The sequence below is a fragment of the Mixophyes fleayi genome, chromosome 1 (genome assembly GCF_038048845.1).
Source record: "Mixophyes fleayi isolate aMixFle1 chromosome 1, aMixFle1.hap1, whole genome shotgun sequence".
Lineage (NCBI taxonomy): Eukaryota > Metazoa > Chordata > Amphibia > Anura > Limnodynastidae > Mixophyes > Mixophyes fleayi.
The window spans coordinates 303,415,305-303,559,483 of record NC_134402.1 but is presented as its reverse complement, the minus strand read 5'-3'; the positions used below and the strand labels follow the sequence as shown (position 1 = coordinate 303,559,483).

The window sequence follows — 144,179 nt, the reverse complement described above, 5'->3', positions numbered from 1 at the left end:
GAATCTGATAGGTTGCTATAGGCAACACCTCCACTTTTCAAACCCACCGAAAACTCACAGCTTGATACATTTACCCCTAGGAATCATTAGCTCTGCTTGTACTCCATTTTTAACAGCATTTCCACAGTTGTTAACTTTATATCACGTTAGTATACTATGCCTTAAATAAGATGATGGAAGGAATCAGTAATACATTATTCCATTATTTTAAATCTTATGAAGCTATATATGAAACAAGATCTGACTGCTCCATAATCTTTCATATTGGAATATGACTGAATAAATATATTTTACTATAGCCAAAACACAGCAATTTAGGAACTGCCAAAACAAAAATACATAAATATTAAATATCCATATAGTTCTCACATAATGACTTATTGTACGTGTTCCCTCGCTGTACTGCATATATGCCTGTGAGCTGTTCCAAGAAAATGCCATACATAGTCTTAGAGAAGTCAGTATTTGTCCCAGACACAGAGAATATTGTACATTATATATAGCAAAGGAAAAAATCTAAACAATATTCTTTGTAAGCACATGATTTAACAAAACATCTACATGCAAGGCATTTAAAAATAACTTTTGGAAACCATTAATAAATAGGAACCACACCATGTCAAAAAGAAATATATGCTATGTCAAAGGAAAGTAAAAGTCATGCGCTAAGTGAAAACATTCAAAGTAATTGGGAACTTTATTGGCCTGGAGGTGTTTAGAGGTCAATAAGTTTATATATTTGCTAGTTGGTGCAACAATGGAATAAACAGATAAGGACACAACATTCTTCTTTTAGTCACAAGTGATGGTCCAAGCATAGGATGATCTTCATTTCAAATAATAAAGTTGTCATTTTTGTTGGTAACCAACTGTTAGGGTTCCCAGCATGAGAACCACAGAGAGCAGTTGTAAATGCAAACAGGGGGCCTGATTCATTAATAATCTTAACTGAAGAAACTTCTTATTTCAGTCTCCTGGACAAAACCATGTTATAATGCAAGGGGTGAAAATGAGTATTCTGTTTTGCACATAAGTTAAATACTGACTGTTTTTTTTCATGTAGCAAACAAATACTTGATAGCTTATTTGTACACTGAAATGTAAAGTTGATATTTGTGTGCTACATGACAAAACAGTCAGTATTTAACTTATGTGCAAAACAGAATACTAATTTTCACCCCTTGCATTGTAACATGGTTTTGTCCAGGAGACTGAAATAAGAAGTTTCTTGAGTTAAGATCCTTAATGAATCAGGCCCAGAGTGTCTTTATTTCGAACACCGGTCACACAAGTTATAACTAAATTCAGTCAATGGTAATATATAGGTACAACAGGTAATGCTGGTAAGATATATTTGTAGACAGGAACAAAGCACTTGATTTAGCTAGTTAATGCTGGGGAGAAAGAGGCCAGTGACTAGTGCGGGGACTGTGTGTCTAGCTAGCGGCAAGGTCGCATGGAATTGTAAATACTTTTGTTTGTTTGTTTGCTAAACTACAAGAGTTGCTGTCTGTATCATCCTGACACTCCTGAATAAAACTACAACAAAGTGGTTCAGCGAACCTGTGCCAACATCATTCATTTGGTGTGTTTTACACAATACATATACTGTATACACTAAATATAAATATATAGGCAGTATATTGCAACAATTGGTAGGAAATTTAAAAGAAACCCAAAATAAAACCTGAAAACATAAGATTTCATTACAACACAACTGAAAATTGAAAGTTGAGTGGGCTCCAAGAGAGGGACCCCACAAAATTCGCAGATGAGAGGAAGGGTGTCTGTGAACTTACACCCAAAATGGAAAAGCAATTTAAACAACCTTGTATTATTTATCACATTGTAAACCAGTGCAGCACTACTCCCACATTGTGGGCTTTAATAAGTTCTTGTCGCTGTCGTCAGTTCATGTGTCACGCAAGATGGATATGACACCACACTGAACTAAACATTCAAGACAAGACACCAACTATTACACAAGGTGTCTATCTAAGGCCTACCCAGTTATTATTACTCCAGTGAGGCTTAACGACTGATACCAACTTACACTGTACACAATTAGAGCAACTTCTATGAAGGACAGCTTGTGCGAGGCTAACCCTTATAGGATAATTGATAGCTGTTCTTAATTTCCATGGAAAGTCCCATGTTTCAAAGATTTGTCCCTGATAATTTCCTTTTTTTAGTATTGCGTAGAACTATTTCACTTGTTTTGTTTTGCTGGTTCTAAGGATTTGTTCTAATCCTGTTCCTGTTCTAATCCCGTATTATATATAAATAAGAGATGGGTATTTATACGCTTCATATAGCAGCTGTGCTCTCTGGATATCTTTAGGTTTCAATATGTAGGGGATTCTAAACTGTTATTGCTCTGAGATGCACAATAATTGTTATTCTCAATATAGTTGTGCTGCTCTTACATATTGATGTCTTTTTTCCTATTACCTGATGTACGCTGCAACACCCCACATACCTTCCCCCCTTCTCCTCCTGTTTCTCTTTCTGTACCTTTCCCTCCCTCCTTCATAATCCCCACAAACAAAAGGACACATCTTCCACAGTGTAAGTAGAACATATATGGAAACATCTTAATTTAACATGATCAGAAATTCCTGTTAAAATTTAAGAACATAAAATACAAACATGGGGTTTGCTGTACAACAATTCATACACAGTAAAAAAATAGCTTCAGAAATAAATATATGCAGGGCGGTCTTTCCGACTGGGCACGATGGGCAGGTGCCCGGGGGCCCCGCGGGCAAAAGGGCCATAGGCAGGACTATAAATGAATTTTGAAAATCCTGTAAAAAACAAAACAAAAAAAAACTTACCTTTTGCGTTCACCCTGAACGGAGAACAGTGACAGCGACTCAGCGAGGACTCGGAGAACAAAGAGATTTAAAGGTAAGTTAAGGGGGATTGATCTTCTAGTTGAAAAAGTGATCTATATATCTATATCTATACATATATCTATATATATATATATATATATATACATATATACATATATATATATATATATATATAAATATAAATATATATATATATATATATATATATATATATATATATATATATATGCGGAGAAGTTATTGCCTATCTGTATTAATACATTTTGGTTCATGATTCAAGTGTATAATATAATGATTAATAAGTATTACATATTACATAACAATACCAAAAATGTCATATAATGATTTGTCCAGACCACAAATAAATCTTGATCTCAGTCTAATCTAACAATGCAAGATGGTGAAAGATAATTTATCCTTAAATAAATAGTTTATAATACAATAAGTAACCCAAAGTAGGGTCAGGGAAAATGAGATACCAGTGATAATGCAGAGTAACATTCACTAGACAAAGTATATTGTATGGTAATAATTACAAAACAAATTTGTTTCATTACAATACTATATATAAAGCCTCCCTATCTAATAGAGAGCTGAATATCTTACTTTTAGCCATATTAGACCAACCTAGTATTAACAAAAGTAAAGAAGAAGATATTTTTCTCAACCCATAATAATAATAAAATAATGTAACTGAGTGTAACATAGCAACAACAGTACCCAACACCTTGGCCCAGACAACGCATTTCACAAGTTTATTCAGAAGCTCATAGAAATGTACGTTCATGCATTACTATATATATGTACGTTCCAAAATTCAGACATTGTCAGCACCCCTTCCTTATTATTTAGTGTAGTATTTTGCTGTACAATAGTTACAATAGTTATACAAAATATGTTTGCTGTCATTAATCTTCAGTCTGTTCCTTTCCTTTGAGTTCTCTAATATGATATCATTATCTTGAAGTTGTGTTGTGTCAGTGTAGTATCCTATGGTTGCATGAAGTGTTCTGAACACATCTAGAAATTGTTTTCACACATTGGCAAGTATTTGTCGAAGTCAGCAAATTGGATAAAGTCATTTCAATTAAAGTCTAGCAAACTTGGTTGTCTTTGTCTGAAAAGATGCGTACGGTACGCATCGACGTACAAGGGCACGCTACGGCGTGAAAGGGCGTACGCATCCACTACACGTGGCAGCAACAGTAATTGGTCTTTTACCATACATTTGCACAAACACGCATACTTATAAAATAGTACACATTATTGGTAGTTGCAACACATAGTCAGTTATGTCGAAATATAGTAGTATTTATATGTTATATCAGAGTTACATGCATATTAGTGAAGTACACAGAACGGGTTAAAGGAATAACATCATGAGTGGTATCATAATGAACCTTGTTACATATCCTACTGTTTGGTGCGCTCTGCGAGGGAATCGCAGAGTGCATACGCAAGTTATGAATGATAGGGAATTATGAACTACTTAAGAGTAAGGAATTCTGGCGGGAAGAGCAGAGCATACCCCCTGCAGAGATGACCCCCTCCTTTGGATTCCTTAGGATGAACCAGCCAATGATTGACGACCCCTTGGACATTCCTGAGACCCGGACCAATAGATGCAAGCCATACCATCTTCATTGTATTACTGTACTTGATTGTGTATATAAGCAGCAGCTTGTGATCCAGAGGGCAGACTTCTTGTCCCCAGACTTCAGGATTGAATGACTGCACTGGATCCAGAGCGCCTGCGTTAAGTAACGGCTGTATTTACTATTACATCGCTTGAGCATATTTTTTTCCACTTATTGCGAATAAATCTTTGTGCGTTGGAAACACAAATCGAGGTTCGACAATCGTTATTGGTTAGCGACAATACGCACATTACAATTTGGGGGCTCGTGAGCTTTGGAGGTTTCGTTGCCGATGATACGCAAGACCAACGGATTTCGGTTCCTCAACAAAGGGTGGAGACGCGTCATAAACGGGTAAGAACGCATTGTGTTCAAAACCTGAATTTTACTCTGTGTTGTGAAACCGAATGTCCGTTTTGCATTATCTAGGGCACGCTAACTAGAACCTAGGGACAAAAGAGAAAACTGTTTCTTTTTTCTGTCATTGTGCGTTTTAACTGTATTGCATTGTTTAGCGTATGTGTACTTCCTGCTGTGCGTACGCGAACTTCCGGTAAACTTGCCACGTGGTTAAACAATCGTGTTGATAGTTATTATACATGCATAGTATAATTACTTGTGAAAGCCTCTGAGACATTATTACTATTGTTGGGAACTTTTGATTTTCTGCGCAGAAAAGGTGTATAGTGTGTGATGTTGTAACGTAGATACACTGTTTTATTGTTGAGGTGCTCAGTTGCTGTCTGACGAGGCGGATTGCCCAACTGAAGGACGGTATACAGGGCAGGTATACCGAATGCGAAAACTGGGTTTTCGCAAAGCGCTACCAATAGATCGCAAGGTTTGCTAATAATTAGTATTGGTAGGCAGTGCGATCCGGTCGCACCGTTAGTGCGAATTGGTGAAGCAGCTAGGAGGAATTATACTGGAAAGGCAGGTTGATTGTATCGACTTTGCGCTCCCAGCGATAATAAACTCAGCAGATTTTGTGGTTTAGCCAGGGTATCGAGGAGCTGATAGCCCTTGGGGCCCACAGTGATATTTCTGTATTAGGGATCCTCGCCAGGGGCGAGAAAAGCGAGTGAACGCGGCTAAAGGAAATACGTTCACCAAGGATTATAGATCTCTAGCGGTGAGTATAGCAACAGAGTTGAAATTATTAGGTGGAAAGAACAGAGCATTGCGGTGTGTCTGTATTTCACATTTGGCCGGAAGGAACAGAGCATTGCGGTGTGTCTGTGTTCCGGGTAGAAGGTATATTGTTCAACATGGGTGCTAAGCATACGCTAGAGATGGTCAGTGTACTGCCTAAGGAAGGCCCTATTGGTTCAGCGAGGTTTCTCATGTGTAAGAAGTATGGTGCATATGCAACTGTGTATTGTGACACGTGGGTCGGGATGACCAAAGCTTGTGATAGGCCTTTCCCAACAATAGGGAGTTTTAATGCAGAGGTACTGAATACTGTAAAAGATAGAATATGGTTGATCAAGTCAACGAAAAAGAGAAATAGACATAATGATTGTTTAAAATTGTGGCAAATGGAAGGTAACACGTGGCAGAGCAGCGAATACAAACCGGAAATAGGCGTGGCGAAAAGCGCGCGCAAGGCGGATGTAACCATTGAGAAGCGTGGCGAACTCAGCGCAAGCGCGCCCCCGCCACCTTATGTGGCGGGAGGGGTAAGTACAGCCGTTGTTAAAACTGAAAATAGAAAAATTACTAAGTTGTACCCTGTTTTAAATCAGTTTCAATCAAGTGTATCTGAAAACGAAGATGAACCCACTGTGATTTCGGCCATTGCCCATGCTGTTAATGTACTAGAGGCTCAACGCAAGTATGAGAAAATGGCTGAGATAGGTGAGAGTAGCGTGATCACTAGGAGTGAAAGTGTTCTAAATCTAGGGCCTGTAAATCCTGTAGCGTCCCCTGAAGTTAGTGTACCAGAGGGTGTGTTCCCGGTCCGCACAATATCAGTTCCCAATGGGAAACCAGATAAGGATGGTATAGTTCCTTTAAGAAATGTTACAATGCATTGTCCCTGGACTAGATCAGAATTACGTTCCATTATGACTGAATTCCCAGATCCTAGAAAAGAGTTAGCTAAATGTCAGAAATTTGTTAAAGACTTAGGGAATGCTCATAAACCAACCAGTAAGGATTGGCGGGTAGTGTTGAGGGCGTGTCTTCCTCCCAATACTAACATACAAAAATTTATTAGAGATTGTTTGTTGGAGGAAGATGACACCCTGACTGATGAGATTAACCAACGGAATATAGAACAAATTGTCAAACACTTAGCCATCTGTTTTCCAGTAGTAGTAAATTGGAGTAAGATTTTCACCATCAAACAAAAAGATAGTGAAACTGCCTCAGATTACTTTGCTAGAGCTATAACAGCGATTGCACGATTTACTGGGATATCCAACATAAGTGAGGACCCACATCACAGAGAGGTAGCTGTAGGGGTACTGATGGATGGCCTTAGGGAAAATTTAAAGACGAGAGTACAAACCACATTACCTAATTGGAGAGGCGTCACGGTAGACTTCCTTAGGGAGTCTGCTGTGGAGCATGACAAGAACCTTTTTAGAAAAAGGGAAGAGAAAAGTGATAGGTTAATGACGGTAAGTATACAGGCTCTAGAAGGGGTGCATACACGACCACCAGCATACAACCCATATAACAGGAAACCTAAAGTGATCAAGTGTTTCAACTGTAACGAGGAAGGACATTACGTTAGAGATTGTAATAAAGAAAGACTCAATACACATAAGGGTGGGTCACATAGATATCCTCCAAGAAAGGATTCACATAGACTAGAAGACTCACATCTACCCGCGCATATTACGGCAGCAAATGCTGCGCGGGAAATCACTAGTCAGCGCTAGGGGTCAGGTCATACCTGTAGTCTACAGCCAGTGAGGTTAACTGAGAGTCAGAGTGAAGAACCAACAATGATAGTTGACATAGCTGGCAGGAAACAAACTTTTCTTGTAGATACAGGGGCGGCCCGATCTGTGATAACCTCTCCTTTCAATCTACAGGTGACCAGCAAAACTATTCCAGCTATGGGGGTGACGGGAAAAGTGTTACATTATCCTCTAACTAAACCCGCCGAAGTTACTGTCGGGCCTCTGCATACTAAGCATTCGTTTCTCTTGGCTGCAGCGGCTCCTACTAACTTGCTAGGGAGAGACTTGTTATGTAAAATGGGATGTGTCATATACTGTACTTCAGATGGTGTGTTCCTAGATATACCCGAGAAGGTTGCACATGAGGTACAGGACATATTGGACACCCCTCCAAGGTTAATGTTACACTCTCCTGTTATAGAACAAAGTCCATCTCAAGTAAAGGGGATGTTGCTGGAAATACCAGGTTCCCTATGGACCAGAGATGGACAGGACACTGGACTGATGGCAAACGTAGCCCCTGTCATGGTCAATCTAAAAAGTGGTAGGATAGCCCCAAAAATCCCACAGTATCCATTAAAACCGGAGGTGGAACTAGGGGTATATCCTGTTATTGAGAGGCTGTTACAACAAGGGATTTTAATTCGTACAGCCAGTACAGCAAATAGTCCCATTTTCCCTGTGAAGAAGAGTGGGGGGAGGGGCTATAGATTAGTCCAGGACTTAAGGGGAATTAACAAAGTTGTTGAGAGCCAATTCCCCGTAGTGCCGAATCCAGCTGTCATCCTCATGCAGATTCCACCGTCTGCCAGTCATTTTACTGTCATTGATCTATGTTCTGCTTTCTTTTCAGTCCCTCTTCACCCTGACTGCCAATACCTTTTTGCATTCTCCTACAGGGGAGTGCAATACACATGGACCAGACTACCCCAGGGGTTCATTGACAGCCCCAGTATTTTCTCCCAAGCCTTACATGACTGTTTGCAATCCTTTCAACCCCACAATGGGTCTGTTCTAATTCAATATGTGGACGATTTGTTGTTGTGCTCTGATTCTTTTATGTCCTGTTTACATGATACTAAATTGTTGTTGCTTCATCTTTCACAAACAGGGCACAAGGAGGCAAAGGATAAATTACAGCCATGTCAGACTAAGGTCAAATACTTAGGACACTGCCTCACTAAGGGGCTAAGACACCTGACAACCGACAGAATTGAGGCCATACAACACATGACCCTGCCGCAGAGCCAGAAGCAGATTCGTACTTTCTTGGGGATGTGTGGATACTGTAGGTCCTGGATCCCAGGTTTTTCTATTCTGGCATTACCATTGCAGGAGCTAGTCTCTTCCTCAAAACCAGAACGTGTCATACACACAGAAGAGTCGGAGCAAGCGTTCTTTAATCTTAAAGATAGTCTGACAAAAGCACCTGCATTGGGAATACCTGATTATGAAAAGCCTTTTGAGCTATTTTGTACAGAAGCTGATGGCTGTGCAGCGGGTGTCCTCACACAGAAACATGGTGACGCTAGCAGACCGGTAGCATACTACAGTGCACAATTAGACAATGTGGCAAGGTCACTCCCAACATGTCTCAGAAGTGTAGCAGCAACGGCCCTTCTAGTAAGTAAGAGCGAGGATGTAGTATTAGGACATAATTCAACCATCTATACACCCCATGCTGTATCAGCTCTGTTAAATTCAGCCCAAACCAGACATGTTTCTTCAGCTAGATTCACAAAGTGGGAACTAGCCCTGATGGCACCCTCAAACATCACCATCAAACGATGTAGCACCCTAAATCCAGCTACATACCTTCCGTATGTGTCTCAAGAGACACAAAGGGTGAGAGGTGAGGAGACCCTGGTTGATGATGAGTTAGGCAAGAATACTGACACGCATGACTGTATGGAACACCTGAATCAGACCTTTACTGCAAGGCCCGACATATGTGACACCCCCTTAGAAAATGTAGATTTTACGTTTTATACAGACGGAAGTTGCCATAGACAGACAGAGACAGGAGAGCTATGTACTGGTTACGCTGTTGTAGACGATCAGGATGTGGTAGAAGCTGAACCCCTTGGTCCACCTCACTCAGCCCAGGTGGCGGAACTAGTAGCACTAAGGAGAGCGTGTGAATTGGCAGAGGGTAAATCAGCCAACATATATACTGACTCTAGGTACGCCTTCGGGGTAGTGCATGATTTTGGGGCCCTTTGGCGTCTTAGAAACTTTACGACAGCAGCAGGTACACCAGTGGCACACTCACAACACATAAAAGGACTTCTGACAGCGATACAGTTACCCAGAACAGTAGCCGTCATAAAGTGCAAAGCCCATACCTTTGAAGAAGACCCAGTGTCATTGGGCAACAACAGGGCAGACGAAGCTGCTAAATGGGCAGCAGGGCAACCTATGACTGTATCGACCGAGACTATGATGGTTTTTCAGACATTAGACACGCAGAAATTAATTGAAATGCAAGATTTGTGTTCCCTGCAGGAGAAGGCGGTCTGGAAGGCGAAGGGATGTGGTCAAGAGTCCTCAGGACTCTGGAGGGATGGACAAGGTAAGCCTGTAGCTCCCCGAACATACTATCCAAGCCTGGCTGAAGCAGCACACGGCCTGACTCACCTGGGTAAAGAAGGTATGTGCAAACTGGTGAGAGCATACTGGTGTGCTCCCGGATTTTCCTCTCAAGCTGGTAAGAAAGCAATGTCATGTCTTACTTGTTTGAGGAAAAATGTTGGGAAAACTATTCCAACTGAGCCATCCCACATCCCTCCTACAGACGGACCTTTTCAGGTAATACAAATTGACTATATCCAACTACCACCGTGCAGGAATCTGAAGTATGTGTTAGTGTGTATTGATGTGTTTTCCGGTTGGGTAGAAGCATATCCGGCAGCCACTAATACTGCTGTGTTCACTGCAAAGAAAATTGTACAAGACTTTGTGTGTAGGTTCGGTATCCCTAGAATCATTGAAAGTGATAGGGGTACCCATTTTACTGGTGATGTCTTCCAAAATATGTGTAAACTCATGGGAATCAGTAGCAGACTTCACACCCCTTACCGACCACAAGCCAGTGGTAAGGTGGAGAGAGTAAACGGTACTATCAAGAACAAACTAGGTAAGATAATGGCTGAAACTGGGTTGGCATGGCCTGAGGCTTTGCCGTTGGTCCTCCACAGCATTCGAACCACTCCTAGACCTCCTCTTAATCTGTCCCCCTTTGAGATACTGTTCGGACGACAACCTCATTTGATCGTGAGTCCACAAGACGACTTAAAGTGTAATAATGAAGTGACTGTACAATATCTTATAAGAATGAGTAGACAGCTGAAACAACAACAACAAAAACTAAAAATGCTGTCACCTGGTATGCCCGAAACGAACTGTCATGATGTTGAACCTGGAGACTATGTTATGATCCGCAATTTCTTACGTTCAGGTTGTTTAACAGACTGTTGGGAAGGCCCGTACCAAGTGCTGCTGACCAGTACTACATCACTGAAGGTTGCAGAGAGAGACACTTGGGTCCATTCCACCCACTGCAGGAGAGTCCATAATCCGGAGAAAGTGCAAGACAAGACTCAGACCGACGACATAGAGCTGTCACTTGTGAGCCTGTTCCGGGAGACCTAAAGCCTGCAGTTAAGACACCTGAACCAGAGACGTTGCCTCAGAACTATCTTTCCAGCGATGGAGTGGCGGTTTTTGTTTTTCTTTTGTTCCAGGATTTTCCTTGTTTTTACTTTTTCTAGGACATTCTATTTTTGTGAAGGAGAATGGAGGATGGAGGAGAGTTCTGGGAGTGATACGGATGAAATGGAGGCCGAAGAAAAGTTAATAGGATATCCTGAGCAGCCCATTATCAAACTTGGTCCAGGGGTTATGAAAAGGTCTGCTAGCTCAGGAACTCGGAGGCAGTGTGAGGGGCTATTGTCTGATGAGTATTGTATCTGCAAGTTCTGCAACTCCCTAGTTGACGAGAGATGCATCCAACGATGCCAGTCCCCCAGTACTCTGAATATAGGCGGGCATCCATTGGAGGATTATCACTCCCTGGTGGGTAAGGTGCTAAACCAAACTGAGTGTTGGGTGTGCTCTCACGTGCCTCAAGGGCAGCATAACATAGGACTAGTGCCATTCCCGCTAAACATATCCGAAGTACTCGAATTAAGGGGTGGGAGGCCCATAGAAGGGAGGTACAATAACACTAGGTCCCCTAGTCTGACGCTTCGACAATACTCCATAGGCAGATCGTTGCTGTGCCTAAACATATCTCATGCAAAGCGCCTGGAGAATTGGGAGGCTGACCTATCAGATCAGACAATGGCTCGCCACACTCATTTTAGAGAGAGACCCACAAGGTCACTACTAGGCAGGAATGCTGATGGAAGTCACAAGTTAGGGCGTATAACCAAACATAAGAAGGTATCTATTGGAAAAGTCTCTACAGATAAATGTGAAAATATCATTAATGCCGACACGTGTCTAGAGCAGATGGAGACACTAGGCATGGGTAGTTTTATCAAAACTCTGTGTGATATAATTCATGGGCATACTGTTCCTTATGTTCTCCCTGATGATGTGTATTTTGTTTGTGGGAGGAAAGCTTATTCCTGGGTGACTCCGAGTTCCAAGGGCTTGTGTTTCTTAGCTAAACTGGTTCCTGAAATCATGACTATTACTCATGAAGAAATGGTAGATATTCACAAGACTACATCACCACCATACATACACACACAGTATGAACACCGTGGCAAGAGAAATATGATTCCTGGTGAGGAACCCATAGCTACAAAATTGATTAGTGAAACTGCTGGTTTCCAAGTTATGGTTGCTCTAGATCTCACCAGGACCGCTCGGGGAACATTAAACTTTAAGTATATCCAAGACCTAGCTAAATTAATAGATAATATCACCGAGATGTATGATGACACTTTCAGGTATACTGGAAGGGAGCTACAAGCGTACAAGAAGGAGTTGGTGCAACATAGACTGGTACTAAATTATCTCACCTCTATTACTGGTGGGTACTGTGTGACACTGGCCACCCAGTTCGGTGTCAAATGTTGCACGTACATTACTAATAATACGGAAGACCCTAAAGAGGTTATAGACCGGAAGATGGATGAAATTTTGCAGCTGAAATGGGAATTTCGAAAGAGCCATAATTCTTCGTTATATGAGGTCGGGGAAAAGGTGGCGGGTTGGTTCTCATGGTTGAACCCAGCAAAATGGTTCTCTGGTCTGGGGGAGTGGGTACAGGAAATGATTGCGAGTGTAGGTAAGCTCCTTTTCCTTATACTGGGTGTCATCTTAGCAATTGGTTTAGTTGTCAAATGTGTTCCTACTGTGTTGAAGTGTGGAAAACGGTCTCATAAGAGTAACACTGAGAAAGAGACTGAAAGGGTGGTACCAGATACCGAGATCATGGTCTGTGAAGAAGTATTGTATAATCCTGAACTTGAAACGGTGATTGGGTGATAGTTTATTACACTATCAAAGGGTGGAACTGTCGAAGTCAGCAAATTGGATAAAGTCATTTCAATTAAAGTCTAGCAAACTTGGTTGTCTTTGTCTGAAAAGATGCGTACGGTACGCATCGACGTACAAGGGCACGCTACGGCGTGAAAGGGCGTACGCATCCACTACACGTGGCAGCAACAGTAATTGGTCTTTTACCATACATTTGCACAAACACGCATACTTATAAAATAGTACACATTATTGGTAGTTGCAACACATAGTCAGTTATGTCGAAATATAGTAGTATTTATATGTTATATCAGAGTTACATGCATATTAGTGAAATACACAGAACGGGTTAAAGGAATAACATCATGAGTGGTATCATAATGAACCTTGTTACATATCCTACTGTTTGGTGCGCTCTGCGAGGGAATCGCAGAGTGCATACGCAAGTTATGAATGATAGGGAATTATGAACTACTTAAGAGTAAGGAATTCTGGCGGGAAGAGCAGAGCATACCCCCTGCAGAGATGACCCCCTCCTTTGGATTCCTTAGGATGAACCAGCCAATGATTGACGACCCCTTGGACATTCCTGAGACCCGGACCAATAGATGCAAGCCATACCATCTTCATTGTATTACTGTACTTGATTGTGTATATAAGCAGCAGCTTGTGATCCAGAGGGCAGACTTCTTGTCCCCAGACTTCAGGATTGAATGACTGCACTGGATCCAGAGCGCCTGCATTAAGTAACGGCTGTATTTACTATTACATCGCTTGAGCATATTTTTTTCCACTTATTGCGAATAAATCTTTGTGCGTTGGAAACACAAATCGAGGTTCGACAATCGTTATTGGTTAGCAACAATACGCACATTACATATTATATAGGGTAAGCTAGAGATTTGAAAAAAGATATCAATATATTAAATGGTGCTATATGAATAAATAGATGATGATGATGATGATGATGATGATGATTAAACCACATGGCATCCATCTTGTGATTATTAGCACTGTTGAAAAGGAAAATATAGGCAAATGCTATTCATACATTTACAAAAAGTTAGGTTCAGTGACAGCCAGACATGACGATCAGGTTCAGTGGCAGCTAGACTGTGGAATCAAGTTTAGTGACAGCCAAGCAGCAGGATTGGTTTAGTGGCAGCCAGGCAGTGGGATCTGGTTAGTAACTGCAAGGCAGCTGTATTGGGTTTAGTGACAGTCAGGTAGGTAGCGCTATCGGATTAAGTAATAGCCAGGCAGTGGGAACCGGTTTAGTGACAGCCAGGCAGTGGGTTCATATTTAGTGACAACCAGGCAGTGGGATTGGATTTAGTGACAATCAGGCAGTGGGATTGGATTTAGTGACAACCAGGCAGTGGGATTGAGTTTTGTACAGCCAAGCAATTGAATCAGGTTTAATGAAAGCCAGGCAGTGGAATTTAGTTTAGTGACTGTTAAACAGCTGGATCAGGTTTTATGAAACGGGTTTAGTGAAACCCAGGCAGCAGGATCAGATTTAGTGACAGATTCAGTGGCAGCCAGGCATCGGGAGTGGGTTTAATGACAGCCAGGCAGTGGAATTTGGTTTAGTGAAAGCAGGCACCAGGATCAGATTTAGTGACAGGTTTAGTGACAGCCAGGCAGCAGAATCAGGTTTACTTACATTGTTCCTTCATAAAGTAAATCTAGTTACTAAACTATTGGAAATGGCAAAATCTATTTCTTCGTTGCAGGAAGTGGAACAACTAATTGTTAATGAGAATTAGCATTTTTTTAAATAATACAAATTTAATTATTTAGTTTATATATTATTGTAATTTTCTTAATTAATTTATTTATGTTAATTTAAACTTTGAAGCATATTTTACATGATTACTAACTAAACAATGACAATAACATTAGCTTTCTACAGCAGCATTCCATTTCACTATTTTTAACCATAAATTGAAATTTCATTCAGCCCCTGTTAGTTACCCACATTACAGTATGTTCCCTTCGCTGTTTTTTCCTCATACTGTTTTTCATGGCTTGCATTTTTTGACTCTTGTTTTACAGGTGTTTTGTCTCCTCTCCACTGTCCATCTGTTGCTGCATCTAGATGTCTGTCTTAATTGTGTTTTACTGGAGACCACCAGAAGACGAGGGAGTGAGTTTGTTTTTTACAAATGCATAACATCATGTTAAAGCAAATATTTTGTACAAATGGTGACTAGGTGACACTTAAAAAAAACTTATTTAACAGAGCTGCTGCAAAATAAAATGTAAACAGTATATACGTGACAAGCAAGGAACCTAGCTCAAGTAGGCTCCCTCTGCCTAAGACTTTATAACAAAAATAAATCTAAGTAATTATATTAATGAACTGGTAGACCAGGTTTACTCCTGAAATAGACAAGAGTTCTTTTCTTGACTGAAAATGAACACTAGAAGATTACTATCCTTCAATGATTCTTGAGTAATCCATAGAGAGTACCAACATTGGATCACACACACTTAAGAATGGGCAGTTGTTAATTATACAGACACCACTCTTAGCACTGGCCAAACATGTTATCAGCTCATATCTGCGTAATTTTTACTTCATGTAAGACTCAAAATTGTGCATTGCACAACATGCAGCAGTATTTTTATTTGCATGTAGAGCTTGAGCTTCAAAAGGCAGTTCTGGGGCAGGGGCGGGCTGGGCCGGGGGGCATCACCCCCCTGGGCCGCTCAGACTCACAGCCCTCCGGATTCAATTTTACAGGATTTTTAAAGGCGGCCGCATCTCATGACACGAGATGCAGCTGCCTGTGCGCCCCCTCCCAGCCTGCACCTGTTCAGGGGCATTCACATGCAAGTGCAGTTCAGTAATTGAGTGCAGGTGCAAGTTTAGCGCGTTCTCTTGAGATGCATCTTATTATTGAGTTACACATAGCTCTGAAATCTGATTCTTATCAAGTGAAAATTCTACACCTACAGAGGTGAGTGCAGTTCGGCGTTGATGATGATGATGATTACTGTATGTTTGATCTACGCACATCTATACAATAGATATAAGGTTGGAAAATATTATAAGATGCATGTGACTCAGATGAGGAAATATAAGTGCAAACACATATTTGCACATCTGGAAATAGGTATATTTTACAATCACCAATCAAATAGGGGTAAACTTGCTTACAGTTCCAAACTAATTAAGCTGCCTGTTATCCGACTACTATTTTAACCACCAAGAAAAACACCTTTTCCTTGCCCTATAACAAAAAATCTAAGTTTAAGATAAAATGCTTATCCAATATATTGACACTGATTTCCCAGTGTATGTCTCACTTAAAGTGAAAGAGTTGGGAGTTATGACTGTGCAGGGCTATAAAGATGGGACACATAGCATAAAGCATGCAGATGATCCCATTATCCTTCAAAAAGTTATAGGTAAATAGATGTGAATGAGTATATTACTATAACTGATGTCTCTTCTGCCTGCTTGTCTCATCTTTGCTCTCATCTGCCCCCTCACATCTGCCTCCGGTCTCCTCCATGTCTCTTTTGCCCTATTTTACTTCCCAGTGCCGTTGTTTCATGCCCGCCTCATATCTCTGCCTCATTACTGCCCTCCTTGTCTCTCCCATAACTCATGTGCCCTCTGTTTCCTTGCTTTGTCCTTAAAAGTGTTATAAGGAAAAAGAAGGAAATAAGCTGCCCCTTGTCTGTTGTCTATCGCTCAATCTCCCCCTTTGTCTGTCACTCCTTATTTCTAGCCTGTCACTATGTCTGTCTGTTCCCTTGTCACATATCTGTTTCCATTTGCTCCTTTCTTGTTTTTGGGATAAAGTATTTTTATTGGTTTTAAAAACACATAAAAAACTTTATGTACTGTACATCTTGAATCTATCTAACTAAACTGAATAAGACATACTTAGGCCGTGAGAACTTGTTTATACAATAGGACATAAAAGGTATAAGCAACAAAAGTCACTTGTTTTTAAAAGATAAAATTCCATACATATATGTAGATTCAATATATCTATAATTTAATAGTATTCAGCACAGTGACATCATGGAACGGCTTCATATCAGCATTATAGTGCCATATTGCCGCACAGAGCTGGCATATTATTATTATTATTATTATTATTATTAATTTTTATTTATAGGGCGCCACAAAGTGTCCGTAGCGCCGTACAGGGACAAACAAGTACAATACAAGGTGGGACAGCATGGTACAGTAAACAATAAGCACAGTAACTCAGTAAGCTCAAAGCACAGCTAGAGAGAGGGGGAGGGAAGACCAGCAAGCGCTGGAGCCCAAGAGGAAGGGCATGGATGACGGGGAGACCCCCAGAGGGGTGGGGGGAAAGGTAGCTGGAGAGCAGAGTTAGAAGTGAAGGAAACAGGAGGAGAGATGGCCCTGCTCAAGGGAGCGTACAATCTAAGGGGAGTGGTAGACAGACAGAGAGAGACACAGGGATGAGAGGGAGAGAAGGAGGAACGGGGCAGAGTCAGGAGAGGGGGAAGAGGCAGAAAAAGGTAGGAAGTTAAGTGGGAGACTGGAAGGCTTTGAGAAAGAGGTGGGTTTTTAGAGCCCATTTGAAACTGGACAGATTAGGGGATGTTCTGATGGAGGGAGGGAGCTTGTTCCAGTGGAGAGGGGCAGCGCGGGAGAAGTCTTGGACATGCGCATGGGAGGAGGTGATCAGAGGGGAGGAGAGGCGACGGTCATTAGCAGATCGGAGAGGGCGGGATGGAGCGTGAATAGAGATGAGGTTGGAGATGTAGGGAGCAGTGGAGTTGGCGAGGGCCTTGTATGTGAGAGAGAGGAGCTTGAACAGGATTCTGTAGGGGAGGGGGAGCCAGTGAAGGGCTAGGTAGAGGGGGGAGACAGAAGAGGAGCGACGAGAAAGGAAGATAAGCCTAGCGGCTGCGTTAAGAACAGAACGAAGGGGAGCGAGATGAGAGTGGGGGAGGCCAGTGAGGAGAAGGTTGCAGTAGTCCAAGCGGGAGATGATCAGAGAGTGGATAAGACATTTGGTGGCATCTTGGGAGAGGAAGGGCCGAATGCGTGCGATGTTACGCAGCTGGAAGCGGCAGGATTTAGCAAGAGAGAGAATGTGAGGGGCAAAGGAGAGAGAGGAGTCGAGGATGACACCGAGGCAGCGAAGTTGGGGGACAGGGGAGATAGAGAAGGACCAGACAGTGATTGAGAGGTCAGAGGGGGAGGAAATATGAGGGGGAGGAAAGACAATGAGTTCGGTTTTAGTGAGATTAAGTTTGAGGAATCTAGAGGACATCCAGGAGGAGATGGCAGAGAGGCAGGCGGACACCCTAGAGAGGAGGGAGGGAGAGAGATCAGGAGAGGAGAGATAGAGTTGAGTATCTATAAAAGAGGCTCCCTTGATAATAATGTCATTGGTATAAGGAGGTGGGATATAAATAGCTAGTAAAGTAAGGGGTATAGAAATAACTGTGGCTCAAAGAAAAATATATCTACCATCTGGGTCAGTGAGCACCAAGGATGTTTTGATTTTTTTGTTTAGACCCCTAACATTCCAGGCGAGCAGGCAGAGACTCCCTCGAACAGGTCTACTCACTGTTACACCAGCCATTTGAGACCAGCGTTAAGAAGAATTTAGAAATACACAGTTCAACACGGCAATTAATAAAATAGTAAGATATGATAAGATAAGATAAGATATAACAATTCCTATAACCCCTGAATCCCCTACCAAGCCACCCTGCACACCTAAATTAAGGTACACTTCTTGCCACTCATTTCTTGTTTAACCCTTTTCCCTTTCTCTCATTGTTTATGTCATTGTCCATCTTCTAACCACCACCATCATGTCTCTAGACTGCTGCCTCTTGCCTAATTGCTTATGTTTCTCTGGCCCATGTTGCCCTTACGTACCTTTTCTTTTTCCTTTTCTTCTTGACTCCCCCCATCTTTCATATACAAAACCCCTTTATTTCACTGCCTGTGCCCTTGTTTGTCTTCATCCTCTTTTTCTTTCTGTTCTCTGTCTTCTGCCTATTTGCTTAGCAATATTCTGTTTTCTGCTTCTGCACTTCCCTCAGTCTCTGATCCTGGGCATCTTGTATGTGTGACAGGAAGAGATGAGTAAAGCTGTTTCTTTCCTACTTGTCAGCTTTTTGTGATGCACAGCGTTTGCTCTCAACCCATGTCCCAACCTTCAATGTACAGTTGCCTGCATATCCTCAGGGAAGACCACTGAAAGTTCCTTACTATCTAATTCTGCAATTACCTACAATATTCTATTGCTGACAGTTGCACAGTCAACAATTGCCCAGGTGGATATGCAGTAAAACATACATCATGAGTCTTTGTAACCACCACCCCAACACACACACATATTCTCTTGACTTGTGCCCTGGGCCATGTCCCTTTATTAGAAATAGGCATGGTTAAATTTCATCCAATAAGAAGCCTCCATTCTAAACTCTGCTCCTCCCAATCCTGACGGATTCACCTTGCAACACTGTGACAAGAATCTTCCATAACTAGGAGGAGCAGGACAAAGAATGGATGCTTCTTATTGGGTGCAATTCACTGATTTATGCAGTAATTCCTGCTAATTAGAAGGTTCGGAAGTGAGATTAAAGTGATTAACATCCTATGATTTTACTCTCATTGCCATGTCTTCCAGCACAAATATTTTACTGTTATAGCTCTGCACTGCATTCATTTCTAAGCACAGCCAGCCCTGACAAAAACTATACCACCAATCAGGGTCTTTCATTGGAGATTAGCAGTCCTTTCACCTTGCCAGCCTTCCCTTGCAAATAGCCTATAAAGTATTTCTAAATTGGAGACCCAGTGAAAATTTCCTGTATGTTGTGCCCATTAACCATCCTGGAAACAAGGAATACAATGCCGTAAAGTACAGCAAATATGCCAAGTCCCACATCATCACATTATAATATTACTAAAAAAAAATATGTAATGCTATAGTTTATTCATTATCCTCATCATCATCAACATTTATTTATATAGCACCAGCAAATTCCATAGAGCTTTACAATTGGTAACAAACACAGTAATAAAACAATACTGGATAATACAGACAGAGAGGTAAGAAGACCTGGCTAACAAGCTTACAATCTGCAGCACAATGGGAGTTTGATACATGAAGTTAACATTTGCAAGGAAAATCAATCTAGATACCTAAAATGGATCGAAGGGTTGAGAGTCTGATTTGGGGAAGACCAGTAAGGAGGGAATTACAAGAGTCAATGCAGAAGACGGTGAGTGCATCAATTAAAGTTTTTGCAGTGTCTTGTGCGAGATCTGTGCGTATTCTAAAAATGCTTTTTAGATGTATGCAGCATGATTTAAATATAGAATTGATGTGGGGAACAAAACATAGGCCTGAGTCAAGGATCACACCTAGGCAGCAAGCTTGTGAGTTGGTGAGAGCACATCCAAAATGAAATGGCAGAAAGACAGTCAGTAACACGGGACAACACAGATCGTGAGAGATCAGGAAAGGACAGATAAATTTGGGTATCATCTGCAAAGAGATCAAGTGAACAAGAGGTAGAGTAGGAAGATAAGAAGAGAGTAGATACTTGTGGGATCAAATGAAGAGAGGGTTTCAGAGGGTGCTGGGAAGGAATTGAGCTGATTGCTAGTCAATGAAGATGATACCATTTCAAGTTGGATCTTATCAATCTTGTACTTGAAGTAGGAAGCAAGGTCCTGGGCACTGATAGGAGTGGGAATGTTTGTGGTGCGAGGATTGAGTAGAGGTTTAAATGTGTTAATCTGGCATTTGGGGTTAGAAGTCTGAGCAGAGGTGAGAGATTGGAAGTTTGTTTATTTAGCAGTGTTCAGAGCATTGTTCAAGAAATTGTTGGTGCAGTTAAGCAGGGCAATAGATCACAGCAACACGCATAGAGAATGGATTAAAAATCTGAATAGCATGGGCTTCAAAACATGTGAACGCAATTGGTGCAACATTTGGTAAAACTGTGAATGTGCACTGTGGAGAGAGAAGTAGACCAAGTCCACCTCCTTGTCTGCCTCCAGGTCAGGAGGCAACAGTGAAATGAAGACCACCGTGTGAAAGGGCTACAGGTGAGGCATGTCTGATTGTGTAAGCCATGTTTCAGTTATTGCCAGCAGGTCGAAGATATTTGAGAGTAAGAGGTCGCGTATGGAGTTAAGTTGGTTACAAACAGAGTATGCATTCCAAAGGGCACCTTTAAAGGACTTTGGAGGAGAAGGGAGACAGGTGATGTGTTTGAGGTTTGCTGTATTTCGATAGTGTATAGATATATGTGTATTGGATAAGTGTTAGGGATCTTTATTAAGTGATATATCACCAGCTAATAGAAGCAGAGAAAGATAGGAAAGATGATTGTAAAATGTGTGAACTTTTATTTTCTGGTGACAGGCTAAGACTGTTACAAATAGTGAATATAAATAGGAAAAAAGTTCATGAGTGTTAACTAGAGAGGAGTGTAGTAATGAATGGGGCAATGTGTACAAAGGTATGTGTTTCAGGAAGGGTGAAGGATGATATACTCCTAAATATAATGCCATGAAATGATAATAATAGGAGCAATTTGTTAAACATTGAGATTTAAGAGTAAAAGGCAAGAAACAAAGGGAAATAAAAGAAATACATTGCGATGTCCCTGCAGTTAGAGAAGGAGTGCAGAGTCAGGTTGGAGCAGATGTAACTTATTTATTGATGTCTTCAGTTGTTGGTCAACGTTTGTTCAACTGTGTTGTTTAACTGTATTTTCTAAACACTTTATAAAAATAAAGCACTTAGTTCAGAAAACACACATCTGTGTGTTGCACATGAATTGTTATATATATGGGTGTGTTGAGCCATAAGGGTTGTAGATATAAATTAAGACGTCAAACTGTGTGATCTAATTTTTGTTGCGTACAGATAGATAGACACAAGTCAGGCTAGTGCAATAATAGTCTTATAGTGAGATCTTTCATAAGACAGCTTAAGTTACAGATCATCAGAGATTTGAAGGATTTGAAATCAATGCCTTTGAACAAACACTGTTGAGTCACGCAAAACACACACCATTAGCATCTACAAGAGCTAGCTACCCAAACCAGTTTCCTGGTGACATTCTTCTGTTATCTATTTGTAACTTGTCCATGTTTGTTGTTATTTATGTATATTTAAAATGTTTCCAGTACATGCAAAATATGTGGTCTTCCTTAATTTACCTGCATAATGTACATGTATAAAAGACAGCAGACAAACAGACAGGCAGAGAAGAGATTCAGTAGTGTAGCTAAAATCCTATTGACCCTTGTGCAAATTCTGTGTAGGGGTACAGTTTACTACACATGTTATAGGCCCCCAAGGCTCCTGCTGCTCATTTGGAGAAAGACAGTTGCACATATCTGTTTGTGTTTAACTGCTCTCGGCTCTATGCTCTGAGGTCCACCTACCAACCTATTCTAAGTAATGTGAGGAGATTGAGTAATGTTTTTTGAAGAACTAAAAGATTATCTCATGGGGCCTTTAGAGGACTTGATTCCAAGAAATTTCAAAATACTTTATTAGAATAGAATTTCTGGTATTCCTGGTTTGTGATTCTTTTTTCTCACTCAAGTTCTAACAACTCACATCTGAGTCACATGGCTCACTTCACTCTTGCAGCTTTTTAAAAACAATTTGACAGCATTCATATTGGTCAGTGGGACCGTCTTTTCCATTGACCTCGTAGCTCAGCCATATATCTTTTCTTCTTTCCACTACTTGTACTTAAATATTACCCTCCTTCCGAGTGAAATAATACATGTATGCAGATATGTATACAAATCATTGTTTTTTTTTCTTCCTGGAAGTGCTTCAGGCATATCTTACACCAGGAGGCTCTACCAGTCAGAGAAACTATCACTTTACAAAATGCATTTGGACAGGTAGAATGCAACTGCTTCATTGCTATGTCACTTAAAGGACTTTTTAACAGGAAATAACTCCTGGAATTGTAGAAATTATAGTAATAATCACTGCATTACCAGCGCAATGATGATTAACAGCTATTATTATTTTTTTATTATTATTATTTATTAGTATCTTTATATCTGTATGTGCTGTGGAATGTTTTACTGTTTCTCAATCTCCAATCTCTTATCTTATGATATTGCATTCCAGAATAGTTATCTAGCGTGCCTTACACACATATACACACCGGGAGTGCAGATAGATGGCATTCATATGTGCTCTAAGCTATTCTAACTGGAGATAAAAATGAAATATAAGTATTCATACAGGCATTAAATCTCATAACAGGGAATAGCGTGACAGGCAATAGTGCTCAATTGCAAAGGAAACATCTTCATAATATTGTACTATTTTTTTTTAGCTTGCAAACATTTTAAAATGATATATTTCCATGTGATGCATAAACTAAAAATGCTCATAGAAACACAGAATTCGACAGCATATAAGAACCACATTGCCCGATTAGTCTTCCCATTTTTCATACACTAATCCGTCGATTTTTCAGATTTAGGATAGCCCCAGGGCTATCCAAAAAAGCATGTGTATATTCCTCTACTGTATTAACTAGAGATGTTCACTGACCCCCGTGTTCTGGTTTTAGTTTTGGATCTGGATTAACTTCGTGTTTTGGTTTTAGTTTTGGCAAAACCGCCCATGCGTGTTTTGGTTTTGGATCCCTATTTTTTTTAAAAAATCCTCTCTCCAGGGATCTCATGTTCTGGGGGCTCTCCCCTCTTCACATGGACTCCCACGCTGCAGGTGCAGCAAACCCACTCCTGGTCGGGGGAGCTCAGAACCTCCTCCCCTCCATCCCAGGTCCTTGGCTGTGACAACCCTTTCTCTAACATTAGAAAACCGAGTTTATAGACTCAGGTACCACATGATTGTGACGTAGGGCGCTTATGCACCTTGCCACCCAGGGGCAGATCTAGAAAACTGTTGTACCCGGGGCGATTTAGGGGGGGCGATTTAGGCCCCGCCCCCTTTCTAACATCTTAGGCTGCCGACGGCTGCACACTGTGTACAGGTCCGTCCAGCTGTGACAGGCAGGGACAGTGTGCTGCCCGGCTGCTCTGATTGTGTTTTAAACACAATCAGAGCAGCCGGGCAGCACACTGTCCCTGCCTGTCACGGCTGGACGGACCTGCACATACTGTGCAGCCGTCGGCAGCAAGTGTCTGCTAGGGGGGGCGATTGCCCCGATCGCCCCCCCCCCTGGATCCGCCACTGTTGCCACCGGGCTTTGCCTACAATGGTGATGCACCCGCAACTCCACCCCTCTTTTCCCTTGCATGGCCTCCTCCTCAACTCTATGTTTGCCCTCCCAGTGACCCCTACCTGCAGTCAACAGGGGGCAGCCTAACGCCGGAGGGGGTGTTACATATGTTTGTGTGGTTTGCAAGAAGTCATACTTTCCTTTCAATATCAGTAATAATATCACCAATAAAGATATTGAAGAGTACTGTTACAAGTACAGATCCTTGGGAAAACTTTACTGCTTACCTCTCCCTGAATGAATTCCATTTACCCTTTAACTAATGTCATATCCGCTGATCCACCTTAGAATCCAGTCCCAAGTATTCCAATTTATTTATGAGCTTCAATCAATGTGTGACAAATGCTTTACCTATATCTTGATAAGCTACATCTATGGCACCACCTTGATCTATTACCTTAGTTATCATAGAAATCGCTCAGGTTTTTTCATATGATGTGCCCTCAGTAACCCTAGAAACTCAATGCTGTCTGATCATGTAAGTGGCTGGATTTAATATATAAATGTTTATTTTAATAAAGTTTCCATTAATATCCCAACTTGTGATGCCAGATTCACTGGACTATAATTGTCAGCTTCTTATTTCCACTTTTGTGAAGCATTACTACACTTGCTGCTTCCATTCCTCTGGGACTACACCTATTAATGGTGTTGGATTGAATAATTCAACTAATTCAACTAATGGTGTAGCCTGCTCCCCTTTAAACTTTCATTACCAATTGGAACTAACTAGCTTCTCCTCCACCATGGAGTCCTGAAACCGGTGCTGTGTGGCGTTGATGATGAGCGCTACGCTCCATCACCTAACTTTCGTGTATTATCCCAGGTGGAAGTGGGGCATAGTCAAAATGCGCTATTGCACATGTATGGACCGGATGATCGACTTTTGTGGCATTCTTACAGTGACCGTTGATGAGGAAAAATATGACAGCCATTGCTGCATCTTTCCAGTGTCCCCAAGTATCATTATATATCTATTTTGCCACAATATAAACTGTGACTGTAGCTCTCCAAGTTTATATCTTAATAGGAGACATGTTCCTTATATTGTTTGGCACCAATATAAATATACTACAAGGAAGTACAGTATATAACCAAAGTGCTTATATCATCTGCATAATTGTATTACTGTCTGATGGACTTTACATCTGTGAGTATCTGCATTAGCCATCTGCTGGATTTTATTAATAAAACCAACACCCTTGGTTATGTTCAAAACTTGTTTGATGTTTAACATCCATAATCAACACCGCTGACACCTATCACAAACATCAGTCTATGCGTTCTGATAAGTAGCTGTGCAAATATGACGCTGTGAAGGAGGGGGGGGGGGGCAACAGGACCAATCAGGAGTCAGACTCATCTGTCCAATAACATTCCTTTCTGCAGTGCCTAAAAAATAATAATAAATATTTTGCAACTTCCAATGTGACAAGCTAAGCGGATCAAGTTCATTTTTATTCGCCCACATGCAATAAAAGTTAATCTTCTTTTGTGAGATAAGAATATATAAATTAAATAAAGGGGTGCAGAAGGTGCATTTAAGGGGGCATATCTGTTTTCCAAGTGGTTGAACAGCAAGGAAAAAGGCTGCTAGAAATTAAGTTGTATCCTATACTGTCAATGGGATGCCCATTGTACCATACAGATGCAGTTTATATGAGAAAGTGCATTTTCAGGTGCTCTCCAACCCATGTATTATACACCTTCAATTGTGGAAAAGTGACATGTAATAAAGTTCTCTCACTAACATGGTTAATTTAATACATCAATTAAGCTAAATGAAGCAGTATTTTCAGAGATAAACGTAAAAGAGGATATTAATGAGGGATGGTTCTAGTGATAATGTGTTGGAATTTTAAGTGATATCTTTTACATTCTCAAATGGACCTGTAAAAGTAGGCAGATTGAGGCACCAGGGTGTCGTCCGGCACTACAAATAAACAAGCAGTGTGGGCCTGAATTTTTGTGCGGTTCGTAAATTAACCTTTCTGTGACTTGTTCTCAAGAAAACACTGTAAAACTTAACATCTATTGATTGGTGGGACAATTAATTATTGAATCAATAAGTGCCCTTCTCCTTCACTAATAAAAACATTTATAGGAATATTACACATCCTATGCATTCAGTCAGCAAGACTATACTTGCACTCACGGACATGGCAGTAGACATGAACTTCCTACACTCTGTGAAGTACATCCCCTGCTTTCATGCCATGTTTTGAAGTCCATTTTATCATGTTCCTGTACTGCTCTGCATATCCTTCCTCCATTCTCTTTGATTATTTTTCTGTTCAACATCCTCTCTTCTGCCCTATTGACATTAAACTATTCATCCATAATTTCCTAACATCCCTATTGATATTGATAACTTCAATGGTTCTGCTGCCTCTCAACTTAGCCCTCCGCCAACCTCCTCCTTTTTCCTTTCATGATGGAAAGAGTAACTTTTGATGTGGTGGTCAAGCTTTTGTCTTGTATTGTCCTAAAGGAATATATGTCAAATTGAGCTGTGTACTGCACAAACAACTACTGCAACAACTGTACAAAGGTGGACTTAAATAGCACTCAACCATATGTCATCATAAATGCTTTAAAAAGAGGTAAATAAAAAACACATTTATAGTAGTATAAAAAAAAACATTAAAAAATATTAAACTTGAGTTATGAAAATCAGAGGTGTGTGACTTGTTAATGCCATTCATGTCAGAAAGCGTGTGATGACACTAATTGTGTCATCATGCCCTTGCCCAATCAGTTTTCACTGTACTTCCCTGTCCACCTTACAGGGAAGTAAGTGCTTTTAAAGGAGAAATGCCTGCTCTCCCGCCGGAGTTCTTACCCTAATCCAGGATGCATTCTGGGAGAGTAGGCAACTATAATAAAAACAATGTCACATTAAAACATTAAAAACATGCTGTATGTTAGGTTTTCATTTTCCATTGACATGAAGGAGAGGCAGCAGGCAGCTTCTTACCTGCTGCTCAATGTCAGAGATGGGCTGGGAGAGTGGCTCTGGGTTATGATGTCACTTCCCAGAGCCATTCTCTCACACTGAAGGGAGAAGGAAATGTCCCTCCACTCCTTCCCATTTGCTAAGGTAAGATGCAGTGGAGGGTGAGGGTGCCTTCTCTGGGAGGCAGGGACTGCCTAGGGGGCCCTCGTTGCTTCTGCTCACCCTACAAAGAGTATCACTGTGTTTAGGAGGTAGATCAATTTTCTCTTCTGTAGTAACATTTATTCCGATCTCCTTCTAGTTTCTTAAACCAATCTCTGGATTTTTGCTGAGGAACCTACATGAAAATGATCACATTTTCTATCACATTGTAGTCAGGATCACTATTAATAATAAGAAAAAAATTCAGATATTCTTACTTGCAGTTCCCCTTTTCTCCAACATAGAACGCATGACAGGGACTTTTCCCTCCGATACCACTCCACTTTTAATGAAATTATATCAAATGTCTTATTATCAAAATATTAGCACTGATTAAACTAATGCACCATTTTAATGGAAGATTTGCAGAACTGTCTTTGTGAGTAACCTGCGACATATTGCACAGCACTATACATAAAGCTAATCACCATTACTGCAGCCCATCTAAGCTAGAGTTCTGGCCTTGAACTGCCCTATGCTACTGGGACTAGTCCTTCCCTCATTTTCTGCACCTATCTGTGCTTATCCTTGTTCGAGGTGTTACTACCCACATCAGAGGCGGAACTAATGAGCTGTGGGCCCCGCTGTAGGGAGGCGCACCAATGGTAGTTCTGCCAGTGACCCACATTACTATCTTCTTCCTACTAGTTATAATTGCTATTACTGTTTCTTTATCCCCATCATCGCTATAGAGAGAGTCATAATCTGTTATCATTATAATGATACTCAAAGGGCAATTTACTATCCTGCAATTTAGAGGATGGAAATTCAAACTGCTGGTGATGTGTGGTGGTTTGAAATCCCCTAAACCGCAAGTGGTTTAGGCCGAAATGCCAGATGAAAAATCCAGGTTTTACCCTACATAGTTTAAAAGCCCAGTGCTACTGAGCATTGGGCCCAGTCCTCAAGGGGGCTGAACACTAGTAATGTAAGTAATGTACACAATGGTGCAATGACTACTTTGCAATGCATAAGTAATGGCTTAATATAAAATTGCTCAAATTAGGGGACACTAAGTTACACCCATTAGGGGTACATAGTATGAATCAGTGGCTGTAAAAGCTTCTATGCAACTGCAATTTCCAACATGCTCTGACAGACTTTGAATGTTCCATTTTCTTTCTGAGAACATTGTTTTTTTCACTTTAGTTGCTGTTCTGCTTACTGTTCAAACCATGAAAACTTTATTAGTATTTTCAGTTTTAATTTAAGAAAAAAAAGATTATCAGCTAACTTAAGAAAACCTAAAAATTTTCAAAAATTTGGGTCAATTTGATCATTTACAATAGTCCTTCTGGTCCCGTCCCATCACCTGACCAAGCTCATAATATTTTGGAACTCTTCCTATGAACAGTGTTGGGTAGGCCAAATTCTCTTATGTTTATCATTATTAGGTAGGATAACAAATATCACACTGGTTTAGCTGACAGCTGGGGGTCCCAGGTTTGGTCTCATTACCCCCTCCCCCTTCTTATACCCCTCCTTAACTATTACATATACAGACACACTTCTGCATGCTTCACTCAGGTATTCTATTAGCTCTCGGCTGGTATCACACATTTACCTATGTACAATTTATAATTGCCCTATCCAGGAATGGTTTACTTATCTAACTTTCGAGTTAGCACTTGTTTCTTGTCTGCTTTTGTTCATGCAGGATATTTCTGTAATGCGTAACGGAAATGATAAATAAAGCTTTAAAAAAAAATATATACTCTATAAAGTCAATAAAAATATATTCACAATATTTCCGCCATTGTCTTTAAATTATATGAAATAAAATATAGGATACAGTTACACAATATAACACACATTTTACAGAGAAAAACATAGCAGTATGTGTTTCAATGTGGAAATTCAAAATGTGTAGCAAAAATATTATTTTTACAAACTATTATTGCAGTACCGTGTTAGCCAGAAAAATCTATGTGATGTTAAATACTTTCGTGTCAAAAAAGACAAAGGTATTATAGGAGTCATACCTTTATTGGCTAACCCAAAAAAATATTATTATATTTGCTAACTTTCAGAGCACAGAGGCCCCTTCATCAGGTAACTTTACAAATGAATTACTAAGAAACAGGCACAATATTTAAGAGCTGCTACAGCGAGAAATTTGTACAGGGAGGGGGGGTATATCAGTAAGATAAGTTAAAGTAATAAAACTGAGGTTTTGTTACGGATGGAAGCTTAAAAGTCCTATGAGTTCAGAGATATGGAGTCACTTTGCTGTGCCCAAGTAGTGGGTCATAAATCCAGCTGTTAGATTGAGCCCTTGTGTCAATGACTGGAATGTTCTTATCAGCTTAATTTTCCAGATTTTTCTCTCCCTGTCATTTATAAAAAGACCTTTCAGTATTAGGTCTTTTAAATCTGTCATACTGTGTCCTGGTCCAGAGAAGTGTGGCACAGATGTCGCTGTTCAGTTGTGCAAATGAATCTCAAAAACCTACTGAAGAAACTGGCATAACTAAACAGCGACATCTTCTTCCTATAAAGGAATTATTTTATGACAAAACAGATATCACATTACAAACTGATATGCAACAAGAAAATCCTAGAAAGAAAAAGGAGACAAACTGGACCCCACGGCCGGGATACAACCAAACTATGGATCACTATATAGACTGTTTCAGACAAAAAGTTGCCTTATGAAGGGGCCTCTGTGCTCTGAAAGCAAATATAATAATAATTTTTTGGGTTAGCCAATAAAGGTATCACTCCTATAATACTTTTTTCTTTTTTGACACAAAAGTATTTAAGATCACATAGACACTGGGGTCATGAGTTCAGTTTCCGACCATGGCCTTATCTGTGTGGAGTTATGTTCTCCCTGTGTTTGCACGGGTTTCCTCCGGGTGCTCCGGTTTCCTCCCACACTCCAAAAACATACTAGTAGGTTAATTGGCTGGCTGCTATCAAAATTGACCCAAGTCTCTTTCAGTCTGTGTGTGTATGTATGTTCGGGAATTTAGACTGTAAGCTCTACTGGGGCAGGGACTGATGTGAATGAGTTCTCTGTACAGCGCTGCTGAATAAATGGCGCTATATAAATAAATGGTGATGATGATGATGATATAATGTGGAAATTCCGAAGCCTTGATACTAAATGGCCAGTCTACACACTGAAACTACAGGAACTGAGGTTAGTGAAAGGTATCTGTCCAGGTATCGGAGCGTACACTCCAATACCGGGACAAATTGTAAGTTGGGTGGGACAGCGGGATAGTCCACTGAAATCGGAACTATTCCGCTGGAATCGGGACACTTGGGTGGCATGATGATAGAAAATAGATAATAAATTTGAAATGGAATATACCAAGAAAAAAGTTTTTAGTTTTATGGTAAAATAATTATAGCAGCAAAATAAATCATCTATAATTATATAAATTGGTTGGCAAAGAATCAAATAAGTGGAATATATAAATGTAGTCATTGTGATATGTGCAATTATGCCACAAACGAGATGTCTGTTCCAAGCTATTTAAAGTAAAAAAATGATGTAGTGTAGTTATGTGATTATTGTGAATCAGTTGGAATTAAACCTTTGTGGAAGTTGTTGTAGGTATTAATTGTACAAATATAACCCCTATCCCAAATTTAATTGTTTGCTAAATACGCTCTCATTTAACCCCTAAAAATAGAATGTAATAATGGATTTATCCTTTAACTTCTCGAGCGAGATTTAGTAAACTGCGGGTTTGGAAAAGTGGAGAAGTTGCCTATAGCAATCAATCAGATTCTAGCTTTCATTTATTTAGTGCATTCTACAAAATGACAGCTAGAATCTGATTGGTTTCTATAGGCAACATCTCCACTTTTTCAAACCTGCAGTTTAGTAAATATACCCCCTCATCTTTTGATGTCTATAAAACTAAAATGTGTCTTGTGAGGGAGTCTGAAGATGTGTTGGATATTACATCTCAGCACTGTCCCCAGCTATGCTCTGCCCTGTTTGTATAAGATATCTGCCTACTCACTCCTCTTCATCTATTCTTCATTCCTATCATGCTAACGAGGAGCCCCATCCAGCCTGCAACCACTATTTAGTTACACTGAAACAGTATTTAACAGGTTCTTAGATATTTAAGCATTTTCTTTTAAATGTCCTTTCCCATATTTTGCTTAACATGTAACACAAACGCTAAGATTGTCTGCTTGAATAATATAATCTTTCCACTACCACACAATAAAAACTGCATCCGTTTTTGCTAGAGATGAGCGGGCTCAGATATCTGAAATCCGAGCCCACCCGAACGTTGCCGATCCGAGCCGGATCCGAGACAGATCCGGGTATTCCCGCCAATTGCAAAACTGAAACCGAGGCTCTGAGTCATAATCCCGCTGTCGGATCTCGCGATACTCAGATCCTATAAATTCCCCGCTAGTCGCCGCCATCTTCACTCGGGCATTAATCAGGGTAGAGGGAGGTTGTGTTAGGTGGTCCTCTGTCCTGCTATATCTCGTGCTGTGCTGTGCTGTTCAGTTCTGTGCTGTGCTGTGCTGTGCTGTGCTGTTCAGTTCTGTGCTGTGCTGTGCTGTGTTCTGCTCAGTCCAGTGGTGCTGTGTCCTGTGCTCTGTCCTTCTGAGTTCAGTGGTGCTGCTGGGTCCTGTGCTGTGTCCTGTTCAGTCCAGTGGTGCTGTGTCCTGTGCTCTGTCCTTCTAAGGGCATTGTAATTTCCCCATTATTCCCAAGTCAAAAAAATTTTTACAAAAAGTTATAAAAAAAAAAGTAATTATAAAAAATAAAAATTAAAAAAAAATAGCCAAAAACAATCCTGCAGTATAAGTCCATTGGTACTGCAATATTACAAAGTTCACAGATTCAGCAGTATAAGTCCAGTGGTACTGCAATATTACAAAGTTCACTGATTCAGCAGTATAATTCCAGGGGTACTGATATATTACAAAGTTCACTGATTCAGCAGTATAAGTCCAGTGGTACTGCTATATTACAAAGTTCACTGATTCAGCAGTATAAGTCCAGTGGTACTGCTATATTACAAAGTTCACTGATTCAGCAGTATAAGTCCAGTGGTACTGCTATATTACAAAGTTCACCTTTTCAGCAGTATAAGTTCAGTGGTACTGCTATATTACAAAGTTCACTGATTCAGCAGTATAAGTCCATTGGTACTGCTATATTACAAAGTTCACTGATTCAGCAGTATAAGTCCAGTGGTACTACAATATTACAAAGTTCACTTATTCAGCAGTATAAGTCCAGTGGTACTGCTATATTACAAAGTTCACTGATTCAGCAGTATAAGTCCAGTGATACTACTATATTACAGAGTTCACTGATTCAGCAGTATAAGTCCACTGGTACTGCTATATTACAAAGTTCACTGATTCAGCAGTATAAGTCCAGTGGTACTGCAATATTACAAAGTTCACTTATTCAGCAGTATAAGTCCAGTGGTACTGCTATATTACAAAGTTCACTGATTCAGCAGTATAAGTCCAGTGGTACTGCTATATTACAAAGTTCACTGATTCAGCAGTATAAGTCCAGTGGTACTGCTATATTACAAAGTTCACTGATTCAGCAGTATAAGTCCAGTGGTACTCTCCTGTGCCGCATATAATTTTTAAAGGCTTTGCCGAGTATGTGTGGCTTCGATGTACACTCTCTTGTGCTACATATAATGCAGAACAAAAATTTGGAGGATAAAGTAGGGAAAGATCAAGACCCACTTCCTCCTAATGCTAAAGCTGCTGCCACTAGTCATGACATAGACGATGAAATGCCTTCAACGTCGTCTGGCAAGCCCGATGCCCAATCTCCTAGTACAGGGCATGTAAAATCCAAAAAGCCCAAGTTCAGTAAAAGTAGCAAAAAGAGAAACTTAAAATCATCTGAGGAGAAAAGTAAAGTTGCCAATATGTCATTTACGACACGCAGTGGCAAGGAACGGATTAGGCCCTGGCCCGTGTTCATGACTAGTGGTTCAGGTTCACCCAAGGAACTAAGCCCTCCTCCCCCCCCCCTACAAAAAATTTAAGAGTGTTATGCTGTCAGCAACAACACAGCAAACAACTCTGCCTTCTAAAGAGAAATTATCACAAATCCCCAAGGCGAGTCCAAGGGTGTTGGTGGTTGCGAAGCCTGACCTTCCCATCACCCAGGCTGTTTTTTTTATATTCAACTACAAGTGTAGGGTGGGAGGGGGGGGCATAGATAGCCACCAAAGTAACGTGGTCCATTTAATTTCACTTTCTAGCTCCACAGTCTGTGCAGCCTGCTTTTTTTTATCTTCAAAGTATTTACAAGCCTTGCAATCTAAATTAACAAGAGGTAGTGATGTGCTAGAACTCCACCCTCTATATGCTGCAGAGGATGGAGGAGCATCAAAAGGCCATTCAAGCCTACACAGCCACCTACGACATAGGAAAAGGAGTGGGGATGCGCCTGAGTCAAGCGCACTGGAGAATGATTTCCGTGTTGTGCAAGGTTCTGCAGCCATTTGAACTTGCCACACGAGAAGTCAGTTCCGACACTGCCAGCTTGAGTCAGGTGATTCCCCTGATCAGGCTTTTGCAGAAGCAGCTGGAGAAAGTGAGGGAGGAGCTGGTACACCATTGCGATTCCACCAAGCATGTAGCTCTTGTGGATGAAGCCCTTCGTACGCTTTACCAGGATCCGAGGGTGGTCAGTCTTTTAAAGTCAGAGGAATACATTCTGGCCACCGTTCTCGATCCTCGGTTTAAAGCCTATTTTGTGTCTCTGTTTCCGGCGGACACAAGTCTACAGCGGTGCAAAGACCTGCTGGTCAGGAGATTGTCCTCTGAAGAGGACCGTGACATGCCACCAGCTCCACCTTCATTTTCATCACTGTGCAGTTCCAAAAAAGAGGAACTGCCATTTCTATTGCTACCTTCTTTCTTTCTGTATTTCCTGTGTCCTGTGGTCTGTTCTGCTAAGGGCATTGTTATTTCCAAGTTATCCAAAAGTTCAAAAAAAACAAATTTATTTTTATAAAAAAAAAATATAAAAAATTAATTTAAATAAAAACAAAAAATAATTGGAAAAAAATATTACAACATTTTAAAAAATCTAGCTTGTACTGCTATTTAAAAGTCTAACTACGATCATTCACTGTTGCTGTACCCAAAAATAATATGTACTGCTATTAAAGTACAGTCCAGTGGCACTCCTGTGCCGCAGATAATTTGTAAAAGCTTTGCCGAGTGTGTGTAGTTATGTATCACAGGTTTTAAGAAGAGGCACAACACTGACAACCTGTTAGAGAAACTGAGGGAAATAATCTCTCTGTGGCTCACCCCACTTAGACTCTCCTGGGGATTCGAATAACTGCCATTTCTATTACTACCTTCTTTCTTTCTCTATTTAAAAAAATAAAAAATAACTGCCATTTCTAGTACTACCTACTTTCTTTCTATATTTAAAACAAAAATAAAATTGTAATTTCTATTACTACAATAATTGTCACAAAAAAGAGGAACTGCGCCCTTAACTGCTATGTTGGTTTTAGACGTCCATCCGGTGTCCGCCATCTGTTCCCTGGAATTCAGACCAGTTGAGGGTTTTATTATTATATTGTGGCCCCGGTATCAAATTGGGTACCAGGGCCACTCCACTACGCAGTCCAGATACTTGTTTGGTGGAATTCAGTCCAGTTGAGGTTTTTTTTATTATATTGTGGGGACCACTCCACTACGCAGTCCAGATACTTTTTTGGTGGAATTCAGACCAGTTGAGGTTTTTTTTATTATATTGTGGGGACCACTCCACTACGCAGTCCAGATACTTTTTTGGTGGAATTCAAACCAGTTGAGGTTTTTTTTTATTATATTGTGGCCCCGGTATCAAATTGGGTACCGGGGCCACTCCACTACGCAGTCCAGATACTTGTTTGGTGGAATTCAGACCAGTTGAGGGTTTTTTTTATTATATTGTGGGGACCACTCCACTACGCAGTCCAGATACTTTTTTGGTGGAATTCAGACCAGTTGAGGTTTTTTTTATTATATTGTGACCCTGGTATCAAATTGGGTACCGGGGCCACTCCACTACGCAGTCCAGATACTTGTTTGGTGGAATTCAGTCCAGATGAGGGTTTTTTTATTATATTGTGGGGACCACTCCACTACGCAGTCGAGAATTTTTTTGTTAGGTGGAATTCAGACCAGTTGAGGTTTTTTTTATTATATTTTGGCCCCGTTATCAAATTGGGTACCGGGGCCTCTCCACTACGCAGTCCAGATACTTTTTTGGTGGAATTCAGACCAGTTGAGGTTTTTTTTATTATATTGTGGCACCGGTATCAAATTGGGTACCGGGGCCACTCCACTACGCAGTCCAGATACTTGTTTGGTGGAATTCAGACCAGTTGAGGGTTTTTTTATTATATTGTGGGGACCACTCCACTACGCAGTCCAGATACTTTTTTGGTGGAATTCAGACCAGTTGAGGTTGATATATTGTGGCCCCGGTACCAAATTGTGTACCGGGACCACTGCAGTATGCAGTCCAGAAAGCTACCTTGGTGAAACGTTTTGGACTAAAAACAATATTGTGAGGTGTTCAGAATAGACTGGGAATTAGTGGAAATGATTGTTAATGAATGTTATTGAGGTTAATAATAGCATAGGAGTGAAAATAAACCAAAAAAACTTGATTTTAACACTTTTTATGTTTTTTTCAAAATAAATCCGAATCCAAAACCTTAAATCCGAACCAAAACCTTTCGTCAGGTGTTTTGCGAAACAAATCCGAACCGAAAAACCTCGAGCAAATCCGAATCCAAAACACAAAACACGAGACACCAAAAGTGGCCGGTGCACATCCCTAGTTTTTGCCAGTGTCCTCACCCCTTTCGTCCCCATGCTCTCTAAAATAACCATAAGCAGAGAGGAATGTAACAGGGTGGTCCTATGCACAGGCATAGCGCCACCACTAAGTTTGGCCCCGGGCCCTTCCCCTAACCTTTTTTAATTAAACTGAAGAGTGAACTAGAGAGTTGGAAGAGAGCCCCACGTCCCAGAATTCTGTGTGTGGCCCAGTAATTGGAGCACCGAATGTGAGCATAGGCTCCAACGTACCACACAAGGGTCAAAAAAACATATTAATATGGGGCTTTGATAGGGGAGAATGGCTCCCCAGCTATGGGCCCAATAGCAGCTGCACCCCCTCCTACCATGGTAGTTACACCTTTGACCCTGAGTCATGGGAGGGGAAGCAACATGGCAACAGACGGTAACCATGATACAACTAAGGTTTATTACATATCACAATATTTTATAGCATTTTTTACCAGGGAGCATTAACCATTTTTGTAGAGCAATTATGTGTAATTTGGAATATTATGTTCACATTTCTAGGTCTGCATAGTAGTAAACATTAACATTGATTGAGCTGATCTAAATATGTACTTTTGTTTCTCCTTTTTTAGACGTTGATGACTCTTCAGTTGTTAGGTGGCATATGGCGTGGCTTTTTATTCTCAAACTCCTTTTGACAGGTAAGAAATGCGTTGTCCTGTTACACCTTATTTATTAAATCACAGGTGATAAGTATCATGCAGTATAGTAACTTATGTGATTGACACGATTCATTTTATAAATTGCGGCTGTGATATTCATTCTTAACTAGCAGAACTGCAGACTGAGTGATCTTGTATAATATCATATTAGTAAACACTGGCTATACGCTTCTATGTGAGGTTATATGGAGTAGATGGATTATTTTGACAAGGATTATAAGGCTATATTGAACATTAGCATATTGGCTATGGGATGTACTACATTGGTGGCATATGAAGCTATATGGGAATACTGGATATATGGGAGGATGTGAGACAGTCATGTCCAATATACACAGTATTTAATTCGCCACGCCATGCACATTAAATATTTATATATTCTCTGTAGGAAAAACAAGTATATCCTTTTGTACCATAATTCACATACTAAGTCAGTGTTGGCTAACCTGTGACACTCCAGGTGTTGTGAAACTACAAGTCCCAGCATACCCTTCCAGAAATAAGCTGCTATATATTGACAAAGCATGTTGGGACTTGTAGTTTCATTAAACCTGGAGTGTCACAGTTAGCCAACACTGTACTAAGTATTCACCAAAAGAAATGGATGTCAGTTATATCATTTTCATCACAACTGTTACATATTTCAGATTTGCTGTTATGGTATGCTAATCACTGAGTGATGTTTCATGTGCGACCATCAGAGGGGTCCAGCAATGTAGATGTGACAGGATGGGCTTACCAGGGCCATCTTAACAACATTATGGGCCCCTGGGCAAAGCAGTGCACCGGGGCCCCTATATATATATATATATATATATATATATATATATATATATATATATTCCCACCAAATTTCTAAGCTACACAGGCGCTTATAAATGTGCAACCACAAAGTGATAGTGACAAAAAAATTGTATACTCAGTACATGAGATGGCAGCTCCCAATACAATCGACACCTATCTGCAGGTATCAGCCTAATAAAATACAAAAAACAAAAAGAGAAAGGGGCGCCAACATAGTGCATTAAATGTGTAACATCTTTGGGATAGTCCACAAATGTGCAATTCCCGTACCAGAAATCCAAATTCAAATAGCCTTGAATAAGTGCTCATAGACCTTCACATGAATGTGGTCTGTAACGGACCGCTATAATGTAACGTCCTGACTCCAGCAGGGTCTTCTCCCAGAATAATAGCACCACTTCGAATTGGCTAAAACTCAAAAAGAAGCCAATATAGTGTAATACCATCACAACAAGTGAAATGTAATAGAAAATTTTAATACAAAAAGAGGCAATGTAGCCTCAGCTGCAGCTTAAGTATAATATGCTCGTACATAAAACACAATATAAAACAGCTTATCTGTCCAGTCTCTCGTGCAAAGATGAAACAGCATGCAGGGCAAAGTTAGCCAGTGAACCCACACTGATGCACCAGTCCAGAACAGCGTGCAAAGCGAATGCCCAACGCGTTTCGTCCTTTCAATAAAGACTTTCTCAAGGGGTAAGATTAGTACATCCACGCTGATCTTAAATAGACAGAAAATCCTCCTAATTAGGATATCGCCGGGAGATGGGCGGAGTCCAACAAGCGCGATACCTCACTTCCGGTATCTCACTTCCGGTCGGCGGACAATGTAAATAAAGTTGCAAAGATTGACAAGCAACTGAAAAAAAGACTGAAATAAAGACTGAAACAAGTGCAAACGCATAACAGCGCATGCAATGACCTGTGTCATAAACAAGTAGCGAGACAAAACTGGATGAAAGGAGGAACCACTTTCCATTATTATTAATAACCAGAGGAATTAATTAATCATACATATTCAAGGAAATGAATAACATATACCTCCAAAATCCCGTGGTCCTCGTATGAATAGGAGAACACCGCAACATCTAGAACTTAGAAATAGGTTCTCACCATTACAGAGGGATAGGTTCTGGAGTACAGAGGAGGATTTTTTATCCCCCGCACAAACATCAAAGGAGGACACGGTATGCAAAAAATTTCATCTAAGAGAAAATATCAACATAGCTTCTCCCATGAAAAGGAGGTACCTAGACGAAGAGGTAGACGAGGAGGAAACAAGAGAAAGAAAGAGAAGACACTTCTGAAACAAACTTTAGATCCTAGACCACTTGGTATTTTTAATCTGTCAGACTATAATCTTACCCAAGATGAACTTAAACTATTAAGTAGAGGATTATCATTTGCTCCTACTAATAGTTCCAATGACTTTCAACTTTTTTTGGATCTTAATAGATTCATTAGAAGGCTCACCCTTAAGAGGCATTTTATAAAAAATAGTGATAAAGATATAGAGTATGTGAACACAAATAAATCAGTCACCGGACTGAAGTTGCCCTCTAAATTCTATCCACTTGAGTCTAAGGGGAGTCATGTTGAAATGTTTTATCAGCTTGTTAAGAAGGAGCTATGCCAAACTATTAGACCCAAAAAATATAAGAAAAATATTTCATATCAGGAAAAACAAGCGCTTGATAAACTAATGAGTAATGAAGATATTGTAATCAAGCAAGCTGACAAAGGGGGGGGGGATCGTTATCCTAAATAAAAGTGATTACGTTTCAGAAGCATTGAGACTACTAAGTGATGAAGCGTCTTATAAAAAACTTGCTAAAGATCCTACAGTAGTTTTTGTTGAGGAGTTGAAGGTTATATTATATGAGGCGCTAAAACTTAATATACTTACTTGTGATGAATTTCAATTCCTCTTGCAGGGATCACCAATAATCCCAATCTTCTATCACTTGCCTAAGGTGCATAAATCTTTAGAGAAGCCTCCTGGGAGGCCCATTATAGCAGGGATAGGTTCTCTTACGTCTCATGCTTCACAGTATGTTGATTTCTTTATTAAGAAATACGTGAATCATTTACCAGCATTCCTGAAGGACTCCACTTCTTTGTTACAACTTTTGGATGGGATCCAATGGGAACCCAGTTTCAAATGGGTAACGGTAGATGTACAGGCTTTGTACACTTCCATTGACCACACCAAAGGGATAGAAGCTATCAATCACTTTCTGCAATTAGATAGTGATTTAGATGATCGTCATAAAGAGTTTATATGCAAATTAATCGGGTTCATACTATCTCGGAATTATTTTAAGTTTTTGGATGAATTTTTTCTGCAAATCTGCGGGACGGCGATGGGGACAATATTTGCCCCTAGTTTCGCCAACCTTTTTATGGGTAAGTGGGAAATGGATTACATCTTTGGTGAAAATAACCCCTTTGTTGCTAATATTAGATTCTACCGCAGATATATAGATGATATCATTTTGATATGGGATGGCACTTTACAATCTCTGAAGGACTTCTTGTGCTATATTAATATGAATGAACTGAATTTGAGATTCACATCAAAGGTTAGTGATACAAATATAGAATTCTTAGATTTAGATCTCCGATGTGAGGGTGATAAGATCCATACAAAAACATTTATTAAAGAAGTGGACTCGAACAGCTATCTACATTATGATAGCTGCCATCTTGTTAAGTGGAAAAATAATATTCCTAGATCTCAGTTTAATTGTGTCAAACGGAACTGTTCTGATGAAACTGTATATAGAGAACAATCACATGTTTATGCTGAAAGATTCAGAGATAGATGTTATCCTGAGCAGATCATCTTGGATGCGCTATCTAAAACTGATGGTATAGAGAGAAATGATATGCTGGTGTATAAAAATGAGAATGAGAAAGGGAAAAATGAAATTGTCCCATTTATTACAGAATTTAGTAGGGACGAGAAGAGGATTAAATCGGTTTGAAATAAACATTGGAAACTGATTCTTATGGATCCAGTTTTGGGTTCTATGGTTTCACAAAAACCAGATATTGTATTCAAGAAAACTAAAAATCTGAAGTCATTGTTAGCACCTAGCCTTTTGAGAGATGCAAAGGGTACTAAGGAAACCTTCCTAGCTGAACTAGGGAAAGGTGCTTACAGGTGTAATAACTGTAATATGTGTAGATTATTATCTCCTCTTAATAAAACTTTCATGGATTCCTCAAATCAAAGAGAATTTAAAATTCAAGATCGAATTGACTGTAAAACTACTTCAGTCATCTACTTATTAGAATGCTCTTGTGGTAAGGTATATGTAGGGAAAACTAAAAGGGCTTTAAAATTGCGCCTCCAGGAACATGTGAGGGCTATTAAAAATAAGTCCGAATTACATACTGTTTCTAGACATTTCCTTACGTGTCATAATGCAGACCCGAGTGGTCTGAGGTTTAAAGGCATTGAACACGTGGTGTTGGGTGCACGTGGTGGAGATTTGGCTAAAAAACTGAGTAGTAGAGAAATGTATTGGGTCTATAGACTTGACACTCTAGCGCCGAAAGGCCTAAATGAAGCTTTTGAAATGACATCTTTTCTCATCTAATGGCCTTTTTTGAGGTGTTTTGATGATATGCTATTAATTTTCTCTTTTTTTGTAGGTCAATTCTGCTGTAATATGGGTTATCATACAATCGGTATGATTGATTCATGCCCTTTGTTTGTGTATTACTAATTGTTATGCCATCTTGTTACTATTATCCTACCCTCATTGTGTATTTTTGTATAGTTAGGAGCCATATGTATTAGACAGGATTATGTTGTTTGAATTTACTATCTTGTGATTACCATTTAATTGACTATTTAAGATTAAGTGGATTTGTTGTTATGCATTCTCATGTCCAACAGTACTTTGAGCTCTTATTGCACATTATGTGTTTTTATGTAGATAGGAGTTTATGTACTAGATAGGGTTGTATTCTATATGTACCCCATTGTGATTGTTATTCATTTCCTTGAATATGTATGATTAATTAATTCCTCTGGTTATTAATAATAATGGAAAGTGGTTCCTCCTTTCATCCAGTTTTGTCTCGCTACTTGTTTATGACACAGGTCATTGCATGCGCTGTTATGCGTTTGCACTTGTTTCAGTCTTTATTTCAGTCTTTTTTTCAGTTGCTTGTCAATCTTCGCAACTTTATTTACATTGTCCGCCGACCGGAAGTGAGATACCGGAAGTGAGGTATCGCGCTTGTTGGACTCCGCCCATCTCCCGGCGATATCCTAATTAGGAGGATTTTCTGTCTATTTAAGATCAGCGTGGATGTACTAATCTTACCCCTTGAGAAAGTCTTTATTTAAAGGACGAAACGCGTTGGGCATTCGCTTTGCACGCTGTTCTGGACTGGTGCATCAGTGTGGGTTCACTGGCTAACTTTGCCCTGCATGCTCTTTCATCTTTGCACGAGAGACTGGACAGATAAGCTGTTTTATATTGTGTTTTATGTACGAGCATATTATACTTAAGCTGCAGCTGAGGCTACATTGCCTCTTTTTGTATTAAAATTTTCTATTGCATTTCACTTGTTGTGATGGTATTACACTATATTGGCTTCTTTTTGAGTTTTAGCCAATTCGAAGTGGTGCTATTATTCTGGGAGAAGACCCTGCTGGAGTCAGGACGTTACATTATAGCGGTCCGTTACAGACCACATTCATGTGAAGGTCTATGAGCACTTATTCAAGGCTATTTGAATTTGGATTTCTGGTACGGGAATTGCACATTTGTGGACTATCCCAAAGATGTTACACATTTAATGCACTATGTTGGCGCCCCTTTCTCTTTTTGTTTTTTATATATATATATATATATATATATATATAGAGAGAGAGAGAGAGAGAGATACAGATATAGATATATAGAGATAGATAGATAGATGTACTTGCTCAGTGACCCTTGAAGGGTTTTTTTGTAGGTTTTTTCTTTTGCAGGATTATTTATTCTAATTAAGAGCCCTGCCTATAGGGCCCCCTTGCCCGTGGGGCCCCCGGGCACCTGCCCATCGTGCCCAATGGAAAAGATGGCCCTGGGGTTTACTTTGTTTTTGGGGTTTCAGTTAACATCAGTTGCTGCCCTTAATGACCCATCTTACTCATGCTGCTTGTCCAAACATAAAGCCCCCAGTTGTAGAAGGCTAGTTGCTGCAACCACCAGGCTCCTTCACTGGCTCCAGCAGGCTCCTTCACTGGCTCCAGCAGGCTCCCTCACTGGCTCCATCAGCTCCCTCACTGGTTGCAGCAGGCTCCCTCACTGGCTCCATCAGGCTCCCTCACTGGCTCCAGCAGGCTCCCTCACTGGCTCCAGCAGGCTCCCTCAATGGCTCCAGCAGGCTCCTTAACTGACACCTGGAACCCCTTGCTTCTGGGTGATGTGTTTATTGCTTCATCATCTCTTTGCTGCTTATTCTGTTTGAATCCTCGCTTACTTTGGAACATGACTGCTGTGAAGCTGAAGAACAACATAGGGGAATTGAATCTGCCCCCCAGAATGCCATGCATTATTAGAATCCAGGGGCACTATCAGAAAGGGCTCCAATGCTGCTGCTGCTCAATCCCTGCCTGATGAACTGGAATGCAGCAGAAAAAACACTGCCAGCCTCTCCCTAAGCTTTTGCTCCAATGAAATGATCCTGACAGGTGGTATAACGCTGCTATATTTGCCATGAACACCACTAGGTTTATATTCAGCATTACATTTATGTTTTACACAAAGTGCTGTAGCTCCAAAAATTAAAATTTACTCTGCAGCATGTGCTGGATTAGACGGACCTAGTCAGTAGCAGTTGTGATCTTCACCCAAATGTGGAACTTCCGCAGCAGCACAGGGGTGCAGCTACTATGGAGACCACAGATGGGAGAGGCAACCTTTTGCTCATCTACATTGGGGCCCTTACAAGGTTTTGCTATAGGACCCACAGGTGTCTAGCTAAACTACTGCTCCTACCTTACAACCACGTAACATAATCTTGTCTCTACTTTTTAGAACACTTTCTCTTCACAGACCCCCTGGGAATATATAACTATTCTAGTGTCCCTTGCACCTATCTTCACCTTGAATGAAGTTAGGTGTCATTGCTTTTATGGGTGCTATAGTGTTTAAAATAAAATAAACATGTATAAAAATATTGCTTTGCACCTAACCATTCCTTAAATAAAAAGAAACAGTTTGGTACCTAGAGCAGATTATGGCTCAAGAGCCTCTGAATTTACCAGTCTTATTCAAAATGCCATAAACATGTCTGCCTTTTCTCTATTGACATGACTACACAAGCTATCAAGCAACATGTGACACGACTTTACATGCTGCACGCTCTCAATTTCTGCAGTCATCCCTAAGAAAAACATGTGATGCCCACTGATCTAATGTAAATTGACTACTGCCATTTATTGTGACATGAGATAGATCTGTCACATGCATACAGTTACTGAGTCTGAGTCATTAAGGAAAGTAAGGCAAAAAACAAAGTAAATGTTCTCCGGGACAAACCATGTTACAATGCAAGGGGTGCAAATGAGTTTATTATTTTGCACATAAGTTAAATACTGGTTGTTTTTTCATCTAGCACACAAATACTTAATAGTTTTATTTTTACACTGAAATGTAAAATTGATCTAGGACATGCCCTACCCCAACTATAAATCTGTCCCTACATTTTAAATGTACCACCCCCTCCAAAACAACATGTTTTTTTCCAGGTGCAACGTTAGTCCTTTTTAATGCTTTGCTCTCCTTAATGACTCAGACCCACTGTGTTTTCCATCTCATGTTAATAGCTACACAGCTTTTGCACAGAACCGATACACAGAATTGAATATGAAATCTAGAAATGAGCATATAAATATATAAATAATTAGACAGAATATGATAGACAAAATTAATTTGAACTACCATAAATGAAACACATGACAAGTAAACTTACTCATCTTACAATGCATTTATATAGTGGTATAAAGTATGTAGGTTCAGGAGCAAAGTTTAATAAATGATTTTGTACGTTTGTGGGTCAATTAAAGATTTTGATGGCTAAATTGTGTAGTTTCGAATTTCAAATTAAGACAATAGATATTCAGAGACAAAACATTTAAGTTTAAACAATACTTCTTTTTTCATTTCAGCAAAAACAAAAAACATTTTCTTTTAGTTCCTGTTATTGGTTTACCATAAAACTGCTTCCAGTTTCCTTTCCTATTAGTTATGAACAGGGTCCCTAAGAGGGGGAAGGGTGGAAACAAAGCATTTATTGTGGTACCCCTGCCCCATACGCCCACCCACCGCCACAGTTGAACATTTTTTTTTCCAGGTAATAAACATATTCTACCATTAAGTAAAAATGATAGTGGAATTTTTTATGTTGCAGACATTTCTTAAACTACATACTTACTCTCCTATGGTAGAAGTACAGAGATTAAATAAAATTAAATATTGAATTACCAACCTCAAGCTGCTGTTTATGGAGCATTCATCATCATCTATTTATATAGCGCCACTTATTCCGCAACGCTTTACAGAGAACTCACTGACTTCAGTCCCTGCCCCATTGGAGCTTACAATCTAAATCCCCTAAAATACACACACACACACACACACACGCACACACACTGAGAGAGACTAAGGGCAATTTAATAGCAGCCAAACTGCCATAGTCTAGAGCTATTACACGGCACCAGTTGGAGCCAATCATATACACAGTGAGACGGTAGGCATGGTCCAAAGGTTCTTGCACTGCAGTCGTGCACACCATCCCCTACATCAGGGACCCTCCTTTGCAAATTTAGCCACTCTGCCCTCATACAGCAACCCCCCCTGATGGTATGGGGGTACTTTCCATAGGGGCTCTTACTGCGACTGTATGGAATGGTTTCCCACTATCCAGGGAACCTTCATCCCACAGACATGAAAAATCATATTATTGTTTTCAATACAGCAAAAAGGTGAAAAAAAAATGGTGCAAAACTAAAAATGTACTGAAACATTATCATATGTGAAAACGGGGATTGAATTTGCCCCTGAGAGTCAAGGATGTGTTATGTAACCAGTTGTAATCAGAATTCACTGCTCAGACACAAGTAATCCAAAAAACTAAATACAGGGGATCCAAGAGTTCTTTTATCTCTATCATGACCTTCTTTCTCATTGTATATAAGGTTATGACTCTCCTCAATGCTTTGTGATATCCATATTCAGTAGAACAGCTAGAAACTCCTAAACATGGACACAATCCAGGACTCCAACCAGGTGCATAGCAGGTAGCTCAAGCCAACGGGGAACATGTGAAGAAATGCCAGCACTCTGAAAAACCACCAATAGATAAATTAACTTGTTAGTGAATCTTTATTAAAAGCGTAGTGGCGTTGAACACTTATACTCTTAACCAAAAGCCTTATTTATTTATTTTTGCCACTAATTTGCGTGTTGATATTTGCAGAATGTTGACATTTGTTTATGTGCATGAAGTTCTTTTCAGTGTAGTAAACTCTCATTTAGAGGAGATTCCTTCCTGTATTATTATAATGCATGACATTTTTGGTGTGCAATGTCTGGATTTCCCTTAAGACCTTGAGGAGTCATACTTACCACCTTGTAAAGCTGAGGAGTGAGTGTGACATGAGGAGTGAAGAGAGAGAACTTTGGCGGGAGTTTTCAAAATGTGTGACTCATACATGTTCTACTTCTGAATTCCCAAGTGAGTCCAAGTCGATCATGTGAGCTAGTATGTCGATCATATTCATGTGTGCCTGAGTTGAGCCAGAGAAAATTAGAAACTTACTGAGATCAAGACACATATCCTGAGAAAAAGCTAAAATAGAGGGCAAGGTCAGAGCAGCATACTGCTAGCATGACCTGCATGTGTGTCGAGTGTATGAGCTATCAAAGATGTACCCCCGATACTTTGAGACTATATTTATCTAAATACCAAGAGAGAGGGGGACCAGAAACCGACAGCGTGTGAGCACGCTAATTTGGAGGCTTCAGTGTAGAAGAAAGTGACAGTAAACAAAGAATGACAGTAAACAAAGATGACCAGGTGCCCATTCTTTTCACCAGAGGCACAGTACCCGGCTACGTCTGCTGCTTCTGCATTACACCAGTTCTACTGTAATCAAACTTGCATATGTAAGAACACCTCTTTGCTCATATTGATCCACAGCAGAGATTAAGCTATAGGTTATGTGGTGGTAAATAACACTATGGAGTTTACTGCAGTATCAAGAACAGACAGGAAAAGCACAAGCTCTGAGGTAATGAAGGGATGATTAATTAGCCACAATGTAATGCAGGAATCATGTAGTAGTATAACAGTCTTTTGTAGCAACATAGACACAATATCTTTGAAGAAATACTGGTTGAGGTTTACACAGTCTGAGGCAATGCAAGTATATGAACAATATTTCTGGAGAAATGCTGGTGCAGGTTTATACAGTCGGAGGCAATGCAAGATAATACATATTATATCTAAAGCAATGCTGGTGCAGATTTACACAGAGTCCAGTAATCACTGTGAAGCCCCACAACAGATCAAAAAATAAAAAAACGTCAGACTTGTATGATGCAATCCTGGTATCAGGATACAAATGAATGCAAAGACAGCAACAACAACCAGGAAGCTACCATGAGCATCACTATTATAGGCAATGAGTGTATGACATATTAGTGTTTAAATAGTGGAGTCTTCCAATTAGCTCACAGAGGAAGACAAAGCTGAAGCTTAACCCAAACAGCTGGGTTACCACTCTGGTAAGCACATTTTAGTCTCACATCAAAGTTTTCTCCGGTGATGTCCCCCACATTTGGAACAATCGCCCTCATTCTATCAGACTATCCCCTAGCCTGCAAAGCTTGAAAACCCTCCCGTTTATTAAAGGATAACATTCCACCATTTAACCACTGTCCTAGGAAGTATACCTCACTTTCTTTCATCCTCCCCACACTATCTCACCAACGCTTGCTTCAATGCCAACTTTCTTATCTCTAGGTCGCCTTACACTGACTTACCCCATGCGGGCAGCAAAGTGGTCTCGTGGTTAGTACTTCTGCCTCACTGGAGTCATGAGTTTGATTCCCAACCATGGCCTTATCTGTGTGGAGTTTGTATGTTCTCCCTGCGTTTGCATAGGTTTCCTCCGGGTGCTCAGGTTTCCTCCAACACTTCAAAAACATACTAGTAGGTTAATTGGCTGCTATCAAAATTGACCCAAGTCTCTGTGTGTGTGTGTGTGTGTGTGTGTGTGTGTGTGTTTATGTTAAGGAATTTAGACTGTAAGCTCAAATGGGGCAGGGACTCATGTGAATGAGTTCTCTGTACAGCGCTGCGGAATTAGTGGCGCTGTATAAATAAATGGTGATGATGATGATGATTTGTCAACCATTTGTCTACCCCTTCCCCTTTAGATTGTATGCTCTCATAAGCTGGGCCCTCTTCCCTCCTGTTCTTCTCTTTTCATTACCTATTACTTCTGCTCACCAGCTACATTTTGCACCTCCTTTTTGACCACTCCATCCCTTGACTCCACTTCTCTATGGTCGTTGCACCTCTATCAGATGCGCTGCTTCTGTTAGTCATACTGCCCATTATGTCTGAATAAAAATAACAAAACTGGAATAATTAACAACCCAGGTCTGTGTAGTAGACATTCGTGTAAAAGCTTATGGGTATGACTTAGTGTTGTAAGTGTGACAACTAGGATAAGTTGCCATTTGACAAAGCTATACTGAAAAACAGTGTAGTTGGTGTTTAACCATGGCCACAGGTTTCAGCTTGCGCTGAATATATTCCTTTGCACCCCATTACCCACTAAGGCTATTTTTAGCTGTGTTGACATTTGTATTGTTATTTGTAAAGTTACTGCTTTCCTATCTATTCATTGTTTATAAAATTAGGAAAGTTGTTACAATCAAGGGCCCTTCAGCCTTTGATTACTATACCATCCTCCTTCACCATGAATTTTGGGGTTTAGCTGCATTTCAACAACTAGTCATCACCAAGCCAGATACTTAGTAATTGTGTCACCAGCATGCCAATGTGGTGTTAAATGCAGGACAGGAGGTTAGAATACAGACCCTGAGGAAGCATCCACAAAGAACCAGTAGCCAGTACTCATTGAGCTCCTCTCCAGTGCTATTTTACGTGGTCATAGATGCATGCAATGCTCCTTCAAGGTTCACTAGAATCTCTCTTGAGCTCCCCTGACAGCCTCCAGTGCTGCTGCTTTCCGGTCTTCAAGCCGAGAACCGCAGGTAAAGCAACCTCATACCACTTGGTCCTCCCAGACCCCAGTAGACCACCAGGTGAGTGTATTTATATCATACATCTATTATAAGACCTGGGTCTGGAGGAGAGGGGACCCAGTCATACTTTAATAACCAATACGACCAAAAGGGGTGCTGCATTAACTATAATCAAAGTCCCACCTTACCCACAAACACATGAACAACAACAAAACATAACACACAATAGTGCTCCCAATACTAAACTATGACTGAAATTAATATGTGCCAGATGTCCATTAGTATTTTCAAATCCATCAGTTCAGGAGTTCTTGTGATGAGTGACGTTTCAAAAGTTCAATACTCCAATTTTATGTGGTAGAAAAAATATATAAAAATTTATAGTGTAGTAAATAATGTACTTCAAAGTAACTCACGCCTTCTTATATTTCATCATTTTAAATACTCATATGATTGCTTCTGTGAATTCATAGTGCTTCTATATATCAAGTGTACCAACAACAACTCCTTGTGAATATGAATGATATACTCATCTATTATAGACTCATATACTATATGAGCCTTTTTCTAATTGCAGTCACTTGTTACTAAAGAATTAAAAATTATAGGGCCCGAGTCATTAAGGAGAGCAAAAAGGAGTAAGTTTGTTCCTGGACAAACCATGTTACTATGCAAGGGGTGCAAAATAGTTTATTATTTTGCACATAAGGAAAATACTGGCTGTTTTTATGTAGCACACAAATACTTGATAGCTTTATTTTTACACTGAAATTTAAAGTTGATCTAGGACATGCCATATCCCAACTATAAATCTCTCCCCACATTTTACATTTACCTCCCCCTCCAATGCAGCATGGTTTTGCCCAGGTGCAAAGTTACTCCTTTTTTATGCTTTACTCTCCTTAATGACTCAGAACAATAATGTGTTACTATCTTTGATGTAGTGTCTGTAGTGTTTCACAATATTCCAACCAATGATTATGACGAAAGAAACTGGACCACTTTAATATCTTCTTCTTGTTGCACATTTATCTTCTTTACCTCAGAGGAGAGCATGGGAACAAAAAGAATAATCCTGGCATATTATCTTTTATTCAAATTTGTGAAATATAATACACTTGTATATTAAAACATAGATACATATAAAATCACCAATTGAGGTATATCGAGTCTTCCTACACAGTTGATTATGTTTGCAGAAATAGAGTTCTTTATTGAATTCCCGAGATGAAATAACTCCTTTCCACAGTGGTCTCTCCTGTGTCAGGCTGAACACCTGCTTCAAAATACAGCCACCAGGACTTTTTGCGGTATATTTACTAAACTGCAGGTTTAAAAAAGTGGAGATGCAATAGCAACCAATCAGATTCTAGTTATCATTTATTAAGTACATTCTACAAAATGACAGCTAGAATCTGATTGGTTGCTATAGGCAACATCTCCACTTTTTCAAACACTCAGTTTAATGAATACACCCCTTTGACTTCTACTCCTTAGTAAAACTGTGGGGAACTAAACAAACCCAATGCCTTTTATATTCCTCTTATCCAATGAGACTTCTGCTTCTTCAGAAGTAAATAATTTTTCTTTACCACTTACAGATAAAATAATCCATAACCCTACTGTTAATAAACAAACGTCCTTCAAACGTACATTCTATATTATTATAGTCCTCTGACAAAATGAGTCCCACAGTGCAAAGTGTGTGTATTTTGGTTTTTTTGTGATGGATAGTATATATATATATATATATATATATATATATATATGTATAACGCACTCTCATAGATATGTGGAGGGTGTTTTCATTGTTAGATGCATAATATAGATAGTGAATGATTCTTAGAATCAACCATATGTTGTAACTTATCAGATAGAGAAGAATATACACATCATTGAAGCAACAGTTAACCCTGTATTTTCAACCCAGTAGGGTTTAAGCATAAAAGTGTGACAGTATAAAGAAATTAAAAAGCTGACTGCTGCATTTAATAGATGAAATATAGGTTAACCATCAACAACACAAAAACTAAAAATGGAACCGTAAACAGTAATAAAATAATGTCGAATCCGTTGAAGGTGTCAGTTCCTAATGGGATCGATAGATACTATGTGCATATTTCAAGATGTTTGTGAAAATAATATTTGATGAAGTTTAGATATACTCTCATTAGGCTCCGTCCTTGTAGTCAGATCCGTTTCCATACTGCAGTGTTATATGGATGATCGCAAACTCCATTCATTGGACCATTGATCTTAACTGCAGTCAGTGTTCAACAACTACCAGTGTTTCCACTCTGGGTCAGCACTTCCTTCTTTGTTTCTGATTGCCCATCGCTTGTTGTACTAAGTCGGCTGCACGTGTGTGATTGATCTTGTCATGAACTGTTTCAAGCATTTGTCCAGAGGCCTAGAGTAGCGTTTGCTATTAAGAAAGTGCAATACAATAGACTTGATAGTTACTATGAATCACAGACATTTTCCAGATTGGCAGCTGGTTTGGGCCTAAAGAGAGCAAGGTTTAATCAGATAATGTCTTGATGAACATTGATGCTGTGTAGATGCTGGGGGGACTACCTTTGTTTATAAAATCCAGTCACTACAAGGATCCCTTGCCAGATGATTGAGTCTCTCAGACAAGTGTCCAGCAATCCCGTTAACTGTATCTTGGGCCTGCTCTGTACTGACTATTGCTGCTAGTTGGCTTCCATGCTGACTATACACTTTTTGGATTTCGGTTTATTTCTTCGATTGTAGTCTGTATGCACTTGTACATCTTGCCACTACACATCACTGTGACGGCATTGTACCTCTGTGCACTACCTAAGTTGTAGCCTGTACTTACTGATCTATTGCTGTGCTCTATTCCTGCATGGTCTATGTCTGGTTTAACCTGCTGCTATGTAGCACTTAACTATTGTTGTGTTCTTTACCTGCATTGGATGTGTCCAGTTCCACCTGCTACTATCTAGCACTAAATATTTGCTGTACTCCGTTCCTGCATTGGCTGTGTCTGGTTCCACCTGCTACTATCTAGCACAGAACTATTACTGTGCCCCCTTCCAGGGGCGCACGCAGGATAGTCAGGGGGTTCCCCCCCCTGACTGGAAAAAAAAACAACAAAACCCACGAGAGAGCGAGCTGCTGTGCACTGAGTTAGCGCAGGTGTGGGGGGGGGGGGGGGGGTTCTGGAGACTCAGAAACCCCCCCTGCGTGTGCCACTGCCTTCCTGCAATGGATGTCTGGTTCCACCTACTACTATCTAGCACAGAACTATTACTGTGCCCCCTTCTTGCCAGTGGTAATCGTTAATACGATTACCACCATTACGACACCCACTTTACCTACAAATAAAAACCGAAAGAGTTAAAAAGCGATGGCAATATTAATAAGACTTACCTTTAAAGCGACTCTGAAGATCACAGATGAGGGAAAATGCTGACCGCATCTGATTTGGACTGAAGAGCTGTCCGGCATTTCTATTTCCTGTCATCACGACTTGTATCCCTCTGAATTTAAAGCGGCAATGTCGGGCCCCCGTAGGTTAAATGTTTAAACACTTAACCCTACATTGCCGCTTTAAATTCAGAGGAATACAAGTCGCGATGACAGGAAACAGAAGTGCCGGACAGCTCTTCAGTCCAAATCAGTCCACCAGATGAACTTTGGGATCTATGTCAATGAGACGCAAGTGCCTGATGTGTCCATCCTACTAAAATGTAGATGCTGTACTACATTACAGCTCATCAGCATCTCCCTTTTTGTTTGCCATTCTGGTTCTTTAAGTCCAGCTCACTATTAGTGTCAATGCTGAACATCTTCCAGCTTGTCCGCTTTGTTGGCGGTAATTACAGGTTTGAATGTAAGTATATTTTAATGCAAGCAATGTCACTGAGTTACAACTAGTCTATTTCATGGCCAGCGATTTGTGATTCGGGTGATGGATCTTTTCTATTACAAGTAACGGTGCTGTACCTTCTGGCAGCCTTTTAGCTTCCATCTGCATTGGGATGTACACCATTCAAGGTTAGTGACTACATTCAATTTGATTCAGTACAAACATGAACTTATGCAGTGACCATCATGAATTTGCCTTCCTTGTGTGGTGCTAATTATAGGAAATCCAAATACTGATTAAGGTAAACAGCAGCAATTATTTACTAGAATCTTGAATGCAGGGTTTTCGGTGTAACTGGCCTCAACCAGTTTTATCAGCATAATCTAAGTAAACAAAGCATAAATTAAAAACCTTTCCTGTGCGGTCCCAGACACCTACCAAACATATTAACAAAGTTGCTCACCACAGCAGTGTCTCTTAGGAGGCCTCCAGCATCTAGCCTCCTCCCCAGGACTGAGAGACTGATTAAGGCAGAACTGCAAACTTTTACAGAGATCACTCAAGTACAGTTCCTAATTAGTCTCCTGTGAGCCTGGAGACCAGAAGACCCGGACCGGGCCTTTTGCATGGAGCCCACCCTGCTTTCTCCATACAAAACACCAGGGACCCTTAACAGCTTTTCCTGAAGCTGAACACACTCTATTACTTGTCACGGCTCTGAGGGTGTTTTGCAGATCCCTTGCCTCTACTATAGAGGATGGTGGAGGCAGAACACAATAATATTCTTAGGATAAGTTCACGGCTTACAAGCATCAATAATAACACAGGAGAAAGTAGTAGTGCTGCAACGTATTATATTGAATGTTGGTACAACAGGAATGGAGGGAATTAGATATATGTATTGGCAAAGATTAATACACGGCAATTCGTTGTAATGCAGACATTAATCACATATACTGTAACGCTTGGCAACAGCATGAGATGAGATGATCTACAGTTCAACGCAGTGATGATAAACAAGAACACTAGGATCCAATAGAGAACCACACAGCAGATGAATGTGAATCACTGGTACAGCTTACAGTCCAAACAGAGTAGTATATAGAACTTAGCTGATCCGAGAGTAGAGATGACTCAACATAGCAGGTGGTACTGGAAACATGCGTGATTCTTATTAAGTAGAACACAACGTGGCATTGGTGGATTCCTCTGGTTCCTTGAGATTGCCAGGTGTCCTTTCCTCAGGCTCCCACCTCCAGACCTGTATAAAATGTTTTCTATGATTCCTGTGTACAGGATATTTGGTGTATGACAAAATGATATTATTTATAAATAACACCGGAAACATTCTCATGCAATTGCTAACAAAATTATATCAAACTGGATGTAGTTTAGATGTAGGAAACATTATATTACTTTTTTACCACATTATATTTTACATTAACTAAAATAAATATATTAAACTTATTTGCATGTTGTTATTTGCTAAAATAACTATTTGATTGCGTACTGATCGCATCGCAAGCAATATTAGTGTACAGAAAATATTGATTACCACTTTCTCCCAATTATTAAACTTTAACAAGACAAAAAAATTAAACACCTACGTAAATGAGGGACACCAAGCATATTAAAAGCAAGGGATTAGACATGGACAGGCTCATGCGTTAATTAAGCAAAAAAACATCTCAGCATGTATAAAAATGTTGGATTGACCTGGTTACAGGGGCGGACCCAGACATTTGTCCTACCCCGGGCGATTTTAGGGGGGGGGGGGGGCGATTTAGGCCCCGCCCCCTTTCTAATTTCTAAGGCTGCCGGCGGCTGCACAGTATGTGCAAGTCCGCTCGGCAGTGACAGTGTGCTGCCCCGCTGCTCTGATTGTGTTTAAAACACAATCAGAGCAGCTGGGCAGCACACTGTCACTGCTGAACGGACCTGCACAGTGTGCAGCCGCCGGCAGCAAGCCCCTGCTAGGGGCAACAGTGGTTGGGAGTGCATACGCTCGGATAATGATATCAGAATATTAATTTGAATTGCAAGAAAAATAGGCATGCAACCTGAGACCAACTGACTGCAATTTCAACCAGTAGCACAAGCAGCGAGTTTCATGAGAACTCCACTGAACAGGATATCATAGTTACAGTGCATAAACTGCTTATCACACCTGGCAATACAAGTATTTTGTAAGTTCATTGTAAAGAGCACAGGCAATGGGCTACCAAGCAGTGTTGGAAAATAATATGATCAAATCAATCATCCTCTTCTTCATTATAGCATATAAGATGTGAACTTCTCAAATGCCTGCATCAGACTTGCCACCTTTTGTGTTAATTTTCCATGAAGAGAAAGCAAGCACACTGCAAGCCTTCCATAGCAATTCAGCAGAGTTCTACTGAGATACTGTGGATGGACTGAACCCTCCAGTGCCATGTACCAGCTCTCTGATTTAGGTAACTGTGTCAGGGTGCATTGCTGTATATTGGCCACTTCCTTACCACTCTGGACCCAAATTTCGAGCACTTCTTGTGTGTTTTATTTCCATACTTTCCATACTTATTTCCATACTTTTGTTTGTAAGCTCTAGTGGACAAGGTCATGGTATTCTTGTATTTGTATCTATTGTTATTGTATATTAATTTATCATTGTACTCACTTACAGTCTAAATTCCCTAATATACACACACAGACAGACATACAGAGAGGGAGACACTAGGGTCAATTTTGATAGCAGCCAATTAACCTACTGGTATGTTTTTGGAGTGTGGGAGGAAACTGGAGTACCCGGAAGAAACCCACGCAAACACGGGGAGAACATACAAACTACTCACAGATTAGGCCATGGTCGGGAATTGAATTCATGACCCCAGCGGTGTGAGGCAGAAGTGCTAACCACTAAGCCACCGTGCTTAGACCTCTACAGTTTATGTACTATTATTTATTTTCCCATTGTATTGTGCTGTTGAATTTTGTGGCGCCATATAAATAAATGATAATAATAAAGTGCTTAGGTAACCTACACAAACAAAAAAAGGCTATCTGGAAATTATTTTAAAATGTTGATACCTATTTATGGTCTATGGATATTACAAAATGATGGCAATCTTGGCAATGACACCTGAAAACGTTTTTGCAGTTGGCGGAAGATGATTTCCAGTAGGTTATTGTGGAAAACATAGATTGCAGGATGTGTATTTTTTTACTTTACAGGGTGGATTATATAAAATGTTACTTTCAGATTTTAAAATCTCATTTCAGTGCATACTGCAGAGTACCGCAAACATTACTTCCTATTATATCAAAATATATTAATATTAAACATAATACAGAAAGAACATATTATTCAATGTCTAATGTAAGTAGAGTCCTCAAGAAACATCAATCCCAACATTACTCCTTTGTAACTCATTTATTTTTCTTAAGATTATGCTTCACCACTTTAGGTAGAAAATCATTGTCTAGCTATAGAAGAAACAAATACTACACACAGAGAGTGAATCATTACCAGCAGTCAATAATCTACCACAGAAATACAATCAAAAGAGACTTCATTCTTTCATTTTCAAGGGGACAGCCGGAAACTATGGGATTGTCAGTGATTTCTAGTAACTAACAGGCCATCCAGGTCTCTTCTCTATCATTTTGCTCCTCCCAAGCTACAATTACACCCCCTCCCCCCTCCTGCCAGCCAGAGCTACTCTTGTATGAATCTCATTAGAGTTGCTGCTGGTGATAAGCTCTGTCCGCTGTTATTACGACATACTGCAGAAAACAGCATTGCATTCCCAGGCATAGGAAGGAGCCTCTCTCTCTCTGTGCCTAGTAACAGGTAAGAGGCTGCTTTATTCCTCGGGGATCCGTCCAGCGACTTCTTCTTTAGTACATTGCATCACAGTCGTTTTAAGGAAGTTGAGAGTATAAATGCAAATGACTGTAGAGGAGAGGGCGACTTGTGTTTGTGAGGGGTGTACAGTGCTGGGGTCAGGGTGTGCATTGCTCTACAGGGTGGAGATAAGGTGTTTGGGGGTTGACCCACTTCAGCAGAATGCTGGTGACTTATACTTATGTATACAACATGCACTTTAACTTTTTTTCTTACATGACATTTCCTTTTATTTTCGTGAGAAAACATGTTCCTCATTTGTGCAGCCTGTACGTCATAATGTAGATTTCTAATTAATTTCTACGCAGTTTACAACCAGAGCGGCCAAACGCGAATAAACCGAGTCCCTGGAAATGTTGTGCTTTTTAAATCCATGATTAAATCAAGAGATCAGTAACATTCTGACACCCAGTGTGCACTGCCTATGGCTGGCTGATGTGTGTGTGTGGTTGTATGTGCAGGATTCTCAACTAAACCTTTTGAAACTCATCATCTGTGTGTAGTATTTTGCCATGTTATATCAACATTTCATCAGGAATAGTTTTCTTTTCTAATTCAAACTCTGTAAAATACTGTTTTAAAATATGTATTTATTTGTATTTCTCCATCCATGCTAGCAAATATATTTATTTTTGTAATGTATTTTGTATCTGTGCACTTGTCCTAATTTCTATACCCCCACCCCTCCTTCTTCATTATTTTAAATGAGCCAGTAGGGCTGCAAAACTCCCCCTTATTTCCTCGCCCACCTGATTCATTTGCTTATCTTTTAGATTTCATGTCCCCTCCCTCCTTTCTGTTGTGTCCCTCTCAGTGAGTAGCCCTCTCCCCAGTCAGCATTTTGGTCACACTGCATTGTGATGGTTCTCCACAGCAGGACAGGAGTGAAAGTTGGTTGTCTTATCCTGTCATAAGGGAGCACTATTCGATGTATCTGTTTTTCTATGGGTGGAGGTTAATATCTTATTTTGTATTAATGTACAGTTAGTGCCTTCAATCTAATTTAGCAATTATATTATGATTGCATTGTTGACCTTCCTGTCTATATAGTTTTACTTCCCCCTACAGAAAGCAAATTGGATAATGTAAATATCTTAATGCAATTATGGCTCACAACAGACAAGCATCTTGCTTCCTTCTGGACTGATTGTTCTCTATATGTGATTACCTCCACAGCATGATGGTTTTTTGTTGTTTTTTTTAGCAACAAAAATCAGTAGTGAATATGTAGTGTTACATTTCCCCAGTGTACGCGTGTTATACAGAGTGTTTTCTTTGTGTGAAGTAAATGTGAAATAGTCCTGGTAATAAAGTGTAATTGCAGCTATAAGACCTGCACCTGTTCGATACCAACAGAGTTTAGCCTTTTGGTTCTGTGCCATTGTAAACATGTCAGGACTGTTTGTCCTGGGCTATTCTTTTATAACAGGCAGAATATATTTACCTCCCTTTTGGATGTAATTTTAATTTTGAACTGTTTAAATGGGCTACACTTTATTTTAGAGTTCAATTGAAACAGGTAAGATGTCTGACTCCAAAACTGGCTGACAAATTTGTGCTTTAAAACTGAAATAAACAGAAGCAAATTTCCTTATGTAATACTTTGAATAAATAGTAGTGATAGAGATAGATATGTATTTACACCTGACTTTTTATGCAAAATAGCAATTGGTTTTAATGACCCCCCCCCCCTTTTTTTTTAAAAAAAAACCCCAAAAACAAACAGTTTCATTTGCTTAGTGCAGTGGTTCCCAAACTCTCTCTGTTTGAGGCACCCTTAAGGTCTCAATTATTTTATCAAGGCACGCCTAGTCCAGAATAATTATAGAGTAGTCCTGTGTTATAAGTAGTTGGGTCAAAGTAACGTAATAAGTATTTAGGTCAGGACAGAAATACTTATCAAGTTGTTTGCAAAAAAAATAATGCACATAAATCCAAGGGAAAATAATATTTTTATATTTTTTTTTCAATTATTTTTCTGTCAAAGAACAATGTACAGCACTCATTAACAGGAATAAGGTCAAACAAAATAAAACAACAATATGTACAAAAAATCACTCTGCACCCCTTCACCATGTCACACTGTGTCATCACACCGGACAATCAGTGAGAAGGGAACAGGGAGTCCCAGGCGCCGCTGAAATTGGTAAAACATTTTTTTTAGGTCTGTGCACAAGCAGACCTGGCTGGGGCACCCCTGTGACAACACTGCGGTGCACGCTTTGGAAACCACTGGCTTAGTGTATTTCCATTGTAAACAGTATACTGCCTTTATAAACATGTTCAGAATCTATTAATCCTAACATATAGAACAAGGTGGAATTGTTTTCACTTTTTGGTTCATCTATGTTTATTCCTTAGAGCATTATTTGCAGATGTATTCAAAAGTGTGGGTCCCCCTGATCAAGTTACATGCTTCACTGCATGTCTAAACAGTGGTCAAAGTGGAAATTTAGAAGTGGCAGTATGGAAAGTTTAGGTGAATGGAATTTGATCGTTTTCACGTCAAAGCAGTTGGAGGCGTGGCCTTATACCTGCCGAATTCCAGCCCACTTCGACCATTGTCTCTAAGTGAAAAGCAGTTAACGAAATCTCCACAGTGAACAAACTTAAACATGACATATTTGTCCACATTTACTATTTACTTGCGGACCTTAACCTATTCTTTTTAAAAATAACATGAACATGGCATGTTGAAGAGTTTGGGCACCATGTCAGCCCATACTTAGTAGCACCGCCAGAAATCACAGCTTCCAAATGTTTTTTAAAGACCGCTAAGTCTTTCTAAAATTTCTTTTAGGAACCTTTTCCTACTCGTTATAGCAGACTTCTTTTAGTGCAAATAAATACTTAGGTCATCTTGCATGTACAGCATGTTGGACATCTCGCCACAAATTTTCAGTAATATTCATGTCTATCGACTATGGAGGCCATTCTGAAAGCTTAACCTCTCGCTCCTCCTGTAAATACTTCATGATTGTATTGAGGCTAATATATTCATTCATTCTGCTACCTGGACAATATTCCAGTGCCTCTGTCTGCCACAGAGCATAAAATATATTCCCATATGCTTAATGGTTTGCAAAGTGCTCGTTTATTCAGATGTTTCTTCTGGTTTTTCTCCAAATGTCTCTTTGTTGTGGCCACAAAGTGGCAGTTCACAGCATTTTGTTCACATTTTTCATGTTAATTATTAAGCTGTTTTGCATAGTTTAAATGTTGACTTTTGTGAATAGGTCACAGGAGATGTGTCCTTCTAAAACCCTTCCATGCAGATTATTTCTGTGTATTGTGGTCCGCGACTCAGGTGTGGCTATCTGCAGGTCTTTCACGGTGATATGTGCTTACTGCTCTGCATATATAACTCATTTCTTAGTCGTTCGATCAGAGATTTGTTTTGGGTCTTCCAGATCGTCTCTTGATGTCAGCAGTTCCCCTTAACTTCCATTTCTTAATGATGTTTCTGACAGCGGGAATTCCAAGCTGGAAGCATTTATAGAAATCTTTTTATAGCCTTCCCTGCTATGTAACAGTCAATTATCTTTATTTTCAAGACCTTAGTCAGCTGCTTAGAGGAGCCCATGGTTGTTAAGGCAAGGACAACAGTCTAAGAGGTTAGAAGGGTTAGCGTATTTATTCAACTCTTGAATTGTCTTCATATGATTTTAATTTAAGGCATAATGAATCAAATTGAGGCCTTTAAAGAGGTATTTCTAAATCAACTGGAAGGGTGCCCAGTTGTTTTCATAATCAACACTTTTTATTTTTTTTAATGTTAAATTCAGCAAATAAACAGTAGTTGTACATTAAAATGCACAGAAAAATGTAATATTAATGTTTGTAGAGGTTGTTCACATCTTTTCAGTTACAGATTCAGTAAAACAGGCATCCAGCTGTATTTTGTGAATTAAAAGTAGAAAAAATATACTTTCTGTTTTAGATTACACCAATAAAAAGAAATAGTTTTACCTTTTTTACATAGTTTTGATTTCATGGTGGTTTACTACATTTCTAGTCTTTAATGTACAACTGTCTCAATTTTATTTATTTTTGTTAAAGTATAGTATTCTGGTTATTTAACTACTTTTGCTGTATAGCATTCTGTGCTGGATTTCTGTGTACCCGTATCTGCTGTGGAGAATTACCGGATAATTACTAGAGAAACATTAGTCGCTCATGGATGATTCGTCATACAATTTCTCTATTGTTAATATTGTGTAACGCGATGATGTAAATGATCCTGAGGCCATTTGCCTTGGATATGATATAGGATATGAGGAATAAGAAACATCTCTGTTTAAACAGCTACAGTATAGCAAAACACATGCTAATTTCAGCACTGTTTTATTGCCCTTCAGACAGATGGTGAGTGTGATTTTTCAGCTCCACTACTATAGTCCGGATTGGTCAGGAAAACAAAGTGTAAATGTTAACTCATAAGATGACTTTAGAACCATGCTGATTAGTGTAAGCGGAATGACACTTTCAGAGCTTTTCTAAAAATAAATAAATAATTTGAGCACACTGACTAGAATTATTAAACAAGACTAAAGCTGGGTACACACTACAGAAATTTCGACCAACCTTTTTATGCCGAGCGATTTTGCATGCGATCGATGGTCCGATCGCTCGGTCCATGGACTGCATACACACTAGCCTTGTTTAGGACGATAAAGGGAAGAGCGGATGTCCCTTTAGCGACTTTTTACAGCCATGTTGTCGTGAGCAATGACTGTAATTTCATACACACTGTTGTGGATCGGTCAGAAGTTTATACACACTACACAGCGGTAACGAGATTGGAACGTAAATATTAAACGGTACGACCAACCAAATGAGGCGACAATCGTCCATTTGGGCAGACTTTCGACCATCGTGTCACTGCACACACTGACCCGACTTTTGAACGAGCGCTCGTATGCCGGCTGATTCAGCCGATTATTGGACGAAAAGCGTGTAGTGTGTACACAGCTTAAATATTATCTCTATCACTCTACATTAACGTTTGCCAGTTTTATGGATAAAATTTGCATAGGTAATGACAATTATCACCAGTGAGCTGGTGTCATTGGGCAAATTTGTTTATTGGTTTCACTTTTGACAAAAAACCACAACTTTTTGCCACTAACTTTTAACTTGGGCGTGTAGGTAATAGCTTAAAAAAATAAACAGCATATTGGCTTCAATTTGGCAATGTGATTACTATGCAGAGGCATGAACCAGCATTCTGAGTTTGGAAGGTGGTAGCTTAGCAATTAGAATGACGGAACATGAGGCAGGCGAGTTTGATTTTTTTTTTTTTCTTCACCAGGTTACTTTGTTGGCATTCGGGCATAGTAGCCACAGCATCTGCCAATCTTGACAAGATGATGTGGAGAAATATGGGAAGCTACTGGAGCGTGGAAAGTTAGTGGGCAAAGAAAAAAGTGGAAACTCCTTTTATAAAGTCATATAAACCTGTACCGCCTAGAATATTTCTCCTACGGTGCCCACCCTCCCTCTCTTAGACGGAACCCCAGCCCCTGTTCCTATGTGATTAATGCAGCTTTAATAGGGTAGTGACCCGTGTGAGCAGCAGCATTGAGTTTACCAACGTCCTGAATTGCGCAGGAGGGATGCAGCACCATTCTTCAAGATGGATAATGGAGGAAGCTGCATTCTCAAATGTCATTTCAAATCATGATCATCATCATTTATTTATATAGCGCCAACATATTCCGTTGCGCTTTACAATTGGGGACAAACATAATAAACTAATAAACAAACTGGGTAAAACAGACAAAGGTGAGAAGGCCCTGCTCGCAAGCTTACTATATTTACATTTCAAATGTTTAATTAGGCTGAGATTGGGTGATTTTAGTGTATTCTGAGTGCATGCTCTAATTATGAACCTAGAATGTGTCCTTGGAATGGAAATGCACTTATCATCAAGGACTGGATTAATTGAGGGTTGCTTTGAGCTAGAGAATTGTACACCTGTATATTTAATTACACTTTTTTTCTTTTTAAAGGAATATAATCTAATTCTTTTGCACAGAAGCTATCCCATCTTGTGCGAGCTTGTTGGGACAGACTCCAGCTTAAGATCTAAGAGAAAAATTATTTGCTTGACAAAGAGAAACACCTAGATTTTCATGTGTTTTGGTCTCTATGAAATTGTCATATTAATAGACTGGAGGTTATTTACAAAGCATAACTGATGTACGCCGCAAAATGCCTTGGTTTTGCACCAGTGTGAGTGATCTACATGGCGCACATCAAGGAGTTCGCCTAGACGGTGAGGCAGGAATGTCTCTACAGTAAAATCAGTGGCGCTATATAAATAAATGATGATGTCACATCAATATACAAACTTCTAACTCTTTAGTACCACCACTTTTAATAAGATTAACTCCCCCCCTAATAAAACAAAAATCAATAATGGCTTAAATTAACCAAGAACAAGCCACCCATGAAATTGCTTTATTATTTATAGCAAGTGTGTGTTAAAATGCGCTACTGAAGTCCAACCTAGAAACAAAAAATAGGTCCCCATCATCATCATCAACATTTATTAATATAGCGCCAGCAAATTCCGTAGCCCTTTACAATTGGGAACAAACATTAATAAGACAATACTGGGTAATACATACAGACAGAGAGGGAGTTAGAAACACAAGTATAAGATGAGATCTGAAGACCACTGTCTCTGTAGTGACAATGGCCATGCATGACAAATACATGCATAAAAATGTGCCCTCCCCAACCCTTTATCTGGTTACAGCAATCTTGCTCGGCAAAAGGAAATTGTTTCTGCGCTTCTCCATAGAACAAGGTGTTCCAGTGCACTTACACTGTACTTTGTTAGGAACACTTTCATCTCCTCTCAGCTTCTGCACTTGCACAAAGCAGAGCCCATGGCTTGTGAAAAGCCACATATGCAATGCAGAACTAACCGTTTGCACTTTGTATATAAAATGCAATACTAAAGTGAATGCTGATTCAGGTTTTCAAGCAAAACCTTTATCACAGTGTATGAATCACACAGGTCTATTATTTTGCATGTGCCCCTTAGTCAGAGACTGAGTTCTAAAACATCTGATGACCATGCCCTATAGCCATGTTCTCTCCTAAAAGAAACAAACCTGCCATTATAATGCTACATGAGTGAACTGTTTCTCTCCTATGTAAATGTATATATTCCTTAAGGAGGACATGGCATTGTTTATTTTTAGGGGGTGGGGATTGAGGCATGATACAACAACCTGACCTTGATGGGTCATTGTTGCAGTGGGTACGGTATAACCTGGCTCTATTCCATATGAGAAATTCTTCCCTAATCACTGTAGATCTCTCTGGTCTTTTGCTTCTTATTTTACAAACAAATTGAGGACATGCTACTCTTGTTTCCTATCGGTGATCCCACTGTTTCAGGTCACTGCTTCCATTCCTGTGCATAGCCTCTTTCTCCTATGCATGTGCTTCTGGTACAGGCAGACACTGTATGAATGGAGAGCTACCTGCACAGAGATTCAGTCTAGATAGGATACAGGGATTGAGTTCTGTGGAAACTATGAGGAGGTCGCTCAGTTTTATTTGTTCCCTTTCTCTGATTCTAGGTCCTCACTAGGAGGATATATACTTATAATACAGCTATTTTTACCAACACTAATCTGTATTTGTGAAGAACTAATAGTATAAATAGGTTTGTAAGTAAAAAGGACACTTCCAATTATCGATTTCACTATATTTTATGTGCAGTATGCTGCGCTCCCTTTATAGTACCATCCTCGCTATGTTTTCTGTACAACAGTACATTAAATGTATTACATTTATGAGTTGTGTGTGGATATAGATATATCTATCATCCTCCCTATATGCTGTTTTTGGTTTGTGGTATAAACAGGTAGTACTTTATTTAAGCAGAAGGAAGCAGATGTAGCTGTGGCCTCATTCCCATCTGTATAACTAAGTCTCCTTCCGTTACGGTTTATGGTCCGGTCCAAGAAGACTGAATATAAAACTAATTTTCTGTAAGAGCCGTCTGATAAGATTGCTTTGGCCAGAAATAGCTTTTGCCTCTTTCACTTAAGCATTGTATGGTTAGTTACACCATAATGTGGTTAAACTAAAAGTTCATTATGTCTTAAGACCATAAAAGAAACTCCAGTCCTTTCAGGTGGAGCAATTTATGAGGCTTGAAAAAAGGCCCCTTTTAAAGCTGTGACAGTTTATTTCCTGTGTTGCTTACACTGGTGTTAACAATATGTACATTACAAATGTTTGTGGCTTTGTTATTTAATGACAGTTGTGATGAATCATATTATACTTCTTTGCTTGTGCCTTCTGTAGCATTAGTTTTAATTTGACTGCAAGGAAAAAATGGCTTATTTCATAGTTGCTTCACAATAAATATATTTGTAGTCCGTTAAAACCTAAAAAAAAAACAACAAAAAAAAGCTTTTTATCTTTTTCAATTGTATACAAAAAATGTCTTCTAGGTGTGATGTTTAAACAGTTTTGTTGAGAGCCTGTCCGCCTTGCTATCCGTTCCACTGCTGACCCCACTGTTTCCATGTACTTTGTCAGAGATTAAATTTAGCAGCAATTGGAACATCTGCTTCTCTCCAGACGTATACCCCTACATTAACATGCTTTCATCTACTCGAATTCTCCTTCAGGCTGGTGTCAACTGCTGCAGATGTTTACAACGCTACTAAAAGAAATAAAGTCTATTTAAATAATAAATTTATCAGTTTCTTATTGATTTCAACATGTACTAAAATTGGAACATATAGCGGGTAAGGACTAGAGATGGTCACTGACCCCCGTGTTTTGGTTTTGTATTCGGTTTTGGATCTGGATTACCTTCGTGTTTTGGTTTTGCAAAACTGCCCTTGCGTGTTTTGGTTTTGTTTGGTTTTGTTTTGCTATTTTTGAAAAAAATAAAAATTTTTTGGTCTAAAATAACCTAATTTAGTGCTCCATCAGTTTCTTAGATAAGTGAGGTAATTCTAAAGCTAATAAATGATGAAAAAAACAGTTTAATCCCTGGTAGGCCGTCCTTAATTCGAACACTTGTCTGCAAATTATACAGACAAACCTGGTTGTTTACCTCCTCCATCTTTGATTATTGGCAATGTAGCCATCGTCTTTGGGTGTATATTACACCCTCCACTTGTAGTTGAATATTCAAAAAAAGCAGCCTGCACAGACTGTGGAACTACAAAGTAAAATTAAATGGACCACGGTAGTTTGGTGGCTATCTATGCCCCCCCACCCTCCACTTGTAGTTCAATATAAACAAAGCAGCCTGCACAGACTGTGGAACTACAAAGTAAAATTAAATGGACCACGGTACTTTGGTGGCTATCTATGCCCCCCCCCCCTGCCCTCCACTTGTAGTTCAATATAAACAAAGCAGCCTGCACAGACTGTGGAACTAGAAATTTGAATATACAAAGAAATGGACAAAGGAAGTTTGGTATCTGTCTGCATCAGATCCCCTCTCCACTAGGAGTAGAATAGAAAACTATCATAATCAACATCCTCATTAGCGCCCTCGTCGCCTCCACAAATCTCCCCCCTCATCCTCTTCTATTTCCAAAGTGGCATCCTCAATTTTTGTGTATCACCGGCTGCACTCGGGCTGTTCAGGCACACATCAGCAGAACTGCTGAAAGGGCCCTTGTTTATGGGTACACTAACAGAATGCTCATGATTACACATAGCACTGTTGGGTGGACCCTCCACAGGGATTGGTGTCATTTGTGAATCAGAGCAAACATTATCCTCTGCCTTACTGTTATCTTGCAGCTCGGCTTTGACGCGTAACAGTAGTTGTGCACCAATTGTGTGCTCAGTAACTTTTTGGGATCTGCCACTAATAGCCAAAGGTGAAGGCCTCATTCTCTCTTTGCCACTGCATGTGTAGCATGTTGGCAATTTTTTTTTTCTCGGCACTTAACTTTTGCTCAGGAACACTTCTTTTTTCGCTTCAACACAGTACATTTTTTTTTTTTTTTTTTGTTTTTTTGGACTGATTTCGAAACACTGTAGTTTGACATCGCCTTGCCCAGATGACGTACTGGGAACACTACCATCAGGACTAGTGACAGAACCTGGTTGCTCATATGTGGACTGCTTTGAATCCATTCTGAGCCCAAAGCACTTGTAGTGCTACAAATTATTTGGTAGATACTGCTGACAGATAGTAATTTTCAAAGCCAGAAATATTTATGCACAATTATGGGGGACACCCCAAAAGCACTGGGGAGTGCCAAATATTGGAAAAAAAAATAAAAAATCCTCTATCCTCCTCTCTTCTCTAGCGATTTTTGATAGCTCAATTGGAATAAGAATATTGCATTCTCTGTCCCTGCTCTAATCAGCCTGTGACTACACCCTGCTCTCTCCCTCTGTCAAATGGAGATGGATTGCTGTGGAGGCGTGTATTTATAATCTTGAAGTATCGCGAGATCCGAGCCCCGAGATCCGACGACATCACGATGACGTTCGGCCTCGATTTGGATTCTGAGCGGGCGGGAGAGTACAAAGCTACTCGGCTCGGTACTCGGATAGGCGATATTCTGATGGATTCGGATCTCGGGAAACCGGACCCGCCTATCTCTAGTAAGGACACACATAAACTGTATAAATGGCAGTTTCTAGAAATTAAAAACTGCTAACGGTTTATCCTGATTTCCACTCTGTTTGGTAGGGACCCTTTAGACCCTTTAGTCTTCTAGTTCTATACTGTAGACCTGCTAGTTAACCGAAGGAGACAATGTTGATGTGGAATATTTTAGCACAGTAGTTTCCAACTTTAAAAACTACTTTGTGGTTTTTTTTTTGCTACCATTTTGGCTATATACCGAGGTGTGAAATTCTTTTACTGTTGTATTATACTTGGTTTAGAGGATATGCCAGTTTCCATAAAGATTTTATTACAGGTCCGTTTCAGGCCTGTAGTTTCTCCATCATAATTTAGATTGACAGGCAAAATCCTATGCAGTTTACTAGGTGTTGAGTACATTTTATGTATCATTGGTACTAGCCACCACATCTAAAAGTCATTCAAAATGTTATGGAAAATATTTCCTCCCACTCTTCCTCTTGCATTAGAGATTTTTCAGAGTGTTAGTACATAAATTCTAGAGCAAAATGTACTATCTCATTTAGCAGTAGAGTTTAGATGTTACTAAGAATTGGAGGGGGTACAGTAATGGCCAAGAGTTTTGAGAATGACACAAGTATTGGTTTTCACAAAGTTTGCTGCTTCAGTGTTTAGACCTTTTTGTCAGATGTTGCTATGGTATACTGAAGTAAAATTACAAGCATTTCATAAGTGTTGAAGGCTTTTATTGACAATTACATTCAATTTATGTAAAGAGTCAATATTTGCAGTGTTGACCCTTCTTTTTGATTTCCTCTGCCATACGCCCTGGCATGCTGTCAATCATCTTTTGGGCCACATACTGACTAATGACCGCCCATTCTTGATTAATCAATGCTTGGAGTTTGTCAGAATTTGTGGGTTTTTGTTTGTCCACCTGTCTCTTGAGGATTGACCACAAGTTGTCAATGGGATTAAGGTCTGGGGAGTTTCTTGGCCTTGGACCCAAGATTTCGATGTTTTGATCTCCGAGCCATTTATCACTTTGCCATATGACAAGGTGTTCCATCATGCTGGAAAAGGCGTTCGTCACCAAACTGTTCTTGGATGGTTGGGAGAAGTTGCTCTTGGAGGATGTTTTGGTACCATTCTTTATTCATGGCTGTGTTCTATGGCAAACTTGTGAGTGAGCACACTCCCTTGGTTGAGTAGCAACCCCACACATGAATGGTCTCAGGATGCTTTACTGCTGGCATGACACAGGACTGATGGTAGCGCTCACCTTTCCTTCTCCAGACAAGTGTTTTTCCAGATGCCCCAAATAATCTGATAAGGGGATTCATCAGAGAAAATGACTTTACCCCAGTCCTCAGCAGTCCAATCCCTGTACTTTTTGCAGAATATCAGTCTGTCTCTGATGCTTTTCCTGGAGAGAAATGGCTTCTTTGCTGGCCTTCTTGAGAATAGTCCATCCTCCAAAAGTATTTGTCTCACTGTGCATGCAGATGCACTCACACCTGCCTGCTGACATTCCTGAGCAAGCTCTGCACAGGTGGTGCTCCGATCCTGCAGTTAAATCAACTTTAGGAAACTGTCCTGGCGCTTGCTGTGGGCGTTCCTGGGCGCCTTGAAGCCTTCTTCAAGCCTTCTTCCTCTCCTGTCTCCATACCTGTTCTTCTGCTCCATCTTCGCTCCTATGTCTGCCCGGAGTTCTGAAGTATTGGTACTTTGTGTTTTTTGCTCTGTACTATGTCACCCTGTATGGTCTCCTGTTTGTATTATGTACGGCGCTGCGGAAACCTTGTGGCGCCTAACAAATGATGATAATAATAATATTGAACCTCTCTCCTTGGAGTTCTTGACGGTCCGATAAGTGGTTGATTTAGGTGTAATCTTACTAGCAGCAATATCCTTGCCTGTGAATCCCTTTTTGTGCAAAGCAATGATGACTACACGTGTTTCCTTGCAGGTAACCAGGGTTAACAGAGGAAGAACAATGATTTTGAGCACCACCCTCCATTTAAAGCTTCCATTCTGTTATTCTAACTCAATCAGCATGACAGTGAAATCCAGCCTTGTTCTCATTAGCATTCTCACCTGTGTTAACGAGATAATCACTGACCTGATGTCAGCTGGTCCTTTTGTGGCAGGGCTGAAATGCAGTGGAAATGTTGTTTTTGGGATAAAATGCATTGTCATGGCAAAGAGGGAATTAATTGCAAATTATCTGATCACTTTTCATGACATTCTGGAGTATATGCAAATTGCCATCATAATAACTGAAGCAGTTTTTATGATGTGAAAAATATTTGTGTCATTCTCAACTTTTGGCCATGACTGTACTAATAAGGGTCACAATATTGCACTGAAAAAATATCAGTCAGAGGTGGGGCAAAAATAAAAAATATTGTGCAATGTAGTCATTTGAAGCTGACAATGTGATTTGTATAATAAAGATCTAATTCTCAGTATCCTCTAGTTTTCTGTATATATGGACAACTACACAACTTCTGGCGCTTTTGAAATGTTATGTGGCATGGTTAAAAGTTGGCGTAGCCTACATTTTTGCAAAGTAGACCCTAATTACAAAGTTATGTGCTCAGGGTGCTAAACAATGACTATTTATGCTGCTGTTGGCATTCTCCAAAGGTTCCATGACTGGAAAGAACTTCTAAAGTGATGCCACTTGGGCTCTGCTGATGACTATATCTGTAGGCAGCTGGTTGATCAGGGCTGTAACATGTGATAAGGAGGAGTGGGCTGTTTCCAAAGGCTGTAGCTTGCGAAGTTTTATATCTGTATTCACTGAAAATTATCAGGTAACGTTTGGAGTGTTTCTTATACGTTTTGTTTTTTTGTTGCATGGTGGGTAATAGCGATTTTTGGCTTCTATGGGTGCTGTATCAATATTGTTGTGTGTTCACCTGTGATCCGGTGACCACAATCAACACACTAATAACGATGTGTGTTTGTAGCTGGGCGATGAAGATTTTCATGCTGTCTGCATTTCAAACTTTAAAGGTGATGTACATGTTGTGCTTTTAAAGCAAATTTATGAACATTTGTTTGTGTATTAGAAGCTGCATGATTGCATATAGCTTGAAACTCAACACTATATTCTCCAATTCCATGTAATTGTTAGGAAGCAAGCGAAAGGCACACTCCTTGTTTAGCTGACTTTACCTTCTTTCAAGTCTCTAATTTTAAAACGGTTTAAAATCTGTTGTTGAGCGTGCCTCTTGGTGTCATGCAAGGGCAAGCCAAATCAACAGCTTTTCAGCTAATCACTTGATCTTTTCCTGATAGTTGATTTTTTTTTTTTTTTATCTGTGAGCAAGATTGCCTAGTTGCATAATCTAACAGCTGTGTTTTTTCATTAACATTTCCAAATTCTTTTATTTTACATGTACTGGTGTAAATGGGTGTGTATGCAACAATATTGTTTCAGCCTTCTAAACCAGCCATTTTTGTAGTGCCAATTTACTTATATTTTTTTAATAAATATATAGGTGACACATTCCCGAAGAACTTCAGTCAGTAGAAGTGTCAGCAGGCTGAGACGTAGCAGCAGGCAAACTGACACATGGAGGCACATGGGATGAATACCTCCCAAACTAGTGAGGTGGTATTAGGGATGGGGATGGGTTTATGTTAAACCTTTCTGCGTGAAGTTTTTTTCTAGATTGTGTCACACAGCAGCACAATACATTACACTGCCTTACTAACATAAAAAGGCCATATGGTATCACTCATAGTGTTTAATTGTATCAATAAAACAAATTCCAGCCCGAGAGCATGCATTTATAAACGTACAAAAGCACACTTCCCATTGAAACGTAGACACCACTGTTCTAGCACATGCAAGCATATTTAAACCTTGTCTAAACACAGTACCATAGTGCGACTCCATATTATAAAGGCTCAACTACACTTTGCTTATTTTGTCAAATAGAACATTATACATTTTAAATTCATTTTTAATTTAAAAACTTCCACCACCAAATGCAAAACGGTTTTATTTGTTACAAAAATGTGTAAATTCAGGTATGTTTCTTTAGAGATGATGGCGTGTTCTGTAATAAGAAAGTACATACAGGAAGTTATATCAACTGAAGTCTAGTGGAGCTGCATTGTGCGTTTTTGAAGGTAGTGCTGGTAAAAACAAGGACAAATATAATGTTCTTGAGTGCATACCTGATTGTCAATTATTTCTTAAGATTATTAAACTAGATTAGGTTTAATGCCAATTTCTTGACACAATATGATTGCATTACACCAGTTATAGTACTTTTGCATTGATTAATAGTTATATTGTTGCTAAGTTACCAATAGATTGCAAAGCCAAACGCATTGGCTTTTAGATCTATTAGATATTTGGTGTCACTATTTGCTGTTTATAAAGCAGCACAAAAGGTTCCGCAGCGCCGCACATGAAATTTACAGTAGTATGCAATACACAGACAGCAATGGTCCATAACATTTGACTTATTTATTTTTTTAAAGTATTAATACAAAGACCAGACATCTAGTATTCAACATATTACATATACCAGATTGTCCTTTAAGTCATCAGATGTGGCGATTAATCCTCATCTCCTGGCCATGACGGCTGTCAATGGAAATGCTTGATGCTGTGCCAAGGCCAGGAACAGTCAGAATGTGATAGTTGTTCTGCATTCTCACAGGAAGTCCCATTGTCACAGGAAGTCTCAGTGATGTCACTAGGAATCTCCTGGTAGACAGGTCTGTGTTATCTTGCAAGGGATAGCTCAGTGGTTCCCAAACTTTTGCAGTTCGCGGCACCCTTAGAGTCTCCAAATTTTTTCAAGGCACCCCTCCAAAATAATTACTGAGCAGTCCTGTTTTAGAGGTAGTTGGGTCAAAAAGTTGTAATAAGTATTTAGGTCACGACAGAAATACTTATTTAGTTGTATGCAAAAATGCCCCTCTGCAACCAGGCACACTGCCCCCTCTGCAACCAGGCACACTGCCCCCTCTGCAACCAGGCACACTGCCCCCTCTGCAACCAGGCACACTGCCCCCTCTGCAACCAGGCACACTGCCCCCTCTGCAACCAGGCACACTGCCCCCTCTGCAACCAGGCACACTGCCCCCTCTGCAACCAGGCACACTGCCCCCTCTGCAACCAGGCACACTGCCCCCTCTGCAACCAGGCACACTGCCCCCTGTCACGTTGCTCCCTCGGTCTCCCATCTGTCACGCTGGCCCCCTCGGTCTCCCATCTGTCACGCTGGCCCCCTCGGTCTGCCCTCCCTCTGTCCCCCTCCGCTGGCCCCCTCGGTCTGCCCGCCCTCTGTCCCCCCCTCCGCTGGCCCCCTCGCTCTGCCCGCCCTCTGTCCCCCCCTCCGCTGGCCCCCTCGCTCTGCCCGCCCTCTGTCGCCCCCTCGCTCTGCCCGCCCTCTGTCGCCCCCTCGCTCTGCCCGCCCTCTGTCCCCCACCCCCTCTGCTGGCCCCCTCGCTCTGCCCGCCCTCTGTCCCCCCCCCCCCCTCCGCTGGCCCCCTTGCTCTGCCCGCCCTCTGTCCCCCCCCCCCTCCGCTGGCCCCCTCGCTCTGCCCGCCCTCTGTCCCCCTCCCCTCCGCTGGCCCCCTCGCTCTGCCCGCCCTCTGTCCCCCCTCCCCTCCGCTGGCGCCCTCGCTCTGCCCGCCCTCTGTCCCCCCCCCCCTCCGCTGGCGCCCTCGCTCTGCCCGCCCTCTGTCCCCCCCCCCTCCGCTGGCCCCCTCGCTCTGCCCGCCCTCTGTCCCCCCCCCTCCGCTGGCCCCCTCGCTCTGTCCGCCCTCTGTCCCCCCCCCCCCTCTGCTGGCCCCCTCGCTCTGCCCGCCCTCTGTCCCCCCCCCCCTCCGCTGGCCCCCTCGCTCTGCCCGCCCTCTGTCCCCCCCTCCGCTGGCCCCCTCGCTCTGCCCGCCCTCTGTCGCCCCCTCGCTCTGCCCGCCCTCTGTCGCCCCCTCGCTCTGCCCGCCCTCTGTCGCCCCCTCGCTCTGCCCGCCCTCTGTCGCCCCCTCGCTCTGCCCGCCCTCTGTCGCCCCCTCGCTCTGCCCGCCCTCTGTCGCCCCCTCGCTCTGCCCGCCCTCTGTCGCCCCCTCGCTCTGCCCGCCCTCTGTCGCCCCCTCGCTCTGCCCGCCCTCTGTCGCCCCCTCGCTCTGCCCGCCCTCTGTCGCCCCCTCGCTCTGCCCGCCCTCTGTCGCCCCCTCGCTCTGCCCGCCCTCTGTCGCCCCCTCGCTCTGCCCGCCCTCTGTCGCCCCCTCGCTCTGCCCGCCCTCTGTCGCCCCCTCGCTCTGCCCGCCCTCTGTCGCCCCCTCGCTCTGCCCGCCCTCTGTCGCCCCCTCGCTCTGCCCGCCCTCTGTCCCCCCCCCCCTCTGCTGGCCCCCTCGCTCTGCCCGCCCTCTGTCCCCCCCTCCGCTGGCCCCCCTCGCTCTGCCCGCCCTCTGTCCCCCCCTCCGCTGGCCCCCTCGCTCTGCCCGCCCTCTGTCCCCCCCTCCGCTGGCCCCCTCGCTCTGCCCGCCCTCTGTCCCCCCCCCCCTCCGCTGGCCCCCTCGCTCTGCCCGCCCTCTGTCCCCCCCCCCCCCTCCGCTGGCCCCCTCGCTCTGCCCGCCCTCTGTCCCCCTCCCCTCCGCTGGCCCCCTCGCTCTGCCCGCCCTCTGTCCCCCCCCCTCCGCTGGCGCCCTCGCTCTGCCCGCCCTCTGTCCCCCCCCCCCCCTCCGCTGGCCCCCTCGCTCTGTCCGCCCTCTGCCCCCCCCCCCTCTGCTGGCCCCCTCGCTCTGCCCGCCCTCTGTCCCCCCCCCCCTCCGCTGGCCCCCTCGCTCTGCCCGCCCTCTGTCCCCCCCTCCGCTGGCCCCCTCGCTCTGCCCGCCCTCTGTCGCCCCCTCGCTCTGCCCGCCCTCTGTCCCCCCCCCCCCCCCCCCCCTCTGCTGGCCCCCTCGCTCTGCCCGCCCTCTGTCCCCCCCCCCCCCTCCGCTGGCCCCCTCGCTCTGCCCACCCTCTGTCCCCCCCCCCCTCCGCTGGCCCCCTCGCTCTGCCCGCCCTCTGTCCCCCCCCCCCCTCCGCTGGCCCCCTCGCTCTGCCCGCCCTCTGTCCCCCCCCCCCCCCCCCGCTGGCCCCCTCGCTCTGCCCGCCCTCTGTCCCCCCCCCTCCGCTGGCCCCCTCGCTCTGCCCGCCCTCTGTCCCCCCCCCCCTCTGCTGGCCCCCTCGCTCTGCCCGCCCTCTGTCCCCCTCCCCTCCGCTGGCGCCCTCGCTCTGCCCGCCCTCTGTCCCCCCCCCCCTCCGCTGGCCCCCTCGCTCTGCCCGCCCTCTGTCCCCCCCCTCCGCTGGCCCCCTCGCTCTGCCCGCCCTCTGTCCCCCCCCCTCCGCTGGCCCCCTCGCTCTGCCCGCCCTCTGTCCCCCCCCTCCGCTGGCCCCCTCGCTCTGCCCGCCCTCTGTCCCCCCCCCTCCGCTGGCCCCCTCGCTCTGTCCGCCCTCTGTCCCCCCCCCCCCTCCGCTGGCCCCCTCGCTCTGTCCGCCCTCTGTCCCCCCCCCCTCCGCTGGCCCCCTCGCTCTGCCCGCCCTCTGTCCCCCCCCCCCCCTCCGCTGGCCCCCTCGCTCTGCCCGCCCTCTGTCCCCCCCCCCTCCGCTGGCCCCCTCGCTCTGCCCGCCCTCTGTCCCCCCCCCCTCCGCTGGCCCCCTCGCTCTGCCCGCCCTCTGTACCCCCCCCCCCTCCGCTGGCCCCCTCGCTCTGCCCGCCCTCTGTCCCCCCCCCCCTCCGCTGGCCCCCTCGCTCTGCCCGCCCTCTGTCCCCCCCCCCCCCTCCGCTGGCCCCCTCGCTCTGCCCGCCCTCTGTCCCCCCCCCTCCGCTGGCCCCCTCGCTCTGCCCGCCCTCTGTCCCCCCCCCTCCGCTGGCCCCCTCGCTCTGCCCGCCCTCTGTCCCCCCCCCCCCTCCGCTGGCCCCCTCGCTCTGCCCGCCCTCTGTCCCCCCCCCCCCCCCCCCCCCTCCGCTGGCCCCCTCTCTCTGCCCGCCCTCTGTCCCCCCCCCCCCCCTCCGCTGGCCCCCTCGCTCTGCCCGCCCTCTGTGTCCCCCCCCCCCTCCGCTGGCCCCCTCGCTCTTGCCGCCCTCTGTCCCCCCCCCCCCCCCCTCCGCTGGCCCCCTCGCTCTGCCCGCCCTCTGTCCCCCCCCCCCCTCCGCTGGCCCCCTCGCTCTGCCCGCCCTCTGTGTCCCCCCCCCCCTCCGCTGGCCCCCTCGCTCTGCCCGCCCTCTGTCCCCCCCCCCCCCCCCTCCGCTGGCCCCCTCGCTCTGCCCGCCCTCTGTCCCCCCCTCTGTCCCCCCCTCCGCTGGCCCCCTCGCTCTGCCCTCGGTCTGCCATCTGTCCCCCCTCCTCCTCTGCCCCGCGCCAGGCAAAAAAAAAAGAGAAAGAAAACAGAAACTTACCAATCCGCGCGGCGCCGGGACCCAGCAGACTCCTCTCTCCCGCAGCTGTCACTGAATGACGTCAGTGACAGCTGCGGGAGAGAGGTGTCTGCTGGGTCCCGGCGCCACGCGGATTGGTAAGTTTCTGTTTTCTTTTTTTTTTTGCCTGGCCCGCGGCACCCCAGTGACAGCGCCGGGATAGCTTAATCTGATATACCATGCTAGGTATACCAATCTGAATCTGATATACCATTCTATGCAAGGCTATAGTAATAGTAGTTACTGCTGTTGTAGGTGCTAGTAGGGATTCTGTGTTAGAATCTCATCTGAATCTTAAAGGTTTCTGCTTATTAAAGAAAAAACATAATTGCATTGCTTTCTGCTCTTAACTCCCTAAGAACCAGACTAGAAGTACACAAATGTAATCAGCATAATTGTATAATTGAAAGAATCGGACTAAAACCTTTTTCAGGGTCATTTTTTGGGGATTGCTTATAAAAGTTGTGTGTGGTTTTTTTTGTTTTTTTTTTAAATATTTTTCTTGCATTTTGTGTAAGTCTTGAATGTTTCAATAAATAAAATACTATATTTCTTGAATAGAGTAAGAAATAAACCAGTAATTACTTGCTAAACAGAAACATGAAATTGGGTATGACATAGGTGTGTAAATCCCCTCCAGTCTTGAGGCGTTTAAGGACTACTCCTTCCATGCTTCTTGTTTACCAAACATTTGTGAGCTTTGATTAGTAGAGCAGTACAGTGACTGAGACCTGAGCTGGTCTTTTATATGTTTAGTGGGTTGGTAAGTTGCATCATGTAGACTGGTGTTCAAATGATACAATTGTGTTCTGTCCATGTGACTGACTGGGAATAGAAATATTTATTATAACAACTGTAGACCTTAGTTTCACATGACTGGGGTAGAAAAAGAAGTCTGATCGTTTTACAAGATCCATGTCCACCTGGACTAAAAACCAGAATTTTATTTTCTGTTTGAGCCTTATCAAGGTGATATCTTTACTCTGTATTCAGTTGGTGAATTCAAGTCAGAGATGACTTACTGCTTGCATCCTCATTTATCTTACATGTGATGGTGAAATCTAATTACAAGTTTCAGGTTTCCTTTGCTGAACTGGCCATTTTTAGTCTCTGAGCTGCTTTTTAAATATTGATGTTTTAAAGTACCCAGCTTGAGACAGATTACACTTTCATTACAGCCTTTCAGAGGAAATGACCATTTTACTGCACTAACACCTGTGCTTATACTGCACATTTTACGTTTTTTTTTAGTATTGAACTCCAAGACTCCTATTGATTCTTCTTGCTATATAGTAGTATAAATGAAAGATGTATATAAATTAACCAATGTCTATATCCCCAGAGTTAAATGTTTGAGATCATGGAAAAATAAAAGGTAAACAAATCATAGAACGTCAATAAGGTACAGTAAAAGTGTTGTCAGAGACATTCAGAACAATATGGTGTCCAGTCAAACAATGGAGGTTGGTCAGAGAAGGTGTGGTCAATGGATATGCCTTATTAGGACATTCCTCCACATTATTTCTCAGTTCTGTTACTAGTTGGATGAAGCAAATTGTTGTTGCTCTCTGCTTGGGCCAGTTTCAGCTTTGAAGTCCCTCATACTGTGGTTACGTCTGTGATGGGCCACAGTTGGCCCTCTGAGCCTTCACCCAGCTCCTTCCTGCTCTACTGTTAGATTGGTTTGCTGTAGCACTTGTTTGAAAGGCCTGCTGATATGTTATTATAGATGGGTGTCTTTCCTTGATGAAATGTATTACAGAGTTTAAAGGTAATGTGCGGCTCTTTTAAGGCTTAGACGGCCACACCATGTGGCTCCGAAGTGTATACAGTAACTCATCACTGGTATAGGTGTTAGGACTACTATTTACTAAAGCACGCTCACATGTATGAAGCTAAAACACACATCTTACAAGCCACCATCATGAAAACATTACATTTGTCTGTATGTTGCTGTGTTAAGATGGTTTTTCCACATTAGGTTACCATTTTGCATAATTTTAGATTCCCCTTCCCCCCCCCCACCTTATATCAAATGTTTAAGTTCCTAGTTGCTGACTGCTCTTGTGTACCTTTCTTTACACTCCAGAGATTAGAATAAAATGTTTAAGGTTTGTATCTGGAGAGGCATGGATGGATTACCCATAGCCACTGATCAAGAAATGCAAGGAAACTTCAATTATTGCCTTATTTTATAGTCTTCTAGGTAAATTAAGGTAAAAAATGGTCATTAGAAAGCTCCATCTGAGGTCCTTTAGGCAATGAGGTAAAGCCATTACAGAGGTTTGGAAAGGACACTAGTGTAGCCTAAGTGTAATTGAATTCACCCTGCATGCTCAAAATACATTGCCCTGTAATTTAATTTATTTAATGATATAACTTCCTTCGTAATGCAAGTATTAAATCCCAGGAGCCAAACAGCCATATCAGTTATTACGGTTCCTCTATTGGGAACTAGCTTGGGCGTTGTCTGTCAGTTTGTCTGACTGCTGTATATACCTCTTGAAGCAATCCAATTTATAGTACAGTGTATTACATAATCCAATGGAGGTAGGAAGCAAATTGTGTGTGAGCCTGTCTTGTGCATAGTATGTCCTTGAAGCTGCAGAATAGATAGCGTATGTCATAAAAATAATCTGCAGCCTAGAGTATTCTTTTTATCTTAACTGATTCTTTTCCAGCCAGAACTATGGTATATTTAAACTACTGCTTATGTCTTGTGTATGGTAATTCATGCGTGTGTGTTGCTATGCTTAGAAATGTGTAACATGTATGTTTGTTTGTGTGCGCTTATTAACACCTCATGGCTAATAGAGGATTGCTGTGATGGTAGCACAGTGGCCTAGTGGTTAGCACTTCTGCCTCACAGCACTGGGGTCATGAGTTCGATTCCCGACCATGGCCTTATCTGTGAGGAGTTTGTATGTTCTCCTCGTGTTTTCGTGGGTTTCCTCCGGGTGCTCCGGTTTCCTCCCACACTCCAAAAACATACTGGTAGGTTAATTGGCTGCTATCAAAATTGACCCTACTATTTGTGTCTGTGTGTCCATATTGGGGAATTTAGACTGTAAGCTCCAATGTGGCAGGGACTGATGTGAGTGAGTTCTCTGTACAGCGCTGCGGAATTAGGGGCACTATATAAATGATGATGATGTGAGACGTTTGATCAGAAAAATCATTGCATAGCTGCAAGTTTATTCTGTTCCTAACATCTGTGTGACATGTATGCTGAACCTGGGGTGGCGGGTTTGTCGTCTCCTTGTCAATTTACATGTATTAGGTTTTATATTCTCTCAATATGGTTCTAGATGTATTTTTGTTCCTTTTTAACAGGCTTGTTGTTGTTGTTGTTGTTGTTGTTGTTGTTGTTGTTGTTGTTGTTGTTGTTGTTGTTGTTGTTGTTGTTGTTGTTGTTGTTGTTGTTGTTGTTGTTGTTGTTGTTGTTGTTGTTGTTGTTGTTGTTGTTGTTGTTGTTGTTGTTGTTGTTGTTGATGATGATGATGATAATAATAATATAATCACACAGAGGAAAATGGGCAGCTAGAAACCCCACACTACTTACATTTTTGTAAACTGTTAAGATTCCATCCCATGAGAAATGATGGGTGTTCTGTTCAACATTAAACACTCAGGTTATATGTAAGAAAAACTTTTTTCCATTTGGTGTTTTTAGTGAAGCTGCTATTAACGATTTACAGTTTGCTAAGTGTCATGTGATTTCCATGGCAACCAGTCACATTACATATGTAGTGAGCAGAGAAACACTCTCTTAGCAGGAATCAAATGTAACGCTGTTATTTATACATTCCCACCAACGGCTACAATTTTTGTTCCGTTATCATGTGTATCAATCAGTATCCCACACTTTAAATATTAGTTATAGTTTGTATAGCCCCACCATATTGCGCAGTGCTGTACAGAGAATCTGTAGTCATTAACATCAGTCCCTGCCCCATTGAAGCTTACAGTCTAAAAACCATGGAAAGCAAGAAAACAACGCTAATAATCACCTACAGACTATTAAATAATGAGGGTCTATATGTCTTTCATCACTTGAACCAATTATACAGTGTGTATGTATATATGTGTGTGTATATATTTATGCATCTATTAACATTTATGACATAAGATAATACAAAATACACTGTAATTACTATTCTCTATGTGGCCACAGTCTAAATTCCCTGTCACATAGATACACACACACTAGTGTCCATTTTTGTTAGCACCAAGTAACGGTGTGTTTTTGTACTGAGAGTAAACCAGAGCACCCAGAAGTAACCCTGCGAAAACATAGGGAGAACATACAAACTCCACACAGATAGGACCCTGGTCAGAATCCAACTGATGGCCCTAGTGCTGAGAGGCAGCAGTGTCATTCTATGTCATTTGTTTGTACTGTAATCCCCTTCAGTCTACAAAGTTGCATAATATGTTTGTGCTTTATAAGTAAAAGTTAATAGCACAATAGCACCCCCCCCCCCCCCTCCCGTTTTTTTCCCCTGCCATCATGTGTCAACAGAGGGGTTATGTGACTAACCGGCTCTGATTCCACATTGCACTGCTCGTTAAGGAACTTTCAAAGTTGAAACCACATGCTTTCATCAGAGACCCATTCTTGCTGTTGTAGCCATATCAGTCTCCTCCACAGAGTGATTTTGAAAAGGAGTGACTAAATTATGGGAGGACATCCTGGAAAAGACTGTCTGCTTGTTATTTTGTATTGCAAAGGTAGTTACAAAAATAGCTGTTTAGAAAAAACCAAAACGTGGGATTCAAGCTTTTAAGCAACTGCTCAGTCTTCAGTGCGGAAAAAAAAATGCATGGTTAACGGTACCTTTTTTATTTTAAATTTAAAAATTCCTTTGCTTAAAGTGATGATAAATGGTGGTGTTAAAAATTATTTGGAACGCCCCTCTGAGCTCAATCTGCGCTGTCAAATCCTATCCCTACTTCTCCCCCTTTGCATTCACATGTTTGCGGAGAGTCTGTGCATGTGATTGACAGTCATGTTTGTCTGCCCTCCAGAGAGACTTTGAATGGTAGTTAATGATTTGAAAGAGGACACCTAAAAAAAATGAGATGCTATAAAGATAATTAACTTGCTATTTAAAGGTAAAGAAAAAAGCCCATGTATGAATGCTCAATGATTATCTACAGAATGATCAGAATAATTTAACACATTTTATTTGTTAAACAATCAACATTTCCATGCTTGTTTGTTTTTAAATATTGTTTAATTTATTTTTATGCAACTAGTGTAACCTCATATCTTCTTTTGGATAACTTATACCTATTGTATTTTATTTTCTGTTTGACTCTGGGTCATATGTGTTTTACCTTCATTCTCTCACTCACAAGAAAGGGCTAATGTGAGTCACTTGCTTCCAATTGTATCCACAAGGTTATATAATGTGCTCTGTATGTTAATATTGTTAGTGAAAACCGAGACTGCAGTTCTCAGTTCAGATAAAATTAAAGAATCTAAAGATGTTTTGTGAGCTGTTATGATTAGTAAAGTAGGAGTATATAACTAAAACAGGAAGGGAAACTTGGACTTAAAGCGAAAGCTTATTCAAAGTTAAGGAAACATTGTAACTGAAAGCCTTGTCCGGTCTGACAGTAAATAACACATGATGGTTGCTTTATGTGGACACCTGATGATGCAGACTGCACCAAATCACAGCAATAATGATGCCACCTAAGCAAGTCTTTATATTTTCAGTCACTGCTGACCTAAAACCTTACCAGGTCAAAGGATTATTTAATGTAATATGGGTGGTACTGCTCACATCATGAGGCTTGTGTAATGCAAATAAGTTATTAAAGGTTGTCATTGGATTTCAATTTACCAGCAATACACTTTCCACTCACAAATTTTGCCCCATAGCAATTAATTTTGTTTTTTAATCTAGACAGGTTTGTTTGTTTGTTTTTTTGTAGCAATAGACAGAATATTTAGTGACAAACTGCAAAATAATTTTGGCACCTTTTTTATGTTGATCATTCTGATTAAAATGCCCACTCCCCCTAGACTATACATCATGTTTGGCTTTGGAACCTTTTTTTTTAATAGCCGTTACCAGGGTTAATAGAGCAAAAGCAGGGAGAAAGCTTTGTTATAGCTTTTGAATCCATCAGCCTGTGTGTGATGCCTGTACATGACTTATAATGGCTGCAATATAATAAAGAGGGCTGTAGACATTTGGCGTGCCAGAACAAGATTTAAAGGTAAATGCGGGCACAGAGAAATGTCACTGGCAGGCTCTGTTGTGATTGCTCAACTTCATGGCTGCAGAGTTCTTACTGCTCTGTCAAGCCTGAAAATTGGTTCCAGGAAAAGACTTGCTATGTGCAATACTTGATGTGCTTGCGTGAATGAACAGCCAGTAAATTTGAAACGGTGACAAAGCATGTTCCCATTTATACATTCCTGTTTTTCCAGTAATATGTGCATTAGGATGTGTGTTTTACAGTACTGAAGACATTGTTCAATGCGTGTGTTTATCCTCCAATTCTGTTGTACTTTTCACATGGAATCTGTTGCTCTTTCTTATCGCATAGGTCACCTGTTAAGCACCCATACTGACAGGCTAATTAGGATGGAAAAAGCCATGACTTGGATTATGATCTTGTGTGCTTAGTTTGTGTTGCATTACTGGTATTAAAAGAAGTAAAGCGTGTCACACTTTTTCCCCTAGTGTAATACATATATAGATGGGGCATGTTTATTTGAGAAGTACAGTGTGGCTCATGTAGACTTGATGAAGATGCCTTGTGTCACGCTATTGGATCCTCTCACTCAGTATGTGGTGCCTTAATGTCCTGTGTGTCTGTACTAGTATAGCTAGTACTGGACGGAGCGTGGGACAAGGTCCTTCCATGGCACTTCCTCTTTAGCTTGGGGTGGGGGGGGGAATCTATTGATGACATGACTGCTTCAACATTGACTTAATACAGCATTCATTTCTGTGCTGTGCTCAGCTATCAAGTGCCATTATCCAGTCTGCATCCGACAATGGCGTCTAGTGGGGCTGCTGTCTTTATAAAATGTCCACACAGCATTTCAGCACTTTAAGATTTATAAACGTCCACTTAGCTATAAGAGGACATATAAAACTTTACATGTTAATTGTACAATTAGTGTAACTGCAATTTATTTAAATTGTCTGCTGGAGCTTTTTTTTTTTTTCAGGAATTTGGCCTGTACATTTTTACAACCTGCAGCTCCTTAAAAACCATAACATTTAAAATGTATTTTGACTTACTATATATCTATTTAGATACATCTGCTGTCTTGTGTTGCCTGTGGCTCCACTATAGATGAGGTATCAGAATGAGTTTGTTCAGAATGCGCTAAGCTATTGTCCTGCATACCGATAAGGTACCATGGGGCAGCAAGAAATCTCAAGATCTTCTTGGGTGGACACTGACCTGAAACGCCTTTCTTGACCTAGCTCGTATGTAACGATTACATAGCGTATGAAATGTTTTGAACTTAAAATTTGTTGCGAATAAAAAAAAGTAATTCAAAGTGTCTAAAGCTGGGTACACACTACAGAAATTTCGACCAACTTTTTATGCCGTGCGATTTTACATGCGACCGATAGTCCGATCGCTCGGTCCATGGACTGCATACACACTAGCCTTGTTTAGGACGATAAAGGGAAGAGCGGACGTCCCTTTAGCGACTTTTTACAGCCATGTTGTTGTGAGCAATGAGTGTAATTTCATACTCACTGTTGTGGATCGGTCGGAAGTTTATACACACTACACAGCGGAAACGAGATTGGAATGAAAATATTAAACGGTACGACCAACCAAATGAGGCGACAATCGTCCATTTGGGCAGACTTTCGACCATCGTGTCACTGTACACACTGACCCAACTTTTGAACGAGCGGTCGTATGTCGGCTGATTGAGCCGATTATTGGATGAAAACTGTGTAGTGTGTACCCAGCTTTAGCAAGTATGTTTGTTTGTTTCAGTACTAGGAAGCTAATGTGTGTTTCCGTTATCTGCTTTTTATGATTCAAGTGTATTGTAAATTTACAGTACAGATTGGCCTGACATTTAAAAGCTGATAGTGACTTAGTGTCAGATCTGTTCTCTGACAAATCAGATGATGATAACTTGTGTTCTATATTATCTAACAGGGTCCTCAACCAATACCCCCCTGTTTTACTGAATTATAAAATCTCTACAATACTGATTAGAAGGGGCATTTGTAAGATTTAAATACACAGTGGCTTGAACTCTGATTGTGGCAGTAGTGTACAACATGATGCCCACAAAGACGTTTTTTGTAGCCTGCGGGAAACTGCTATTATAGTATTTCTGTCCCAAGTCTCCTTGTATTTGTTCCACATTGTACAGGAGCTATGGGATAATTGTGCAGATAATGTAGTGGTACTGGCAGTGGACACACTTGTTGAAAGTTATGGCATAATTGAAGGTCATCATCATCATCATCACCATTTATTTATATAGCGCCACTAATTCCGCAGCTTCTTCCTAGTATTTCTTCTACGTATTTCACATGTGTATTCAAATTTGTTTTATTGTGGCCTCTTCAAATTTGCTCTACCTTACCAATGCTGCCCTGAGTTCAAAAAAGTTTGTGAATTAGTGGTATTGGAATAAGCAAACATCTTTTAAAAGGTTGAGAAACTGTGGTATAATATATACACACAACATTTTGTCTGTAATACACGCTGGCACTTATATGTATTTAGAGCCAAAATTCAATAATCATTTTTGATTATGTTCTAGCTGTTGTATCGAGATGTTCCTGGGGGGGCACAGGAGGAAGCGTGTGCTTTTCAGATAAATACCTCTGCTCTGGATTATATTAAGGGGTAATTCAATTCAGCGAGAGGTCCCATAGGAGCCTTGCACAATATGCCTGTTTCCGGATATTACTTAATACATCAAGCACCTCTGAGCTGTGAGCAAAACTTAGCAATACTTTAGATACAGAGCATTCCGTGAGGATCTAATGGAACTTTGCCTGCACTTTAACCCCCCCCCCTCCCCCCTCAATCTGTAAACTTTTTTTTAAAGGCTGGGATTCTCACCAATATAATATATTTCCATTAAAAATTATTATTAATGATGGAACGATTGCGGGCAAATGTGGAAGTGTGTACACACTTGCAACCAGCAGTGTAGGCAGATCTCTGTAGAGTGCGCAAAGTCACCATCTTTTCTGCAGATTGTTTTAAGCGATGAAGATCACAGATCTGAAGTTAAATTGTGTAGGTGTGTACAAATGAATCTGCATGATCATTTGGACTTTCAATCGATGGTGATATTGTTACAGAAGTTGCATTTTAAGTAAGATTACATTGGTCTGTACCCTGCTGAAGATTGAGTGTGAACATACCAAACACTGGTGACCTCTACTACCAGCTTTCAGCACACCTATTGAATGATTCCATGAGCTGAGTGTTACAGGAACCTCTGCCGCACCATCAGCTAAAATAAGAAGTAGATAAGAAATTTATGACCGAGGGAGCGGCACAGTTGTATGTGTCTCAAGCATAGTATTTCTAGTAATTTGCATTGCGATTAGACTTTCATTCAGGCTTTACTACTAATGTTAAAGTTTACCTCTCATGCAGTTGTGAAAACATTAGCATGTACAGGTTCTAGATTTCTAGCACGATTACAAAGCCCAACCATAACTGAATATATTTTACCTGTTAGCTGCTTGAATATGGGAGCTTATATGCATCCATGATCTATTTAGTTTTAACATGACAAGATATTGATCATTGATCCTTATGGTGAAGAAATGACCTGCAGGAAATACAGCCAATGACTAGTCAAACCAGCAGACTGTATAAATACAATGGGCCTGATTCATTAAGGAAAGTAAGGCAAAAAATGAGCAAAGTGTTCTCCTGGATAAAACCATGTTACAATGCAAGGGGTGCAAATTAGTTTTCTATTTTGCACAGAAGTTAAATACTGTCTGTTTTTTTTTTTTTTTTCATGTAGCACACAAATACTTGATAGCTTATTAATACACTGAAATGTAAAGGTTATCTAGGACATGCCCTATCCCAACTTTTATATCTGCCATCACATTTTAAATTAACCTCCCCCTCAAAAACAAATTAGTAACTTTGCACCTTGGCAAAACCATGTTGCTTTGATGTGTTTGCTTTACTTTCCTTAATGAATCAGGCCCAATGTGTACTTCTCACATCTGTGTCCCTGTAATAACTGATTTAGCTCAGACTGAAAAAAACACTGACTTCTCACAAGAACCATATTTATGCAGCCATAACACTCTTTGGTTTGAGCACTTTTACTACCCATCTGTCTGTATAGGGTCTACAGCTTCCTAAATAGATTGTAATCTCTTTGGGACAGGGATCTTTTTCACAGTGTATGTGAATGAACTTCCTGTTGCATCCAGTTTTTGTAATAGGCTGTAAACTGCTGTTACTATAATGCTAGTGAGTTATTTATTGACTTCAGAGGTGGTAACATTTCTGTTTTGTGTTTGGTGTTTTCAGCATTATGAATGTGTTGAAAGGAAATGGTACAACAGCATAACCTGCAGTTGCTGTGTTTAGAGCATGATTGTGCAAAGCATGTTTGCATTGAAATGAATCTTCTTTCCTGACATGTTAATTATTTCTTGCAGGTTTCTTCATAAACATAATTGCAATTTCCTATTTATCTCTAGAGTTCCCTTTAAATTGCTGACTTTTGAGAATATCAAACACTGAAGGAGTAAATACTTCCATATTTCAAATATAAATTAATCTGCCCAGATGCATGCATGTGTGCTTATATACGCACGCAGTGGTCCAAGAGGAAATTTAGAAGTGGCGGTATGGAAAATGTAATGGGAATGGAAGTGAATAGAATATGACAGTGATTTTCTACAATGAAGGCAGTAAGAGAAGTGTCTGATATACCGCTGTATACATCCCACTTCAACCACTGTGTATGTATGTATGTACGTACGTATGTATGTATCAAAACCACCCTTATAGTAAAGAACCCTCTTCCGTTCAGGACCCATTGTTCTCCTTATGGACATTGGTATGAAACGTTTTAGACAAATCTTCTCAGTAACCACAAATATTTCTACAATTTAAGCTCACCAGTATTATTTATTATTATTATTTATTATTATTATTATTATTATTATTATTCCTCTTTTATTAATGATTGAACAATCTTTTCTTGTGTCCTTAGTGAGGTACACAAAACTGTATCCTATATTGAATGTTGTTGATGTATATAATGATTTGTACAATGTTAATACTATGTTGCATAAAAATAAAACATGCATCACAGTATTTTTTTCGCATTTGTGGCCACAATCTTGTGTGCTGCTACTGTACTTTCTATCAACTAGTATTTACTATGTCTGTTTTCTCGCTCAATTTTCCCCCCCATTTAATGTGTAGGTAGCATAGTTATTTGTATGGTCTAGGTCTATAGTACTGAATGTATGTCTAGAATTTAGTGGTGTTGCTTAAAGCTGCACTACCGCCTAATTAAAGGTAGGAGAGCAGTGACTCCCCACAATCGAAGCCTCAGAACCGGCAAATTAAACTTGTTAACCACTTTTTAAATGACACTGGTGGAAGGACCAATAACACGCCACAATCTCTCAATTGGTTCTCCCATTCACACCCTCCCCAGCCAGGGCTGTTGAAGGAGAAATGGATGTGTGGAGAAGCTCCTGGGTCTCCAGGGAGGGAGCCACTACATTTCCACCGTTTACTATGTGGTAGTGCAGTAGCATTGGTTGGGTTTTAAATGTTTCATCTGATATTTTGGGTTGTTATTTCTGACCATCTATGGTCTAAGATGCAGTGGACACCTGGATTTAACAAACTAAATTTGCTGCTCAATTCATACATTTACATTTGTTGCTGCCGTGATGCAAACAATGAGTCCCCTATCTAATAAATACTTATTGAGTTAGAGAACCCTATGTTCAAAGTCAACCCACTATTGGCCAGAACTACATCTGATATACCAACTCCTCCATTCGCCTAGGTAGCACTCCCACTCTATATCAATAATCTGTCTTACAAGATCTACAACACCATTTTGATAGAACTAGCAAGTTTTATTTTTTACCAAATTTTATTGTGGCATGTTCAGATGCAGTGACGTTTGACAGGAGGAAAAGTGATCCATTAAATATGCTGAATATAAAATCACTTTTATCACCTCATTCTATTCTCTTTCATTCTAGTGAAAAGTTACAAATCTAATTTTTTTTACCCTTGGTACCACTGCATACAAATGTATGAGCTCGCCTAATTAATTTTATTTTTTTTGTTCTTTTAAGCTATAGATCTGGAGTGCTGCAGACAGCAGTGTTGGTCTAATTTGATGCTTGTTAATAGTCTATTGCTGAAGTTGGTCACCTTTTTGAGTAATTTTTAAGGATGCCTTAGTAAAGATGATATTTTAGCGTTGTCTGTTCATAATCAAGGGTGTTTTCCTGGTAATCTTTATACCACCCAATGTGACAAGCTATTTGCAGTATATAGCAGTGCAGCTTTCTGGATGCATTATCTGACCGATTATGTTTCAATGTTCCAATCTACATAGTTTTTATGTGACCTTGTGCATATCTGTACATGTGTGCTTGTAAATATTTTTAATGATTTCTAGCTTGCAGACATAGACTGGTTTCTACTGCTTTCACCTTGCCTCCAGATATGTCTGACTCCTTGTTAACCATATTGAGCTAAGTACTGAACCGTTACATCACATGCAGTGTGGTGAAACAGAGCCTGTCGTCTCCTTCTGCTAACAAATACTGTAATATTATATTAATACGCTCAGCCTGTTAAACAAAGCGTAAAAACTTTAGATCTGGCTGGGTCAAATCTCCATGTAGACAGTTCCTTGCTTGTAAAGAAAATTATGGGATTTGTTAGGCATTGCCCTGTGGTTTCTGAGAGTGGTGGCCCCCAGTGCTTGGTTGCTTGTGTTCAGTTAGAGACCAACTCGTCTGCAATTTTTATAGACTACGACCTAGAGAGAGGTGCACCCCAGCTAATATGAGAATCCAGTAATAAACCGGACACTTTTAAAAGGGTTGACAAGGGCAGAAAAAGGGTGGAAGATTGGACAGAATTCACAAAAGAAATACTTCTTCTAATATGTACAATTACTTTAAAAGATAACTCTGAAATAACAAATGTCTATTTTACTATCTATCCAATTCACTGTTACGAATAGTTCAGGACTTTGGGCCCCCAAGAAGTACAAGGGCTAATGGTCACTCTGCCCGCTAGTGCCGCTTCCTAACTTGAGCTAAAGTACCGCAGGTGGCGATATCTCTTATCCTGTTGGGAATTCAATCTGTGTGTGAGTCTGTATCCTTTATGCGAGTGTAAATTGTCCTACCTTCACCTACCAGGGCTTATACGTGTGGACTGTAGTGCATCAAACATGGTGCGCTGTTACAACGCTGGCTGTAGATACCCTCAAGCTGGTCGCATTGACCTCCCTACCCTAACCTGGCTTTCTTTCCTTGCCCTGATGTCTACCTTCCCTCCTTCATTTTGAGTACAAAACAAATGCTCTGGTAATAGCCTATCTGACAGACTCTGCTTCCACTACTAAATAAACCAACCTATAGTCTCTATTTTGTATGTATGCTAAGCTTCACGAGTAACCGGTTATCACTCTACTTGGTAAATAAATAATCGTTACTTCTAATGTGATTTAAACTAACAATATATCACTCACTGACAGGTTATCTCCAAACACATAACTTCCTGACTAGAATGATAGGCAATTAATCACCAACTACTATTTCTTCACTAAACCTTTATCATTCGGACCAAAATTGACAATTTATAATTTACTGACAAGCTTTTATCTCTCTGTCAAATCTTATGTTTCAGTGACCCCGTTTCTCCTTTTAATAGTCTCTTCAATCCGTTCCCTTCTCTTCTAACTTCTCTGTTTCAGTGTGTATACTTCTGTTCAATCTACTGTGTTATTTTTCTCGTACTCTGCTACGGTCTCCCGTCTGCTTCTCTCCTCCCCTGCGCTGCTTGTGTGCTCCTATCATATTGCAGTTTAGTTTGTGAATCCCCACAACTCAAGCTCTCCATAGCTCCAACTGCTCTGATTGGCTTGCGGGACACTCGCTGATAAGGTAGGAGGGCTCAGCGCACTCTTCTCTGTCACTGGCAGGGGGTATTAACCCCTACTTTACTGTACTACTGCTCAGTATTGCTCCCATCAATGCCAATACATTAGTGTTACATTATGATGCATTGCATGACATTATCTCTGATAAGTACAACAGTGAACAGAAGGGGATTCATGTACCTCTGTTCTCTGACCTGGAAAGGCCGTTGCTAAAATTACAGATTATAATGCATGTGTTCTGATTCATGTTTGCTATGAAATGACTTGATTAATGATACATTTAGCAACAGAAAATAACCTATGATAGGTTGGTTCTGCAGCAGTGATAGTTTTCAGTTTGTCTTCTCTGGTGGTAATGTCCTCTGTGGTACTTGATGCCTTATGACACTCGGGACTTAGTCATGTGCCATGATACTCTGCTGGATTGGTTAAAATAAGTTGAATATTTGCACTGGGGATAATATACAGTATTAATATACTCCCAGTAAATGCATTGATGCTTAATAATCACAATTTTGGTTTTATTTATTACAATATTTTACCAATTGTATGTCACAAAAAATTGTTACCTCTGTGAAAGCAAAGGTCACAACACCATAAAGGTAGGGAGCCACTGTACTACTATTTGTAGTACAGGGAAGTAAAAGTTTAATGTGTTTCAGGGCAATGCAGTCTTCAGAGATTTTATTAAATGTAAAGATCAGTTTTCACCCAAATATCAAGTGACTGAAAACCCCCGTAGTTTACATATTATCAGGAAGGGCATTTATAAATACTGTTATCTGCCAAAATGTGTGTATTGGCATAATTCTACCAGGAAACTGACGTGTGTCCCACACAAGAATTTGTACTTTTCATTAAACGGGAGAGAAAAAAAATTCCTAAAGTTCATATGTGATGCTTCATTTTGATTGCAACTTTTTTTCCTGCAATAAAATAAAAGCACAAATAAGGACAATTGTTGCTGCTACTCCGAGCACAAGCTCCTACCTTCTTCTTCTTATCTTTTATTTACAAGGCGCCACAAGGGTTCTGCTGCGCCATACATAGAGGATTGGAACATACAACAAAATGACAAAAATAAATAAATACAAACAATGCAAGCAGTACATTTAATAAACAAAACCTGCAATATTACTTCCAGAACCTCAAAAAAAGGCTTAATAGTCACAAAGGGGGGAAACAAAACTGCATTTTCAGAGTTGTCAGACCCACTGTTTATTGACCCTTTTTACTGATGTCTTTATTATTTATAAGAATTTTTTTTTTATTATTCACACGCAGTTTCTCACAAATAGTGTTCAACATGCCACGTAACTTATTGTATAACCATGTTCAAAACACATCCTTCATGTGAGACTTCCTTTACAGAATTCCAGGGGGAGATTGTGGGAGAGTCCCTTACACGTTTTCTGCCTGGTAGTCTTTGCCACTTTGCTAGACAGTATATTTTAGAATTGAGTGTCTGCTTTCCCTTACTGTTATGACTATATTTGTAGTATAACATAAACAGTATGTTTATACTTATTTTCCTTTTATGGTGTCCCATTTCTCATCACAAGACTTATATTGATCTGGAAAAAGAAACTTTTTAGCCAATGTACATATACAGACTGAGGTACTTTTTAATAGGGTACCACATAGTTTAGTTTTGGGCCTTCAACACCTTATTAATGACCTTGTAGAGGACATCTAAAGTAAGATATCTCTATTTGCATTTGACCCTGAGCTATATAGGATTAAAAAACACAGAAGAGTATTGTCTAAATTACTTTACAGCAAGATAATACACGTAGGGCTGAAAAATACCTGCTGAAGTTTCATGTATATGAATGAAAGTTTTGTTTCTAAAGCTGGGTACACACTACAGAAATTTCCACCAACTTTTTATGCCGATCGATTTTACATGCGATCGATGATCCGATCGCTCGGTCCATGGATTGCATACACACTAGCCTCGTTTTAGACGATAAAGGAAAGAGCGGACGTCCCGTTAGCGACTTTTTACAGCTATGTTGTCGTGAGCAATGACTGTAATTTCGTACTCACTGTTGTGGATCGGTCGGAAGTTTATACACACTCCACAGCGGAAACGAGATTGGAACGAAAATATTAAACGGTACGACCAACCAAATGAGGTGACAATCGTCCATTTGGGCAGACTTTCGACCATCGTGTCACTACACACACTGACCCGACTTTTGAACGAGCGGTCGTATGTTGGCTGATTGAGCCGATTATTGGACGAAAACCGTGTAGTGTGTACCTAGCTTAAGGCTGAGATATCCAATATGTTTCTTGCACATTAAATGACATGCAATTGAGGAAACCTGAGACGGGAATATATTTAGAAAAAAATAGAAGATTGTAGTAGTAGTAACTGAATAATAACACACAGTGCTAATCAATCATCAGATTCATACAAAATGAGCATCTTACTGCTGTATAAATCACTGATCAGACCACATCACAAATATTCGGATACAATTTTTGGTTCTAGTCTATAAAAAGGACACAAATGAACTTTAGAAGGTTAAGAGGAAGGCAACATTATTAATTAAAGGACTGAAGCTGTTGGCTACATTATAAAGAACAACACACACACATTGGGCTTGTTTGCATTGGGAAAATGGTATATTGGAGAGGACCAGAGACACTTTCACCATCGGCATCGAAATAGGAAAGTACCTGAGATATAAAGGGATATAGATATGTGAATATATAATGTGGGTGGAGACACATGTGTAATATTTTGTTATAGAAATAAGCAAGGAGCACCGGTAGTATATACACCGAAATGCATGTGCATGAATGAAGTACAATATTTTCTCTATTGACAGGTGTTGTGTTTAAACACCCGTCTACCAGGCCTAACAGGCGCGATAGTAAAACAAGGACACCTCTTGGATACATGTGGTAATGCAGTAATTGTGGATTCTTTAATGATGGCTTGCCCATGCAATCTACAGTATATTTGTAACTTTTATAAATTACACATTTAGTAGCCTATAGACATGTATTTGTGTAAGTGAAATATATAATATTGCTATCAGTCTGTCATTGACCCTATTTAGTACAGCATCCCATGTGTTTGTGAAATGTTTCGATCATATGGCCAACACACATTGGAAAATAAAAGGAAAGCCTTGCTGTAAATCTGGATCTCTGTGGAAGTATGGTCGCGTGTCATGAAGTAAATGTGTTGTAATTATGTTACTTCTGTTGCAGAGAAAATGCCCACATTACAAAACAGACCTGTCACACGGTGGTTGTGCAAGACTGAAGTAACACTGTGGTAACCCTATAGGCCCTTCTTTGAACCTGTTACTCTTGGCATATAACATATGGTGCTTTTCATGGGTGTTTTCACATTTATTCTAATGTACAATAATATGCATAGTAGCATTTCTTTAATGCATCGAATGTCATGTTGCTTATTACCCACAGTGCACTTTACAAGGATCAATCAATAAAGCCTTTTACTCTAGGCTGATTGGTTGCTAAGAAACATCCATTAAACCTGTGCAGTCTCTCTGTCAATCGATTAATTGCTACAGAGCAAAGCATGTAAATCCTGTACTCCACTACAGCTGAACTGACCTAATTTTGCCTACTGGGCCATGAATGTGTTTTTGTATGTATTCTTTCAGACATATGGTTTCTCTGGCAATATGTAACTGTTTGTGTCCCTGTACCCTTGTAGGTTTTATTATTGGGGTAAATGTTATAATACTTGTACAATAGATTTTCCAAGATAAAGGGGACCCCCCCCCTTATTTTAAATTCACATGAATAGAAGTGGGTATGTCAAAGAAAAGTTGGTGATGGTTTTATTAGGAAGAAATGACACTGCTTCTGGAGGCTGAAAGAGGACCGTGTCAGACGGGTGGCTTGGAAGCTGAGATTTAATGACTAGGGTACTCTCTGGTATGCGCAGTTAGTGTAGCATGAAAGTGAACGAGGGAACTCTTAACCAGTCACAACAAAACAATTCAGCTGTCAAAACTCCACATGCAGCATTTTGACAGTGGAATTGCTATGGTGCGGCACGGAAACAGTGACTCCCTTTCATGAAGAAGCCAGATTTTAAATTAAGGACAAATTAATTTTTAACTTTTAGCCTTTACATGGTAGACATGAGGTGCTACAAGCGTATTATACTAGGGTGGACTAAACTTGGCCCTCTAATAAAACACTTGGCTTGGAGTGAGTGGCCAACATCTTCAGTGTATGCTGTAAAACAAAAACAGTTTGATAGCTGTGCTGTCAGAAGGTCTAATATATATATGCTTGCATACCCACAGCAAATGGGTAGTAGATACCTCATCTCTACCTATACTTCTCACTGCGCCCTCCGCTCTGCCAATGACCACAGCATCACCTCTTCTGACTCCCGCCTCCAGGACTTGGTGGGTTAAGGCATAATGACACGATTTGATTAAGTTCATAGATAAAAACAAACCTTTTATTTGCATTTTTTGACATGCATTGCAAATGCCAGTGTGTCCATAGCCCTTAGCTCGATTGTGCATGTTATGGCGTTTTTAAAAGCGCTTCTTTCTAAGAAATGTCCTTTACAAGCTAAGAGAATAAGAACATATGGTGTCTTGTATACAGAATAAGAGGAATTGTATTGAACAGTTTGTCAGTTTTGAAAAATCGGGACATTTCCCAGGTCAGTTTTCAGTTTAAATTTTATGAGTAGAAAATGTCAGTGTCTTTTTCAAATTTCAGTCCAGAATAATTGTCCAACAAAATATGAAAAGGAAAACGTTTTCCCAGTAAATGTTGATATGTCGGTGTGCCTTATATGAGGTCCTTTACTAGAGCACATGTAGCACTGAGCAAGTTCAGCTTCTGTGCAATATGTTTACCTCAGAAACAGCCGTTCCACCTTTACATTTAATGAGTGTCCTCGCCTCACCTTGTACATACTTACTGGCCAAAGTAAGAGAAGGAAGTGTCTCTGTTCAGTCTGCTCAACCCTTCACCTATTAAACAGTTCTGCAGACATTGCAGTGAGAGCTTTCTAGTCGGCACGTTGGATGTTGTGAAATATCCCACTTTTTGCAAAATCAGTCGGCTGTTTTATGACCTGGGGTTCAATTTTCAAATTTTTCAAAGTGGTTGTTGGTGCTTCATTATGATCCCTACAGTTTCTTTTACAACTTTTTTATTGAATAAAACTAGTTGATTACTGAAACTAAACTTTTTTTTTAAACTAAACAACTATTCAAAATGTTTATGTAACAGTTTAGCCATAAATGGTGCTGCTTTATGAGAGTCTATCAGTAATGCAGGTATTTCTTTTGACCTTGATTGTGCAAGCTATCATTGGTATTAATCAGGGCTCCTTAATAATACAGAGCTCTCTGTGCTCGAGCAATCAGAACTTTCTGTATTTTGACTTTCTTTGTTTATATGTAACACACTACCTTGTAGTTTGAAGCTATGCAAGTAAACTTTTGTAATAAACTATTTGTGGGTGATAGTGGCTTTAAACTCATTTTGAGAATTTTATGGAATTGCTGCGTCTGGGAACATTTGAACACTGCTTTTTTTAACCAGTCAAATGTGGCATTTTATTTGTTTTAAAAAAGTGTCTGTAAGAGGCATAGTTTGCCATTCTTTCTAATGTATCAGAACGAGGGTAGCTGTACTGATTGCAAACTTGCATTTTATTTTTACTAATGACTTTAAATACTATAGATCTTTTTTTTTTTTTTTTTTTTTTTTGTATTACTATAATGTAAAATACATCTTTGAACGTAATGGGTTCAATTATCCTAAACACATTGAAATAGTTTCCACCCATAAAAGGATTACATCAAAGAAAACAAGTTGTTAAGCACAGAAGCTATTTGAGAGGCCCTTTAGGTATGTATTGTATCTGTGCCACTCTGAACTCTCTAGCTCCCGGCAGAGATTATTGTTTGGCATCTCCCCAAGGCATGTAACACAGCAATGTTAGTTCTATCAGATGCTTAACAAATCTGTGCCTAAGCAGTGACATGTTACTTAAACTTTTATGTTCCTTTTATCTGTGGTATTGCATACCTGACAAATTTGCCTTTTAAGTAGAGTAAATTCAAAAGTTGTATAATTGTTTTCCTCTTGCAGGGCAAAATAGTGAGATAAGAACTGGAAAAGCCGCACCGATCGCTGCATCACGACCGAGATGTGGACAATAACAAGTAGGTTGTCCGCTTCCCTGCTCATAGGCCACTATCTATTGACATAATGTCATGGAGTAAAGGCTGCTATATGTGGGTTTATTTGGTGGCTAAATGTAACCAAAACGGCTTTTGAGATCCACAACTGACCTGTAGATCTCCTGTTGGATCATTTAAAAACCCGTGGGAAAACCTATATGGATTTGTATCTCTATAACCAACACCATGACGGTTCTCCATAGGTGGGTAAGAATCTGTACTTTAATAACCTTACGTTCTGCAAAACGTTCTAGGGAGTCCTAAACAAGAAAAAAAAATGTTTCCTTCTTACGTACAAAATTGATTGGACTTATCTATCTACTATTTTATTATTGATGCTGTGCTGAATAAAAAGCATGTTCAATTAAAGATGATAAGAAGAGGGGAAAATGTATCCTGTGTAAAATCTTAATGCTATTTTATGTACAATGGGTTTTATTTTCAGTCGTTAAAACGTATGTTGTTGTAATGTGCTGTGTGACGGGTATGTTCCTGCACATGATATTTTCTTTTTTTTTTTTAATTCAAAGGAGTTTGCGATACAATTATTTTTACTTTCACTGCTTGCAGTTCAATAAATGATGAGCATCAACAAACTGCTTAAGAGTTGAAAGGTTTCCTAGCAACAGGCTGTATGAGAGATGGCAGCCCAGATTTAGCCAGCCTTTGTTTCATCGTGCTTGTTGGTATCGGAGTACAATTGTTCAGTAAAGAGAATGATAAACGTCCTGCCAAATGGATGCTGGGGAAATGTGAGACGTTGACCTGCTTAGCTATGCAGAACAAAGACCATCTCACCCAGCTAGTGTTTAATATGCGTGTGCTGAGATGCATTCTCTTCATGTTTAGAGTAGCCAAAGTAAAATGTATTTGTACTGGATCATTCAATAGCAATTATTCTATCCTGGATTGAGCTCAACATATTTTATTCTTACTGATAGTGTCCGGTTACTCTCCCAGAAAGATGCAGTGGGTTAGTGGGCAGTATGTCATATTTGCTTCAGATGTTCCCTTAAGTGCTTTACTGTGGATTATCGTACCACTATTCCTTCTCCTGCTCTCATTCCCCGTTTTTTTGTATTGAAGCTCCAGCGATTGGCGATGAATAGGCCTCTTACACACTGTTAATTTTAGGCACTTAATATGCACTCTCAAGGCCTAATGCTGATAGTCCAAATGGTGTAGGTGAATGGACCTGTACATAACCTTTATGAAAACCATAATCCCTAACTCCACTTAAACTGGATTGAGGCATTATTGTAACAAGGGGTGAGTGGTCTGATAGTGTTCTGTGTTTGTAATGGGATTCCAGGGCCTTACTTTTAACAGCTGTCTGTTTAATAGTGCATACTCAACGTGTGAGTAAGAACCAGAGGGATTGGAGTAGAAGGCAAAGTCTTCTACCCTGAGGATGTAAATGTCTCCATATGTCAGCTACTCCATAAAATTTGATATTAAAGCAGAAATTATATGGAATTGGCTTACTAGCTGAGTAAGTAGGGGAGATTTTCAACTTAATTTTTTTTTCAACTTATATTTCCTGCCTACTCCCACCATGGTTGATCAGTGTTTAACCCTCTGAGAAATCTTTCCCACTCAAATGGACAAACAGATTCACCGTTGTCCGTGTCAAGGCAGGTCTGGGAACAAGGCCCAGGCCTTCTTTTGAATTCCTGATAGCAAGTTGTTTGCCTTAATTATATTACAGTGTGGAAAAAAGATAATTCCCATTTATAACATACTCATTTGTCCCAGGGGCACTTGATGTTCACATAATCAGTTTCTGTTTTTTATTTTATTTTTTTCTTCTTTGCAATAATGGGTTCAAGTCTTGCAAATCTTTGTGTAGTATAAAACTGATGATGGGCACCAGTATCATCTTAATAGTGATATAGAAGTGGTGCTTTTCCACCACAGCTCTAAATGCTTTGCCCAAAAGGTCTTGTGGCTCTATAGAGCAGTAATTACATCTTGGGGATATCGTAAATGAAATGATGGAACCTGTTTGTATTACAGATTTCAGGATGCACCTTTAGGTCAGTATTATTTCTCCTCTACTGGTGATTAGAATCCTCTTCCTTTTTTTCTCTCCTGTAGCACAATCAATTCTTGGATGAAATACCTTAAACTCTTGTCCGCACTGCTCTGAAATCACACCAGATCCTTTTCCTGTGATTCCAGGGCGACGTTCTCCTAATAGTGAGATCTCTATTTCGAGATTATTGAACACTGCCATTTGTATATCTTTGTTAAAGGTTTATTTCCTATATTGTCAGACAAGGCAAACCTAGAGATTTCTGTTAGCTGTTGGGTGAGTGTTCCATGTTATTCAGTATCCAGCACATTAAAACCTTAAATTGACCTCTAATTGTGCTGCAGGGGTCTTCTCAGCATACAAGCTGGTCCCTCAGAGATAATAGGTAATTAGGAACTGAATATTTCCAGGGTTGCAGGAATTTGGTCATTACTAGTCTTCCTCCAGTGTCTTACAAGCTACACCCAGTTTAGGGCTATTCTAATACATGACTTATCCTATAGACCTATATTCCTTATCCTCAAACCACTAATGAAAAGGAGGTAAATTAGGGAGAGGATATTGGCATATGAGTGGTAGAATAATTTGGCTGTTGAATACAAGTCTGTGGTTGTTTCCTGAGTGAAAAATGTCAGTGTGTTTAATGAGGATAGCTTTTTTTTGGTATGTTATATAGCGTGATGTCAGTAGATCAAGATTTGATCACCATATCCTTCCTAAACAAGTGTTTCAGAATGAATAGATGTGTTTTAGGTCTGCAGGCAAGTCTTACAGTCCTCCCAGCTGTCTGTCTGTCACTACAGGGTCTGCATTACTGGTCTCTGCTGCAAGCTTGCAGCCCTTGGTGTAATTAATGAACCAACTATTTTAGGCTATTTCATCAGCTATTGTGTGGGGGGGGGGGGGATTTACTTGAAAGGCTTAACTATGATCACCATTAATGTTAAAGCATTATTAATAGCTGTAGAAATAGGGTTTTTGAGACTCCTCATTCGTACTATGCTTTTAGATGAAGTGCTGGAGAGGGCTGCACTGTATCATTGCTAATGAGAGCAGATGTAAGACATATAAGCAAATACCTTTTGGACAGCAGATGGAGAGAAGGGCATTACCATATTCAGTGTAATATAGATATGTAAGAGTGTTGCTCACTTTCTTTATAGGGTGGGTCACATGTGTGAGAAAATGTGACCGTTCTCAACTTCGTTAAATATTATGTCCTTTAATATAGTCTGAGGGAGTTGCATCATATCCGGACACGGGTGGTGATTTTAGAGTTTGTCATTTGCACACAGTGGAGGTGTCCATTTTGTTGGCCAACTCCATTTTTATGAACATTAGGTAATGCCTCAATTAAGTAATTGATTCTTAGCAAATTGATAAGCTACCTGTTAGTCCAGCTTACAAAATGAATGTCCCCAATGTGTGTAGGCAATGGGTCCTCTTCTAATCTGTATTGTATGTAAAACCATAATTCCATTCTCTTTAAGTTGATATATCATTATGCCAAGTGTTTTTTTATTTTAGATATATTATTTTAGAGTTCACATTTAAACCTTTTAGGCCTAAATTAAATGGGTATATTTGTCTGTGCAACATCATTTTGTGAGATTAATATCTTGCAGAACAGTGGCCCAATTTGTGCAAATTGGCAATTGCTGGTAATTGATTACATGCTAGGTTATTCATATAAATTAAATCCAGTAGTCAAATGTCCTGAAAATGTTGGCCAGTTATATTAACAGGTAATGCATATATCCCTACCTAAACACACTATTTGCATTAGAAAACTTATTGACAATATTTGTTTCCAGATTTTGTTTTTAGAAGATTTTTTTGCCCAACCATAAAGATCTCTTAAGTATTTTTTTTTTTTAAAGATATGTGTATTTGTGTGGGTGAGGATATATAGAGGAAGTCTGCTCACTTGCACTTCCTATATTGTGTTCTCAGATGATGGATAAAAGAAGAACAGTGTTCACATGTGAGTCACATCGTGGCCTATGCCTTGACACAGAAGACTACTCGGACATGATGGGCCATATATCCTTGTGATCGGTTTTTCACCTCCGTATCAGCACAACTCTTGTATCCTGTGCTTTCTGGATTTGCAGATTTGTTTCCACGTAGCAAGGCATGTGAGATGGCTATACACATTCTGTGTGTACTCCTGTGTTTCGTACTGGGGGCTGACGCTCTAGAGCCGAGGATTACATGGCAGCAAACAGGTAAAGATCGATTTGCTTCTTGGATTATTTGGTAGTTGAGTCACACTTATATGCTGCCTGCTTCTCTGATTTCTCAGTGATATGACACCTCTTAAACGTATTATTTTTACTGTGATTGGTAAACTCTTGCCCTCACAGCTGTTCTTGTAACTCCTGTGCATAATTATAGCTTTCAAGTTTTCTAAGTTCCTGGTATACTTCATTTCATTTTAACCTCTTCCTCTTCCTTGTGATAAGTCCTAAACTATCTTTAAACTCCTAATTCTCTATTGTTAATGGGATCTGTACCGTTATTTAGTGTACAGAGGTTCTATCTTGGTAAACAGTAGTCACAGAAACTCATGTTTTTATTTTACATGAACTTGTATTCCTCTAATCAGGTCTTAAACTTAAGTAAACAGGATACATTAATTTGCATCACTCCTCTAGTTTAAGTGGTTTTCTATACCTTTTTGATTATATTATTTTTAAGGGATGGTTCTAAAAGCTGAACATGTCTGTGTTATAGCACTCACTCACACGTGTCACCCCCTCCCCCTCTCTCCAGTAAGCGATCTCCTATGCCAAGAAACGGTTTGAAAGAATTCAAATTAGTTATCTGTGGGTACGGCCATCTATCAGTGATGAAATACAGCATGACGCCTTCCATCACAATAGCAATTTATTTCCTTCTCCTTTTATTATTTTTTTTTTGTTTGTCATTGCAGGGTTTGCATTTCCCTGGTGACATCAGTATAAAGTAATGCTCATGTTAAGCATTGCCATTGTTAACATGAGCAATACATTCTGTGACATTCTGTAGTTCAGATCATCAGCTGTTTGTCTCTTGCTGTATCCACCTGTATTGCGCACATTTTAGTGTATATGTGAATACATCCAGATGCCCTTTTGTCAGGCTGACTTTTCATATGTACTTTAAATACATTTTCAGTTTATTTAAGGTGTAAGACTAATGTGTCTTCTTTATTTGAATTTGCAGAAATTAATCTAATGCGTTTCCAAGTGCAAGGAGTGTTTAACTATTCTATGTTGTTACTAAGTGAGGACAAGGATGTTCTGTACGTTGGGGCTCGAGAAGTCCTGTTTGCCGTAAATTCACTGAATATTTCAGAGAAGCAGCAAGAGGTGGGTACTCGTTTGTTTTTACTTTCTAAATGTTATCATACCAAAATTTGTTGACACAAAGACTTACAAGTACCTAGCAGTAAGTACAGGAACTTTGGGTTAAAACATTACTGTATGTGTGTTGTGTGCTAGTTATTGGCCCCATGTACCCAATTAAAGATAGAATATCTGCCCTTCTTGCATCCGGTAAAGAAAAATGGAGCAATTTATGATCATCCAAATTAGAAACTCCTCTGTTGTTCAGAAAATAAAAATATGAGGTCAAGTATAGGGTATTACTGTTAACTTAGAAGATAAAGAAAAATTCAGAGAACTGTTGTACATGACACATCTAATTGTTTATGGTTTACTATATTATATGAAAATATATTTTAATCATTTACAAATTGCTTTTATTTATTTTTTTTTTGTGTAAAAGTTTGCAAAAGACATCTAACCTTACCCACAATATTCAGATTTTGTACTACTACTACTACTTCTACTACCTACTTTTGTGATAATGTAGATACAGATTTTTTTTTTTTTTTTCTTATTAAAAAAGGATTTTAACAACTTTGATCCAACTCTTGTTTGCTGCAACCTCTCTACCCTAAAAGCTGCTGTGCACAACACAATGGTATCTCACATGATCACAGCAATCTGGCAATATATATATTTTGAATAGGAAATTGTATGCATATTCTTTTTTTAACATTTATTTATAAGCAAGAAGTTACCAATAAAACGTGCTGGAGAACCTGAAGAAGTGACTTTAGCCATAAAACGTGTTAGATGCTTATGAAGAGAATTTATTCAAATCATGGATCATTTTTATTTTTAAAATTTTATGTACGGAATTCACTAAATTGCAATATGTCAGCGCAGTTACTGGTTCTCCAGTTAATATTTTATTGTAGGAAAATACTTATGAAGGTCTGGTTAATCATATTGCTTTTGGATTGTGAGTGTTAAAACATATATTACTCAATGAATATAAAAAAACAACTGTAGATCTTATTTAAGCTGATGGTTACCGCATATTCTAGCATAAGAATTTATTTACTAGTATTTAGAAATTACTACTTTTAGAGCGGTTTTCTTTATTTGTGTTGTTTCTTAGAGGGTTACAGCATTTTCTAGTAATTATTTTTACTGTTGTCAGATTTTGTTTTGAGCGTTGGAAGGCTCTATATTTTCACAATTTCAGCTACTTCTTGTCCAGAATGACTAAGCTTAATCTTGATTGCAGTGGTTTTGTTTTTCCTTTATGTGGTTATTGTCAACAGATTCCTAAATAAACTGTTTCAATTTCTATTTTCTAGGCTTACTGGAAAGTCCCAAAAGAGAGCAACGAACTTTGTGGCAAGAAAGGCAAATCGGAACAGGTATTTCAAATTTTCACCTTTAAAGTGGAGCCACTATTTGTAACAAAATGAAGGGGAAAAAAAGTGGATTTCAGTGACCCGTCTAATATTTCAATTTCCATATTTGACTAAAATGTACATGTTGTGCGATCCCTCTCATCTTCTATTTTAAAGGATTTTGTAGACCACATATGGCAGTATTGCTTTCTAATCCTCTCCTTTCTCTCAGCACTGCACAGTTCCACCCGTCCATAGATTTTGTTTTGCCTACAGCAAATGCGAGCAGGCTGTGATGTAATTCAGCACGTTACTTTATGGAACAGGACATTCCCCATCCTGGTTATTTCTGTGATAGGTTGTTATATTAAGCAGGGGCTGTCTAATATCACCATTATTCCATGGTTTGGTGAATATATTTAGGTTATCTGCAATATTATTGATTTTCATCTTATGTATGCTATCAATGATTTTAATTTTTTCTGGTTCATGTTGTAAATGTCTCCCTTTTCCCTTTCCAGAGTGAATGTCTGAACTACATTAGAGTGTTGCAGCCGCTGAAAGAAGATTTTCTGTATGTATGCGGAACCAATGCTTTTCAGCCCATCTGCAAACATCTGGTTAGTTCTGCTATATTGTGCCATGCTAAATGTAATGGTATAATCCAGTAGCAAATAATTATCTCACTAACATTCACTTAGAGCAAATTATGGCAGACACAGGAGCAAGTAGCTTAAATGATTATTCACTATAATTAGGTTCGCAAAATGACATTGTGATGTCCTGCACTTTTTCCTGTACTCTAGTATACTGCCCTTTATTAAAAAAGGACCGCTTGAGGACGTTTATATTGTGTTTCGAGATCTTCCTGAATTCAGTTGTATGTTTTTATAGGAAATAAGTAAATTTATGTTTGTGGAAAAAGAGGAAGACGGTAAAGGAAGATGTCCCTTTGATCCAGCGCAGAGTTATACTTCAGTCTTGGTTGGTAAGTGGGTAACTCTCTTAAATTAATATCTGATCAGCAAACAAAATAAAAAAAAATATACATATTGGCAGCATCTGCATAGATAAAATGATGATCTAAAGACATTAGTTTGCAATGAAGAAGATTAACAAGGCTAGAAAGACCATGTCATACTCCATCATAGAATGGGAACTTTTATCTGTACATTTGTTTGTTCTTTTATAGTAAATCAGTGAATGTTGGGTTTGTAAATATATTTCAAATGTAATGTAGTTGCGTAATTGCAAGCTTCATAAACTGCTATACAGATTTAGGAGCTATTATCCAGAATACAAAGTGTAAATTTTATGCATGTGCCTCGAAATTACAGAAAAATCCCCAAGTACATTTACAAGTCACCCCATCTCTCCCCACATGGTCACCTGGAAGTCCCCTCAATAATTATTACTGAACATCTCCACTTGCGGAATCCATGTCTGTGGATAAGATTCTCACTAAGCAACAACAGTTACTTGTGTCTTTATGTTGCTGGTCTCTGGAACTTTTTCTGGATAATAAATGTTATACCTGAGGTGACCTTAGGGGAGCAAATGCTTAGGTCAGTACTTCAGAAGTGGCAGCAGTGAAATGGTAAATTGTGTATGTGTATGTATATATGTATGTATATATGTGTGTGTGTGTGTGTATATATATATATATATATATTTATATTTATATTTATATTTATATATATATATATTTATATATATATATATATATATATATATATATATATATATATATATATATATATATATTTATATTTATATATATATATATATATATATTTATATTATATTTCTCTGCCACCCACCTATTTCAAGGACCACTGAAACAAGAGCACAGAATTGGGGCATATTCATTGGCCATGCTCTTATTCCAACAAAGAGTAAGTTCCAAGCTAGTAAATGTAAAACTACAAAGTAAGAAAGCCCTATCCTTGTCCAGACTGACGCCAACTATTCCAGTAATGAGAACATGTGTTTTATTGTTATACCTTTTTTTTTTTTTTTTTTTATTTAATCTAATTGACACCATACTATTTGTGCTCTAATACTTTAAAGTCCAGCTGGATAAAACTGATTATTTTATTTCTCCCCCCTAAAGATGAGGAACTGTATTCTGGAACCTCCTATACCTTCCTGGGCAGTGAGCCAATCATTCTTAGATACACCAACCCGCAAAGTCAAGTTAGAACGGAATATGCCGTACCTTGGCTTAATGGTAAGTAAACCACTTACACTGAGCTGCTGGCCTCTTTCTTCTGATTCAGTTTATCAATTGGACCAAATAGCTATTTGTGGTTTAAGTATTAATTAATGACTAGAAATTTTGCTACACCATAACATTTAGCAAGGAGACAGATATCTGATATCTAGCAGTTTCAATGGTGGTTGTTGTAATTGTAATCATAAGCAGGATTTGCTGTAGGTAAATGCAGCAAAAAATTAAATGCATCAACGCGTCTGCAAAACTATAAATTTGTCAAAAGGATACTTTCAAAGGATGTCCGTAAATCAAAATGCTTTGGGTCTTTTCTGGTGTTTTTTAGTTGATTATATGTGACTGCACTTCATGAACCCTTCCCATCAGGCTGCATCCTCTCCCGCGGATTTTATAGGTCCTTGTATTGGCCAAAAACCGTTGCATCAGCATCACTCTCCAATACACTGCACTATTTTTACTGTTTTAGATTTAAAAGAAAAATGCCCCAGTGTTGTAGTAATATTGCTGTGTTCTAGTGTTTGGTACTTATCTATGTACAGTATGCATAATTGTCAAGCACGGAGCCCTACATGGCTGCCTCTATGTAGTCTCACAATCATTGGTACAGAATATGCTTTCCTCTGGCTGTTTTCACTTCCACACTGGAGTTGAGTAAATTCTTGTAAAACACTTTGGGATGTTCGGGAGTGATACAATTATGAAGTGAGCAACTAAAATATTTTAGATGAAACTAGCTTTCTGTCTTCCAACGCTGGTAGAGTGCTATAAAACGGTATCATTTTCAGCTATGTTACCATGTTTTTCTTGCTTATCAATATCTTTTCTTATATTCCACATAGAACCCATATTTGTGCATTCGGATGTAATCCGAGCACCTCAGAATGATCCGGATGGTGATGATGACAAGGTGTATTTCTTCTTCAATGAAGTGTCTGTCGAATATGAATTTGTTAACAAGCTTCTGATACCAAGAATAGCCAGAGTGTGCAAGGTGGGTTCAGCATTATTCTGCTATATAATGGTTGAAGATTCCTAGCCCACACACATATACTCCACATACAAGTGTGGAGGAGAGGGTGGAGGATGCCTGCTATTTTAATAGTTGGTATTTATATTTGCTATTGTTAAAAGAAATGAATTTATTTTTATTAGTGGAATTTGCAACTTGCTGCAATTGAGGATTTTATATACTTCTTTAAATACAGCTTCCCTATAAAACCCCGGCAGTGACATAGCAACCTTAGATGCATTAATTTAATAAAACTTGCTTTGCAGTTTGTGAGCGCATTATGTTCTCGGTTTATATCTCATGTCACGGACCTCTTCAGTATATATTTTTTTCCCAAGAAAGCCTTTCTGGTGATCATGTCTATCAAAGCATTCTTATTAGAGACGAACGTCACACACAGACTTCAGTGGACTACACCTTTTTTAAGCATGCATTACCATAATTCTGAGTCACAAGCTTCATCAGAGAGAGTCCCAATCACAAAGCTGAGGGTAATCCTGAACGCCTGGCCAGGGATGCACTGGCCCTTTTCTTTAGTTTTGGTATCCAAACCTTCCTGACCAGTGGGTCAATCTCTGGCTGTCTGATACATTGTGATGTAAATCTCTCATTTAAAGCCACTCGTTACTGGATGGGAAAAGCCATGATCATGGCATCTGTGCTGCTTAATTGCTGCAGGATATAAAATGAATTTTGTGCTATCCCTAAAATCTATTTCTCTGAAGCATATTATATCGCCCAAGTTAATGTGGTTAGTACTAAGGGTGAATGGACAGGATAATTTACTATTGGATGTGTGCACTTTACCCCGTCCACTCTAATACTCATCAATGGAAACATTATTTTTTGGCTGGTATAGAATTATTAGAAAGGATCACTTGTTACATATTAAGATGCTGTATTGGACATGACTGTATATTTGAACACTTTTTTTTTTTTTGGTTTTTTTTTAATGCCTTTTAATTTTTTTTAATTTGCTTAGGAGCAAGTCTATATAGCTTAGCTACTGTACTTCTAATAACAGAGCGATTTGTGTTAGCTTTGGCCTTTCGAGCTGCACATAAAGAACTATGTTTTTTAAGGATAAATGCAGAGATCCACAGTAAAAGTCATTGAAGGAATATTATATGTATATAAACTGGGGAAGCCTATTTACAAGCATCACAGTGGTACATGTACTGATGCAATATTTGTTCAGTTGTTACCGTATCAAGGTGGTTATAAGGGAAAAATTATTCTTTGATTTAAAAAGCATTCTTTCAATAGATCATATTTCTTTCTTATAGGTTTTTTTTTCATATTTTACTCATCTGTTTTTTTGTTTTTTTTTAATATTTATTTATTTCTAACTGGTGAAAATGCATATGTGCAAGCTGGATCACTCTCAGATCCCCGGATAGGGGCCTGGTGAATTGATAAGTTAACACTTACTGCTCTGGGACAATATTTCCGAGGCAGCAGAGTATTGCTCAGCTGCCTTGGTTAGATTTAATTCATAAATTGTGGTTATAGGTAGCGATTTGAAAAAATTCTGGTAATCCCCGTTTGTTAGTAAATAGGCTTCTGAATCATAAAACTGGCAGCAACTTGTCAATTTTTCCCCCAAACGGTTGTATTTCCATGCAACCACAGCAGCTTGTACAATTGAAAAGTATGATTAGATTGTTTGGGTTTGTTCAGATTGTCAAAATCTATTGCTTCACCCTCATTACAGCTTTAATCAGAAAACCCTTTCAGCGCATGCGCGTTGTAGGACATTTGAAGGATCCTGAAGCTATAATTGTATGATTACAGTCAGGGCCGGATTAAGGGAATGGAGGCCCCCTGGGCTAAGGGTGCCTCCATTCCCCCGTGAGGCCCCCAATGTGAGCCGCCCGCCGCCCCTACCCCCCAAGCGTTTACCTGTCAGTGCAGTCCTCCGTCCCCGGCGCGCTGTAAGCTCCTTAGTGAGGAGATCTCGTGAGATCTCCTCAGTAAGCAGCATTGATCGGGCTGGGGGCGCCCCAGCCCCTGGACCGATCAATAATGCTGCTGAGGACTTTGAAGGGCCCCCTGGATGCCCGAGGCCCCTGGGCTATAGCCCAGTTAGACCTCGGGTTAATCCGGCCCTGATTGCAGTACACATTTGCCATCTTTATTTTATTATATTGAATCTTTTGTCATCTGTGTGTGTTGATTCTTTAACATTTGGTTACTTAAAATCTGCTAGCTTACATATTTGTACATTTTGTTGATGTAACTTCATCACTTTGACACCTTCAGCCCAGCTAAGCTGCTGATGACATCCGTTTACTTGTAGTAAGTTTACATGTTTACACAAGCATTTATATGAATCGGTGTACATATTTTGTGGCTTATGTTATTGTGGGATATTTCAAAGTATGTTTTAAACAAAAAAAATAAATGTAATGGATGCAAAATAAGTACGACACTTTTGCATGAAGTGAAAGTGCCACTTTTCTCTATACCTCGGCCATAAGTTTGCAGTTTAAGAGAACAAATTCTTCTACTTTTACCTTCTCTACTCCAAATACGACTGCTCCCTTTGAAAGCATTAGTTTTCTATGTTCCACAGAACCTGAGTCCACAGATCTTTCTACACATGATTTCCTTTGAGTTGATTTATGGTACCAGCCGACCTATATTTAAAAAAATAAAAAAAAATCCATCCATGAACTTATATCTCCATAGAATATTGCATTCAAATTGGTTATCTTTTGAATTTCTTTTAGGGTATATAATGGAATTCAAATTAATATCAAATGAAAATGTGTTGTCAACTTAATGTCTCAATGCTAGGAGTTGACATTATTTAGTGTTTGGGAAATGTAGGTGGCACCATTACTATAGTGATCAGTGAAAAATACTCCTGCTTGATATGGCATGTAGAAGTTCCCAATTATATTAGAACGCATTATGTCATGATACAGTTTAATATGCAAAGAAATTTTAATGTTTTAATACAATTTTTATTGGCATACTAGAGCCTGCCAATAAATATTCAGAACTTATCCTTCCCTACCTAGCAAGTCATTGTTATACATGAATCTTAACCTTTTTTTTTTTTTTTTTTTTTAAAGAATGCAAGTAAGCTGTAATAGTTATGTGTTCTAGTTTGATGTTTATTAAAACACTGCTTACATTTTTATTAACAGAAGAGGCTTGGAAATAACAAAACTCTGTCTCTAACACCCTACAAACACTAATTTGTAATTCAGGAAACAGGCTATGTTGAAAATGTATTTTAGCTCCCCCTTCGCATATTTTCTTTAAGTGTTATAAGATGCCTGTGACAGACTGTTTTTGTCTTAACTGGTGATGACAGGTGGAAATTCATGCTAAGCTGTCATCACTCAAATGGAAAAATGAGCCCGGCTGTCGGCTTCTGTCACTTGGTCATAGAAAGAGCCGGCAATATTTCATGGCTGACAATCTCCATTGTGTGTAGATATATTTTATTGCTTTTAATGAGCATCTTCAACAGCTGTGATAATTCTCAAATGCTACCTTTAATTACAGTAATTAAACAATGCATCACTCCACCCATAGAAGTATTTTCTGTAGATATTGTAATAGTTGTAATTAACGGAATACAAAAAAAATTGCAGGGGTTCTTACAGAAATTTAAAGCGAATGCAATTTTTAGATTCTGCCAACTGTCACTTTAAACTCAGTCGCTGCGCAAGCGGGAAAGTAATATGTTTATCCCTTGTTCCTACGACTCTGGAGATAACTGAGCTCCATTCTCAGTACATGAGCATTCCTCCCCTCTTGTGCCTCACTTTATTAAAGTGTGTATGTGTGTGTATGTATATATGTATATATATATGTATGTATATATGTGTATATATATATATATATATATATATATATATATATATATATATATATATATATATATATGTATGTGTATGTGTAGAACACTGTTCCCCTGCAAAGACTATAGTGACTGTAGCATCTAACCGCAGCATGCTGCATTTTACCAGTGGAATCACTGTGGTGCGACAGAAGAACATCGATCTGAATTCTTGAGCAGAGTCTGTCATGTAGTATAAATGTTTTTTTTGTAAAAAAGCAGTTAGGCCCACCCACATCTCTATTTTAACCCTTTCAGTGCCACGCCAGGTATTTTCTACAGGGGCACTTTGCTCCCAGCTGTTCGCCCCAGTAGAATCTGTGATGTGACAGATAACTTGGCTCTATGAAGCAGTTTACACATGATGCTGAGAGCTCTAATTTCATTTCGCCCTACTTAATATATATTTTAATATCTTAACTTCTCAATTACAGGACTACAGTTTTCCTCCAAAGTAGAAAAGTTTTGCAGGCAACGCTGGGGTGCCCAGTGTATTGAAAACCCAGCGCTTCATTGGGCCCCAGTGTCTCCTGATCTGCATTAGGCATAGGAAGAGGTTGTGTGCGAACATACAGTGCACAACCACTTCCTAGTTTTAGGTAGCAGGATTAATCGAGCCTTGAGGAGATCACAAGTGGCTTGTGGAAGCAATTGGGGACATCCCTGCCCCCCTCACCCCCAAGCTCACTTATCACCACTGATAGCGGTGACGGGGTTGTGTGCTGAATGATTGAATAAAGTCACTTTCTGTACTGAAGTGAAGGAGCTCAGAAGACTTCTTGGGGCTCAGAATAAGTTTGGCTTTCAGGGGAGAACTGAAGCCTTTCCTGTTCCATCCTTGCAAAGTGACCGAGCCTTGACTTACATTTTCGTGAAGAAAGTGCTCCCCTCTCAACTGCAATAGTGGGTGAATGGAGTGCTATAATATAATTGAAAACTGTGCGTCTCCGTTTATTGTTCTGATCTTTGTTTTGCTATAGCTTGAATTGCTAAAATGTGTATTACTCTTGATGTCTTTATTGTGTGTATGTGTGTGTATATGTGTGTGTGTGTGTATACATACATACATACATATTTATTTTCATGCTAATCAAAATATTGTGTTCGTCCAAGACTGTGTTTACACCATTTCCATACTGAAATAATTATCTTGTCAGGAAGATTTAATTGAAGCCTTACTCATTTATTGTTGTATATTTGAATGCATCACCCTTAGTGATTAAGATGAATTTGCTATCAATAAATAGCACTGAAGTATAACCAGGACAGGAGTTGCCCTCTGATATGAAAGATCTACCTGGGAATGATGTAGGGACACTAAAGAAGTCAGGTGTTTGTGTTCCAGCAATCACGTAAACTGTCGCTGTATGACAGGTACAAACCAAAATGGGGTTTAAAACAATTGTCTGCTTGTATGGCCTATTGAAATTATCACTGTCTATTTGTCTATTTTGTCCTAAAGACTTTTTTTTTTTTTTACTTGAATTGAATGGATTCCTAAATCCACGTTCACGCTTATCTGCGTTTAATACGTTAAGTGCATGGATAGCACATTCACAATAGGAGTAAATTATATGCCATTAACATCAATGTTTTCTAAAATGTTAGTGATGCATTTAAAATTCTCTCATGCATTATCGCACGTCCTGTATAGTAAATTGTACTTGTAACAGCACCAGTGTTTTTGTGTTGTTTTTTTTTTTTTTTAAGAAAAAAGGTGCCGGAACTCACATCTTGTTAATCTTTTATTAAAAAAAATATTTTGTACTGATGTTATACAATTTATTGAGCCACTCTATTATGTATTACGCTGTGATTAGTGTGTACAAACAGTACAATGGTTCCTTACAAACACATCTGTGGTAGATAATCAAATACTTCTCACTAAGCACTGTGCCCTCAGGGCTGGTGCAAGGTTGCTCTGCACCCTAGGCAGATCTTCAGCCTACCGCCCCTCCTCCCCCCAATACTCCCTTCCTTGCCCCTCACGCACTTGACAATTGTAAAATAAAAATAGCTCTTACCTCCTCCTGGCTGGCTGGCAAGGCTGCAGTCCAGATGCACTGATGTCCACAGCAGAATGCTGTCCAGTCTTCACTGCTGCCCAGGAGCAAACGCAGGATATCTAGAGGGAAGGCCCCAATTGTTAGATTTAATAATACAAAACAAAACAACTGGACATCAATCACCTGTTACACACTGACATGTCCCCTGCTGCCTACCAGCTTTTCTCACATATGCTCACTATCTATTCTCACCCCTATTCTGCCCCCCCCCCCCTGGTTTTTGGTAGCCCTCTCTTTCTGCCTTCCTCGTTTTTCTGTAGCCCCCTCTTTCTGCGCCCCCTTTCCCGCTTTCTGTAGTCTGTACTTACCTTTTATGCTTCTTTTCTCGCTTCGTATACAACAAAAGTCCCCGGCGCTAGATGTAAATAATAATAAGACAAATGTAAAAAATAGGTATGTATAATTATAAAGACACACATGTATAGACAGTAGTATTGCAAAAGCTGAATAAAAACAGTCTGCAGACACAATAAAAATCAAAAGAATATATGCATATAGACAAAAAAGAGAGTAAAAAACAAAAAATGAAAGGCCTGTGAGTTAACGTACCACTAAGTAGTGTACACTATAGTCCTCCAGATAGAGAAAATGGTATCCTTCACCATAAAAGTGCTGTAATAATCCACAGTACACTTTCCGCTGTCAAAGAAAACTGTCCTTAGTAACGCTCAGATGAGTATACACAGGCGCCCCTGCCACTCACCGAATCTGCCCCGGAGACCTCGGCAGCAGCGCGCTCTTCTTTTCTCGCTTCTCTGCTTGATCGCGGCTCCTCTCACTGGCAGCGTTGTGACGTCACGACGCTACCGGAGCTGGAAACAGGGGACACACTGCACTGTAGCAGCACCGTAGAGACAAAAAAAAAATGTTAAAAAGTTAAAGTTTGAAAACCCCTTGAAAAAAGGTGCCGGAACGCTGTTCGGCATGTTCTATGAGAAAAAAAAGCCCTGAACAGCACAATACATGAAAGTGCATGGAAAATGCAGTGACAAACATGAAATGCATAAAGCACATTTGGTTCTTGTGTTTTGTCATCCATTTTCCACAGTGTATGTGTGTGGACGAGACCTTTTGGCCTGGGTGGAAATTATAGTATCCTCCTACCTAAACCTAAAAGTCGCATCCCCTACTAAACCGCTTCCTGTAACATGAGCACGTTGGGTGACATTGATGGACACTGATGTACAGGAAACTTAACCAGTCAGATTCTGACCATTTTCAGTTTAGAAAATGAATGTAAACATCTGATTGCTGTGGGCATCTCCACATCACCCACAAGACTGATGCCTGGAGGAATCTCCCTTATTGTATACATATGCGGTTTACAATCTCTGATCACAGGATCATTGCAGATTTGTTTTGAAATGTTGTGTTTCATATATCGCCTATATTGTATTTTCCAGGGTGACCAGGGGGGTCTAAGAACATTACAGAAGAGATGGACCACATTTCTCAAAGCCAGGCTGATTTGTCACTCGCCAGATAATAATTTTTTTTTCAATGTTGTCAAAGATATTTTTATCCTGAAGCCTCCACAAGTAAAAGAGCCAGTCATCTATGGAATATTTACACCTGACTTGTAAGTAGAAATTGTTAGCAATACATTCTGACATCTTTCTTCCTCTACAAAACTGTATGTGGCTGAGCTGTGTATGTTTGTTCCATCCGCCCACAGCTCTGTAGTCAGTGTTGAAGTGTGATAATCACAATACAATAGATGTGGTGTGACAAGGGATATGTGATGACATGGCCTTCTTTGGAAAGGACTGAAAATACACCGTCCGACACCCCTTGATTGCTGCCCAATATACCTCACATTCCCAGTATCCATTAACCCTCCTGCCTGCAGTATTGTGACTCTGGCTGGCCTGCCGAACAAGCTCTGTGACATTATCTTTCCAGATAGGGGCAAACTGACTGCCGGGAACTTCCTGTGTCTGTCTGTAACGTCATATAACTACATAATGCGTGATCTGGCTCCATGTTAGATGAGAAAGTGGGCACTACGTAGGACCTCATAATGCGTGATGCGACACCATGTTAGATGAGAAAGTGGGCACTACGTATGACCTCATAATGCGTGATGCGACACCATGTTAGATGAGAAAGTGGGCACTACGTTGCACTTCCGCCACCACTTGGAAACACAAAGCGCTGGACAATGCAGAGCTGCTGCTCTACATAGTCTAATAATATGGTAATAAAAATATAGTGTTGCCTTTTATAGTTTTGTATTCCAGCAGTATTTTTATAGAAGTATAATGTTGGAACTGAGCCTCCAAAAATACTGCATTATATAGGACACTGTCCCATGGGTAATTGGTGTGTTTTTGTATGATTTTATTAAATATACAAGCAGTTCATCCATCATTCAATATCTTGTTGGTTCACCTTTCAGTATTAATACTTTGAAGGCAGACGTATGAAAACTAGCAATAGTTTTATTTTTGGGGGGGTTTTTCCACTCTTTTTTTTTTCTTGTTTGTTTTCATTGAAATGTAATGTTAAAATTGTACTAAAATATTTCTTAAATATTCACTTTTTTTGTCCCTCCCCCCAAAAAAAGGAACAACGTTGGCATGTCAGCGGTGTGTACATACAGTGTATCTGCTGTGGAAGACATCTTTGCAAAGGGAAAGTACATGCAGAGTACCACTGTGGAACAAGCACACACCAAGTGGGTGCAGTTTAATGGAGAAGTGCCCAAACCTCGCCCGGGAGCTGTAAGTTTTTTCTTAATTCCAGGAAGTGTTGATTTGCTGAGCAGACCTTGCTTTACGGCCGTGAGTGGCTTTATTACTTGTATTGCATGGAGGAAGCTTTTCATGTACAGTATCATTAATACTACTGAATCCCCGTGGATTTAGCAACAGCGTTATGACTCCGTAACAGGTTAAATAGGATTTTTTGTTAAATGAGATACATTAATGGTCAGTACAGCTATTGTATCCTTGTTGGTAACAACAATGTATTATTGTTAGTGAAATTGTAGACCAGACCAATATACAGTATGCTCAATGCCACATGTTTGCCATGTAATAAGATGTTAATGTATCAGAATATGCATTAACAAGAGTAAACATGTCTATTTTAATTATCAGCAATATAAAATCTTTAAATGTGCCTTAATTCCTGTATTATGATAAGCAGTTACTTCACAAGTGACCTCATGTAGAGCAATCACTTATGCCAACAGAACATTGTATGACCGGGCTTATATGCTTTATTTAGCCCTGTTTCCCAGAAGATACTTATCCTTATCTTCTGATCTTTTATGTCCTGGTATAGCCATTTTTAAAGTTTGCATGCACTGGAATCCATAACAAACGTGCATGAAAAATGCATTTATTTTAGAGGAGTTGAGCAGGCCTCCAGCTAAAATGTGTAATGTACCTGTAGATTAAGTCCCAAACGACACTCTACTGAAACTTTCATTGTATATCTAAAAACATATTTGCTGGTGCCTTGCTGATACAGTAGTTGAATAAATGGTTGTAAAAAATGTGTACATTTCTTAATTAATTCTATTTATTTTTAGTTCAACTGGTTGGGTGCATGAAAATGTTACTTTCCTATGTTGAAAAGTGTTAATTTGAAGATTATTAACAGTTGTATAGTATATATTGCATAAATATCACTAACAGAAAAATAAATCCTAATTTGCAAGTAGAATATTGTTGTAATCCATATTTGTGGCAATAAAAAGAAAATATTTTATGCATTACACAGGGTGGATTTCTTCCTGAATAACAAGTGTATGTGTTGTATTTTCCAGTGTATAAACAATGAGGCTAGATCCATGAATTACACCAGCTCACTCAACCTGCCGGACAAGACGCTACAGTTTATTAAAGACCACCCTTTAATGGATGACTCTGTGGTTCCTATAGGGAAAAAGCCCAGGCTAGTGGTCCAAAATGTGACATACACGCAAATAGTTGTGGACCAGGTCAAAGCTCTGGATGGCAATACTCATGATGTCATGTTTATCAGTACAGGTATATTTTTTAATTTATTGCACATTAGTTTACAACTGGCTACAATCTATTTATTTTATTTTTTATTTTATTTGCATATGCTAGTCAAAGCAAAGAAGAAAGTTTCCTTCAACCGTCCTTGTTTCTTATTAATAGAAACATTTGGCAAAGCATTTAATGAAATAGGAAATATGTGCTGACCTTAAGTTGACTTTGCAGTTTTACCTTGTTTTGTTCAAGCTCCACAGTGTATTAAGCAGCAGTATATTTGTTTATGTAACCATCAAAGCTCTCACATAGAACTTTTAACAGGCATGAAGCTACTCTGATTTAATGTTTTATATTTAAAGTAATATTTAAATGTGTTTATGATGTAAAAGTAATCTGTTTTAAAGCTATAGCTTTTTTCTTAAATAAGTTTTTAGGTTTGGCAATCGCCAATCCTTTTACATGTTGATATTCATGTATATACAGTCATGCTGGCCCAGGTTATTACCCAAATGGACAACAGCATAATAAAATGTATGAAGAAAGTTACTTATTGGCACATCAACCCTAAGCACACATTATAAAGGGTTACAATTGTCCCTTTAAGCAAGTCAGCTAGATTTTGTTATTTGCAGCCCTTTTCACCTTACTGGTCCTACACTAGCCCTGCCTTATGCAGCATTAGTGTGAGTGCCATTCTTCTGTAACATACAAATATATATGTGTTTGTCTCTGTGTAGATAAAGGTATGTTGCACAAAGCAGTCAGCCATGGCGGTGAAATGCGAATTATTGAGGAAATACTGCTATTCCCTGACCATCAATCAGTCCAAACACTGCTCATTTCAGACAAGCAGGTAAACCTGACCTTTTTATTTTGTTGACAAACGTAAAAAAGTGAAGTTGACACATGTGTAACTGATAAACTATTCATTTTGTTGCCTCGTTTGTATATTTACAATCTCTTAATTAGGCTTTCTTGAAGCACATGGGCAGTTTACTTCTACCTGTGTTCTGAAAATGGAGAGAAGGGTTTAATATGGGTGGTTGATACCAATGTGGGAGCCAACGTTTCGGATAATGGATGATTGGCTATGTTGCATGCTTATTAGTAGCCTACCGTCCTGTAAAAGGTCCACGAGTCCTTCACCATTCTGTGCATGGACTGCTGCCCAATGTACATATCCAAAGTGACCTCACAATAGCCAAGATCATCAGTCTAACCCGACTAACTAGTATCAGTAAGGGAAGGCATTGCATTAGATAACAAATGTGTATATGCGGGGGATACTCAAACAAAAAAGTGATTAAATGTACAATTAATGTGTTGTGTTTATTCCACATAAATTTTTGTTTATATTTAACTTTGCTTTTACTCTGCTCTCCTCACACACCTTTCATTTGTCTCTCTACACTTTCGGTAATGGTTTATATTCATGTTTTGGCTCAGAACAAAAGATACATCTATGCCAGCTCCAACACTGGGGTGGTGCAGTCTGCCGTTGCCTTCTGTGAGAAGTTCTCCTCTTGTGCAGAGTGTGTCCTGACCAGGGATCCTTACTGTGCTTGGAGTCCAGTCAAGAATTCTTGTGTTGAAATTCTTCAGGAGACCGACAGGTATATAATTCATCAGAAATCTTCTCCAGCAAGTCATTTTAATTCGCACCAGCCATAAGTCAGACAAACGATGAAAGGGAACTGTGATACATGTCTAATGATAGGGGGTTATTCTAGTACACCACTACAAATACATACAGGAGTTACTAGTACTAATATCTCTAGTAGTGTTCACTAGCTTGTAAATAATAGTCATACAGATATTGGAGTCAAGTTTACACATCCTATTTGTAAGTTGATTGAAGGATGCTGTATGGTGCAGCTTGGGACCTAAAATAATAGCGGTATATGGGAAGCCTTGATTTTATGCAGTATTTTTGTCTGTTAAACACCTTTTTGTGGTGGCTTCACAATTTTGACGTCTATTGGCTTGTTTATGAATCCATTAAAAGTGAAAAATCTATATGAAACACTTCAAACCTTTTAGGTTCTGAAATTCTCCTGCTGTTTTTGTTCGGTAAATTTACAAACCTAAAGCCAGCCATGTATATAATTAAAATACTTCCCTGTGAAGTATGAAGTATAGCTTTTCTTATGCTACTTGTATATGTAAGCTTTATTGCTATTTTGTCACAAGGTTATAAAGGCCAACTAAGCAGGAGGCCACTTTGTATTAAAAGGCTATTTACCTTTAACACAAAGCGGTAACTTTTTTGAAATTAAACTTTTGCTATTTTATTTTATTTTCCTTTCTCGTAGATATGAGCCTGCAGGCAGACATAAAGATAATACAGGGTACATGCCATGTGTAATAAATTAGTGTGGTCTCCCTTTTGCAGTCATACAGTAACCCATAAAATTAACTAGAAACCCTGGAGAAAATATTTCTTTTGTGCAAATCCCACATAATATGCGTAATTTGTGGACAACCAAAGGGTCAGTAAAATAAAATCTATATCTACTAATCATGGATCACAAGTGGATTAGCCATATGTAATCTAGGATGAAAGCGGATAAGAAATCCTGATCTAGCCTAAGCATACAGGATTGATGGTGGATCACCTTTTTCTCTTGTCTGTTTATAGATTCAGTATATTTTTGTCTTGTTTTTTTCCCAGACATTTGATTCAAACACTAAATGGAGCCTCTTCTCAGTGTCCAGGTATGTTACATTTGTATGAGAGTTTTAACAAAGTGACAATGGATTTTGTAATGAACAAGTCTTTGTGAGATTCTAGGAAAATTTTGTTTTCGCTCACAGATGATCAAAATCTGCTGGGGTCCTGTCATAATTACTTGATTAGCCGACATACTGTTACATTAGTCAAGAAAGAAAAATCTTTTCACTGTAAACTGTGTTTAGCTATAAGTGGGCCCTAGCAAAGCATTCGTTCACATCAAAGTAATAGTGTACTGTGTGGCAGGAACCTGTGGAGGGTAAACTAGAATCCGCTTGAAGAAATTAAGGCTTCCATCAGTGATTTTTAAATGAACCATTAAATTGTAGATTCATTTAACAAAATGGTTGTTCATGTATACCCCACTTTTTTAGATTCCACTCATAAAGGAATTCGGGAAAGTATGAGATACACTGTCAAGGAAGGAAGTGCTGTAGAGCTGAAATGCTCTTACAAGTCTAATCTGGCTTCAGTGGTTTGGACATTTAATAATGAAAGCCTGAAAATGAACCCTCCTAAATATCTCCTGCACAATACTTTATTCATATTCAATGTGACAGAATCAGACATTGGCATCTACCAGTGCTGGTCACAAGAGTTTGTGATGGACAAAGTATTTTCCCAGCTGATCATCAAACATATTTTGGAGCTAGAAAAGACACCAATTCCTTTGTCGAGCACATTACAACCATCAACACAGATGAAAGGATTAATTGAAACTACTCGGGTTTATAAAATTGCGAAGGAGAAGACCACCAAAACATCTACTTCTCAGGCAGCAACGACATCTGTTAGTGTAACACATCTAAACAACAAAGTGACAACAAACACAGTCTCTGTGACGGAGGTAATCGGCTCCATTCCTGATGTTGGAATGGAAAAGACTTCATACTTGTCCAGCACCAATGAATGTTCCCCACTTATAATCCTGGTCATAGTGTTCTTTCTTCTTTTTCTAAGCCTGCTGATCTACAATTGCTACAAGGGTTTCCTTCCTGCCATGTGTCTAAAATATCGTGATACTGTGTTTCCCAGCAAGAAGAAAACTCCTCTGAAAGACTGTGAGCAGGGTGTGAAGGAAATCTTGGTGCAGAAAGTGTGTACTGAGAACCAATGTGGGGGGACACCAAAAGCACCTCATGACACAGGTTACGAGACAGAGCCAGACTGTAGGAACGGGACCATCACACATAAAGAGGATGAGACGATAGAGGACAAAGAAATGGACCAACCATTTGACGTTAACTGTGAAATAAAATATGCCGATTCCGATGGGGACTGAAAGTGAGCCTTTTGGGATTTATTCGTTCTGAGCAGCAAGCAATAAGACCATTGTGCAGTCTGCATTCCAGCTTCACTCCATTTCATAAAAGGATATATGGATTTTAATATATATCTTTTAATTCCTGATATACATTGGTTTATATACTTTCTTATTATATTTACATTCCTTTTTCAGTTTTGTTTTGATTTTTCTTTGCAGAAGACTGATCAAGTCTATTCAGTCATTGCAGAATACCTAATTATAAAGTTAATTCCAAATTGGAAGTTAATTATTTATCAGATTGGTAAAGCTCTGCCGAACTGTGCCCACATAGGGTCACGTCTGTTCTCTTTAGTACATGAAGGTGTAACTTTCAGAACAAATTTATAATACTGTACATATGATTTGTTTAATTTTACCTGTGATTTTCAGTTGAATTGCTTTCTCAGGGGGGAAGACAAAAAAAAAAGTTGGGTCTCCTTCTTTTTACAATGTACAGTGTAACAGAGATGTAACAGAACATATGTGTAGTGTGGGAATAGACTGCGATACACGGTTATTAGTTGTGACTGGAAAAAATACGGACATTATTGCTTAAAATGGAAAAGATGAAAATAACTTCTGTACCCAACAATGACAAATAACATGCACACTGGAATATTTGAAGCATGTCCAAAAATCCCTGCAATAGTAAGACTGTGGCTATTCTTACATTAAGCCACCAGATCTTTTGTATGGACTATAAGGGAAAAAATGCTCACTATTGCAACACTTCTTTTTTTTAAGTTTTCTAACAGTCAAACCACTGGAGTGAATCCCACAAAGACTGATCACCTGCAGAGTGTTTGACCAATCCACTATAGGGACTGGAATCTGAAAGCATTGTAGGAGTAATATTATTAAGGGCTTCCTTTCCACTATGTACTGCACAGCTCTAAGCAAAAGGACAATAGTACACACGGATTCTTGTTGTTTATACTTTCTGAAAATATTGGTCTATTTTTCTATATCCGTTCTGTATAAATGTTCATTCCAAATGCCCTAATATTAAAGTGTTTTTTTTGTTTTAAAAAAATTGGAAAGCCTTGTAATTTACTGTGTATTTGTGAGTCTTTGACCCTCATGCGTTTCCAGTATCTCTCTCTTCACTTTGTATTTCAGTTTTCTTTTAACTCTTAGTGCATGGATTTCTTCTCAGTAGTACTGTTTTCTTTATTGCTTTTATTTTCTTAGAACCCTCTTTCTCTCTCTTCTGTCCCTTTCTGTCACACAGCCTCATCTCCCATACCCTTTTCTCCTTCTGCCACCTCCTTTGTGTCTTCTATGGCTTCCGAATTGCATCCTTCACTATCCAGCATGCAGCCCAAAGTCCTGTCTAGTACCGACACGGAAATAGTCAAATTGCTGCCTCCTTTCCTGAGTGATCAGGGCCAGTTTGTTTATGTCCACGGAGAATTGCACCTCTTCTGTCATGCAACTGGTGAGTATAACATTTTCCAGATGTCTTTGTATGAATTGAAGATTCATTTTTTTTTCTCCTTTTTAAAATGGGCTTTACGTCAAGGTTCAATAACTCTATTTTATTATGTTCCCTTTTGTTTTTGCCCAATGTAAGTGTTAAGGGTTAAATATAGAATTACCTTTCTAGAAGTTAAAATGGTGCATCATAAGTATCTGGACTACCATGCAAACTAAACCGCCTTTATCGTTTTCAAAAGTCCTTATTGATGTATGATCTTCTCATAATAACATAGTTTGTGGGCAGAATGTAAGGGCATGAAGTGAGATCACCAAAGGAAGATTCAGAGATTACAACAGCAACGACTGTTATTGGGTCCAGCAACTGCCTGATATAGTATTCCTGTGTCTTCAAAACAACCCCTTCCTTGGTGTGATGACGTCCCTCAGCACTGTAATGTAATTTCTCTCTACCTTCACAAATTTTACCTGCTTTGTATTTGTTAGAAAATGATTGAGTGCATCCATCTCCAAGTGCCATATATTCAGAACACTACATTGGTGGCAGTGTAGAACTCCATGGACATCTTCTGAATCTTGCCTGATTGTCATGGAAACTGGTACACATTCAAAGTAGTGACGTTCGTCTCCTCATCTACTCCACCCCCATTCTGCCTCTCACGGCAAGGGCACCAGGGAAGTTTTGTGTTACAGAGAGCCCACTGACCTTTTGGGCAAGAGGAGAGCTGAGGCGCCTTCCCTTAGTCACTGAAACCTGACTGTGTCTGGGACTGCTGTGTAACACAGGAGTGGGTGAAGGCTTCCCATTCTCTCACTTTGAATTAACTCTGCTTGGACTGCAGTGTTTGTAAAGTGAGAGAGACACGTTTGTTGGACATGCTATATCAGGAAAAGAACTAGTACGTTTTCTCTGACAGATTGATTAATTGCCTGAGTGAGGGACTGGTTGGTGTTATGCGGATTTATTGCTGCCCTTTGTACAATTGTGGAATGTTTTAACTGCTGAACTGCCAGCTTTCCACCCAGCATTAAATGGTGTTCTTTTTGGGAACTTGTTACTGTTTTAACTATTTTATAGGCATTGGGTTTGTTCTCATTGGATGTTGAAATAGACGAGGGGCAGACATTATATAGTGAAGTGTCTGTAAATAAAGTTATTATTTCAGGAGCTGGTGCTTGTTGCTCTGATAACTGACCAATATTAACTCTCAAAGTGGCTGTCTAATGTGTGTGTAGGTGACTAGCTGGGGAGGGAAACGAGACTTGGCCCAGCAGCCTGTTAGGAACATTTTAAAGAGCCCAGCCAGCCCCTGGTGATACGTCCACTTAAAGCAAAATCAAATGTCCCCAACTATACCTAGTTTTTTTTCTAATGTTCTCAAATTGCCCTTAAATATATATATACTCCTAGTGTCTCAGCCACATTGGATAACCCCAAGATCTTCTGTATATCCGCTCCACGCTTCCCTAGATGTGTGATGGTTTATCAGTCCTAATGGTCACTACCACTAAGATTTGCAGAATGACTGTGAAGGAAGACACTAGATAAGGTTATTAATGGGTGCACATGTCCTCTGCATGTATGTGTCAGAACGGTAGTCTAATCCACATCAGTTATGACCCCTGTTGGCAAAATAACAATAATAGAATGTAGTTGAGAAGAACAAAAACATTTTGTGAATATAAAGAGAACTAGACCAGAACACACAAACTTACTAACTTGCAGGATGATGGTTATTTTGGATACATATCCTTTTGTATACTATCCTGTCAAACTGATCTTTTTCCATGTTGTTAATCCTAAGCAAACAATATGGATTGACAAGAGTAAGTACTATATTCATGTCGTCTTGAACATTTTACAGGTATGCAGTTTTCTCAGTCACAATCTAAAAATTGTATTTAAATACACAATCTAAGTTTGTGCTTAGCAAATAGATTTTCTCAAGATGTCACATAGCTAAATTACCATTGTACAAGAGCACAGAACCTTGCTGTTACATGCTAGATATGTCAACAACTTGTCCTTTCCGCATTAATCTTTACAGTGAAGTAATACACCTTGAGCTACAGTTAGCCGCAGTATACAAACCTGGAGAGAAGCCGCCACCACTAACTTGAAATAGTTGACATAGCACTTAGAGTATGAGTTGCCATACACAATGTCCTTCAATAAGGTTGCAGATAGGACATGTGCTGTACTAAAGAAATCTTGTAGCTTTTTATTTTTCTTATTTTAAATGGGGCAACTTGTTTAGTGCTAGTCTGGCCACTACCTTAGCACGTAATATCTAAGAACTCTTGCTGAGATTATATTGGTATACATTCCTGGCTACATTCTAATCTTTGCACCAGCAGACAAAGGACAGTTAGTGTGGACAATAGGCAAAGTGGATGTAATGTGATTACCACTGTACAGAATGGATGGAGGTTAATGTAAGTTAGCAGCTTTAATAAACTACTAATCGGTCATAAGTGACTGACCGTTTTATCAATCGAAAGTAGCTTAATTATTGAGAATCATCACAACAATACACCTGTGTATACATTGGGCAGATCTGAAATGTGTTTTATATCTACATTGCATATTAAGGCTGTGCTCCCTTCAGGGCCAAAAGATGCCCATTTCACATGGGAGAAGGACGGCGTTAAAATGGAGAGTTGTGCTAAGGAAGAGTTGCACCCACTGGCTGATGGGAACGTGCACATCCTCAGCTGGATGAGAGATATTTCCACGAAGGATGCAGAGTATCATTGTACTATTGAATCAAAAGCTGGGCTGAAGTCCTCAAAAGTTTTCATCAGAGTTACAGGTAAACACCTAGAGGCATATTCAATTAGAATTCGCAGCTGCACAGGTCCCGGTACCGCAACATCTTGGATTTCTCTGTGCACCCAATAGGGCTGCACACAGAAATCTGCGATGTTGCGATACCGTAATGGCACTTTATAGGCGCAGCCACGAATCCTAATTGAATATGCCCCCTCTAGTGACATGTTGATAGGTTATGTTTTAAAGACCCCATCCCATTGACTCTCTGGGGGGGGGGGGGTAATTTATGTACATAATCTGCCATTTGCTTCTCTAAACCTTCTATTTTTGTTTTTACAATGGTTGTGGATACGGCTGACTTTAATATATGTTTATGGAAGCAGAACTACACGAAGCTAGTTAACTGGCTGATACCACTTTCACGTTGCAGCCCTGGCAATATCCCGTTTATATGAACCTGGGATATTGCTGAGTGACCGAGCCTCCCACCCTGACATATTCCCAGGTTGACCAGGTTCACACAGAACCCGGGTCTCCCTGGCAACTTCACAAGAGCAGCTCTGATTGGCTCCTCTTGTGACGTTGACTTTTTTTTAAACTTTTCAATAGGTTTTGGTGAGACCCAGGTTGAAAAACCCGTCATTCGCCGTTCAGCTTGAATGCTACCCGGGTCGGACCTGGGAATAACCCTGCAAAAGTCCCGGGTAGATACAGGGGAGCCATTCACATTCGGCCTCAATCCGGGACGGCAGAGCTCCCCAGGGTTTTTGAGGCATTGTGAATGGGGAATGAATGAACTTTTTTTTTTTTTTTTACTCATTTTATTATTGCTAATGTTCTGATTTGTAACATATAGGTTGACGGTTTAAAGTTGCTTATATAGAGATGTCTATTTTATATGGATATACATAAAGTGCTGTAACCTCAGATCTTCACAGTATCTGTCACCTTTCTTTAAAATGAGTTACACTGTTTAATGTATGCTTACAGCAAATTAGTAACTGTTATCCCAATGGGCATTCTTTTCATTGGCTGGCTGTCATAACGTTTGTTATAAGCATACACTGAAGCTGCCAGTGAAGCAATTTATATGGCTACAGCAGGAAGTTATAACTGATTCATTTTGTGAGCTGAGCAGGACTGGTATCCAAAGTAAAAATGCAGTTAATTCTGTTCTTGAACATTATCTATTTTGTTTTCTTTTATATAGGTTCGTTCAATCAGGGCTGGTCAAATGAACTTTCGAGATGGAAAAGTGCTGTTAGGGAGCACAGCAGCATCATGGAGGGCTGGAAGAAAACATGGGTATATTTATTAAGGTTTTGTCATTGTGCCTTAAGATTTTCTTTAATGTCACCATTTTTATACAAGCAAGTCTAATTTTACTTCTATTGACAAGTATAGATAACACTGTGATTACATTTTTGTTATAGTGAAAAATTATAACTACCAGTGTAATTGGTACTTATTGTGATACCATAGAAATAAAATAATAATAATGCTTAATTATTTAATGATTCTACCAAGTTGTAGAATTGTTCTTTCAAAATCATACTTGTAAAGGATGAAGGGGTCCGCTTATTAATGTATAGCAATATCATGCTTATAGAATATTGGCTATAGCCATAATTTATTATTAAAATATCACCAAGACAGCTGAGTGAAACTGGCCCAGAGTGGTAAGAGTTAACTAACTTGGAAATAATTAAATAAAAAAATTAAAATTAAAATAAATGTGAAATAATTTTTTTTTTTTTTTTTTTTAAATGTATTTTATTTAATTCTAATGCATTTTTCATTGATTTTTTTCTTCTGCTATGACCATCCAGAGATGGCGATAGCAGAAGAATGATTTTTGTAGTACGCACGCCCAAATAATATGCAAGTTTTAATTGAGCACTTCTATTTCAGTACTAATCGCAAAATTGATTTGTAGATCTCTTATCGGTGGTTTGGTGATTGGTAATGCCATGCAAAGGGTTATTTTGAACAGTACTAATCATCTTAAATTTTTATATAGATTTAATGTTTTTTGGGGGGGTATTGGACGTTTTCTTGCGCAGATTTTGTATATAGGTTTCATGGGACGCTGTGCCAACACTGGTTGAGTCATTAGCTGGATTAAGATATGCTCGGAGATATTGAAATTGTTTTCTATTACTTTAGGAGAGCTGCAACAAGAAAGATGTTGACTAAACAAAATTACTAAAATGCAGCAAGATGAATATGAATAAGCAACAAAGCTTCAAAGAACAATGTTTTATTATGGGGACGGCATATAATGGTCTTCTAATATACAGTGACCTTGGAGAAGGACACAGAAGTCTCAGAAATTGTCTTACTGCTTTGAATGTATAGAATTTAAACAATGCACAGAGAGAACTTTGACATATACTAAGGACTCTTAAAGATAATAAAATAAAAATCTCTGGATAGTTTGCTAAAGATGGATCCAGCACCTAAATATATGAATAATTGTTTTCCAGAAAGTGTGTGTGTGTAACATTCATGGGGCGAGTGATTGGTTTCATGCTTTGTTTTTTAATTTTCAGGCATTGAAATTAATGGTTTGTTTTTATGTTTTTCTGAAGAAAAAAAAATGTGAAAATGGTATTTTGAAGTTGCACTTCCTTTTATTAATGGATAATAGACTTAATCTATTAAATTATTTCCATCCTGAATAGATAACAGAAACCTAAATGTTTGTAATGGAGCACTGACTATATTTTGATCATTCCCATGAAATAAAAGTAATTTATTCCTAAACGATCAGCCTGTATTTTTAAAGATTGTTTTGCACAATATGTACTATCCAGTATATGGTTTTATTTTTAATGCACACTACTACATTGAATGGCCAATATAGTGGAAAAGAAAATCTATTTCCTAATGGTTTTGAACAGCAATACGTCATGCCACATTATTATCTCATGTGAGTTTGCCTCGGTCTTGTTCACTCAGGTTTTAGAAACAATGCCCCATTTGTATCCTCTTTTTTTTATTTTAACCCCCTTTGCTATAGCTGCCAAGCTGGCGGGAGCTAGGGGTTCAGGTATAAATCACTCCTATGTCATCAAATGTGTAAGGTTTTTGACCATCACAAGCAGTGACTCCGAAAACAGTTTGTTTTTCATAATTTCCTTTAAATCTCATTTAAACAATTGAGCTTATGCTGTCTACACACGGTACAATCTTGTGGCTGAGCACTACGATCACTGTCCAATTTGGCAACACATGTCAGTGGTCAGACCACGTCAGCTGTCACTGGGGCCCGTAAGAGGCCCACACAGTCTGAATTGTAATATTCATTTATTCATTACTATGACTTGCTTGTTAGGTTTTACAATCATGTATTGCTTACCCTCTCGGAACATGTACCATCCAAAATTTTAAATTCTGTATTTGCAAATGATTTGGTTTTCATTTGTTTTAATATAAACATATTTTTATTATGTCTTATTAAAAAATACATGTGTAACACTGTAGGGTTCTGTTCAGATTTTATAAAGGCTGGCAGGTAAAGGGTTAACTTGCGAACAGTGGACAATTTACAAATGGAGACGTATGAAATGTGTTGGGTCAAATGCACCTGAATGAAATAATTTTCTTACAGTAGTTTGACAGGAGCCTTATATCAATATGATCTGGTGTGGTAGGGACCCTGGTCCTTTACTAACTCTGTGGCTTCTTCTTTGCCTCCATTCCCCTCCTCCCAGCATGCAACTGCCCAGTCTCATGCAGCCAGGTTTTCCACAAATAATTTTTGCCTCTATTCTCCTTCTTGCATCTTTATCCCTAGCGGTATGCAGCCCACTAACCTAATGGACAGGCCACTACACATAGGTTGTGCTGCTGTGAGTAGTCTGAAGAACTTATTAGTTAATTGTTCTATCCTCACACACTTCAAAACTGAGGAGATCCTGGAAGAAAAGAGGATGAAGATTGAATGCAATAAGGTGCCAAGACCATAACCAAATGAATAAATGTTTTTTTTCCAACCTTTACCACTTTTTGCAACCCCCTACTTGTAACTGCTTTACTGATGAGAACACGGCAAATTGCAAAGTAACTGGGACATTGTGATGCCTATGCACTTACCTTTAAAAAAATAAATAAATAAATTGTATTATATTTTAATTACAAGGTACCACAAGACTTTCTCAGCCCCAGCCCCTTGCATAGGGGTGAGCACATACTATAAAGTGACATAAGTACGTACAGATAAGCAGAATAATAAATGCATGGGTGCAATTAACAGAACAAACCGCAATGCATACAGAAACAATTCAGCATAAGACAAAACGGACAGAGGGTGGAGAGAGGCCAGACACGGGGTAGAGTCCTTTACCTGTGAGAGTTTATGTTCCAAAGGGAGGGGATAATGAAAGACAAAGGAGCAAATGGGGACAATAGACTTAGTGGCGATCACTGTGGTGACCAAACCATTAAACACGTTTTACAGTTTAGCGGTTTTCAATCTGCCACACAAGTCACCGAGCATTTTACATCGCAGCCTAAACTGCTGGCGATTTGTGGCAGTTTAAAGCCACCACCAAACACAATTTTTAGTAAATCTTGCTGTAGAAAACTTCAACATGTCCCCCCTTGGAGTGAATACTAAGATATAGTAGGGATAAATATAAACTAGCTCCATCTGTGCTAGTCACCTGATAATAAATAAAAAGTTGTTTTAGACTAGTTTAGGAAGCACAGTTTATGACACCATTCTGTCCTGCCTCATCTAAACTGGCAACCTAACACAGGTTATAGAAATAAATAAATTCCCGTTCATATATTTTAAGGAAAATTTGCACAGAGGTGAAGCACAAGATACAATAAGATGAGGTTCAGATTAGGAGAGGATGAGAGTTGTAGCAGCTGATGTCCATACTTGGGGATGAAAGAGAAGAAACATGGTTAGCTGTTGTGTCGTCTAACTGCATTTCCATATGCTTTGTGGGTAAAAAAAACAAACGTAGGCCTGAGTCATTTCTGTCCTGTGCATTCACAGGAGGAAAAGGCTACCAGTGCAGTACCCCAAGGATCCATACTTGGACCAGTGCTTTTTAACATCTTTATTAGAGACATTGCAAATGGTATTGAAGAGAAAGTATGCCCTTTTTGCAGATGACACAGATATGCAATAGGGTAGACACACCAGGAGGAGTAAAACAAATGACTGATGATCTAGGTAGACTAGAGGAATGGTCAAGAGTGTGGCAACTACAGTTTAATGCCAATAAAATGCAAAATCATGCACTCGTCTCAAAAACCCAAAGGCTAAATATAGTACTAATGGCACTATAATGGAAACTACTGAGGAGGGAAGGGATCAAGGAGTTACTATTACAGGTTACTTAAAGGCAGGTAAGCAATGATGAAATCAAGTCAGATGGTTGGTTGTATAGGGAGGATTAGCAGAAAGAAAGTAGTAATAATGCCACTGTATAGGTAATTGGCACGGCCTCATCTAGAATACTGTTCAGTTCTGAAGGCCATAATCTTCAGAAGGGATATAAATACATTATAGACTGTACAAAGAAGGGCAACTAAAATGGTGCATGACCAAAAGATAGATTGTGGGGAATCATCACTAATCATTTTCCCTGAAGAAGCCCCTATTGGGGTGAAACGCGTAGGATAACACTGACATTGTTTGCATACTTTTTTCAATCCAGCACTATCGCCGACGGTCCCAACGCGCATGCGCGGACCTCGTGATTGCTTTCCGGCTGTTTGTGAGGATCACACAACACCCAGGAGCGGGATCGCTACCTGGAAGGTGATCCCCCACACGGAGGAACATCAGTCTGCCTATTATTATCATTTATCATTTATTTGTTAGGCGCCACAAGGTTTCCGCAGCGCCGTACATAATACAAACAGGAGACCATACAGGGTGACATAGTACACAGCAATAAACACAAAGTACCAATACTTCAGAACTCCGGGCAGACATATGAGTGAAGATGGAGTAGAAGAACAGGTATGGAGACAGGAGGGGAGAGGGGCCCTGCTCATACGAGCTCACATCCTAAGGGAGGGTGGACAAACAGGTACAGGAGGGAGCCATTAAAGTAAGGGAGAGAACGGTGGGGCTGGTGGAGAGAGGGGAGAACAAGAGAAGGATGTTTGCGAAGGTGCAACGAGGTAAGGGTTAAGTGGATTGTTGGTAGGCTTTGAGGAACAGGTGAGTTTTGAGTGCCCGTTTGAAGGAGCACAGACTGGGTGAGAGACGGATGGAGCGAGGGAGGTCGTTCCAGTGGAGGGGAGCAGCTCGGGAGAAGTCTTGGATTCTGGAGTGGGAAGATGTGATCAGAGTAGAGGAGAGGCGACGGTCGTTGGCCGAGCGCAGGGAGCGGGCAGGGGTGTGAATGGTGAGGAGGTTGGAGATGTAGGGGGCAGTAGACTGGGAGAGGGCTTTGTAAGTGGTGGTGAGGAGCTTGAAAAGGATCCTGTAGGGGAAGGGGAGCCAGTGTAAGGCACGGTAGAGAGGGGAGGCGGAGCGGCGTGAGAGAAAGATGAGTCGGGCGGCCGCATTAAGAACAGAGCGAAGGGGGGCGAGGTGGGAGAGGGGGAGGCCAGTAAGGAGAAGGTTGCAGTAGTCGAGGCGGGAGATGATGAGAGCATGTATGATGGTTTTGGTGGCATCTTGTGAGAGGAAGGGCCGGATGCGGGCAATGTTACGCAGCTGGAAGCGGCAGGTTTGGGCTAGAGATTGGATGTGGGGGACAAAAGAGAGAGAGGAGTCAAGGGTGACACCCAGGCAGCGGAGCTGGGTGACAGAGGAGATGGTTGAATTATTAACCACGATGGAGAGGTTGTGGTGAGAGGGGAGCCTGGGGGGAGGGAAGACAATTAGTTCAGTTTTAGAGATATTAATTTTGAGAAAGCGCGAGGACATCCAGGAGGAGATGGCAGAGAGGCAGTCAGATACACGAGAGAGGAGAGTGGGAGAGAGATCAGGAGAAGATACGTAGAGCTGAATGTCGTCAGCATAGAGGTGATACTGAAGACCATAGGAGGAGATGAGAGTCCCGAGTGAGGAAGTGTAGAGCGAGAATAGTAGGGGGCCGAGAACAGAGCCCTGGGGGACACCAACCGGGAGAGGGGAAGGGGTGGAGGCAGAGCCAGATGTGGAGACAGAGAAGGTGCGGTTGGCGAGATAAGAGCAGAACCAGGCGTGGACAGAACCAGAGAGGCCAAGAGAGAGAAGAGTTTGCAGAAGGAGGGGGTGATCCACAGTGTCAAAGGCCGCAGAGAGGTCGAGGAGGATGAGTATGGAGAAGTGACCCCTGGATTTGGCTGAGAGGAGGTCGTTGGTGACTTTGGCCAGGGCGGTTTCAGTAGAGTGGAGGGGGCGGTAGCCAGATTGGAGAGGGTCGAGGAGGGAATTGTCTGAGAGGTAATTGGTGAGACGACAGCAGACTATCCGCTCAAGTAATTTGGAGGCATAGGGGAGAAGTGAGATGGGGCGATAGTTGGCGAGGGAGGTGGGGTCAAGATTGGGTTTTTTGAGGATGGGAGAGATGAGAGCGTGTTTGAATGAGGAGGGTACAACACCTGAGGCGAGTGATAAGTTGAGTAGGTGTGCAAGGTAGGAGCAGGCAGTAAGAGAGAGAGAACGAAGGAGGTTAGAGGGGATGGGATCAAGCGGACAGGTGGAGGGTGGAGAGTGCCTACACACTTCTCTGTTGTTTTTTTTGAGCACTATTGTTGGTCGTTTATGCGGGGACCTTGAGACTGCTACTTGGTAATTACGTTAGGAGCACACACTCTCCAGGAGCGGAATCGCTGCCTGAAAGAAGGACCTCTGCAAGGATTATCTGGACACATCTTCTGGGGAGGGAGGTAAGTGCACTACCCAACCTTCCCAGACCCGTGCTTTAATATTTATTGTTTGTGTTATTTTTTGCAACTTTTTTTTATTGGCGGCTGCCACTTTGGACTGAGAAATATCTATTATTCTACATTAACTCTACACCACCAACGGAAATTAGTACCACATTGAGATGTTTTTATGTTGTCTTTATCAGTAAGTCAACGTTCTTTTAACACGGTCCCATCTATATATAATTTTATATCTCTCCCACTTTGCTTTTTTCACTAACAAACCCCCCCCCCCCCACCTCCCCCCCTTTCTTTTCCATCCTTCTATCGCGCTGGGGAATCCATTGTTGTTGTAAAATGGTGCATGGACTACAGCACAAAATGTACCCTAAAAGATTTTAATATGTATAGTTTGGAGCAGAGAAGGGAAAGGGGGGCCATGATGAAGCCTTTCAAATATATCAAGGTTTTTCACAAGATACAGGATAGAACCATTCCTCAAAGGAAGAGAAATATTAGAACATGAGGACATGTACTGACACTAGAGGGAAGTTGGTTCAGAGGAAATTTGAAGAAAGAGTATTTCACAGAAAGGGTAGTGGATATGTGAAATAGCCTCCCATCATAGGTGACAGAGGCTAATACTGTAGAGCAGTTTAAACATGTTTGGGATAGACATAAGAGTATCCTTATAAAGGATCCAATCGGGTTTGAGGTTACCATAGGTTAATAAAACAGTGGACAGACTAGATGGGCCAAGCTGTTCTTTTCTGCTGTCAAATTTTGTTTCTATAAAAAAAAAAGGAGCAACATTGCATCTTTGCAAAACCATGTCGTATTGGAGGGTAGGCAAATTTAAAATGGGATATATTTATAATTGGGGTAGTGTATGTTCTAGATCAACTTTAATTTTCAGTAAAAATAAAGCTACCAAGTATTTGTGTGCCACATGAAAAAGCAGCCGGTATGTTCCTTATGTGCAAAATAATCAACTAATTTGCACCCCCTAGCATTGTAACATGTTTACATAGTTTGTCCAGGGTAAAACTTTTTTTTTTTTTTTTGCTTTGCTCTCAAAGATTCAGGCTCTTTGTGTAGAGAACCCTCAACACGTCTCCCCCTTAGAGAGAGAGATTATGAAAACATAATTATGTAAAAGTAGTGACCGCTTAAAAATTTGTCAAAATGATAAAATTGATTGTATAAACAGAGTTGGCATAAGGTTTAACATTACTTAAGGGGTCGCCTAATTAAATATTTTGGAATGTTTAATTTTATTCCTGAAAGCAATAACGTTTTGTCCTATACTTTAAAATCACATTGCTTTCAGATTCATTTGGCTGTATCCAAAGGCTCAAACATCTGCAGTAATGCTGGAACCTACCCCCACAATGGCTGGTGAATGCCAAGTTGCCTACATATTATTTATTGAAATAATTCTACCATTTCAACATAATTCTTACTAAATCAGCCCAAGAATATGAGTGCAATAAAGCTAGATGTCAAAACAAACAATCCAGCATATTTTATTTTAATTTTATACAATATATATGTGAAACTGTAAGGACTGAAGCTTATTCACAGTTTCTGTAATTTATATGTAAAGTTATCTGTGACAGCAGTATTCTTCAGCATCTCTGCAAACACAATCAATGCAAATCAGAGAGAAAATGGAAGAAGTTAAAATCAATTAAACAAAATAAAACATACATTCCAGTGAGAGGTGCCATGTATGTATTATTGTATCTGCTGCAGTCTATTTCTCATTCTGCGGCAGGAAATGAAATGTCATTTGCCTGTTTCCACAATCACAGTGCTCTGGGCTTTTTCTGTCCATAGCCGTTTCGGTTACTTTCTTAAAGTGGATTCAACCAATTAACTCGGGAGAAGTCTGGGGATTCAAAATATTATCGGTAAAGGATATATTTTTTTTAAAGTAATACTTATGCTGTTCTGGAAATTAAAATGTTATCTCAGTTATGTGTAATCTGGGATTACGTGTTGTTTGGTCATCTTGGAAAAAGATCTTGCATATAAGAAAAACAAAAGTCTTCATAGGACACAATAACCCAATCACCAGGGTCAATGTGTGAAAGGAAATGGCTTATTTCATACAATTCCAAATGTGAATTTGTCCTGTAAATCTGTGCATCATAGTTCTATCTACACGGCAACACCATGTGTGTGGAGAGCATTGTTATGGGTGATTTGCTAGAGGCAGCTATAAAAGCTGGTGACACAAACTGCTACAAAGGTCAGTACAACTTTTTAAAACCCTTTTCACCAGAATGAGGCACACATTGCTGGACACTCTTCAACCCAGTCTATTTTCCCCAAAAAGGAAGTGTGTTCACCAACAAGCTGATGGCAGGAGTGAGTGGCTCATGCAAGGGCTCAGACGATCCACCAGATAGCTGTCGGGACAAACATACAATTTGTTTCCTTGTCTTCTGGCAATCGCACCAGGCATGTCTGCTTAACAGCTTTGTAATTATCATTTATTATTGTAGATTTGTAAGGTGCCACAGTACTCTGCAGCGTTGTACAGTAGGGAAAACAGTACATACATAAAACAAGGTAGACAAAATAAACGCAGACATGAAAACAAAGGGTATGAAGGACCCTGCTCATTAGAGAGCTTACATTCTAAGTGGAAGAGGGCACAGCTGAAACAGGAGCAAATGTGGCTCAGAGTGGAGATTGGGACAGTTGTGAGGGTGCATTAGTATGAATAGTGTTATCGGGGATAAGGTCACCTCTAAAAAGAGATGGGTTTTTAAAGAGTGTCTAAAGATTTGGAGGCTGTGGGAAAGTCTGATTGAGCGCGATATGGAATTCCATAATTGGGGACCAGCATGGGAGAAGTCTTGTAGGCGGGAGTGAGAGGTGGATACCAGATCGAAAGGCATAGGCAGATCTAAGAGGGCAGGAGGGAGAGTATGTTGAGGGCTTTGTAGGTAAGCGTGAGCAATTTGAATTTGATTCTGGAGGACACAGGAAGCCAGTGTACGGAATTGCAAAGTGGTGCAGCAGATGTGGAGTTCTGAGAGAGAAAGATCAGCCTTGCAGCAGCATTTAGTATGGATTGAAGTGTGGATATATGGGTGTCAGAAATGCCAGATAGCAGGAGGTTGCAATAGTCAAGACGAAAATTGATGAGAGAATGGATAAGAATTGTGGTAGCATGTTGAGTAAGAAATGGGTATATTCTGGCAACGTTTTTAATGTGGAGTCGACAGGACTGGGAGAGAGTCTGGATGTGAGGAATAAAGCAGAGGACAGAGTCAAGTGTAACACCAAGGCAGACTGAGGAAATTGTGGTGTTATTGACAGTGAGGGAAGATAATAAGCTCTGTTGTGGACATGGTGAGCTTTAGGTAGCATTGATACATCCATGTGGAGATAGCTGAAAGACAGTTGGTTACACTTGATAGTACAGAAGGAGAGGTTGGGGAGGAGATATAGATTTGGATGTCATCAGCGTAGAGGTGGTATTGAAGGCCGAATGAGTGAATTAGTGCCCCAAGAGAAGAGGTCTACAATGAAAAAAATAAAGGGCCAAGAAAAGAGGCTTGTGGAAACCAAACCAATAGTGGGAGTGGAGGGGAGGATGTGCCAGAGGTAGAAACGCTAAAAGGAGCGGTTCAATAGGTAGGAAGTGAACCAGGAAAGAACTGTGTCATGAAGGCCAATGGAGTGAAAGGTGTGTAGGAGACGAGGATGATCAACAGTGGCAAAAACAGCAGAGAGGTCCAAGAGAATGAGTATGGAGGAATGACCCTTAGGGGTATATTTACTAAACTGCGGGTTTGAAAAAGTGGAGATGTTGCCTATCGCAACCAGATTTTATCTTTCATTTATTAAGTGCATTCTACAAAATGACAGCTAGAATCTGACAGGTTGCTATAAGCAACATCTCCACTTTTTCAAACCCGCAGTTTAGTAAATATACCCCTTAGACTTTGGAGAAAGTAGATCAGTGAAATCATAGATCACTATGTTTCAATGTAAATAAAACATCAACCAAACTACTGGATTTATATGCATGTACTCAATCACTCTAAGGTGCATAAGTATGTATATGGAAGGGAACATTTCTCTTGAGAGCTCTGGCATCACATCTATTGAACTGGACCAATCGTCCTCTTCCCTACTTCCTACTATCCATGCCCTCCTGATCTGCCAACCTGCTAAAGGGATGTTTTCTGCTCTCTCTTTGCAATTGAGCAATCAACACTTCTGAATAGTGGGAGCCTGACATTAGCACTGCAGCCCTCCATTACAACTGGACCACTGCTTCCGTTATGGAGACCAGTTTTTGTGGAGCACGAAACTTGAGGTGCCTGGGTTGGTCTAGTGTGGATGCCTGATTGGGTCTCCAGTGTTCCTCTTGCTTCCTCTCCTCGCCACGTGGAACTGCCACCTTGCAAGTTTAGGATAGCATAGGTCTACTTCCTTTGTTCTTACAGTGTCCCTGCCGCAACAGGCTCATTTAAATTGAAATTGAGTAAGAGTTTTGTGTCCTGCCCAATGTTAACATACAAATGTGAATATGCCTATTCACGATCTGCATACAAGATAAAAACATCTCTGCTGTTTATACTGCCACCAAGTGGTCACTCATCTCATTCAACACATTGTGGATGCAAAGCTGATATTTCTGCACAATACTTAGACGTGTCTGTAATGTGACATCTGACTGTTGTCCTTGCATTCTTCAACATAGCTATGTTATAGCTGCTTGCAAATGTATTCTTGATTTTCTCTCTAGTATAGCTCTGACAACCTTTCACCCTAATGGTGTAACGCATATATTTGTTTAGAAAGCTCTGAAGATTGCTCACACCTTATCCTATCCTATTGATTCTCCTACTGGTCTGTCCATCTGCCCCCATCTAGCATGGGCATAAATAAGCTTAAACCAATGGCCAAATTGGCACCTCCAGTTCACTTTTTGTGTACCTCACTTTTGTGCTGCATTTTCCTTGTAGCAAAATCTCCAGATTCCGTCCATGGAAACTATGTTGTCCCCTTTGTTCAAAGGCGGAACTAGTGAGCTGTAAGCCCCGATGCAGGGAGGTTGGAACTGGGGCCCCTGACCCTCTGCATCTGCCATGCAGCAGGCCCTATTATCTGCATGGCACCTGCCGCACCAATGGTAGGTCCGCCACTACCTTTGTTCTCCTCTATTCCATTTTCTTCCCGATATTTTTGTCACCACCACCCAAGGCATGACCAAGGTGTGAGTAAACTCCAACACCTCCTAGAAGGTGGTACACTGCTTTCTTTTACCCACTTGCATGATACATATAATATTCCAACCCAGAACTTTTACAAATACTAGCAGGTCTGGCACTGGTTCAAATCTCAGATTTGGTTTTGAAATCACTTTGAAACCCCCCCCCCTCTTTTCATTAGTCTCTGTTTGTCCTCCCGTAGGCATGCATGTGGTATATCCTCTTGGTATAAACCCTTCTGAACTCTATAGAACACTGTAAATTATCTACCCAACTTAAATCAGAGTCTGATGTCTTTGTGGGAGGGAGATTGGGATTGCATTTTTCAAACTCACACGGAAGTTTTGTGTGAAGCAAGATTTGCAAGCAGAGGTTCATCTGGTATAATTTGGGGGAAGAAAAATACTGTTGTATGGGAAATAACAGTCTAATTGATGGCTAATTAATGACTTTCATGTGAAGAGGAGGGAGACAGCTGATTTTTATTTTTGGTAAGCTGAAGTCTAAAAACTGTGCTTTTAAGTCCGAGAACCCCATGTACTGCCACTGAGTTAACCAAAATCCTGGCGCAAGGTTAGGATTAAGTGTCAATAAAACCAGACTCCTATCCCAAGGCTGCTGCAGCAGTAGCAGCAGTAGTAGTAGTAGTAGTAGTACACTTGGGAGGTTTTTGGTGTAGGGATGATACCAACTGAGGCAAGAAGAAGACAGATTTTTTTATTTATTTATTTTTTTTTCTTCCAGATTTGTATTCCAGAGACAGAGCACTGAGGGTGGGATAGCCTGATGTGCAAGGAAGAGCTTGGAGGAGAGTTGTATGTGGGACCAAATTGTCCAGGAGAAAGCTTAGATTGGCAGTGATTAGATGATTATTTAACTAGGGTAAATAAAAAATGCACAACAGAAACCTAGACTGAGCTGCCAAAAAACTCTGCCAACAAGGAAGATGCTAAATGGGAGAAATCCAGAGCACCCCTTATTATCAATGAGTGGATAAGTGTCAATTGCACCAAAGTCTCAGGTCTGGTGCAGTTACCAGGTAAGTAGTGGGGATAGGAGAGCTGCAATGTGGAGTTCCTATTTCTGTCCTTTCTGAACCCCACCGTCCTGCTTCATTGCACGCACTGACATCAGTGTCTCCCTCCCTTGGGTGAAGGAGAATAGGACTAGAACAGAGTCTCTTATTCAACCCTTTCACATTCTAAAAGTGATACTAAGTAAAGAAACACTTGCTTTCTGTCTTCAAAAGCACAGTATTAAAATCACCTTCCCCTAGTGAGGTATGAATACGATCAATAACTTGAAAATAAGAACTAGCAGAAAAACTATTATGCAATGTTGCCAAATGATGGTTGATAAACTGAAAATAGTAATGGCAAGTAACTTCTTAATATCTTGGATGTTAAAGACTAGATTACAGGTGTAGTGTTAAAATTAGCAATATAAAAATCCTTAATTTCTATTGTGACTATGACAACTACTTTACTTCTTTAATGCATAACATCTATGTAGTAACAGCTATTTATATAGCACCTACATATTCCACAGCGCTTTACACTGAATATTTAATTATTCATATCAGCCCCCTGCCCTAGAAGAGCTTACGATCTATATTTCTTACCACATATTCACACGCACACTAAAGTTAATTGTCTTCTGACAAAATTAACCCACCAGCATGTCTTTGCAGTATAGGAGGACACCTACGCAGACCCACGGAGAACATACAAACTCCACACAAATAGTGCTGCCCTTAAGTGCCTATATACTTTGCATGTTCACAAAAATCTCTAATAACTTTATGACTAAGATTTAACATCCTTAAGAAACCTATAAGAATAGTAGTAGTAGGCAGTACTGAACTGCACCTGTAACACACATCAGATGATGCGCAGCAAAACAGTGCTTTGTACATCACCCATCCATAGACATCATCATCATCATCATCATCATCATCATCATCACCATTTATTTATATAGCGCCACTGATTCCGCAGCGCTGTACAGAGAACTCACTCACATCAGTCCCTGCCCCCATTGGAGCTTACAGTCTAAATTCCCTAATATACACACACAGGCAGATAGACAGAGAGTGACTAGGGTCAATTTTGATAACAGCCAATTAACCTACTAGTATGTTTTTGGAGTGTGGGAGGAAACCGGAGCACCCGGAGGAAACCCACGCAAACACAGGGAGAACATACAAACAAGGCCATGGTCGGGAATTGAACTCATGACCCCAGTGCTGTGAGGCAGATGTGCTAACCACTTAACCACCGTGCTGCCCATACATCACCCATCCATAGACTTGAATTCACCAAAGATGCAAACTGTACTACAACATTACAGTAATCGCTGTCTACTCCTCTAGCACAGGCGTGTCCAACCTGCAGCCCTCCAGATGTTGTGAAACTACAAGTCCCAGCATGCCCTTCCAGCTATCAACAGGTTTTCTACTGGCAAAGCATGCTGGGGCTTGTAGTTTCACACCTGGAGGGCCGCAGGTTGGACAGGCCTGCACTAGCATATTCTATTACTGCAAAGAATGTGAACATTTCCCCTTCTCTAAGTAGCTCTGTTTATGACGCATCCCTTAAAAAAAAAACCAAAAAACGACTTTTGAGAGGTTGAGATTAAACCTCATGTCTTATGAGTGCTTTAACATAATTCCTTTAAACTATAATTTAAAGTAGCCCCCTAAGGGTGGGACTGCTCTGAAAGCCCCACTCGTAGAGCACTACGAGCGAAATTTGCATCCGCGGATGCGAATACATTAAATTGATAGAATTTGGTAAATGTGTGGACAGAAGACCAGATGGCTGCCTTGCAAAGCTGGTCAGCAGAAGCCCCATTTCTTGCTGCCCACGACGCCCCTACCGATCTGGTGGAATGGGCCGTAAGCCTCTCTGGCACAGGAAAGTTAGCTCTTATGTAAGCCTGATTAATAGTTGCCATAATCCATCTTGCAATGGACTGACCAGCTTCTTTTGTTAGAATCATAGAGAACAAACAGGGAATCGGTTCGTCTAATTTGAGATGTTCTTTTGACATAAATACGGAGAGCCCTAACCACATCTAACTTTTCCATAGACTGCAGATCAGACTGAGAAGTAGATGAAAAAACCGGAACTACAATTTCCTGGTTCAAATGGAAGGAGGACACCACTTTTGGAACAAAAGAGGGGAGCGTTCTCAAAACTGCTCTGTCCTCGTGGAAAAAACAGATATGGTTCCCGGCAAGACAGAGCTCCCAATTCCAACACCCTACGTGCCGATGCAATTGCCAAAAGAAAAACAACCATCCAAGTCAAACACCTAAAATCTGCCTCAAGTAAGGGCTCAAAAGGAGGCCCTTTGAGCATGTCCAGTACCAGGTTAAGATCCCATGGTGCTGTAGGCGGAACATAGGGAGGTTGAATATATCTGGAAAAGTCTTGATATCTGGCAAATCCGCTAATTTCAGTTGAAAAAAGACTGAAAGTGCTGATACCTGAACCTTTAGGGAACCTAAACGAAGCCCTGCTTCCAGCCCATCCTGAAGAAAAGCCAAAAAGCGAGGGACACGAAAGGAAGACATGCGACATGTCCTATTTTCACACAATCTGATATAGGCTCTCCAAATCCGATGATAGATGCGAGCCGAAACTGGCTTTCGAGCTCGCATCATAGTGTTCACTACACTGGAGGAAAAACCCCTAGCCCTCCAGAGGCTGGCTTCAACAGCCATGCCGTTAAACTGAGCTGAGGTAAATTCTGGTGACGGAAGGGACCTTGAAGAAGAAGGTCGTCTCGGGACGGAAGACGAAATCCTTGTCCTACCGCCATAGAGACTATGTCCGCGTACCACAGTCATCGTAGCCATGAGGGAGCTATTAGAATTACCGGCAGACCGCCTTGCCTTACTCGTCTGAGCACGCGAGGAAGCATGAGAATCGGAGGAAACTGGTATCCCAACCTGAACTCCCAAGACAACGTCATTACGTCCACTGCCACCACTAAGGGGTCTCTTGCCCTTGCGCAAAACCTGTGAATTTTTTTGTTGTGTCTGGAGGCCATGAGATCTATATCCGGAAGACCCCACCTCTGAACTAGAGACTGAAATACTGCCAGATGGAGTGACCACTTCCCCGGCATCATTTGATTTCGACTTAGGTAGTCGGCCTCCCAATTCTTTATTCCCGGAATGAATACTGCCGATATTGCTGGAACATACTGTTCTGCCCAAGCAAAAATCTGAGCTGCAATTTTCATTGCGGCTGCACTCCTGGTTCCTCCCTGCCTGTTGACATATGCCACAGCCGTGGCATTGTCAGACTGAACTCTGACAGGGTGGCCCCGAAGGAGGGTCTGTGCCCCCCGAAGGGCTAAAAGAATTGCCTTCAACTCCAACACATTTATTGATAAGGCTGATTCCTGAACCGACCAAAGTCCTTGGAGGCGGAGGTGCAGGATTACCGCCCCCCAACCTCTCAGGCTGGCATCTGTCGTGGCTATGATCCATGACCATGGAGCAAAAGACCTGCCCACCGACATGTGATCCTGATTCAGCCACCACTGGAGCGATTCTCTCGCCCCCGGAGACAGAGAGATCCTCTGGACATCTAAGCGTATGTGGGATCCTGACCATTTCTGTAACAGATCCCACTGGAAGCATCGAGAATGAGCCTGACCGAAGAGGATCGTTTCGAAGGAGGCCACCATCTTCCCAAGCAGCCGCATGCACAAATGAATTGAGGGATTGAGAGAGGACAAGACCTGAGTTGTTATAGTCCGGATTGAACTGATCTTCTCCATAGGCAGGAACACCGTCTGCCGACTGGTATCCATGATAAGCCCCAGGAAGACCATGTGTTGACACGGAACCATCTGGGATTTCTTTAAGTTTATCAGCCACCCATGGCTCTCGAGGACTGCCAAGGTGAGGGATAAGTGCTGACGTAAGCAAATCTCTGAGGAGGATTTGATGAGCAGATCGTCCAAATAAGGCACGACCTGAACTCCCTTTAAGTGAAAACACGCTGCCATGACCGACATGATCTTCGTGAAGACCCTCAGAGCTGTGGAGAGGTTTGAAGGGAAGGGCCCGAAACTGATAGTGGGAGGACCCCACTGTGAATCTTAGGAGAGACTGATGGTTGCTCCAAATGGGAACGTGGAGGTATGCGTCCTTTATGTCTATGGAAGCCATAAACCGATTCTTCTCTAAGCCGTTTATTACCGACCTCAGGGATTCCATCCGAAATCTGACCACATGTAAGTGCACATTGAGGTTTTTTAGGTTTAAAATGGGTCGAAAGGACCCGTCCGGCTTCTTGACCAGAAACAGATTTGAATAAAGCCCCTTTCCCTTCTGGTTGTCTGGGACCCTGCAGATGACTCTTTGCGAAAGAAGAGAGGCGACACAGGCCTGTATTGCCTGTCTTCTTGTTGGATCTCGGGGGTAGCGGGGTTACAAAGAAACAATGTGGTACCGGACCCAGCAGGTCTATCATGTACCCCCTTGATATAATGCCCCGAATCCAAGGGTCTTGGGATGACGCTGCCCATTGTTCCCGAAACAGAGACAGACATCCCCCCACTGGCGCCACCTCCGGCAGAGTAGAGTGGTCGTCAGGACGCAGGCTTCTCTTGTGTCTTGGAGGCCTGGCGCCTAGCTGCAAACGAGGATCTACCCCTGACAGAGGAGCCTCGAGCATTTGGTTGTCTACCTCTAAATGAATACCGGCAAAGAAGTGCTTTTGCCCCCTGTTGCCTGGGAAATCATAGTATCCAATTCCGGGCCGAACAAACCTGCTGCTAAAAAAGGAATGGTTTCAACTGACTTTTTTGATTCCGAATCGCCTTCCCAGGTTTTTAGCCATAACGTTCTTCTTGCTGAAATAGATGCAGCCTGAATAGAGGAGGACACAGAGGCTGTGTTGTGGGCCGCCTGATAAAGGTACCCTGATGCCTCTTTCAAATGTAAAGCCAGGGGAAGTAAATCAGAGTCTTGTAAGGCCTCTGCCAGTTGGTCTGCCCATGCTTCCATGGCTCTAGCAACCCAAGCTGAAGCAAATGTGGGTCTAAAGGAATAACCCGCAGCCACAAATATAGATTTCAGCTGGGATTCCACTCTGCGATCATTGGCATCCTGCAGAGTTGCTGAACCTGGGACTGGTAGTAAAGTGTGTCTGGCCAAACGGGCTACTGGAATACCCACCTTAGGAATACTCTCCCAGCAAGCCACGTCTTCCTCCTGCAATGGATACAGGGAAGAGAACCTTCTGGGAACAGAGAACCCTTCTATCAGGCTGTTTCCAGGCTCCCTCTGCAATATCTCTGAGTTCTACAGAAGGGGGAAAACGAATAGCCTTCCTTTTGGCCTTCTTAAAGAGACTTCTGTCTCTAGGAGTAGGATCCTCCGTTTCTGGGAGGTCCAACGCTTGTCTCACCGCTAAAACCAAATCATCAATAAATTGGCTTTTAGGGTTCTCTTCCTTTTCCAAAGGTTGAACCTGGTCAGGATCAGAATTTATTTCCCCCTCCTCCTCTGAAATCCCCTCAGAGTCTGAAAAGAACATAAGGGTATTAGCGGATCTAGGCCGCTTCCTTTTAGCAGGCGGGATGTTTGGGGATTCAAGTAACTGGTTTAGTTTATCCAAACCTTTTATAAATGCTGTGGACCATGCCGGTTCTGTGGGAACAGGGGCCTGGTCCGTAAGCAATGAAGAAGGTCCTGGTATAGACGTTCCAATAGAACTTGTGGTAGCAGGGAGGCCCAAAGGTGTACTAGCATTATTAGCCACCGAAGCTGCCACATTAGATAGCAACTGATTGGATTGTGAAACCATATGTGCTAAAGAGGAAACCGACTGTGTCAGGGAGGCCACCCAGGCCGGTACCTCCGTCAGTGGGGCTGGAATATGCTGGGTTTGCGCAGGGGGGACCCCAGCTTCGCAGACAGAGCAGAGTGCCAACGGGTCTTTCTGCCC

General features: G+C 40.5%; 1 protein-coding gene across 7 annotated transcripts; it reads left to right on the top strand.

The window, feature by feature from the left end:
- The first annotated feature begins 56,437 nt into the window (after positions 1-56,437).
- Positions 56,438-126,907, top strand: SEMA4D (semaphorin 4D). 7 transcript variants are annotated; one of them, XM_075211135.1, is made up of 19 exons: positions 56,438-56,584; positions 95,943-96,016; positions 100,023-100,297; positions 101,277-101,422; positions 102,724-102,786; positions 103,284-103,382; positions 103,657-103,750; positions 104,876-104,992; positions 105,835-105,986; positions 113,330-113,505; positions 114,493-114,649; positions 115,702-115,924; positions 116,632-116,747; positions 117,341-117,507; positions 118,566-118,609; positions 121,163-121,369; positions 123,978-124,181; positions 125,352-125,446; positions 126,308-126,907. In XM_075211135.1, exons 3-19 carry the CDS (start codon positions 100,213-100,215, stop codon positions 126,335-126,337), a joined length of 2,175 nt encoding a protein of 724 aa, XP_075067236.1. In that variant the 5' UTR covers positions 56,438-56,584; positions 95,943-96,016; positions 100,023-100,212; the 3' UTR covers positions 126,338-126,907. The 7 variants fall into 7 exon arrangements, with proteins under 7 accessions (XP_075067236.1, XP_075067237.1, XP_075067231.1 ...); XM_075211136.1 differs by lacking the exons at positions 125,352-125,446; positions 126,308-126,907 and adding an exon at positions 123,174-123,195 and having other exon boundaries at positions 56,440-56,584; positions 123,978-124,055; XM_075211130.1 differs by lacking the exons at positions 121,163-121,369; positions 123,978-124,181; positions 125,352-125,446; positions 126,308-126,907 and adding an exon at positions 119,000-120,980 and having other exon boundaries at positions 56,441-56,584.
- Positions 126,908-144,179: the final 17,272 nt, after the last annotated feature.

What these genes read in the sequence shown, in the direction of transcription:
- SEMA4D (XM_075211133.1), top strand. Translation starts at nt 100,213, where the DNA reads ATGGCTATACACATTCTGTGTGTACTCCTGTGTTTCGTACTGGGGGCT. An exon ending in AGAAAGGCAAATCGGAACAG is followed by an intron (nt 102,787 to 103,283) that starts GTATTTCAAATT and finishes TTCCCTTTCCAG; the next exon opens with AGTGAATGTCTGAACTACAT. An exon ending in ATTCTTCAGGAGACCGACAG is followed by an intron (nt 117,508 to 118,565) that starts GTATATAATTCA and finishes TTTTTTTCCCAG; the next exon opens with ACATTTGATTCAAACACTAA.